Here is a 144,179-nt window from a genome sequence, read left to right on the forward strand (position 1 = left end):
GCTTTGGCCACCACTTGATCTTGTTCTTACTTATGGCGTTGACATTGAGCATTTGAGCGTCTTCCCACAGAATCCTCTTCTGTCAGACCACAACCTCATAACTTTTGAATTTATACTACGGTGTACAAAAGTTTCTACACTAGATGTCTAACTGATAGTGCTGTAGCTAAATTTAAAGCGATTCCTTCTGTATTTGATTCGATACCACGTCTCAATATAACAGAGGACTCCTGGTCTAACTTTAGTCCGTCCCAGATTGATCATCTTGTTGACAGTGCCATAGGTTCTCTGAGAATGACACTGGACTCGATAGCCCCTCTGAAGAAGAAGACAGTGAGGAAGAGGAGGTTTGCTCCCTGGTATAACCCTCAGACCCGCAAACTGAAGCAAACGTCACGAAAGCTTGAACGCATATGGCGTTCAATTAATCTCGAAGAATCCCGCTTAGTTTGGCGAGATAGTCTTAAAACATATAAGAAGGCCCTCCGTAATGCCAGAGCAGCCTATTACTCATCAATAATAGAAAAAAATAAAAACAACCCCAGGTTTCTCTTCAGCACTGTAGCCAGGCTGACAGAGAGTCACAGCTCTGTGCGCCGAGCATTCCTATAAACCTTAGTGGTAATGACTTTATGAACTTCTTTAATGAAAAGATTTTAACTATTAGAGACAAGATTAATAATCTCTTGCCCATAACCAGTGCCAATCTGTTCTCAAGTGGAATGGCCTTGGAAACCGCTGTATGCCCTGGTGTATATTTGGAGGATTTTCTCCTATCAACCGTGACCAATTATTTTCAACGGTTTCTACTTCTACCTGTCTCTTGGACCCCATCCCGACGAGGCTGCTTAGGCGTTTGCCTTTAATTGGCGGCTCTCCATTAGATATTATCAATGTGTCTCTGCTAACAGGCCACGTACCACACTCCTTCAAGGTGGCTGTTATTAAACCTCTCCTGAAGAAGCCCACTCTGGATCCAGAGGTATTGGCTAACTACAGACCGATCTCTAACCTCCCTTCCTCTCCAAGATCCTTGAGAAAGTGGTAAATCAGTTGTGCGACTTTCTACATCATAATAGTTTATTTGAGAAATTTCAATCAGGATTTAGAAAACACCACAGCACCGAGGCGGCACTGGTGAAAATTACAAATGACCTCTTAATGGCAGCAGATAAAGGACTCCTCTCTGTCCTGGTCTTGTTAGACCTTAGTGCTGCATTCGACACCATTGACCATGACATCCTGTTACAGAGACTGGAGCAGTCGATTGGCATTTCAGGCACGGCACTAATTTGGTTTAAATCCTATTTATCAGATCGATCTCAGTTTGTATTTGTAGCGGCGCCTCGATAACCACCAACGTTAATCACGGAGTTCCACAAGGTTCTGTGCTTGGACCAATTTTATTTACCTTATACATGCTTCCTTTGGGCAATATTATCAGGAAACACTCCATAAACTTTCATTGTTATGCAGATGACACTCAACTATATTTATCGATAAAACCAGAGGAGAGCAACCAACTCTGTAAAATTCAAGCATGTCTTAAAGACATAAAAACATGGATGACCTGCAACTTCTTGATGTTAAACTCAGACAAAACCAGTAATTTTAATCGGCCCTGAGCACCTCAGAGATCAATTATCTGGTGATGTGGATTCTGTAGACGGCATTGCCTGGCATCCAACACCACTGTAAAGAATCTTGGCGTTATCTTTGATCGGGACTTGTCCTTTAACTCCCACGTAAAGCAAATCTCAAGGACTGCATTCTTTCATCTCGTAATATTTCAAAATCAGGCACATCTTGTCTCAAAAGATGCAGAAAAATTGGTTCCGCGGCGTTTGTTTGAGACTGGATTACTGCAACTCCTTATTAGCAGGCTGCTCTAATAAATCTCTTAGGTCCCTCAGTTGATCCAGAATGCTGCAGCTCGTGTTCTCACTAAAACTAAGAAAAGAGATCACATCACTCCTGCACTAGCTGCTCTGCACTGGCTCCCAGTAAAATCAAGAATCACTTTTAAAATTCTTCTCTTAACCTACAAAGCCTTGATTGGTGATGCTCCATCATATCTTAAGGAGCTTGTCGTACCATATTGCCCCACTAGAGAGCTACTCACTAAATGCGGGACTACTTGTAGTTCCTAGAGTCTTAAAAAGTAGAATGGGAGCCAGAGCCTTTGGTTATCAAGCTCCTCTTTTATGGAACCAGCTTCCAATTTCAGTCCGGGAGGCAGACACAGTCACCTCGTTTAAGAGTAGACTTAAGACCTTCCTCTTTGACAGAGCTTATAGTTAGGGCTGAATCAGGTTTGCCCTGGTCCAGCCCCTTGATATGCTGCTATAGGCTTATAGCTGCCGGGGACGTTTAGGATGCACTGAGTACCTATCTCCTCTTTTTCTCTCCTTAAGATGAATTTTCATCTCTCAATCACACGTTACTAACTCTGCTTTCTCCCGGAAGTCCTTTTGACTTTCGTCTCATGGGGTCATCGGACCCTATGAGACGCATAGATCCTATCTGCCTGATGGATCGTCTGGGTCGTAATTCCTGCTCATGACTACGCCACTGTCCTGTTGAGACTCCGCCCTCCTCCTCCCCACCGCCATCTGCCTGATGGATCGTGGAGGTCTCCATCGTGGAATATGCCTACTATGAACTATTCATACACTCTGTCATATTCATTGAATGTATTTTAACTCTAAATCTGTCCTTCTGTACACATTACATCTATTGCATCTGTCCATCCTAGGAGAGGGATCCTCCTCTGTTGCTCTCCTCCAGGTTTCTTCCTTTTTCCCCTGAAGGGTTATTTGGGAGTTTTTCCTGGTCCGATGTGAGGTTTTGGGGCAGGGATGTCTATGTGTACAGATTGTAAAGCACTCCGAGACAAATTTGTAATTTGTGAAATTGGGCTATACAAATAAACTGAATTGAATTGAATTGAATTGTGCAAACAAATACTTTTAAAAAATCTAAAATATGGTGCTGAATTATGATTTTTATGCTTCTGAGTAAACTAGTATATACAGTATGCTCTCCAACAGGAAACGGTACATGTTCAGTCCCAGCTGACTCTGATTGGAGGACAGCAAACTGTCACTAGGCAGTTTAAAAAGTCAGATTTCCAAAACTCCACCTACATAGACAAAGACGAACCTCTGGCCCCCACTTAACCAAACAACAAAAAAAAGAGAAAGGAGAAAGCGGAGCGATCCCACAGCGCTGGACAATGACACAGTGTCGGGTGGACATGTGAATGTGAGTGCGCTGAAAGAGAGAAAGCTAACAAAGAAGAGGCATGTCTGTATTAGCTCACTCAGTTGATGTCGCTGCGACGTCATACGAGTCTGAGTCATAATCCTGTCCTCTGGCCTGAGTCACTGTGACACGTTGATAACATCTCGCTCTACTTGACTGTGACATGTTTTCCGTATTGTAGCGACCCTGGTTCAGGAAAGCTACGAGACTTTGTCTTGCTTATTGCCGTTTTATTCGGGGACAGTACACAGGCTTCTGCGGGCCGCAGCCTACGCCAAACTAAAGTCAACACCGTTACACATTATTTTCTGTCTGGTCCAGGTCATAGACTAACTCTCAACGGGCAAGTAACACAAACAACTATATCCCCACTTCACTCGCTCTGCCAATCCCAAGTATGTTCATGTGTCCCACCCACCCCCATAGGTAGCAAGGATGATTGACAGGTTTCACAGCTACACAGAGGTCATGAGACCTTCACTGACCTCCTGAACTCAGTAACTGCCATAACTAATCTTCTTATCTGGAACAAATTCTTCCTGTAAACACAATAACACTTTTCACATATCAGGTTAACATTACATGTCCCTCAGTCCCTTACAGTATTGTTCGAATGTGTTTTGCGAGGAGTTGAAATGGAGCGGTGTATTGGAAAATACTTTGGAGTATAATATCAAAACATTGTGTCCTTCAGTGCACAATGTTGCTAACACCTGCTGGCAAGCATGTGAGATAAATATGGTTCTCCATTGGACTTTTAATCACAAACACTAATTCTCCTGACATCCTGTAGCTACGGTTTGTCGGTGTGTGTGTGTGTGTGTGTGTGTGTGTGTGTGTGTGTGGACAGGAGAGTCTACCTGGCACCCGTGCAATATTTCCAGCCCGGTCTAATACGTTTAACAGCCAGCTGCAGCCTGAATGGGGGGCGCAACAGGAAACACATAGCTGTCATCAAAACACACTCTACTGGCCAGGGGTCTTGGTGATAAAAAAAGGGGTTTAATTTATGCAGTGATTATGTTTTCATGATCCCAGAGAGGCTTCGTGATTCCCTGTCATAGATAGGACTTGATTTATCACTTTCATTTTATATTTTTGTTGGAGGGAGAAGGTTTAAAAAAAAAAAAAGATCCAGCAGCAACATCTCCATGTGCATTGTGAGAAAGTGAGCCGTACTCTGCCTCTTTGCCTCAACGCTGCATGGAGTGGGAGCAGCGGTCACAGATGGTGAACAAATGTTCTTTTGAGGGAGCGTTGCACAAGACTTGGTTCTCGCACAGCGCTGCAGCGAGTTTGCTTTTCGCTGCAAATGGTTTAAAAAACAGCCTTCAACAAACGCGCTTGTGGCAAACGTGACTCCTTCCATCAATTCATGATGCAACGCATGAGTGGGATACAGGTTTGCTTTATTGCATTTTTCCACTTTGTTTGTGGAAGAGCACTTGCCAAATCATTTTACTCATTGATCGGTATTGAAGCGGGGCAGCAGACACATGACCTTGTTAATATTGAACTTGTCAGTCATTATTTCAACATCATCCCCCTAAACTCAATTGTCGGAGCCGTTTCATATACTCTGAGGGCTTTACATGTGATACGGTATATATGATATATAAATTTTGGACAAAAAAATCTACATCCTGTGTAATAAATGGCAATTAGAAATGGCTGCCAGCAGCACTATGTCTGGCCAACATGCACTGTTTTCAAAGAAAATACATTAAAATATGACTTTAGACTTCAGTAGGACGGATGCTATTTCCATTACATCTGGGATAATTCATCTCACGCTGAATTACACACCAGATTTTGCTCACAACATTGCAGCATCGGCCATTAACACATAATTATATGGTGTAAATAATGTATGTGTGTAAGAAGTACAAGCATTTGGACAGCATTTACTTTTTTAGTTTTATGGGTCTTAAATAAACTGAGAAACAATTAACGGAATATATCTGGGAATTGCCAGGAAAAGTAGACATGGTCCACGTGCATTGGAGTTGGCAAATGTGCTTTATTATGACAACTGTTTCTTTTGGGGATAATTTATATATAGCTACGGACGTAGAAGAGTACTCTTTTGTCGGGACTTACAAAAATGAAAGCAACAAAAAACAACCATGCTAATGTGATGTAAAATTATAACTTTAAAAACACAAATGGAATTTGAAACTCAGTTGTGATTAAGTCTCCCCTGGTAGCAAACGCACTGCCCGGACCTGACCTGTTGTCATGGTCATTACATTAATATAAGAAACGTGATTACTTCTAATGAAGAAGTTAAGATTAATAACACAATTAAGGAGCAGTGGGGCAGAGGGGACAGGATTTAAGAGGGTCCGAAGAGGGTTGCCCTTGTGTGCGGACAGTGATGCCCATTGTTTTTGTGAGTAGGTGTTTCGGTCTGGATCGGTGGGCCCGGTGCTGGAATTGTTGGTTGGAATGTCAGTCTGGTTAGAGGATGGACTCCGACTACTGGGTGTCATTGTCCATGTGGACTCCAATGCCACAACTCTGGAGTCACTGACCGCAATTAAGATTAAGAGCTTTTATGAGCCAATTAAGTCCTGTATGTCTCCATAGTGTGTCCAGCACTGGGGTCATTTGACTTTTTAACTGGTCTGAATGAACAACAACCATGTGATGTCTAGCTTGAGAATTAAACTAATTCACATAGTATACTTGTGTGTGTGTCCATGTATATGTGTGTATGTGCAAGTGTGTGGTGTCAGATTATGGACACATCTGTGTGCTGATGAGACGTTGAGGCCATACCTCTATTGAAGCAATACGTTGTGACATAGCATCTGAGGCTTCTTACTTACAGCTACACTTAGATACACATTGTGTAGGAATAATGTTGTTATGTTGTCTGTCTTTTGACTCTCTGACCGAACCTTAAACATTAGCTGAACATCAGTGAAATCTTCTTTCAAAATATCTTTTATTTGATCAAACTGTTGTTTCCTACTCTTTTTTACAAAGGTGAATCAAACCTTTGAACACATACATTATACAGTTCAACATTCCCTATACCTGTGTATGACTAAATGTATTATATATCGTCCTTTACTCAGCATGGAGTAAGGTAGGGTGCTTTGACTCAATGGTTGGCGAGAGTCCAAGCTGTTGGGATAATAGTACACATGTTCCCCATGCTTCAGTTAAAAGTACAACGAAGCCGCAACTGGCATATTCCCAACAGTTCTTTGGCATTTGTTTGGAAAAGTTAATGTTCAAGTTCAGAAAGATTTGTCGGAGTTTGTTACGGTTTGTTACAAAGTCACAAGTGTATCTGACGATTCTTTTCTTGAGACTGGCAGCATGGAAATGTATGTAAGTGGGTATAATGTTTGAATTTTAAGGGTATCCTATTTGCATTTTTGTCTGCCAAGTGTAGCAGAGGCCAGGCTCTGCAGAGCTTCTGCTTGGGAATAAAAAGTTACCCAAAGTTAGGTTGTGTGTGTAGCCATGCCGCCAGAAAGCAAAGGGTATCAATATGTTGTGAAATGGTTATCACTTCAGAATCATGATCATGTGTTATGTTTGCAATTTAAGAAATTGGAATTTCATCAGGTTAGTGGCCAAAGCGGTTTAGATGCTCTCTCTCTTTTTTTTTCTCTCTCTCTCTTCCCCCCCCCCCCTCCCCCATCTCCTGTCTCTGTCAGACAAGCTTGGAGTCTCATTGTTCTGCAGGAAATGCTCTCACCACACAAACTGCATGGCTGTATACTCTAGAATGAACCTTATGAAAGCGTTAACAGCCTTTAACCAACCAGCTTCCGCTTGCTTTATGTTGCAGCCCGGTGACACATACAGAATATACTTTCACCAATGAGATACAGTTGGTAGATATAGGCTCTCTCAGGGAAAGAGAGAGAAGATGAGACAGAGAGTGTGGAAGCAACATAACAATTCATATGTGCTGTATTATATTGGTATCTTTGGTTTTGACAGTTAGCTTAAAGCCGACAAGGAGCTTCATTTAAAATCTTCTGCCTTGAGGCCATTGGGCTTCCAGACACCGAGGGCCTTGGGGGGAGCAGCTGCAGCTTCTGCCACTCGTAAAGACGGACACATATTTACTTGCATACACATGTGGAGGCTCTCTCTACCTCTTCCAGAAACACAGACACACACAAATGCACTTGGAGAGCAGTGCGAGAATAAGATCCCCTGTAATGGATGGTGCAGGTGGGAGGATGTTGCCATGTGGAAATTCCCAGAAGCCATGAAATGTGCAGGGCTATAATGGGAGGTCCAATAGTATCTCAGCTTAACAACATGTGTCCTGAGGAAGGGGTTTTACTGGACTAGCAGCACACCTGCCCTGTAAATATCGTATTACCCCTCACTCACTTATCTCTCTGTTGTATGGGACTCCACCCAACTCATCTATCTCTTTACTGACATCTGTTTATACTAAACAGCTACTTACATTTTAGAATGCATCAACTTGCATTAACTCTGTACGCTTGTGTTTGGCTTTTTGAGGATAATTTAGCAGTGATGTATTTATTCATCCAGTAGATGCTTATCTGCTCTTTTTGTTCACTCAGATTGGCCCTGACTATCAGCATATGTGTTCAGCTTCGTCAGTATCTCCCCAGTCTTTTCTCATTTCATTAGGAATCACTTAGCACTTCAGAGAAACATTCAATTACGCTCCAATAGTAATTAAATGTTCCTCAAATGAGTTCATTTAAATCATTTTCATTTGGGCTTCAGTCAGATTTTAATGCCGAGTGCTGAACGCAGGGCTCAAATGAACATTAAGCGCCTCAGCCACAGGGAGTGTTTGAAGGGCCATGCTCACAATCAGTCGGATGACATTTCATCCAGTTTAGCGGCGTAACAATTGAAAATATATCATTATTAGGAGCAGGATTCAAACACACAAAGGCCCTGATTGAATTGGTAGCACAGTGAAGAGAAGCGATGCACATTTGCAGGTCAGAAATAGCCCTGATTAAGATAATTCCATAACCTTGCGATTCGAATGTGGCGATACGTCTTTTTTCCACGAGACCAAATGTGACATTACCGATGATGACTTAGCTCTGTATGTTAGATGATGTCTGATTTGACACGGGTAATAGGGATGATCTGAGAGGGGACAAAATTCATCCGCTCACGTTTCATCGTGACAAAGGTTTTCATCATAAAGGTTCAGATTGTGTAACGATAAAGGAATTAAATGCCATTGCAAATCCGACAATTAGAAATGGCTTGAATTCAGGACCTGAGTTTTAAAGTTGCAGGATGTGAAGGGAAAGTTGAACATGACTAGTCCGAGCCCACACGAACACTGTGTTCTCTCACTCTGCTCTAATAGCTTCCGACAAAGCACTGTAAAGGCTACTCGTTTAGTTTCCTATTGGGTAACGTAGCTGTACACGTGTTTCTTGTCATATTAACTTCAGTGGAACATTAAAGTAAAGTGTATTTATGAAAGATAAACTTGTAATCAACTCTATTGTGTGTTAAAAGGTCCACCTCTTACCACAATGGCCCAAACCTGTACAGTCCAACATAATAAATGTAATAATTATGTGTTGGTGAAATAACTGTAAATCATTTAATGACCCTACAAGGCGAGAGTTATTTTTAAAAGGGAATTCATCAATATTCTCCTGGGGTACATGAAGAAAGGTCAGAAAATCTCTCATTAGGGTATGAGCATGCGTATGTGTGCCCCCTTCCATGCGATTGTGTAGTAGCCATGCATGCATTTGTGAACGGGCTAGTGTCATTGTGTCCACTTCTGTGTGTTCCTATTTACTTACTCATGTGCGATGTGTGATTGGTAATATCTACGATGTAGATGTACACGACAAGACGGGCATCGACAGCATCCTAATCATCCATATACATGCAAAGTTATGACTTTTCTAATAATTACGGTATTATCTATGTTGTGTACAAGAAACACAATGACGGACTTATCGTGTGTGGTAACCCTTGTAGAAATGATTTTGTTAAACTGTGGTTAACGGCACAGCCGTTGCTCCTGTATATCTTCATTGCGTCGATGGCTTGTATATCGGCATATTTGACAAACACTGTGAATACAATGAAGAGAAAGTCTCATTAAATCCAGCGCAATGACCCTGTTGGAGGTGAGGAATTACTCAGGAAAACATGACAGATAAGGAAATATATACAAGTGAGATTGTGTGATTTGTTACTGAGACATGTGGGGATGTGATTAGTGTGTTATCTTCCTCCCCATACAGTAGATACACAAACCCACCACACTGTTTTCGGCAGGGCAAAGAGTGTTACAAGACAATTCAGATATGGAAGACAACCGGTGGTGTTCGCTGATATATCCTCCTGGATTCTGATGTAATTGGCTCGCTAACTCTCTGTAATTGTGAGGAGAAAAAAAAACGTTATTGTAAGTGTCAGTTTCAGGCTGCAGTGGCTCAAGGGCACAAGAGCAGCTGGGGGTGGAGGCTGAGACTTGCCAGACTCCTGTAGGAGGCAACACCTCCTGCATACATTGCTGCAATTCCTATTGGCCCGAGCTTTAAGGAGGAGGACACAATATTAATAATGCATTTTGCAAGCCAATACAATATCCCTGAAACTGACACAAACTCAAAAATGATTTGTGTTGTTCTTTTGTTTTGCATCAGAGAAGTGTTGATAACTTAAAGATGACGTCCGTGGCCCTATTCAGTATCAATGTTGATTTGCAATATTGCACAACATATTTTGCTCCTGTACACAAATTCATTTAAAACAATGATGCAATCAAAAATGTACACAATGTGTCTCTCATCATCATGTAAAGTATACCTTTGTTTAGTCATTGGACTGTATGTATTTATTTTAACTTTAAGTCAAAGCTCAAACACACACATACTGTACTGACACTCAAACACTGGCATACACACACACACACACACACACACACACACACACAATAGGTAAAAGGGTTAACATGCACACACACAGTTAAGTCTCAGTCGTGTGAACGCATCGAGGAGATAACCCTGGAAAGCTATCCAACAATTAATATACCATTACATTGTAGACACGTTAACCTTACCCATGACAGCAAACCAATACATTATGTTCATGTGAATGTAATTATGGCTAATTTTCAAGCCTCTCTGCCAGCTCTTGTGCAATATTGACCAGTCTTCTTCGATTACTCTACATGTGGCGAACCGAGCAGCCTCATTTACAGGCCCCACATGGTATTAATTTGCAACTGTGTTATCTAACGTGACAAATATTCAGTTGGGGTGAGAAGTGAAATAAATGTGGGAGATTAAACCTCAAAGCTCCGTCACTCCTGGTCATGTGACACTCAGTCTAGAAAACACGAGTGACTGTGCTGTTCACAGGACTGTAAGACATTCACTGGTGGACTGCTGGTCCCTCTGCCTCAGGCCGGACTGACGCTCGCTCAGGGTTGTACGTTCGAGTTCTCCGGGCAGACAAAGCCCGCAAGCTGCTGGCCATCGAAGACTTCCACCAGTGTCAGAGTGGCCATCCAAAGGCCCCGAGACGACAGATCTGCTCTCTTCCTGACCTTGTTGTGTCTGCTCTGTCCTCTGTCGCACCCTTCGCAGCCTCACCCTCCTTCTGACTAATGGATTAAGGTAATTATGACATGGCTGTGCCCACATTCTGTTGGCGGGGTGAAAATTGATATTCCAGCTTCTTTTGTTCTCACTAAACTGTTTATGAGATTGCATCGCCCCAGAGCAATACCAGCTCTACACTGTTAGCAGAGATGCAAAGCACGGGTAGGCTGTATTTCTGCTTCTTCCTGAAGTTAAAAGCGTTGCTCAAACAAAGTTTATTTTTTGTCATATTAAAAGCCGCATGACTTTTTTTTTTTCTTCTCCCTGTTTTGCCTCGGTGTTTGCAGGTGCTATCAGGTTCCAGGTACTCAGCGAGGCAGACAAGGATACTGCACTGGGTTCAGGTAAAGGCTGCTTACAAAGGTGTTGGAATGTAAAGACGCTGATTAGATGGCCTTATCGAGCCCTGACTGGAACCAAGCAACCACACACACACACACACACGCTAACAGACACACACACGCGCGCTAACAGACAAACAGTAAACAACTCACTGACCTCTGCTCTTTCCACTCAGTCGCCTCCATTGGTCCCCGTAATGAGACGGCTTTAGACTGATAGCGTCACCAGTCGTCTAATCTAGATGACACTCTTTGTGTTATTGCGGAGTTCAGGTTAAAGGATTGACGTTTGTTTGCATTACAAAGAATTTTCAGAGAAACTATGGACAGAAGTCTTGCATATCTCTACAAACTTTAAAAAAGTGCAATGGATGTGGTATTTCTGTGTCTTTTTCCTGGGACCTTTTCCTGTTTACTTTTTACAATGCTTATATTTCAATTGTGTTCTTCATAAATAAAAGTATTTGGAAGTCACCATCCTTCCATCATAACAGCAAGCACACACAGAATGTGCTAGATACCAACATGTGTATATATATACACTACCGTTCAAAAGTTTGGGGTCACTTAGAAATGTCTTTATTTTTCAAAGAAAAGCACTGTTTTTTCAATAAAGATAGCATTAATCAAAAATACACACTATACAATGTTAATGTGGTAAATGACTATTCTAGGTGGAAACGTCTGGTTTCTAATGAAATATCTCCATAGGTGTATAGAGGCCCATTTCCATCAACTATCACTCCAGTGTTCTAATGGTACATTGTGTTTGCTAATCGCCTTAGAAGACTAATGTCTGATTAGAAAACCCTTGTGCAATTATGTTAGCACAGCTGAAAACAGTTATGCTGGTGATATAAGATATACAACTGGCCTTCCTTTGAGCTTGAAGTTTGAAGAACAAAATTAATACTTCAAATATTAATCATTATTTCTAACCTTGTCAATGTCTTGACTATATTTTCTATTCAATTTTCAATTCATTTGACAAATAAAAGTGAGTTTTCATGGAAGACACAAAATTGTCTGGATGACCCCAAACTTTTGAACGGTAGTATATAGATATATATATATATATATATATATATATATATATCTCTCTCTCTCGTTAAAAGGAAATATCATCTTACCGCTTTCTTTTCTTTGTAATTAACAATGCAATATTTTAGATTTATCTTCAAACATTGTCGTTTATTCCCTGAAACAAGGTCTTCAGACATATTAAAAGTGTGCATACGGAGTACGATAAAGTAAGAGAGCCTTCAAAGACTTGCCAATTTCACAGTGGGACAGACTGCGCCCTCACAAACTTGTAAATTTAAAGTATTTGAATGCGTAAAGGGAGACATTATAACTCGGCCCTTCTCGCTTTAAAAGGAAGACTTACAGTCTTAACATCAATAAACTGACAAGAGGTTTCTCACTGACCCAACACCACTCAAGGAACTCAACCAGAAGTCATCTTGTGGCATCAGATTTATGACAATAAAAAGTGAGAAGGAAACTCCTAAGAATGTTCTTAATATTTTGTTTTTACAAATCTAAATATTCAGTCAACAGCAGATACTAATTTGGTAATAGTCAGTCCAAAACCTGACAATGTGATTTTCAATACACTGGTACGTGTCTAAGTCTAAATGAGTAATTCTGAACCGGTTTCATGTGCTTGCTTTGGTTTAAAAAATCCTCCAGTTTTATTATTGACTCAACAAAGTCTCAAAATGGGACTGATGAAATTATCACGTTTCAAATCTCAAACGATCTGCATCGCTCTTTGACCTCAACACTTCTTCCTTCCTGGTTTGATAGATTCTCTCCACAGCGGCCCGATTCCTCTCCATGTAGATCTTTCTCAGCTCTGCATCATCAATAACTTCAAAGAAACAAAAGCAGCTAAATTAGGCCCGCCACTTTCTCCTGTCATGACTAATGAGCTCTCCCTTCGCTTGTGTATTAGTCTCGCTCCGCTGTGGCCGTACCCCGGGGAACGGGCCACCGCTGTGCCTTCCCATGAGCAGGTAAGCCTGAACAGATGACACGGCAACAGAATGGAAATAGAAACAATCGGGATCTATTTGGGTTTAGTTTGAGCCTCACGCACAGGGTTGTACTCGCTTGCAAGCAGATGCATCCAGTTAACCCTTTACTGGAGCATTCAGCAACTGGTATCGCTGTGTTTGGTTGACCTCATTGTTGTGTTTTTTATGATCCTGTCTTCAACAGAAGTAGCATAAAAATATTGAATTTCGTGAAGTTAAATTTCATAGATACTTACCGTATATTGTGTATCTGTCAGTATGTTTATGTGCACTTACTACAGAAAAAAAACATGTAACGGGGGGAACTAAAAAAGAGTTTGCCACAGTGTTGGACAACCACAGCGACGTGTTGAACTCCTTATGGTTATGAAAAGTATCTCTCTGATTGGCAGGATCATCTTCCACAGCTTTTGGCAGCAGGGATGTGACTGATTTGTACTATCATTAAATAGTGTACACCCAGGGTTCTAAAAATACACAATGATGAGATCATATACTTAGAGAGAGAGAGAGATAGAGAGAGAGAGAGAGAGATACTATGATTATAGGCTTTTGTCACAGGAAAGAAATGGTTATTTGTCAGCACCACGTCAAAAGAGGCCGCAAGAGAAATCAACACTTCGACTGGCCAACGAGACCCAGCCTTAGTTTAGCTTACATCACTCTTTTCCCAAACCAATTGCATTATTATTGAAGGAGTAAACTGACATGTGTTATTTAAATGTTTTGCCATCAATGCAATAGACAACACCAACTTAGGGGTTTGAGTCTCAAACTAAAGATATATTTGTCGATGAATCCAAGCTAATGCATGAGAAGCAGGCGGAAATTAAATACTCTTTGGGTGGCTCTCTGTCTGGGACTCCCTCATAAGCCACACTCACAAGCCTGTCTGCTGTTTGTGTCAGTATCACTTGACACCAGCAGTGAACTAAGTTGCCTGTGAAATAAGAATATAAAAAAGTATCACAAGAGAGATGTATTGCTAAATAAAAACAGCTAAATCAAAATATTATTTACAGCAAAGACAAAAAAACACTGTTTGGTCCACATGGTTAAGCCCATATGACACTCTCACTATATGCGACACACATCTCATTGAAAACTAGAAATACCCACTGGACTTATTTTACTGTTGTACGTGAGTCAATTAAAAGTAGGAGACCTCTGAACCGAGATAAAGTGCAATGTACGAGAGTGGTTTATATGACTCCACAGCAACGCCTGGACCAGTGCTTAGATAAAGTATTTTTTATGGCAGTGGGACATAATATCAGTTTGGATGGAACACTGGGTTCATGGTATTTACTTTCACTTTGTTACATAACTCCAATGAGATTCATACACAGGGGTGTATTCTACTTAATGTAGGAATAAAGTAAAGATACAATTATATTGTGTGCATGTTTTTTTTATTATCAATAAATATTTGTTCCCATCCCTTTTAAAACATATTTTATTCTTTGTTTGGAATTTGTGTGGACGATCGTCGTGTTGAATGGGGAAGCGCGTGCACCGTTATGTCCAAAAGGTGGCAGTGTTGAGTTTTATAATGTTACGGAGAGGCATGACGAATCTCCCCGCTACACCTTTCATATTTTCGGTCAATTGTCTCTGAAGTTACATCGTCATACACATAGGAATATTAGATGTAACTAATCATTTAAAGTGATTTTTATAGAAGAAAAAACATAGTGCCATAAAGACTACTTATCATTGGATACAAAAGTGACAAAGACAACAGTTACAATATCTCTATTAAATATAGGTAAGTAATTATGATACACTGTAGTTAAAAAAAAAAGTTATGTATCAAATCGTATCAACTTTGGATTTATTAATAATAGTATTCTCTTCTCTCGGTATGACCAGCACAGTGGTACCTATATGTTAATTACGTTACAGTATGCACGCGTCACATAATATCACAGATTTTTTAAACGTGTATTAATTGACATAAAAGAGGAGAATAGCAGTCAAAGAGTTCAGAGCCCGAGTCCCAGCTGACAGTCAGCTGACGGCTTTTGACAGTTGCGAAAAGTTTAGTTTCTGTCGGCCTACTAATATGTTAATTAGCTCCCGGAGTGTGAGACCCTATTGGCTCTTCGTCCGAGTCAATTTCCTATTCCCAGACTGACGTCAGGGCAGCTACAATGCTCTTAAACTCATCTGCTGTGTGATCCCTCTAAAATATCGCCCTACCAGTGAGCGCCGTGTAACGCGCGAGGCTGCATTGACTCCCCTACACGTTCGTCTTTTTCTTCCCCTTCTCCGCGTGCGCAATGTATTAATGAAGAAACCGTTAAAGTGTTAAATGTTTGAAATACAAAACCGCCGAATTCCAAATGCTGAGAAGGGACCCCGCTACTCGTGCGCGCGGCACTGGTGTGTCTGTGCAATAGACTCCGCAAAGAACAACTCCACTCTCACGCGCTGAGAAAAGGACGCTGAAAAAAAAAAGCTTCTTCTTTTTTTTCTTCTTTTTTTCTTCTTCTTCTTCAGAATCAAGACAAAAACGCTTTAAAAAATCCCCACTGGCTCACGTTTCTTTGCCAACCAACCCAGTTTGACAGCTGCTCTTCACCCCACTTGGAGGACTGTCAGCAGCAAGAGGATGGCATCAGAGCTGGCAATGAGCAACTCCGACCTGCCCACCAGTCCCCTGGCCATGGAATATGTTAATGACTTCGATCTGATGAAGTTTGAAGTGAAAAAGGAGCCGGTGGAGCCCGATCGCAACATCAGCCAGTGCAGTCGCCTTATCGCCGGGGGATCCTTGTCTTCCACCCCGATGAGCACGCCGTGCAGCTCGGTGCCCCCTTCTCCAAGCTTCTCGGCGCCCAGTCCGGGCTCGGGGAGCGAGCAGAAGTCACACATAGAGGATTTCTACTGGATGTCCGGTTACCAACAGCAGTTGAATCCAGAGGCGCTGGGCTTCAGCCCCGAAGACGCAGTCGAGGCGCTGATCAACAGCAGTCACCAACTCCAGTCGTTCGATGGCTACGCCAGGGGCCAGCAGTTTGCTGGCGCGGCCGGAGCAGGAGGCACCATGGCCGGGGAAGAGATGGGCTCCGCCGCGGCGGTGGTGTCGGCAGTCATCGCCGCAGCCGCCGCTCAGAACGGAGGGCAGCACCACCACCACCACCATCACCACCACAGCAACGGCCACCACCAAGCGCCCGGGGTCCAGTCCAACGGCACTTCTGGGTCAATTCACCCACACATGCGCTTGGATGACCGGTTTTCAGACGACCAGCTGGTCAGCATGACAGTGCGGGAACTCAACCGGCAGCTACGGGGGGTCAGCAAGGAAGAGGTGATGAGATTGAAACAGAAGAGGAGGACCCTAAAGAACAGGGGTTACGCGCAGTCCTGCCGGTACAAGCGAGTCCAGCAGCGGCACGTCCTGGAGGGGGAGAAGACGCACCTCGTCCAGCAGGTCGATCACCTAAAGCAGGAGATCTCCAGGCTGGTCCGGGAGAGGGACGCGTACAAAGAAAAGTATGATAAGCTCATCAGCAACGGCTTCCGAGAAAATGGATCCAGCAGTGACAACAACCCTTCATCCCCGGAGTTTTTCATGTGAGTTTCGATAATAATCGTGAAAAAGCAGATGGGTTAACTCACCCCCCCCCCCCGCTTACAAAAAAAGTTTTCATGAAACATTTTTTTTCTTCATTTGGCGCAAAAAAAACTACTAGACCAAAAACTAATTTGACAACTTTTTACTTTATTTTATTTTATACATTTTGAAACGTCTGCGACTGTTTTTAGATGTGTAGCGCTTTTGTCCTCCTTGTTGTTTTTATTTTTATTTTGGAGAGACATGATTAGGACAACTTTCATCTTTAAGTTTTGCTATCATACCCAGTATATTACGCATAGCCTCTTTGTTTTTCATCGATGTTCATTAGATTTGAAGTGTTTGGGTAAAAATTCGGTTTTTGAAAGTTTATCCAACTTTATGCTGCAGTATACGAAGTGTGCATGCAAGCACTACGTACACTCCAGTGTACAGTGTACAGATTCAGTGTACAGATTCCTGTCAAACTGCATCCATCAACAATATGTTTTTGGTCCTTTTTAAAAACTTTTTTTTTCTTTCTTCTGCCAAACTTGGATTGTGAGCCTGCCGTTTGACGCCACCTCATCTCATGCTTGCTTTTTGTGTCGAGCAACAAACAGACTGTATTCATTACAAACTATTCATTGTTGTTTAAAAAAAAGAAGAGATGTTTTATTGAACTTCCCTGCATGCTGGACATGTATGGTTTTTTCATTTTTGTTCTTTCTTTTTTTCTCTCTGTGCTTGATGATGTGTTCTTCTTGCCGGATGAATCCAAAAAGCATGGCATTCATAACTTCATTTTATGGCCTCCTCACTTTTTTGGGACAGCAACAAAAAAGTGACAAGACTCCCCCCCCCCCAACCCCCCTCATACGAGAGTGCATTTCAGCTGTGTTGAAGTGCACCACCACCAGCTGTCATCAGGGCTGCAGTGAATGCCCGATGCTGATCGGCGGGGAAAGAAAAAGACTTCACTGTAAAGGAACTCACCGATCCCTTCACGTGTAGTCCTGTATTGCCTATATTGTTATTTAAAGATATTCCTCTCTGCATTTGACAACCATTAACCACGAAGCGTATTATTCAAATACAGAAGTTGAACAGTTGTAAAAGAAGAAAAAAAACGTGCTACAGGTTGAATCATATAGACTAATATGATCATTATAAAAAAAGGCGATTGCTAAACAAAAGTGTTGAAAACAATGGTTTAGAGAAATTGGCTGGGCTCCAATGTGTGCCGTTCATAGGCGAGGCTTCGTGCAGCATGTGCTTGAAGCAGAAGGGTGACAGCTCTTATTGGTCGTCGCCACACATTTCACTGATGTATTTCAAAAAGTATTGCGAGAGAAGTCAAAAGTAAATTACCATGCTTTTTGGAAATATGTGTTTTCAACGTATTCTGACGTCTTTTGGACTGAAATGCACACGCAAAAAATCATGTGTAAGTTGAGGAAACAAGTTAGTCTTCTCCACATCACACGTTCTTTTACGATTTGATCGTAACATTTTGATACTTTACTATCAGTTCAGGAGAGGTTGTTGTTTTATCGGAAACTGACTCAATATTTGCCAAGCAATAACAATTATTATAATGAATAATGTCTGGACATTGTTTAGATCGTCAGGGATTGACACCCTGCATGTACAAAATGAGGGAGTATACCTTTCGCCAATAAATCTTGAAAATATGTTAATTAATATTTCATATTATATATAGTTTATATATATATATATATAGATTTTGCTGTGCAAAATTATTTCACTCACTAACCATATGTGATGTTCATATGTGCTCGTTCTTTTCATTTCATACGATTAAATGATATGCAATAAATGTATGTAATTGTCTTCAATAAGTTTCTCACTTTTCTTTTGACTTGTCTTGAATTTTATTTTTGCTTTTGTGATTGAAACATCATGAAAGTATAGAATCCAAACGTGATGGAGATTATTGCACCACATATTAACACTTTTTATAGACGCATTTGTGCAGTTTGTGTTTTCTTAAACGCTCATTCTCAGAGACGCGCCATGCAGCCTGACCGAACCGGAACATGTTGCTGTACCGTCATTTGCTCAATTTACCCAAAACTATAAATCCCACAAACAAAACAGTAAAGCACACACACACTTTCTCCTTTCTCCGGAGCAACAATCCGGTCCTGTTTGACTGAGTTGATCCAACACAAACAAAGATTGGTCCACATTTGCCTTTTGTTCTAAGACGTTATATGATAAAAGTTGAAATTTTGAATATATATTTTTCTCTTAATAAAAATTCCCAAATTAACTGATAATCATTTACACAACACAATGATCCTTAAAAACGACATGAATTATTATTAATGGACATTTAAAAAAAAAATTAAACTCAATTTCAATTCTAAATCATCTTTGTAATTAAACCTGTCGGATGAAATAATATCTCATTTGAAATATGTTGGGCTACAATTTACATTTTCATCTGTGGTTGAAACCTGATATGTGTGTATCATATAATCACATTATGTTAATTTTATTGTTGCATGTGATTGGTGTATGTGTTTGTCAGTCACTCTCTATCTGTGTTTGTGTGTCCTTCTGTGTGTGCATGTGTGTGCAGGGGTGTGTGCCTGTGTGTGTGTGGCTGTGGATGTGCACTTAAATATAGGTGTTAGTGTACATGTGTTTTCCTTGAAGGATGTAGTGAGGATGACATCTCTATTTGGATTTCTTGTGGCTATGCATGTTCTATATTTGCACCATCTGCTTGCCCCTTTTTGACATTGCTTGCTTCCTGATTTGTGTGTGTGTGTGTGTGTGTGTGCGTGTGCTCGCAGTCTGTGTTATTCAGACACTGTATGTCATTCCCGTCACCGTCTGGCTTTCCCCAATTCTCGCCCCGCTTTATCCTGTTTGTCAGTGGGCCTGGAGGAGACATGCTCTCTGTGAGGTGGGTTGCAAGTGAGGGCACGGCCATGTCAGGCATGTGAGGGGGCGCTGGAGACGGTGCCAACGTATGGCAGCCGCCGCGGTGGGCAGGAAGCGGCTCGGCGCCTGAACCCGGTCCTGCGTTGCAGTTGGTTGTTCAGTCATCTGATTTTGTCTTCGTTCAACATAACATGGTGCACAAAGTGAAAAGGACACTTTTTTTCTGAAACACTGGAGGAAAAAGTTATTTTGTAAGTTCTGGGACAAGGAACAGCCCAGTGGGCATCTTGTTTCCGTGTTCCAGAACAATTTGTTTGTTGGAACAGGAAAACCAATGTGCCAAAATCCACTTTGAAGAAACACCGAGGTTTCTGAGGACATATTCAGCCTGGATTAGTTCAACCATTTTTAGCCAGAGTTAGTGTGTGTGGGCAAAGGATATACACAAAGAGTACCCTTCATGACATGACCCACGCAGTTTGTTAACAACACACTAAGTGATCAACTGTTATCTTACGAGTAGTCTTTGTCAATGTGAATTTAATAATTGTTAAATGTCTATCAAAAAAACAACAACGTGTGCACCATCTGCCAGGGATAAAAAAAAAAAAACAGAGCCTGTTTTGACCCAACACTCTGTTTGGTGTTATTTCCTCTGAGGTGTGTGTGTGTGTGTGTGTGCGTCGTGGTTGTGGTGGCTGATTTGCCAGAGTGAGGGAGAGACTGAGACAATAGTCAGGCTCGGGCTGAATTAAATGATTTTGCAGATGATTAATAGTGCTGTGGGCCACTGGCTCCTGCGATGTAGAGATGATAAATCGTGAGCGCAGCTCGGTGCAGCTGTGCCAGTGTTGGGTCTGAGCATGCACACACCACGCAATTTACAGCCAAGCCGTTCCCCTTCTTCCTCAATTTATCTAATTACATCTATTTGATCTAAATACTAGCGCTGCTATATTTTGATATTTCATATTAACCACAAACACGCATCGGATGCCTTTGAAGAGCATATACTTGTTTGCCTTTCCTCTCTTTGCCCCTGCCATTTAGAAAAAAGTGATTTTCTCTCTTTTTTATTTTAATCCAAGAGTTATGCGTCCCTTCTCTCAAGGCTCTACATTTGTCCGTTGTTTTTTTGTGTTGATGTGTTTAAAGTAGTTTGTAAAAAAAAAGAAAAAAAGTGGTTTCTGTTTAAGGCTGTTTGACTTGTTTATTTTCATCGGGTACTTATTGGGATAGATCAGTTAGATTCTTAATGTCCATGCATTAGATTCTGAGTACACACTCACCACAGAGACTTGCAATGAGAACACACTGGCCAGCCTGCAGGCACCAGCACAAACACAAATCCGCAGACCAACAATAAATGGCCCTGCATATATTTGCCCCAGCTGAATGAAATTAGTTTGAAGACAGATCTGATTTGCAAAAGATGTTTCCCGTTATATATCTGTGGCACTAGTGTGCAGCGGTTGTGTAAGCGATAAATCTATTGATTTTCCAATGATGCACTCAAATGGAAAGTTGGTTCTACGCGGACTTACTGCATAAGCTGCAGCACAATGTTCACTCAAGTAGCAGTACGCCATGACCGCCCCGCCACAATAAGAGCTGGTTTGGGGTCTGAATTCCTCCAGGCTGTATATGTGGTGCCAGGGAAAAGGGGCGAGAGAAGATCTGTCACCTTGCTGTTTGTGTGTGATTCTGCATCTCTTAACGCAAGGTCGATTAGCCCCCGCGTGGGGTAATACGTGTGCGTGTGTGTGAATGTGTGGCAATATGTCTGTGAAATGTGTGTGTGTGTGTGTCTCTTTTCGTCTTTTGGAGAAGAGGATGAGCAGAGGTCAGAAGTTGCGGCGCACAAGGCTGCTCTCAAAGTCATTAGAGTAATCCGTGCCCGGGGGAGCTGCAGCTCATTTCCTCTCCACAGAACTCACAGAAAAATGAGATGTACATGCACATCCGACATGGGACAGTACACAGTAAATGCAAGACTAGTCACTGACATTTTTTTAATACCCATTTCCGGTATTTCACCATTGTCCTAGAGTATGTTTTTGATTTTACGATTGGAAAAAAAATCAAATTACTTTAACACAGAAGTAGTAGAAGTGGTCCTTGTTCTTGTTAGTGTACACATAATATAGCTCCTAGTTGATGACTCTTATACGATAGGTTTATGAATGTTTGCAGCACATACGTTTCCTTAAAAATATGTATAGCACAGGACATACATGACGGTCATGATGGTAGTTCATGTAAGTCTCACACCCACATCATTTAAGGACTGCCTTGAGAGTGTTTCAAAGATACAACAAACAACCAGTGGCTAGCAAGCTAAACCCATTGTTCTTCCCATTAATATCCAGAGTCAGACTGGGAGTGATAAACTGGGATTGAGTTGACAATTTTGTCAAAAAAATAGAATATGCCACCCACAGAATACTACCAATTGCAATTTAGTTTTTTTGAAGGACGTTGTCAAAGTAAAACAAATATTTAATATTATTTAATTTAAAGTGTTTTTTTGTTAGGATGTTGAAGGATAATTTTTCTTTGACATATCTTAACACTTATGATGATTAATGAGTTTGGGTCTGAAAAACAGCAATGCAGATATATAGGACACAGTGGATGTGCAACAGTAACGAAGGCAGGGGTCTCAGCACAGCCAGGTGGCAGCCACATCTGTGAATGTGACCAGACACAAGGACACGACAAACTCCTCTCACTTAACAGTGGACAGTATATGAGAGGTCGCTACAGAAACACTCACTCCGGCAGAATTAAACTGACGTCAAGGATCAATTAAGCTGCTTATTTTATCAGAGTACACTTTGCTCTTTCTGTATATTTCTTTCTAGAGTCTCAGTGTTTCTTCAAATAGACGTGAAGCGGAAACGCGCAGTGCCATTAGAGAGTTGTCCTTGAAAGACTGGCAGCAGGTTATGTTGGTAATGAGGTGGTCGGGACTTGCTGGGGTAATTTTATATGTCTGTAAATGGACCCAAACCAAGAGCCTGTGACTTGAATAAATGAAACACCATCTTTCAGCAGCACTATTGCACAGAAGGTGAAAGAACATGTACAAGGAATATACCTGTATATATATATTCTTTCAAAGTTGCATGTGTTTTTTCAAGTTTCGACAAATAAAACCCAGATATATGAACACACTCCCAGTTTCAATACATACATTTTGGGTTTTATTAGTATTTTAAAGTATTGTGGAGATGCATGTTCAGAAAATTTCATTTATAGAGAATTACAATGATCAATAATCAGCAATTTGTACGTGAATTCTCTCATAACTGTGTGTGCAGAGTGCCATTTTGTCTTTTATCCAACATGAGTTCTTGCTTATTTGGTACTGTTTTTAAATAACTGTAACTCATCTAATGAAATATTACACTTTGTGATAGAAATGCATCGGTTCTGTCTCTAATATCCCCCATGCTGCATCACTGCTGCTTTCCTGCAGGTTCTATACACTCCATAGAACCGAGTTATGTGGCATTTATTTGAAAATCCACTTATTTAAAAGTTCCTTCACTGCAGTGTATGAGCAAAGTATTTTCCTCAACTGTTATTTTCCAGAGCTTTTTAAAGGGAACCTTGCTTGGCATCTGCGCACAGAAACCAAAGAGCAGAGCAAATGTTATTACTCGTGTTGCAACATTTATGGAATATGAAAAAGCCTATTTGGACGCCTCGAGCAACATGCGTACTTGTGAGCGTTCTGAGGATGCTGCCTTTGACAGTGTTCGTCATGGGCCAATTCGCCTACGAAATTAACTCCCTGCACTGTTCATTTTTCCATACATTAAATTCCTCTCCCTTTAAGAACAATTAGTTACGTCATTGAATGAGATTAGCAGGAGTGTAAAAGCCTTTGCATGGAACTCTTTCGCCTTTTCTTAGATTTTCTTAGTGTGCTTAGATCTTGCAGTTGTGTCTCTTGTGCTTACAGTGTTTTGATGCATGAGTTCTGCCTGCAGAATCTATTTGCATGCACATTTTTACATTTCCCTCCGCATCAAACGCTTACTATGATACATGTGCTGTGTTTCACTCGACCGACAAGGTGAGAGTGAATCTCGCTCAGAGTGGATCTGCTTGTTTCTTTGTGTGATTATTTTGTGGAGAGAGTCACACGTGCAGCAGAAGAAAAGAAGGATGTACAGAAGAGGACAGCATGTGTGTGTTGCCTTAATATTCATTGATCTCTTCTTTTGTCCGTCCAATCTTATCTGCTCCTTTAGGTCATCGAGAAAATTCCTCCATCTGTGATTTCAAGCCCCCGTCCTCCGTGCCCTCCCTCCCCCCTCAGGTAAAACACTTGTTTCTTGATCTCTCTCAGCTGTGTTGTTCTTCCTTCCTCTGTGTTGTCCTCTTCATAACGGCGAATGAAGTCACGTTGTGTTAAACAAGCGTTGAAAAAACAGCTGTCCATCAATATCAAACCTGATTATAATACACTGAATTATTACTGGTCACGTTGATTCCTATTATGCACCGACACAATTAAATCCATATTAATTATTCATTAATATTACACTCTCATATTAAATAGAGATAGGATACAGTCACCACATACACTATTGAGTGTTTTATAGCATATTGCAAATGTCTGTAAGGCTTCCATTATGGATACATAACACACCATAGTTTGTCATTTCCTATTCATATGCTAAAGAGTACACACCTTCTTTAAGTTGCCAGTATCTCTCTCTATCTCTCTGTTGCAATAACCTTGAACATAACTGTATGCATTCTCCCACCTTATTTAAATCCACAAAGACACACACACACTACACCGATATTACATGTTCAGTTGTCCCGGATCAACAGCAAAACCAGCACATTATAACCACTCATCCAAATGTAAACCACGTGTTGAGATTGTTTGTGGAAAAAGGCCGAGAGGGAAAAGCGAGAGTGTGTGGGACAGCAAGAGAGAGGCGGAGTGAAGAATATGCTTCTAGTCCTGAAATCAATTCACAGACGGAGAGGAAACCGGGCAAATGTATAGCGTAGACCCGATTGTTCCTGTAATGGCGTCCCTGATTGTTCCATAGCTAACGTGCTCGGTCATGACACATGAGGACGAGAGGAGCTCTGAGTTTGTATTCGTGACATGGTGAAGAAAGACTGTCATATTCATTGAATGTGTTTTAACTGTAATGTGTCCTTCTGTACACATGACATCTATTGCACCTGTCCATCCTGGAGAGGGATCCTCCTCTGTTGCTCTCCTGAAGGTTTCTTCCCTTTTTTCCCCCTGAAGGGTTTTTCCTGATCCGATGTGAGGTTCTGGGACAGGGATGTCTATGTGTACAGATTGTAAAGCACTCTGAGACACATTTGTAATTTGTGAAAATGGGCTATACAAATAATACAAATAAACTGAATTGCATTGAAGAAGAATGTTCGTACGCGCACGTGTTTACATGTACTTGTGCTCGTGTGTTATTTACTTGAAGTGGGGCGTGGGACCAGTCGCTGGCCTTTCTCCAGCTCCACTTAACTTCAAGAGGGGGGGAAGCAGGACAGAAGCCATCAGGGAAGACAAGGACAAATCATCTTAAGATGAAGTGTTTTTAAGTGCTCCGATTCTCCTCCCACGTCATCACTGTGAATTAGGTGCCCTCTGCTCACTGCTGAGGGGTGTCGAGTATAAACAATGCCAAGGTAACGGATGTTAAACGAATGAAAGTGGAAAACCATGAGGGTGTCTATCTTAGTCAGCCTCGTAAATCCTCAGCTCCCTCGCCACGCCGCTGCGCCGCACCGATGTTGCGCTCTGACAGCCTGCCAGCCGAGCTCAGAGTGGCTGCGTGTGGTGTGTGGTCTGGTCGATCCGGCTCTCAGCAGTTTCAACCCAAGGCAGACGTTGCGGGCAGAGCCGTGTCTTTGTTTTATGCAAATCCATGCATATGAGGGGGGAGATGAACAGTCTGGCCACGTAGCTCCAGGAGGACAGGCTGAGTGATGGAGACTGAGAGCCAGGTGTCCGTGTCCTTGCCTGGGGAAAGAGTGTCCTGACTCCAGCCTGGGATGCCCAGACATCACCAGGACACTGTGTCACTGCGCCTTTTCCCCCACCAACACGAGAGAAAAATAATATTCCAGGCCACACGTATTTACACTCAGAGGTTGTGTGTGTGTGTTGGTGTGTGTGTGTGTGTGTGTGTGTGTGTGTGAGAGTGTTACAAAGGCAGGCATACCTCAGGGGTTCACTCTACAAAGAGACTCTGGAGTTCAGAGCCGAGCAGGGAGGTGAAGGACTCAAAATATGCTGATAAAGATAAAACACCAGCTGTGTGTATATGCACAGTAAGTGTGTGAAAGAGGCTGTGAGGAGGAGAGCTGAGTGCAAATATAGATTAGGAAAGCAGGCGTGTGTGTGTGTGTGTGTGTGTGTGCGTGTGTTCATAAGCACACTGTATAGCAGGTAGGCCACTAACCATGTGGCCAGGGTTTGGCAGAGTGGTTTAGGTCAAACTAGCTGAAACACGGTCCACCATACACCACATCTAGGAACAAGCATTTCCCACGTCTTCTGCTTCTTTATAGCAATGTCGTCCATCGGTCCAGTAAATGACGTCCTGTGAATGTTTTCCAAATGGTTGCGCCACCCCATCCTCTCTCACTCCGCTCAGAGCCGGGTGCTCACGGTACGGCTCTCCTATCACGGAGAGCTCTATTTCTGGGTGCCAGGATGTTGGTCTCAGTCATCGAGGGCAGATGAAATTGATCCAGATTGACCTGTCATGTGGAGGAGAAAATGAATAAGATAGAGGAGGGGAGCAGAGGCCATGGAGAGAAAGGGGGGCAGTGCAAAAGTACAAAAACAACCTCCTGCTCCTTATGGGTCAAAAGTTGACCCCCCCCCCACACACACACACCCTCCACCCCCCCCCCCCCCCCCCAAATTCTCTCTGCTCCACCTGCCTCTCAGAAAGGAGTTGAGAAACTGGAGACTGCTCGGGAGGCGTTGACTATATTTAGCATCGGTGACCGAAGAAACTGTGGTCTAACTTTAAAGTTAAAAATACAGATATCCATGTACAGTGGGATGATCTCAGTTTGCATCACCACATGGCACCGAGCAAAAGTTTCAAACCGACTCAAAGAAATATGGCAAAGCAGCTCGTAGCTGTCGCCGGATGAAAATACTCACTGGTCGCCTGATTTATTGGAGTTATCTTTCGTGTACTAAAAATTATGAAATTAAAATGTGTAAGCATAAACATAAAAACTCCTTGATTGTGAGAATGATGCTTTCTTAGCAAAGAAAGTACGACAGGGAAAGATGTACGTGTTTGCAGTGGTACTAGATTCAGCCCAGTGTGTTTGGGCAGAGCTCCACTTTGCTAATTGTTTTCACTGTGGCAGAGTTCTCAGCGTGGCGCTCATCCCTCGCTCCGAGGAGAGAGGCTCAGCAGTAAGTGCTTCGTCAGCCCTGCTCCGGGTGTGAGATACGGTCGGGTCGCTGGTGGACTGTCGGGGAAGGCAGAGCAGCACGGGACCGATCCATCGCACAGGGCGAAGGCTTCGAGGAGAGGGCAGGCCCATCATCACCCATCAGTGAGAGCGAGGGGAGTAAAACACTGATGTTGGAGACGGTGAACAAGAGCTCTCCGTATTGTGTCTGTACCTCAATCCTCATCATCACGTGGCAATACTGCTGCCAGAGCGAGTAGTTTGCTTTGATTGTTTGAGGAAATTGGATGCCACTTGCAGAGAACTAAAGAACATAGTCATTGTGGACGTAGTTGTTGGGGAAATTCTCCGTAGTGGAAAGATCTACACATTAGCAATTGGCAGAGAAATGGACTTTAACGAAGATAATTGTTAGTTTCTATACCGCCTTATGGCGTTTGTGCAAATCCCAGAGATCGGAAGAAACTCTGTTTCTCTCCTCCCTCTCTATTTATACTCCAATGTCAAAGTTGTCTTTCTTTCTATCTCTGCACACCTCTTTTTAGAGTGACACGCAGCTCCTCCTCTTCTGTCTGCCCTGCTATCCTCCAAATGACTCTCCTCCTCCTCCTCCTCCTCCTCCCAAACAAACTTATCTTCCTTCCCCTTGCCTCCGACATCAGATTCCCCCCCCTCCCCCCCCCCTCTGCCTCACACTGCACCTGCTTCCCTCCTGCTCTCTGCTCCCTCTCCAAACGTCACTTTCTCCCCTACCCCCCACCACCCCCCTCCACTCCTATTCTCCCCCTCGTTAGCTTGATGAATGGCTTCACTGCAGGGAAAGTGCTGATTTTCATCCCTCTGTCTGATTTCTGCTGGCTGTTATTAATTTCAAACACTCAGAGAAAAGCAAGTGAGTCAATAAATAAGGAAATGAACACACTTCATCCTGCCATGCAGCAGCAGCAGCTCTCACAGTCATTCACCCGGGATGCGGGTCCTCTGTGGAGCCCCGTCGCTGCATTTATACTGATAGAGTTCAACTCCACTCTTAAATCACAACATGTTTCGGTATTTTTTACAGCGAAAGATAAAAGTCAGCTGGTACCAGTGAATCACATCAAATGTTTCTGGAGTATTTTCAGTCTCTTGCCTCCCTCCGACAAACAGGACCAGAGGGACAGAATGGTGCAAAGTGAATAGCTCCGAAGAGACCCGCAGTGTCCTCTCTCATTTTTCACGCCAGCTGACCATTTAGGAAATGTCTACCGAGGGTGACAATCAGAAGAGATATCGAGAAGATGCAGAGTTAAAGTGAGGCAATGAGAAACAGCAGCCGGACAGAGTTATTGCTGCACATTAAACGATACTGTCCACACAGTGTGGCTGGGGCTCTGTGTCTAAGTGCACATTACTTACATTCCAGGCTTAATGCATTGTGCTTGCCCGTTAACATCCAACTCAAATAGCCTTCGAGACGTTACGATTCTCTCATTTTTGTGCTGTCAGACAGGAAACGCTTGCACCAAAAGTTGTTATTCTCTATTTTATGTATTTCATTAAAATGAGTTAGGATGTCTAATCAAAATATAGGATCACCATAATGCATGCACGGACATAATAATTAAAGCCTGGGATATCATCACGCTGTTTACAAAGTGTTAAGACAAACAAGTCTGGTGGAGCATCCTATTAATACACGTCTGAGACGCGTTCACATGTCCTCCGTTGTGTGGTCTGTGCTCTGCACTGACAAGGCTTATGTTTCCCTTGGCTCAGACAATTCAAACATGTTTGGTGTCATATTAATAAACATACAGCATTACATACAGAGGCCAACACTTCCTAAATGTGCTAGTATGTTATTGACACCTCACTCGTGTACAACTCAAATATGTTTCTGTAAAACCGTTATGATATAAGAAATGAAATGTCGGTGATTTGCATGTATACATGTACCTCACACGATGTCGAGATCTTTAGTCTATCAAAGAGAAAATAGTGTAGGAGCAGTGTGTATTTTGCCAGTACTGTACTGCATTTTCTTTCAGTATCCCAAGTATTATTTATTTCTCTTGTGTTATTTGTAGGCTGTAGATTAGCGAACATAAATGACCTGAACCTCTCTAGCATATCTGTCGGTGCACAACATAGATTCATACACTTTTTTATAAGTATACCTACAAAAAGTAAAGCACTATTCGGATTAATATCGAACTCAAATAATCAATTTATATATAATTCAGTTATGAACCAGTGTGTGACGTAGTATAAAAAGGGTTGGACAGGTGAGTCTAGAAACACTGGAGGAGATGGCCCAGAGGTCATTGTTGACTTATTTGTTGTGTAACTTCTGTACGTTAAGGCGCTATACACGTTGTTCGGAAGCATTTATATTGCCTCTCAACGGCTCTCATAGCGATGGCTGAGCTGGTAGCTTGCAGCTAACAATGCCAACAGCGCCAACCGAAGCAAATGGGTTGACGGAGCACACACACACACACACACACACACACACACAAAACAAAATAACTTTTCATAATATATCATTATGCACTGTTGGCAGGATTTGATCAAATTGGCTGGTAATACCCAGAGAGTTTGCTGCAGTCTCAATAGATGAAATACATATTGATACATATAAATTGAAAAAATACTAAGTCATCATTCAATTATGCTTTTAAGAGCTTTGTAAAGACAATGTGTCCAGTGACAAAGCGACTTTTAAACTTCAACACTGGTGCAACATTTACACAGCTGTACGTATCCCATTCCACATTGAATCTATGAATTCATCAAACATTTTGAAAGCTGAATGTTAAGACACCAAAACGTTGGCTTTATGGAGTGGTAACATTAATATAGAGGATGATGTGAGGAAGAGAGGACCGGAGCCTGTAGTAGTAGTAGCTGCAGGGGTAGTGGAGCCTGTATGTCTGCTTCATGGCTCTGTGAGCATAGACATAACTATTGTGTTTACAAGGCTGAGTTGCTCTAACTGTTACATTATTGGGGTGGGGGCGTGTTAAAGGAGGAGGAACAGAGGGTAACGGGTGGAGGGGGTGAATAGTTGTCCCTCTCTCTCATAGTTCTGGCTAACCAGACTGAGGAATGCTCTTTGCGTTTTGGTAATTACAGAGTTTGGGTCGTGTCATCCTTGGAGAGTACATGGCCTCAGAGACCTTGGCAGAGGAGGGCCAACGGAGTGACCGGGCTTCACGTCTTGTGGCTGAGGAGCGGCACACTTCTGCATGTCACTACTGCAATGAAGAGGCACGTTGAGTTAATGGCCACGTGTCGCGGGGTCACACTCTGAAGTGTAAGATACGCCGGGCCGGAGGTCACCTCGCTGTCTGCTTTACGTCTGCTTGAAAGAGTGTGTGACCCCTGGGAAGGAATGTTGTGGCAGAGAAACTGAAACCAAGAGACCCACAAGTTCTGGTCTGCTTACTTGTACTCAGAACTATAAGGAAACAAATCATCTCTCTTGCCCAGCCTCTCATATAAACACACAACATCTTCACTGTTTTGCAATGCTCTTATTTTTTTTGTTTTCCTTCTGCGACCTGGCCATTAAAGGAGAGCGATGAGTTCACAGCTGATAGTCTCTGGTTGCAAAGAGCGGAGAGCAGTGTAGGATGACATTATCGGAAGTGGCTGCATATAGATACTAGAAGGAAAAAAAAAGTAACAAACAGAAAGAGAATACTATGGCGCACTTCTCTCAGTATAAACCTCTGTCTGCTTGGATTACACTAATGACCCCTGACAAACCATAATAAGACAAATGCATCTCTATGGATACTCGCCACGACCAAAGGATTGTCTCTGTGTTTACTTTATAAATTCACATTTTGCAGTAAGAGGCTTTTGTTAGCAAAACAACTCAAACATCATACGTTTCCTGTTGTGTCCTTAAACCGATAGGTCACGGTGGGGAAAAAAAGAAAAAAGGATGCAAGTTAATGCAGTCTCAATGTACAACCCAGTATGCCACAACTACCATTAGAGAGAGGGATGTGAAAGGAGGGTGATGGAGAGGGACAAAGCTTTCCCTCTCTCCCTGCGGCTGAAGTGGAATAGTTGTGGTGATGGCTTGTGACAGCTGAGGGAGCGAGGGAGCAAGTGGGGAGTATCACTCCAAAATCCCCGGGAAACAGAGAGGAGGGACGAGTAATTTAGGATCAAACGCCTGCCCTCGCCTCTCTCCGGCTGCCTGTTTCTGCCGTCTTTCTCAGTTTTCGGACGAGCGCACACGGTCAAGTCTCTTTAACTCGCAAACTTGCTTCGGGTAATAGATATTTCATTTACCAACTCTCTAGTCACATTACCATAATGATCCAGTCGATACTTGTTATTGCTGGCTCCTCGTCCGACACTCTGGGTCAAAATCAGACACATATGTCAAATCATGCATATACGCCGCACCAGAATTAGATGCACGCGGGACAAGCGCGCCAACTCTCATTTCCTTTCCCTGTCTCTTGATAGTATCCCTAATAGACCACTCTCCCAGTGGCACACTGCTTTTGCAACATTCACCTACTATTGCTTTAATGAGATGTCTGAGTTGTTGTGTGTATGTGTCGGTATGAGTGTGTGTGTGTATGTGCCGGTATGAGTGTGTGTGTGTGTGTGCCTGAGAAAGAAAGATGTTAGCGATCCTCGTGGCCCTGTTTATCTCCACCCTTGTGTTGGAGTCGAGGGAGGTCAGAGGCAGGGCTGCGTGTATCCATCTCCATTCCCACGGCTGCTGTCTCACAGGCACAGTGGTCACAGGAGGATGAAAAGACTATGGATTTTTCTTTCTCCTCCTCCCTCCACTCACCACAGCAAGAAGATCAGACAGAAGATGAGCGCAGCCCGGCCCATTCAAAGCAGCTTTAAACACTGGAGGCATCTGACCCGAGCTCTCTGGTTCATGGAGCACAAGACCTGCGTGCATTCAGGCACACACACACACACACACACACACACACACACACACACACACACACACACACACACACACACCTAAGACAATATGTCTTGGTTGACTTTTCTGGTTCAAAGCTTGGTCATATAGTGCCTGGGTGTTAAACATCGTCCCTGTGACCTCTGTATATTAGCACAGTGCAAACACACAGCGCGACACACACATAAAACACCGGCAGTAATAAGCACTCACACGCACTTACCAGCAGCCCCAGATGGAGGCTGAACAGTTGCGTGCGTATAAAATGATATTTTGGGGAGAACTTGATTGACAATGAAGTGAAGAGAGTCAGGGGGGAAGAGCGTGGAAGCCACATGGCGGAGGGATCGGTGCGGGGAAAGAAAAACAGGGAGATAAAAGCTGTGCTGCGCTCACAAGCAATTACTATAATTTGAGTATAATTTGAGAAAGGCCTGAGTTGTCTTATCAATTTCCAGATAAGTCTTCTCCTCCTCCTCCAGAATACATGAGAGGTCCTCATGACTGAAAAAGGACACAGTGTCCACTGAAAGTACCAACGGGAAGTAGACACTTTTTAAAGGGAGCATCGTCTTAACATGTCATCGTCTTGGCTTGTTTTTTGGTTTTGGCGTGTATTTTTCACCATATAGTAGATCATGCTTTTTCAAAAATCAGGACGGTTTTGGCTTTTATGCGTATGCTCTCGCTCTCTCTCTCTCACGTCATCCAAGAGATAATCTTGGCATCCTAATCGAAACCAGGGATGGATGGACATTTTGATTAACAGATCACAAGAAAGAAAGGAAGAGGAGTGTAGACTAGAGAAAGTGTGGGTGATGTTACGGTGTGTCGATAGTGAGGTTTACTTTGCTAAACTAAAAAGGAGTCTAAAACAACACTAAGGTGGTGGACATCAACGTAATAACAAACAAAAAATTTCATCGGTCCGAGTGACACACGGTAAGTGAGGCATCTTGAAAACATTTTTTAAATCTTTTTAATAAGACTTGATCAAGTCATGAGTGAGCAGCCTGGAAATAGTGGAGCGAGAACCTTCTCCAAAACTCTTTGACCAGAGCCTATGTGAAACCAGTTTGTAAAGAGGGGGGGGGGGGCTCCCGCCCACCAAGGTAGGTAGGAGATGTTTTCACAGAGACGGACAAACTGAGCGTTGGATAAATAAATAAATACATAAATAAATACATAAATACATAAATAAATATAAAAATAAATATATAAATAATATATAATAATAACAAATTAATAAATAATAAATAAAGACAAATAAATGAAAATAAATGATATAATACATAAATTATATATATATATATATATATGAACCAGTGGTCTTGCACTGTTTTTCACACAGGGCTCCACAATGCCACCATTAGCATGTTGATGTCGCACATTCTGTCTCTGTAAAAAATGGAGGACACAAGGATACAAATAGAGCGAGACAACCAGACAGGGGACGAGACCTTTCCAAGACAATGTTCTTCAATGAGACGCTGAGAGGTGCGTGCTGTTCGAGGTGGAACCAAATGAAAATGTGATCTCAAAATAACCTGCTCTTTTTGTTCTGTGACATAAGACTTGTGAATCTGTTGACCTGGACTGGGCATGTTCAGAGCAAGACGGCAAGGTGGCAAAGTATATTTGTGTAATTTGGGAGGTTTCCTGGTTGTCACGGACACACAGAGGGCAGCGTTCCAGGGAACAGGAGGCGGGTGCAGCGACATAAGCACGGAGCAGTGCCCGTACCACACACACACACACACGACTCTCACAACACATACATATGGAGGGTTCAAGGGCACGTACACACCGACTCTCACAGACACACACACACACATTTTAGTGTGATATTAACTCCCCTTGCCGCTCATTTTAAGACGATTCTACCGTCATGCCGTATGTTTTTCAAAGTGAATACATATTTCCTTCAGTCTGTGAGCAGATACAGCACAACGCAGTGTGCGTCTGGTTCCATACACTTGGCAGCATCCTGCGCACACACTGTGTGATGCTGTAAATAGCCAGAGTGCGTCGTGCATCTCTGCTGTGTTTGGACCTATTTTAGAGCTGACACAGGAAACAGGGCCATTCTCACAGCCACCCTGCCAGCCGGTACTGCACACAGCAGCCCCGGAACCTTCTGTCCCACACACACATATACATACACGTGCACGTGTATATACATACGAGCACACACACACTCAGACATGCGGGCATACACACAGATGGAGCAGATCCTCTCCATGTTAACAACCGACCCGTGCTTAATTTCCTTTTAAATTAACACTTCTCTCGTCACTTTGTTTTATTCCGGTTTTCCCACAACCTCTGACTGGGGCAAACCTTTAACAAAAGCCCCCCTGCTGTGTCGCTTGGCAGCCCCCCTGTTCCTCATCTTATACCTTTAGTATTGAACATTTAAAAACCTTGCAGTAAAGGGGTGATTTCACTTCTGAGCCAACTAGAGAGAGTCTCGCTGCTTTTGCTGCGTTACATATCCCTGTATAATAAGCAAAATGATAAGTCTGGCAGAGGGGAGCTCGATTACCCAAGACACAGGTTTCTGCTTTCAGCTACACAAGACAGCTGGAGACCTGCCACAGCATACAGAGTTCATTTAGAGTTAATTCACGTTGATTTTTTTTGGTGCTATTCTGCTTTATTTTTACTGTACCGTTCTAAATTTAATTTGTCCACCAAGGTGATTTAATTTAATTCAGCATTTTGTCATTAATTCCATAATGCAATACATATGTTGAGGGGCTCTAAGTGCGTATACCTCGGTCCTAAATGAAGCTGCATCTCATTGGCATGACAGTGCTTGCTCATTTAGAGACAGTTTGCATACAGACATGAATGCCTCTTTAAAGGCTGTAGCAGCCTCTCGTGTTTGGTGTGGAAAATAAATTCTGCAGGCTGCTGCTGCCTTCCTATGTAATTATGTGCATGGTGATGTGCTTTTACAGCCTGCCTAACAGTCGGAAATTATCTCCTGGAAATGAAGTCCAATTAATTGTGGCACTTTGGCGGCGTATGTGTGTGTAGAAACACCGTAATGACACTTAACAGGAAATTGGCTCCTGTTGAAATATTTAATAAATAAGTTGTGATAGTGTTGTATGATACTGACAAACGTAGCTTGTTCGGTTTTTTTTACACACACACACCTACACACACACACACCTACACCTACACTTTTGTTGCACATCACCCCATATTGGGGGGGTACTGTTTATATATATATATATATATATATCATTTTTTATATATATATATATTTTTTATATATATATATATTTATATATATATCATTTTTATAATTTTTTTTTAACTCAGATGACAAATCAGAATGTTTCAAAATATGGGTGCAATATACCAAAATAACTTAAAATGAGAAAGTCTATAAAAAGAAACAGCAGTATTTCAGGGTCAATGACATAGTGTGTCACGCCACAGTACCTCCTGTATTGTAGGACGCACTCTGATGAGTGTGCATTTTTTCAGAATAGCACCTTTTGTTTTTGGCCCAGGGAGTGTGGGTGTTCTGCCCAGATCTACAGTACACACACAAACCATTCATGGAATTTTTTTTTATTTTGCCATTTATTAGTGGTATTCTCAATATGTTAAAACATTCTCATTGTGCACCTATTGGAAAAGTTTTCATTTAAAAAGGCACATTTCAGCTTTGAAAACATAATATTTAAGTTTGTTTAATCCGACATGTAGTCAGAGTTTCACAGGAAATGGAACGATGTGAACATAGAACTATCCGATCAAAAGCTTGAATGTGAGACAATTCATCCTGTGATCTGAAAAGTCACTTCAGAGATTTGTTATATCTGAAAGTTGTCTACTTGAATTGGCTGATGCATAACGTATCACTTGTGAAGTAGTATGTAAGTAGTATGCACAAGATATTTATTGACATTTGATGCATTGCCAGAGCTAGAAACATCTTTGGAATCCAGGGTTATATTTGAAACATGTTATTGAAAACCATTTATTTTTATGCACCAAGACAAGTTTTCTCAGATTTGTTCAGAAGGCTGTGGGTGTGCGTCGGCGTTTACATTGACCTCCAAATGTATATTTATTTCCTCTTGTTTATAACGCTCACATCCACTTGTTCATTATCGTAGGTCAATCTACTCTGCTTGGTTACACTAACAGCGACCTGGTCTATGTGTGTGTAGGTATGTGGGTGTGTGTGTGTGTGTGCGTCTGTCTGTCTGTCTGGCTATGTTAAGGGCCTACTATAGAGCCATTGGGCTCAGCCGTATGGCACATAAATGGCAGCAGAGTGGTGTGAGTGTCAGCCGGAACGTGTGCTTGGCAGGCAGTGGCTATGCTATTAGCAAGCGCTAACAGTTTTATTATTAGAAAATAAACGGTGCGATGCAAAACTCTGAATGTTATTAGCACCTCACCATCTGGATCTGACAGCTGTGTTCAGCCACCATCATGGCTGAACTGCTAACGGCTATATCTGAAATCTCTACTCTTTATCTACAGTACTTTCACACTCATTCTCAGTGTCTGTCAGCATCTCTTTCTCTATTTTTCTCTCTCGCTTTCTTTTTTTTCTTCCCCTTGCTCGGCTTCTTGCAGACATAAAGATAAGTGAGCGGATAATAAGCGAGCAGAGGAGGCAAACACAAACTATTTAATGGCCACACACACACACACACAAATAATAATGTTTTTTTTGCGGGTTATGAAATGAAAGTCTTCTATGACTGAGTAATATTTGTAATAGTAACCTCATGCTTATTGCCCTAATAGAAAAAGAAAACAACTCAAAAAGAAATCTCACAGGAACTATACTTAACTATTATTCAACTCTCTATAAAATATGTTTTACACAAAACAGTCAAACAGAACACGGCATCTCTAAATAGAAATAAAAAGTCAGAATACTTCAGGGAAAGAAGAGACTTACTGTGTTGTGTTTGCTTGCATTATACCGTCTGCAATGTGTTGCTGTTCATGCACTTGCTTGAGTGTCTGCACAGATAGCTTAAAAAAAAATTATTACAAAATTCTGAATGTGTGTTCTTCCTCCCCTATCACACAGCTTTGCAGGGCTTTATTTAAACAGATAACCTGCTACTAGAAGCCCACAGCATCCCCAAAAACCTCCCAACTCCTCTTCTTGCCTCCAAGTCTTTCACAAAAACAAAAAAAATATAGAGAGGAGACACCTCCAGAAACGAACACTTAATGCAGACGCTGCAGAAAAGCCGTACCCTGGAGTGCTTCACTTTCTCCAAGAGAAAATACTTTTCTTTCCTAACACTTGGGGTGAATCTCAGCCTAATCTACATGCATATACTTACTTCCCTTATATTTAAGGATGTCGTTACCGAGCAGTGTGAAGGACTTTGAATGGCATGGAAAAAACTGTTTCACATATGATGCACATGGCTAGCATACAAGGCTAGGATGTAGAGCGCAGACATGTATTGTTTTCAATTGTATTGGCACTACTTTTTATTGTGACATGGTTATCCGCTGTCTTATGATCTATTTGCTATATTATAGGTTAAGGGAAAAGTGTTTTAAAAAACACAGTTTTTAAAGCTTGAAGGTAGATAAATAACTTAATGTTTATTTTGTATTTTTGAAGACTCCAGACAAAATACACGGTACGATTTTAAATCTCTTTTTTCGTCTTTTTTTCTTTAATGAAACCAGATATGTTTTCTTGCTTGTTCAATTTTGATGTATGAATAAGATCACCTTTGTATAAACTAATACTAATACCATCTTCACACTGGCCAAGTGGCAATAAAGCCTAAATAACTCATTTACATTCTAAATGTACACTACACAACAGATTCAGCTGAAGGGAATCCTTCTTATGTCATAGCCGGACAGATTTTGACATGGTGTGTGATCATTGTGAATAAAACAAATCATGGATTACATATTTTTTTAAGCACAAAGAACATTTTAAAATGAAAAAATAAACATGTATACAGTGTGACACGATGTGTGTAGTGCATGGTGGTGAAGTAGCCATGTTTACTTTAACTATTGCTTTTGACAGACAGATTACAGCTTCTGTTCTCTGTTTGGGTAAAAGTGATTAATTTGTATATTTTTCAGAACTTTTCTCTCAATTGGAATAAATATGGTCACAAGAATGTGGATGCAAGAAAGGGAACAATTTACAGATTTGCCTCAGAGTGAATACCGAGAAAATGAGTCACTCTAACGGAAGAAACCCCCGATTGGGCTCTGGACCCGCTGAAACACATTTCTTCTCCAGCGGTAAATGACTACAGGCTCCATAAACAGTTTCTGAAATGGTATCAAACAACCTGCAAGCAGGCCCATTCATTTCATTCTCACTGAGGTTTGCAAAGGGACCTTTTTCTTTTTGATGATGTGTGAGTGTGTGTATGTGTGTGTGTGTTTACGCAGCTCAATGTGCACATCTGTGTACTACGTGGTTAATGCACTTGACTTGAGCCTGACCACAAATCAAAGTGATGGCTGGTGAGTACCACATAAGAGCACAGAAATGATTTTGAAGCAGATAAGTGTCGAGATCAAACAGACCTTCCCCAGTCGAGAGTTCCCCTGGAGGGGCGGAAGGACTGCAACGCACAGCTCAGTATACGTCTCATTTACTGGAGGCAGCGCCGCAACACTAACGAGGGCAGAGGAGAAGTTATTACGAAAAATAACGGACCAGCTTTGTCACTTTTCTTTGCTCTCTCTCTGTGTGCTGCTGTGTCGTATTTAATGGCATCTTTTCTGATACATTCTCATGTACATTATATAAATAGACGTAGAATTTATATGACTTCAGTGGCTATATGCTATTTGTTAGTCTGAACTGAGATCAGAGCCGAAGTGGTCCAACCACAGGAGACGATGGGACTCTGAGGACAGATGAGAAATGGCATTGATGAGAGGTTTCTGTCACTGAGCTGGCCATGAGCCAGAAGCTAATGTGGACTGTGGAGTGTTAGAGTTTGACAAGACTGAACACTGTTTGTCTGACAGCCAGCGTACTGCTCTGTATCTGAGACCAGATCATAACCAGACCACAGCCTCCACCCCCACACCCCCTCCCCTGTTTTGACTTCAGGCGTTTCTCTCCCCCTTCTCTTTAGCCAGAAGTATTCAACTCTTTTATACAACATCTTAAAAGGCAGTAGTACATTACTTTATCGTGTCACGCTTCTCACCTCTGTGTCCACCGAGATTCCCAGGGGGCACCTCTACAGTTTACAAAGGGTATGTGAAAAGACTGAGATGTAGCTCATACTAACAACCTTTTCAAAATATATTATTTTATAATATTCATAAATATCCAAAAGAATATCTTCAAAAGAGGAAAGACTGATGTAGCTCATAAGAACAAACTTTAAAAATATATATATTATTTTATAATATTCATAAATATCCCAAAGAATATATCAAAAATAGGAAAGACTGTGATGTAGCTCATACTAACAACCTTTTCAAAATATATTATTTTATAATATTCATAAATATCTGAAAGAATATAATAATAATAATAATAATGCATTTCATTTTTATCGCACTCTTCCTTCAAAGAATCTCAGAGTGCCACACATATAGTAAAAACAAATAAAACCGATTAAAACATAGTTAAAGCAACCCATAAAAAGAAAAAAAATCAGAATGTAATAGCTGACAATAAATTAACTCAAGGTAAAAGAAATGCCTTCCTGAATAAAAAGGTTTTTAGGCCAGTTTTAAAACACAAAAGAGGAAAGACTGTGATGTAGCTCATAAGAACAAACGTTAAAAAAATATTATTTTATAATATTCATAAATATATATAAGAATATATCATAAAAAGGAAAGATTGGGATATAGCTCACACTCAGAAACTATTAAAAATATATTTTATCATATTCATAAATATATACAATAATATATTAAGAATAGGATTTCATTATCACAACATTCTTTTCCCCATCCACTATATATGTTGCGAGGGCACTGCTGCTGAATCCTGTACTTGGCTCTGCCTAAGATGATTGTGATTGGTTCAAAGGTATCAGGAACAAGTCAAAGCATTTTTTATCCTCTACCATAACGATAATGCATGGGGCCTTTATTTTGCGCTGTGGAGACAGATTGGGCAATGCAAGGCGAGAAAATAAAAAAAACACAGAAAGAGCATTACAAATCGGTTTGTCTTAAGTAGATTTGTTGTTCTGAGTGCACAAGCAATTCCTTAGTTTTCCATCAACCTGGGTGAGTTAACGCCTTTGAAAAATAAGATGCAAAAAGCCAGATATAAACGTCAAGATCACTATGTCTCGGAGCAAATGTGTTTTCTCCGCTGTGAAGTATTTTTGAATGACGACATGAAGCCATCATATCTGTGGAAGTGCTACGCAAAGGGGTACTCAAGTCCTTCTGAGAGGACCCTGGGAACATTCTACTGTCGGGCTCCCACTTTATCAAACTGTCAACTTCCGTCATCGCCTCATTCATCTCCGGTGGTCACCGTCCGTCCAGGAGCTGTGCTGTAGCTTTACTAATGACAGCGTGGCACAATCAAAGACGGCTTTATAATAGTAATTCCTCCCTTCTGAGGGAGAATTATTGACTTATCTGTACTATTGTCCCTGTGGTACAAATTCAACCACAAAGCCATGAATACAATAGCCCATTTTTTTACACTCGAAATAAGGCTTGTACTCAGCTTCCTCTCCTTTTGTGTTTTGCCAGTGTAATACTCCAAAGTTATTTCGGTTCCTCAAAAGGATAGATTTGATAAGTTTCGTCTCTACTGGAGGAAATGTGCAGAGTGTGTAGATATGATGCCGTGAGCACTGCATTGAGAAAATGTTATTACATAAATGGACGATGCAAGACAAAGACTTTGATATTATCATAATTAAAAGTGAGCAGCACCATATGGTGAGAGAGAGGAGCTGCACAAAAACAATCACATTGAAAGCCTCTCAGTGAACAGAAACACATGAAATGCTCATTTCCCAGGCAGAATAACTGACAAAGTTTAAACACACACTTTACGATAACCTTCTCCTCTCCTCTCCTTTTCCTGTGTGTGTGTGTGTGTGTGTGTGTGTGCCTGGTCAGTACCCTGGGCCTTGCTAGGGGTCTACAGTATGCTCCAGGAATAGCCCCGTCACGTGGCCGCTCTGTGGGATCCGTTCCCCTGGCAGGAAGCTGTTATATGGTTACAGTTATTTTTGTTGTCTGCCTGGGGATAGTTTTTACTGCGCTCCAGAGGATCAATAATTGTCATAAAAAGACTGCGTCACTCAGTGCCCTCTTTCAGCAGGACAAAAAGGTGGTGTGTGTAGGTTAGGGTGGTGTGTGTGTGTGTGTTTGTCCGCATTTAGATGTGTGAGCATGGAGAGTGTATATAGTGGTTTTGTGTGCACCTTTATGATATTATCTTCAGTTTCTATACGAAGGCGAGTTGTCAAGAAGTGATTTTTTTTTTACCGACAATGTGGGAAATGTAAAATATTTGTGAAAGGAAATGAGTTACCTCACACACTCTGAGGTGTTTTAGATGCATTACACAATATTTGGTAAAAAGATGGAATGAAATGGGTCGATCATGAAGTATCATTGAATTCAGATGCAGCCTGCATTGTTTGCATTGAATCCAATACGTGTAGTATGTTGCCCTTTACCGCTTTGACCTGCTATATCTGTCTGGTCTTCTGTTCGTCCCTTCCTGTCTGGAAGGCCACACCACATCCCCCGTCCAATGCATGTCTGCCGGGTATCTGTGTCTCTCCTATAGCTCGTCTACTGTATACAGTATATGTGCCATCATATCCCCGAAGCTGCAGTCAGCCCTGGGGACTGAGCGAGGAGGTCCTATATCAGCGCAGGCAACGGAAGTGGGCTCCTAGTTAATTGGTTCCTGTGTTAGCAGCACACAGAGATGGTGTCAGAGTCAGCACTTTCCCTCCCTCTTCCCACATTCCCTCTCGTTTTCCCTTTCTCCATCCCGACCTGCCTGCCTGCCAACCACAGATGCCGCAGGTCTGATATCCCTACAGGACACGCGCCTGAGCTAATATGTACATTGCAGGATGTTTGTGTGTTGACAGAGTATGTGGATGTGTTGTTGCCGCTGCTGATGACAGTTTGAAGTACAGAAATTAGCGAAATGTTTCCTCTTGGAACATATTCCCCTCGTATTCCTCTGTCCTTATACGACGGTATCTGTCCACTTCATGGGCAAAGCGGATGAAGGTCACCGTGTTACCGTGTTTATGTCGTCAACCCGCACCAAAAAAAAAGAAACACTGACCCTCTTTCAGCTAATGGTCCCAATGACAGGGGAGGTAGACAGGTAATCACAGCTTTAGTCTCTACAATGTGTGTGTGTGTGTGTGTTTCATACTGTGAGAGGAGATGAGAGGAGTGTCCCTGAAGAAAGCCGGCCTGTTCCTCCTCTGATCACTGTGTCTGGTGCTGTGTGTTTATCATTGCAGGATGTCCTCTCACAAATGGGCGCAAACTTTGTGAGCCTTACGTGAACTCTCACTCATAGAAGTATTATCTTCTACATTGTCATGCGACTGCCCGAGGATACCTACTGTATACCTCTGTGCTGTGTTTCATGGCAGTTAGGCTGTTGGGAAACAATATCATATGCACTCCTGGAGTCACATATGATTTGGAGTCAGTTTTGAATGATCATTTGATTTGACCCATGCTGTGACTGTGATTACTTTCACTAGCTGTGTTTTTTTAAATCCGAGAGGTGGATCCATGAAGGTCAGGGTGGACAGAAGGAGATTTAACCAAGAGCACAATGTTCCCTAACCTTAAAGGGTTAAATCATTTCCATATGCCAATATTTACATTACAGCAATTAGTAGTCACCACTTTGTGTTTCTGTCCCTTTGCTGTGACTCAGCAAGCAAATACAGTGTGTGGAGTCCCAGAGATGGGATTTTAAACCCCAAAAAATCATTTTGAAGATAACTGATTTGACTCACTCAGGCTGCTGAATCCTCACTTTACCTTCATCTGAACAGAGCATACGTTCGTTTATTTAATACCATAAAAAAGAGATTTTTTTGTGTGACCTGTACAGACTGGAGGAACAACCACAGAGGCATATAAGCATGTACGTATTGCATTACGATGGACATGAAAAAAGGCGAAGCTATCTTAAACTAAGTGGTTTGAGTTGTTTAAACTCCCAGGAGATGCCTTGTGTGGCAGACCATTGTCTCTGATCACACTCCTCCAACATTACTGTCCCTCCGTCCCGACAACTCCAGCGCTGACCTCCTCCATGAGGGTGGCAGGCCAGGCTCGACCCCTTCTCGGCCCCACTGCATTAAACATTGATGGAGCTGGAGGGGAAGGCTGGAGCCTGTCTCCTACTCTAGGTCTCTTCTATGGCTACAATACGGCTCCTTTCAATTTCTTTTCCTCACTTTGTGATTCACATCTTTGCTGCTGTGGTTATTTGAGTGCGGCCGAATGAAGTTGTCTGCAGCAAGTGCTAAGAGACACATCGAATCTCAAGAAACGAGTGTGCTGCTGCCTGTGGTCATTTCACAGCAGTGAGATGTGACTTCCTGGAAATGTCTCTGCGTGTGTGTGTGTGTGTGTGTGTGTATTAGATTCCTGTATTTGCATTTATGTCTATGTGTGGTGCATTTATGTTATGCATTAATGACTTTTACCACAGAGCATGGTTATATGAAAAGGAAGTTGTAGGAGACACAAAACAGCAAGACTTCCCTTCCTTTATCAGTGTGTCCGGTGTGTGTGTGTGTGTGTGGGTGTGTGTGTGTATTCCAGTACTGCTGCATAACATCCAAGCATGGGTTTAGCACCTCGCGATCACTTCGTTTTCATGTTGGCTTAAATAACACCTTCATGTAATTACATATTTGGTTTAGAACAAGAATCAAAACAAATGTGCATGCAGTGGGTATCAAATCTAGGCTTCTAATAACGCTACTTTAAATATGTTCTGTCGTTGCCACGAAAATACACATGGCCAGCAGAGAAGCTTAAGGTGACACGTTTAAACACTTCCAGATCCAAGAGGAGATTCAGTTGCCTCTCCACCCTCCCTCACCCATCCTTACCCCACAGAGTCCTGCCATGGGAGATCTGCCCCACAACCAACAAGTGGTGGAGTTCAGCAGCATACCAGACCAAATACTGTGTCCTGTTAAGACTAATATTGTATTTATAGAGTGCAATGTGACCCGGCTACGCGCATTAGAGCGTGAGAGACGTTGTAATCCAGCATTTGTGAAAATCAATGTGGTGTTTTGCAAGTTTTAGGAAAAGCCTTTCTATGTGTATTTGTTCATGCAGTGTTTGGATGCCGTGCGTTAATCAGGATCATGTCTGATTATGTGGCCATAGGGTTGGAGGGTTTCTAGACAACTCTTGTGTTTTGTGCTGGCAGACTGGTGTGTTGGGGTCCTGAGGACGTCTGCTGGTCCCTGTGCCATTCAGCCCTAAGGCAAACTTCAATGCAACACGGCACAGCGGTTTACAGTAGAGCTTTTCTCTCTGGGCTGAATTACACATCCTGCAAGCTCTCTTTAACACCAGACACACACTTTAGAAAAAACGATCATAGTGATACTGTGAGATAAAAAAAAGAGGTTAGGATTGCAATAAAAAGTTACTTCAATTGGTGTTTTGGATTTTTAGTTGTGATAAAATGGTCTGAATTGGCAAAACTAAGCTTCAGGTTTCTCATTAATTTGAGGAGCCCGGACCAGTTGTCTGCTTCAAGGAGAGAGAAAATGCAGGAGAATAATCCTAAATGAAATAATCACAGCTCTGAGCAACAGCAAACGGGGATGAATAAATAAGGCTGACTAAATAAATGATCAGTGATTGTTTGGCTCTAAGTGCTGTTGCTGTAGCTCAGCATCCTGATTTAGTCGAAGCCTTCAGCCATCCCTCAACGGAGCTATGGTCTTAGCGGAAGAGAAACGGCTAAAAAGCCCCATTCTTCTTCATACCTTCAATATTCAATGAGAGCACTAATTGCACCGTGCTGAAAGAAGAAGAAAAAAGGAAAGAAAGAGGGGAGGCGGAGTGGGGAGGTGGGAGATAGGAGGGATCTACTGGCTAATGGTCCGTAGGGGGGAAATAAAGGAAAGGGAAAAAAAGGGGGGATTTAAAAAAGTTAGACATATCCTCGGGAGGTTCCTTCCTCTGCGTCTCTATACCTGTGCGTCTCTTAGCTATAATGCTAATGCTCATTAGCCAGTCTGTGTGAAACCCGGCGACTGTTATAGCGACCGTCACCGGGAGCACTCTGGCAAAGGGAGTGCATCCAGTGGTTAGGCACACGCTCCTCTGTTTTCAACTGGAATCCAACTCTGGCATATTATTTTTTCCCTTTTTTTGTTTTACCTCAAAAGTTAGTTGGAAAGATATCTCGGAATATATTCGCTCAAGGTGCACCTATTTGCGAGGAAGAATTTGAGGGATGCATATGCATTACAAAGTCTTTGTGTGTATAAAATGCAAGCGCAGCGCTTTAGCCCCCCCCCCCCCCACCGTTTCTCCCTTTAACCCTTGTGTTGCCTTAGGGTCATTTTGACCCGAATCAATATTACACCCTCCCCCCGCCTTAGGATTAATTTGACCCCATTCAATGTTTAATGTCGGTGTTCTTTCGGTAGTCAACAAACAAACATAAAGTGCCTCACACTTAAACTTGGAAAACAATATTAATTCTAATAATTTTCTGGAGGTTTTAATTGCTGGCGTCAAATTGAACCCAAAGGGTAAAATATGTTAGTAAATATAAAGGTAACAGGAGGGTGAAACATTGAATCGGGTCAAAATGACCCAAAGGCGGGGGGAGGGTGTAATATTGATTCGGGTCAAAATGACCCTAAGGCAACACAAGGGTTAATCTTTGGCTGAGTTATAATACAATAAGTCCCTATAATCATTGGATCTCCCTCTCTCGACTTACCTGGGACAAATGAAAGTGTAAAAACAGGGATGAAGTGGAAAAAGGGAAAAATATGTTTTCATTATATATTGAAAATAAAACAACGGTAAAATATTATTATTTAATGAGTTTTACACTTGCACATGCTATATATGACCACAAGGGGCAGTGTACAGGACGTGCACCAGGCTGCAGTGTCTCCTTCTCTTCTCCCCTACAGTCAGCCCTCTAACTACCCCCTTGGTATTCAGCAACTGAAATACTGCTGATCTGACGTTTTTCTCATAAATCACGCCATCCACCAAACAAAGCAATAAAGATGTTTGTTTGCATTATTGAAGAGAAAGTATTGGCTTGGGTCAGCTTTAAGCAGTCGTCTTTATGTATGTATGTATGTATGTGTGTGTGTGTGTGTGTGTGTGTGTGTGCACACATCCTTAAAAATACATGTTTACTTGAGTGTGTGTGAAAAAAGTAATTTGCTTAAGAAAGGCACATTTTGTTGAGTTGACTCCCTTTTTCACACAGGAATAGTTTTTTGATTGCTCAGCCAATCAGAATTCAGCTGCCTGAGTGTAAAAGTGGTGATGGCGGGCTACATTTGGGCTGCATGTCTGTGCTTGTGGATACAAGTTTGTGCCCTTCTCTATTCCAGTTTTGTACTGGGGATCATTTAGAACTCTCAACAATTTTATAACAGCCCATTTGGTGCTTTTTATATTAATCAGACAGGCTGTCAAGCCCACGCTCACAAGACAAGCGTTTCCTGAATGTAACTATTTATCTCTCTTAAACTTCAGAATCCCTTTCAAAAACTCACTGTGGTTTGTAAAAACAGTTTTCAGTGCACACACAATCCTCATGTAATTACACACTCACACACACAATAATGTGATTCCCACTGACCATCACATGACCCTCTGACTTATACTCTTTCATTCTCACTGCGAGTCACACAGATACCAAAATAAATACGAGCAAGTGAACTATGTTTTACGCAAATGTCATCAATAAAATAACTGTAGAATCACTCTGAACATGATTAGACTTTTTTACAAATGCCTTTTGTGCCTTAGACACACCATTTTGAATGCGTGTATATTTGATAATTTGGCAAGAGTCAGGTGACACGCAGCACCTGTGTAAGAGTATTCCCACCTTCATGCTAATAAGACACCACTCAGTTTGTCAGTCAACAACATTCCAGTGTAAGCTTGAACCTGGTACACTCATTAAAACCAAACCCAAGTATTTGGTTTGTGGCAGCCAAGCTTGCGTGCGATTCATCACTGCATGTATGTGTGTGGATGTGTGTGTGGATTGTGGCCTTGTAGCGCTCAGCACTTCATCCGAGGAGGACTTTGTGAGGGTTTTCGAATGCTTCGCATGTCCAACGCACTCCACTCTAATCCAGATAGTTCCGAGGAAGAAAAAAGCTTCTCCTGTTTCCCCCTGGAGGAAGTTAAAACACAAATAATCACCCGACAGGTCATCGAAACCGAGCACAAGGAAACGGGAGTTGCAGAAAGACATTTAAAGAAGGACATTACCTCTGTTTGTTGTCTTCCGTCTTTTAATACCTTTTAATGGTCCTGTTTACACTGCCTCCTCCTCCTCCTCACCCTTTTCCACTGCTCCCTCTGTGACTGACAATAAATGTTCTTCGAGAGGGCCGCTGCAGAGTGAGAGGGGTGAGAGACTACCTGCTTTTGTTATCTTAACAGCCGGCGGCATGCGAGAGAGACAACCATCAAACATTCAGCTCCTCACTTGACATGAGCACACTGCGCTGATGTGGAGGGAGCTGGCAGTGACATGGTTGGTTGAGTGAAAGTGCGCTGCATCCTGGGCCTGGCAGCTTTATGAGCCCAGGGGGAACCATAAAGACACAGGCTTTCAGGCCCTCAGCGGCTCTTGGTGTTAGGGTTAGAAAAGCATCGGGGGGACAGGGACAGGATGCCTGTTTGGTCAGAGTTCATTCTTATCTCGGAAGTGTCTTCCCATTCACAGTAGCTAGAGTTAAACCAACTAAATCTTCTCTCATTGCATTCATGAGATTACAGCCAGATACATAAACGTCCCTCTTTAATTAACAGACACAATGTAAACTGTCCCTAGACAAAATCAAATGAATAGGCTACGAAAATGTACTTTACAGCCAACCAGTGTTCACGTGCTTGATGAACACACTGGGAACAAAAAGATTAGCTCCTTCTTTTCACATACCTGTGGCATGTCGCTGACAGATGGATGCGTCACTGTTTGTTTTAACAGCCAGGTCTTTGGATGACAGGAGGAAGCTCTGGGAGAGCTATATCAGTGTTTAGACAGATACCACTGGGCCTGGAAGACACACGCTCTCCATTCCCTCAGGACACTGCTCACGGAGCGAAGCAAAGGCCACACAAATGTCAGACGTTTTGCTTAAACGTACCTTAGTTAGAATTTGGGAGTATTTGCCCTGCTTAATCTACCAGATTTGTAGTTGTTCAGTTACTGTAGGCTCTAAATTTGCTTTTAAATAAGTCTGTAATTTCCTGTGGAGCTTATTAAGACTCACTGCACCAGCTACTGGTAAACCCTGCCCATTTGATCGTTAAAAAAAACCATTAGACAGAGGACTGTTTTAACATGGCCATGTTTTTTTTTTTTACTGTGTGTTTGCCCTTGTTTTCCAAGCTTTCCGTGTGACTGGAGGAGGCCCACTTGGCAGGAAGTTTAATAGTGTTTTACAGAGTAGTCCTCATTGTCCCAGCCACCTCGCGGTAAGGAGTTCATGGGTCCGGGTTGAGGAGGAGACAGCGACATGGTAAGGAGCACAGACAGGTTCAGACACAATGGGAACACACGCAGGTCTCCATGGGCATCTGTTTCACTGATGGAGAACAGAGACTCCACCATCTGCAACTCTGAGGCACCGAGGTACCCATACACACACTGACAGGTGCACAGAAACACACGGCGGAGAGAGAAGTCACAATTAAGATGCATATTTAAGCTAACAAACTAAAGGAAGCAAAAAGATGTTTTAATCTAGGGTCATCCTGCAGCAATGCTAATATAAAAACCACAATGCTGGTTACCTCTGTCGTCACAACTAAATGCAACTGGCTGAGCGACAAGGTAGAGGAGGCGTGAGTCAACGCCAGCCACAATGGTGCAATCGCACGCGGTTTTTCAAGGCGTGTGAGCGAGTGTTCCCTTTACAACCTCCGACAGTAAAGTGTGAATCATCAGTTGTTTCATCATCATCGCACTCTGCCTCCCTGGGGAACACAGTATGGGGGGTTGTGACCACTCCAGCCTTGTTTTCTAGTGATGTGTGAGCCGACCAAGACACGCGCTTTTTATTCTCCTTTTCTCCCCGCTCTTCAAACCCAACCCCGCCTTCTCCGAATCTGTCACGCTTCTCACGGCTCTCTGCTCGACATGGTTGAGATGAAAGAAAGAAAAAAAAGAGAACAGAATTCAGCTTTTTCTTTAAGTGATTTTAAATGATACAGATTAGTATCAGATCTCCTCTTAACCCTCCTGTTACCTTAGGGTCAATTTGACCCCATTCAATGTCTAATGTCGGTGTTCTTTCGGGTCAATTTGACCCCAGGCTGTTTTTCACTGTGTCAAACATAAAAGAAATATCACATTTTTTATATATTTAAAGGGCTATTTAGGTAGTCAACAAACAAACATAAAGTACCTCACACTTAAACTTGGAAAACAATATAAATTCTAATAATTTTCTGGAGGTTTTAATTGCTGGGGTCAAATTGACCCCGAGGGTAAAATATGTCAGTAAATATAAAGGTAACAGGAGGGTTAAACATTGAATGGGGTCAAATTGACCCTAAGGCAACAGGAGGGTTAAAACACAATATCCTTTTATTGAAGACGACGTCCTGTCAAACTGCGTTTGTACTGGAAATGTTAGTAGATGAATTTAACCATGTGGGGCAGTAACATCCAAATGCTCATCTCTGTATTACACTTAATAAGAAAAAAACTACAGCTCTCTTTAGCTGCTTTTCCAAAGAGAACCTGTGTTAAAGATGGTCACACTGGGGTTCACAGATGTGTGCACGTGCTGGATTATTGTGTGTATGTGTGCGCACCTGCAGGCTCAAACCTACATCCGTGGGGTGGGGGTGGGGACGGGGGGGCCGAGAAAAGCACCAGAGAGGTAGCTAGTGAAGTTTCTGTTGCCACAGATACATTATCATTTCTCAGCCTCTGAAAAGTCAACGGATTTGGGGACCGAAGCTGCTGGTGCTGCTGTGCAGACGAAAAACACGAACAGACTCCCAACATCTAAAACGCCCGCTGACGTGTTCCGCTGAGCGAGCTTTCATAACCGATGTTGGTTTTCAGCAAAACTGTCTTGACAATAAATTAAGTGGATTTATTGCAATAGTAGAGAGTGACCCAGGCGTTCTGCTGTTAGAGACAACACAACTAATGCACTCAGTTATGTAGGTGCTCTGCCTTTGTTGTCATGTGTGTGTGTGTGTTGTGGGAAAGTGTTTTATTCATCGTGATATTTTTTTACATTTTTTAAAATGTATTACTTGTGAAACAGCTGTATTTAATGGCCTTGGAGGGACTGTTTTTATGCCCATAAACAAATGTTTACACATGATAATTTGGATGCAGTGTAGTATTTTAGGGTGAAACATGTTTACTTGGAACAAACTACTCCGCCTGTCTCATGTACACGTGAAAATAAAGTGAATAAGTGTAAATAAGTGTGTGTGGATCAGATCAGGGGATGCAGAAGTGTGTGTAACTACTGTAAAAGCAGTAGTGGGGGATACAAATTTGATACAGTGAGGATGGACTAGTGGGCTCAAACTAAAGACACTTCACTCATTTTGCAAAAATACAATAATTACGTTCATAACCAAAATAAAGTATTTATCCTACTCTGTTTCTTTAATCATCAGATAACAGCAGACGGTCAATATTGACTACCGTCTCTGTTGGTGGAAAAGGAAATCTGTGATCACCTTTCACAGAAGTGTTTTGATATTTTATATCTATATTTATATTTAAGGAAGTATTAGGATTACTTACTCAATGTGAGTTGAGAATGTGCCTTCAATGTCTAATTTGTTGTTTGTTTTATTCGGTACTGTGATTGTGTGATATGAGCTGCATCTTCCCAGCATTGCAGAAAGAATGGTATCTATTTCTGTTCCTTCCTGCCATGGCTTCGAGCAGGCATCCATATCTTACCATAACCCCATCATAGCTCTCTCTAGACCCATATCTCTGTCAGCCTCACAGAGTGAAACGCTGCTTCCTGTTTGGTTTGTCCAACCAGTGCCTCTTACTGGCTGCTCTTATGTTCCTATCTCAACTTTGACCGTACTTAACTGAAACCACTGCTATCGGCCCGCTTCGCCCCAGTCACAGGAAGTTATGCTCTGAACTCGTGGCCTCGGAGACGGTTACGAAAACAGGTACAAAATAATAATAAATAAAAAAACACACTGAGCAGGAACATGAACTGGAACACAATCACTTTGTAAATGCTTTTAATGGTGGTGGCTTGCATACTGAAGTGAAAATAAAAAAACAGAACCATAAAAAGTAGTGATATTAGAAGACAAATTGATGTTGGTTTCACTTGGCTATGTATAATTGATGTTGTGCAGTATGGGTTTGTAGGCATTGTATTGTAGTCCTCTTCCCATTTGGATTTAAACTAACAGCTTAAGGTTTCGATCGATTCTGGAGTCTATCTGCGGTGTAATTATCATCTTTCATTCACCCTTTCAGAGATGTTTTTTTTCGATTTGACTGCGTCCTCCATCCTCCTCCATTTCTGGTGTGCTCTAAACCGCTCCACTCCCACACAGAGCGCTGCAGCCCAGCAGCAGAAGGGTGAGACCAAGTAAAAGCGTTTCTAAAGGCAGGCCTCCTTTGGCTCAGCTACAGCAGCAGTCTCACTACGGCTAGTATCCGAGGACAGAAAGCGTGAGGCTCGTGGTAAAAATCTCCGGCTCCTGAGTTATGCTATCCCATGTCTGACTGCTGTTACAGATCCAAAAGTTGAATGAACTGACACAATATCTGCAGGGAATCTTTGATGAGTGAGTAATGTGGAGGGAAAGAGGAGTGGTGAGAAGTGGCATGTGTGCATCTCTGTGGGAGTGCATACAGGAGATTAAAAAAAAAGAAAAAAAAGATGAAGAGGCTGAAGATATGAAGGAGCGACAGACGAGCGCGAGCAGACCACTGAGTGTCTAAAAAAGTGAGCATAGCACAGTATCCATCAGCCTTAATAGAAACACGCGCCATCCCATTATGGAGTGGTGTTTGAGAATAAATCATCTAACGGGCCCCTTTTCAAAGCATTACCCTGTCAAACCTAATCTAACTTACCTCTGTCTGCTCTCCCATCCCCCCCCCCTCCTTTCCTTTAGTGAGCAAAGCCGTTTGCCGCCTCAGGCAAGGGCTGGGAACATAAGAGCAAAGTCACAGCAGAAGCCGTAGACTCGAGTCACCGCCGCGGTGCGTCCTCTTCCACGGCGCGCTTTAGCTTCACAGGGAAATAACTTTGGCCCGCGTTGTAAACAGGATGGACTGCGATAACGCCACCGATAGTTGTTTGGTCGAAAAACGACACCGTTTTTATTTTCCGAGTTCATTGTGAATGCGTAATTTGTCAATTAATTCGTCAAGAATTTTCGTATGAGAATGCTGCAGCCTTTCAGAGAAGAAAAAGGAAAAACAAGTGACTCGTCTTTGATGTGACCACTGCTGCAGCGAACATGGATGAGAACTGCCTTCCTCATGTCTCCACTGTGTCTGTCACACAGTGCGGTTTTCACCACAAGACACATCCCCTATCCTTCTGGGAACCATAAGGCCAACCTCTACGACAGCGCGACAAAGCAGGCGAATAGACTAGCGCGGAGACTCTGACCACGAGAAAGGACTTCGAGAGACTGATTGTATCTCTAATGCGGCCGAAGGAGGAGCGTCTACTCGTCTTTGCACTGAAGCTTGTCTCTTCATATCGAACGTATAGCTTTCACACATTCGCACAGTTAGACTCTTTGGAGGCTTTTTCAAACGTAATTGTACATTTGAATGTACAATTGTCATTCGTACATTATTTTTTTCCTGCATATTCAGAATTAACATCGTAATGACTTGGCTTAGGATTCTGATACGTGAGAAGTGTTTCGCACAGGTTTGCACTTCCGTTCTCACTTAAGGACAAGCCCCATTGATCGGTTGGATATGGGGCAATAAGCCCTGTGGGTTTTTCCATGGCTCCCCCCAGTTCCGAAGCAGGCCGATGCTCCAGGCTGCTTTACGTGTGAGATGGCCCGGGCCGCTGACTGACGGGCCTGGATAAGGTATAGTGTGTCTCCCCTCAGTGCCAGCACAGCTAGAAGTGATAAACACTGGCAACCTGATCCAGAGACAAGAGACGCCTCTTCCTCCGACAGAGTTAAAACTTAATGCACTTCTATTCTTCTTCGCCAAGTCCAGATTTGCTTTGCTCAACCCTGCTGAGCCTCACCCTCACCTGGCCAAGTGGAGGTCAGCGGTGGCTATCCCAGCAGTTTTCTTGACCACTTCTGATTGGCTCTTCCCTTTCCCAGTCCCTCTCATCCCCAGTCTGACAGAACATCGCCGTTTCAATCTGTCAGCTGCCTCTACTTCCTAGCTGGGTATTCCAGTCTCCATTATTCCAGAAGCTTCTCCTGTTCAATATTCCGATTGCACCAACAGGACCTGAGCATTCTCTCTGCTCTGGAATATTTATGGAAAGTTTATTTTATCTATTTTTTTTTATTGCTACTCTTGTGCAAATAGGCCCCCATAGAGTTCTTAGTCCCTGCCCTTGCAGTAATGGTAATGTAAACATGGGAAAGTAATTTAAATTCTAACAAAGTGGAGATTAGCTGGTGACAGTTTGTGGCATGGGCGATTATTTCTAAAATAATCCTGTTTTGATATGCATCTGCGTCCCGGGCAGGAATTTTCAATTTGTTTTCCCCATTGCCGCATGTAAACAAGCTCTAGTGTCTCCTTATCATGGCGTCGCATGGAAAAGGAAAGAGCGTATGCCTGCCCACCCCCCTTTTCCCTCTTCCATCTCACCGCACAACCGTTCTCCTGCATCCCGCTTCTGGTTAGAGTCGCTGAGCAGCCGCGCTTGTCTGAGTTTCAACAAGTCTCTTTATCGAGAGCAAGTAGGGGGGGTTTTATGTGTGTACCTGCAAGTCATTTGCAAACATGAAGTCCTCAAAACGCCCCCCCCTGAATATGTTCTGCTTGAAGGGTTCTGCCCATTCCCCGTCTGAATGGGAGAAAATGCAACATGGCAAAATGGCCCACTCTACCCACAGGCCTGGGGCATGTGATAAATGTGTACACATTTGATTGTCGACTATGGAGCTATGAAAAAAGAATTGAGTATTTATTTGGAAAACTCCTTTTTAAAAAAATGATTCACTTTAAATTAAAGTTACAGACTTCATCCTAAAAATATTCCTAAAAAAATGCATTCATACAAAGATGTATTGTTGTGAGTGTGATTTTGCTCTGTCGTAGCGAGGAGGAATTCCGACATTTCACACGACGCCTGGAGACGTGGAAAAGCCAAGGAGAGGCCTGAGCAGCGAGATATTAGCTTATTTGCTTTCATGTGGATGGGAAGCCAGGGGGCTACGTATCTCTCGCTGATTGATTGCTCCTGCCTGAAGCTAATCAGCATGTCGCTTGTTGTGTCTTAATGTTTATGGGGATTATGCGAGGATAAACATGGTAATCCCCAATGTTGTGCAGGACTTCCAATTATCACGCTGCTTCGCCAAAAATAAGGTCACCATAGATTTAACCTATTAATACAATATAAGCCAGCCGACATCCCTCCGCTGTTAATTTCACCGAAGTTAAACTTGACGTCATTCCCGACATTGGAGAACTGGATGTCAAAAGTTACTCGTCTCTGCTACAGCAGGTTGTGATTGAAGCTGACCAGCGAGGTTAGGCTGTGGTCACCGCCGTGACTGAGGCGGGCTTCCTTACAGATAGAGATAACAGGCAGAGGTGAATGTCTGGTCCGTGCTGACAGTCAGGATCGATTAGGGATGGATCACTTACACGCAGCGATCGTTACTACCCCACCCCGGCACTCAGGTGGAGCCATTGGGGGACTCACAGGAGAGGTGATGGTCCTGCCTGAATTGTGACAGCTACATTAAAGAGTTATGAACAAAACTTTTGGCCAAAAGTATCCTGCAATCTCTGATTGACAAAGACTGCATGATTGATAAAGCTCCTCTTTCCACGCCATTAAGCGTGAGTGAGAAAAGAGGATGCAGAATGGCCTGGTTCTCACAGCCGTCCACCTCCATATCCTCCCCTCATCAATCTACTCTAATACTTTCACTGCGAAGAGCTGTGAAGAGCAAGCAGGCCTTAAATTACAATACAGAGAAGTGGAATCATTATACCTTTAATGTTCCCAATCTAATTGAGACATTAATTTAAGTAGAGTCTCTTGTGAGGATTATTCATAACTGCTTTTTAATTTAGAAGGGTGATCAGCAGAAATATTCCCCAGATTAGGCGCAAAGTCCCTCCTCTGGTTTCCTCTTTTGCTGCTTTTTAAAGCCCCTTGACATTGGGAGGGTGACATCCCTGTTATTGTATAACAGTGCAGCACCTCTGGTGTGTTTCCTTCTCATGTAATGTAATGTTGTAATGGTGCTGCACACAGAGCCGAATTATACACCTCGGTGACAAGGAAAATTATATTTTATCCAGGGCCCCAGAATTAAACTGTAACCTGCTGAAATATAGTCTATTATCAGCTTTTGTGAATTAGTTTGTGGTATTTTAAAATATCTCTACAATATTTTGACATTTTTCACAAAAATTTTAAGAAAACTGCTAAAATGACACCCTGGGTTTTGCACACTTAAGATGTGTAACATGTAATACTTTTAACAAAAGTGTCCAAATAGAGCAGGGCATCATATATTTCTTAACATCTCAGGGCTCCATAGGAGATTATGACACTATTTGATTTTTTAAAATTATATGCCGCATCTTGCAAAATAAAGATACACTAGCCAAATCCCCAAAACAGAAACTCTCGGATGATAAAATAACCTTTTATTGTAAATGGTAAATTAGTTAGATTTAAAAGAATTTGAGCAAAAATGTATAGTATAGAAAATTCCAGTAGCCACAAATGTGAACGTGAACTCAAACACAAAAGAAGGAGCAGGAGTGGTGGTCTGAAGAGCTGCCGACATAAAGAAGAGCTGTCAAAGCGAACCTGAACACTTGTATACATATATGAATATAAATATGACTGGACATCAACTGATAGAAGATCAGCTGATGTGCCAATGAGCCTCTGATAGAACATTACAAACAGTTTATGGCAACTGGACTTCTGTGTTGGGCATGAATGAACACAATACCCCACTAATGCAGTAAAGCTGCTTGGGGACTTTGGGGCCTCCACTGTAACACCCTGTTCTGTTTCTCCTGTGTTCCGTGTCTCTATGTCTCCTCTGTGTCTTCTCTGTCTTAATTGTTTAATTCCCTGCACCTGCCCTCAGCCACTCTTGTCTCGTTACTGTCTGATCTCGTACACCTGTGTCCCCCCCTATATATTGTGTCAGTCTTTCCCTTGTCTCCTGTCGGATTGTCGTCTCTAGTTCCGTGTCCTTTTCCCGTCGTCCTGTCCGTGTTCCTGGTTCTGCCTGTTGACCCTGCCTGCCCCGAACCTGGATTCTCTGCCTGCCCCTTTTGGACCTTGTTTTTTTGTAAACTGTTTTGCCTCATTAAAGAGTGCTTTTTTATTTATTTATATTGCGTCCAGCCTGTCTCTCTGCGCCTGAGCCTCACCCCGTCACAAGAACCTGACACCCGAGGGGTCTCCGGTCCCAGGGGAGATTGCTCAGTAATTCTACCATATCTGTCTACAGCCATAGTTGTCGTATGGATTAGGTGTGATGATGAACAGACGTTGATTATTTAAAGTTAACAGTTCCAAAGCCAGGATGATACACAAACATCCTCTTCAGTCCTCAATGCTATTTGTATAAGGTTGTCTGTTTATTTCTTGTCATTATTTTTCATGCTTACAGTATATCTCCAGCAGTGAAGTTTTCACACGCTGTATTTCCCTTTTTGAAATCATTAAACAGTGAGAATCAGTGGGGAGGATTATGAGTGAGGGAACTCCATATTGAAGCGCAGCGGCAACATTTGGCCAAAGGGGAGCTATCAGACACACGGGGGCATTTGAGATTTGGGACTCTTTAAAAACACACAGCCAAAAAGGAGCACTTAAGGGACACGCACATACGCTCACAGAGGCATGCGCGCATACCCGAACACACGTGCGCCCACACATGCAGACGGACCGTTGCCCCCGAGGGACTCGAGTCACACTGATGGAGTCGTAGTACCCCTGTGGCACTAGAGCCAGGCACGGCATGCCATCTGGAGCTGGGAGGAGGGTTTGTTCGAGGGGTGTTGAAACCGACCGGTACATGCTTCGACCGTGTGGCTGACCATCTGGCTCGGCATACTGTGTACCAGTAACTTTGAGTAGTCCTGCAAGAGAGAGGAGGGGGATGGATGGGTGGTAGATAGCTGTAGGGTTAAAAGCAGTCAGAGTTTAGTGGCAGCAATTTGATTGATGCATTTGGTACAGCGCTCTTTCTCTCTCTCCCTGTCTCTCTCTCTTTGTTTCTGCAAATGAGATACTTACATTCACAATTAATTTTCCGCCGTTCAGCATTTTCAGATTAATCATTGATCGAGAACAGTGAAATATGCCAATCATTTTTCCAGTGCCCACGACAACATCTTCATATTGACGATCGGCAGACTTGATAAACAATTTGCAAATTAATATTCTTTTAATTGAAAAGTTATTTATTGTTTCCTTGCATTTATTGAAGCAGAGGAGGTTGAAAATGAGTCATATTACTTGATTGTTGGCTACTGAAAGGTACAAATGAATGTAATATATATCAGCTGCACTGCAACGGAATAAAGCTTAATTTGGGTTCTCTTAAATGAATAAAAATAACTAGAGGAGCTGATGTTTGTAGGGTGGAGTGACGGAGGAACTTGACCCTCTGCCTGTGGGACGACTGCCAACAGACACACTCGAAGCATTCGCAGCGTAAAGATAATGGCCTTTTCTTAGTGCACAGATGGAGAGAGAGAGCGAGAGAGAGAGAGAGATGAAGAGATGAAAAGAAAGTACACGAAAAAGAGGATTCATCTTATGAGCCAATGTGTGGCCTGACTCATGTCTGCATTAAGCCAAGTGAGGTATCCGCTTCCCCTTAATATTTCATGGTTTCCTTAAAAGAGTTCCCGCTGCCCGTACTAAAGTCGCTGTATGTGTTCAGTGCAATAATTCTGACTTCCTACCTGGTTTCCTGGAGCGGTATAGAGTTACTCTTCACTCCTCTCCTGGTCTCCTTCCTGACACACTTCCACAGTGACTGCCCTCTTCACCTGAAGCCACAAACAGTGTATTCCCTGTTAACACTTCCAGTGACCCCGGACAAGTTGTCGGCTGCTTTAGATGAAGGGAAATGAAGAAAAAAAAAGGATTCGACTTTCAAAATGTAACATTTCTAGTCAAATTGGCATGACGAGGATACAAACGAGTTGATTTTTTCACAACTAATGGCTCCTTAGACGGACATTAGCACATTACGGTCCATCGAGAAGGAATGAAACAAGCTCAGATTTGCAATAACTGCTACCATGCATGCATTTACTATACGAACACAAACACACCTTCACACCTGCATGCTTGACCTTCATTACCCATGCTCGCCTCCTCGGGTGAAAACTGTGGCCGCCATTCTTTGTGGACCAACCGACAGAGAGAGCTATAGAGCTGCTGGTCGTAGCTAAAAAATATGTAAAGTATGTATGATACGAATTTATATTGGTGCACAATTACTGACCAGTCATAGCGACTCAGAGTGTTCTTGTGATGGATGAAATCTGGCACGGCTTTAACTTCAAAAGGCAGGGGGGGAAGGGTATATGGTTCCTTTAACACATCATGAATATTAAAGTTTGTGAAGTCACTCTTTCTGACCTGAAAGGGAAACTTGTGAAGAACTCCAGCCCCCCCGCAACATACAGTAGCCAAGCGGATGGGCAGTCCATTAACTATTCAAATGCACACAGAGATGTGAGAAGAAGTGGGCAGCAGTTTAATGAGAAACAGAGCGCAGATTGGCTCCTGAAGGGACCCCTCTGTTTGTGATTACCATTACTACAGACCACAGTTACATGAATAGGTCTGGATGCGATTAAAGTCACATTGATATTTTCTTGTCGTCTTTGTATGCATGTTCTTTTCCCCATATCCAGATGTGTGGCGCAGAGCCTTCTCGACAGCTCCATTTTTACGTCTACAAGTCAAGACAGTGACAAAGTGCTTCTAAATCCAAATCGGTCAGAGTCGAAGCCAAAGTGTCATCCATCCTTCGCATTTCCCCTGAGGGACTTCTCACCTATCCAGATTTCATGGTCCTATCTTGAGCACTGTGCTAATAGGGAACACCCCGTGTTTAAGCCGGGTGAGGCTCTGTCAAGAATTCTGGTTCAAGGCTGTGGGTGCCTACACTCGACACGCTGCCAGTTTGAGATGAGAGATGAGGGTTATAATATCACTCCTTCAGCCATTAACTACCTATATTTAGGAAGGGTACTGTGTCGCTACATTGGTCTGGATAGCTAAATAAGAGCTTTGTGGCATATTGTCATATACAGTAGATGTCAATCTCAAACCTGCCTCCAACCAAATAGATTTGCTACAGTATTAACATAAATTTGCTTTTCCAAACATCATCTCCGCTAGGTTCACAGGAAATGTTTCCTTATCAGAAACTGTATTTCTATCGACTTTTTAAAAATTATTTCCACTCAGGTGACGCACAAACACAGAGTGAACATGTTTTTTATATTGATAAATAAAAAATCCAGCCAGCATTCAATTTCTTAAAAATGTGACTGAAATAAAATGTGTTAAATAATAAAATATTTTTTGGGAGATATGCATGCAAACCGGCATATTAATCACATGGATGTATCATCTTTAAGATCCAATGTGAATCTTGAGTTACTTTAACAATGTAATACTCTTAAACTAGACTAAAAAAAAAGATGCAGAGAGCAGGAAGTTTCTCCGTCCTTTGGAAGCAGTGTTTGCATATCATCAAAGCAATTATTTACAGCCTCTCATCTTTTCATAGAGAACAGAGTCTCAGCAAGCCTTAACCTCTATGAATATGTGAGAAGACTGCACTGATTAGTGTTTCATTAATAAAGCACTGCTGCAAAAATATATATCTATTGCGTCTTATGATTTCAGGATACACATGAAGCTAAAACACAGCTCTGTTTTTAGTTTTTCTCAGTGTCTGGCTCTTTAGTATTTTTACCCCTGAGACATTGCGACAACAGTCACTTGAGCTCCCTCGGGCAGGGTGCTAAGCGGCTGGAAGGACTGGGAGAGGCTTTTTCTAAAAAGACTGAAGACATGCCTCTGTAAATACGCATGCATACCGCTTTCACTTCACACACAAGCTCTCCCCAATAAACTGTTTGTTTTCAGTGTCTCTCTCAGTTTCATTCACTCTCTGTATCCCTTAGCTCTCTCTCTCTCTCTCTCCTGAAGCAGTGCTCAATCTTGCGCTGCGGCGCAACAGGAAGCCGTTTAGAGTATTGTTCCCGCCATTGTTCCAGACTGTTTCTCTCTCAAAAAAAAGCTTTCATCGCTTCTACTAAGCGCTCCGCGAGGGAAGAAACAAAAGATTTGTTGATAGTTTAGCCGCTGCTAAAATTGCACCCTGGAGGTTCACACACTTAACATGTGGAACATGTGATAAATTAAGTAGAACGAGATGCAAAACTTGGATGAGTGGAGGATGTTCCTGTGAGTGATGACAGCAGGGTCGTGTACCGTGGCAGCGACGCTGCAGTTTCCTCTCTGTTATCTCAGGGCCCTCACTCGAGCTTTCCTGTTGCTCTCGAACCTTTCTTCTCTTCCTTGGAAACAACTGTGCTTTTTGCTCTGTAGATATGGGGGGGGGGGGATAGATGCATTATTTTTATTTCGAAACACTGCTATGCAGCACGGAGTTGCTGTAGGTTACATAATCTCAAATTAAAATATATAATAAGTGGCTTTACTTAGCCACTTGCCAGAACCCCAACAACAGTGCTGCGCTATGCAACTTTCTGGCATAGATCCCAGAGTCCAGTAAAACGTTGTGCCATACAGCACCGTTCCACAAAGAAACCACTGTAAAACAATGAAGACAATTAGAAATTCTTTAAAAATAATTTTATTTGTGCCATTAATTAAGTCCGATGTGGATTTGAAAGTCACCACAAGCTTTATGTTATTTAATGCCGTCTTAATGTGGTCAGTCGAGTGACTCAGTCAGAGAACAACACTAAGGGGCAGATGGTTAAAGGTTAAAGGTTAAAGGTCGCTCCATGCCGAGGGTGTTTTTGTTTGTAATTAGTTCACACGAAAATAAACTTTTTCACAATGAATTTTTTGTCATGAATACAGAACGCAGAAGTAAAAGCAATACATTTGTGTCGGAAAAAAGGTTGATTACACAGACCAGATCCACTTATAATATTTTCTGGCAAGCATTTTGCATTTTATGTTTGTTTATTTGTCACACCAGCGGCGCGTAAACAAACACCTTACGAGTGAACAAAATACCCAACAACAAAATGTCCACCAACAAATCCGGATGGCAATTACAGTACACAGTAAATGTTCCAGGAACAAAACTTTATTAATTGGGGAGTAAGACATTGTTGTCCATTAGACCAAACATAGATTGAATGCTTATGTTTTTCATAAGGATTTCTACAGTTTTTTTATCAACAATTTAAATATGTAATTTAGTAAAAAAGAAAGACAGAGAGGAAGTAAAAGAGAAAAGACATATGCCACCGCTCGCTTTCACAATATCTGGCTTGACAGAAAGTTACTGAGACCTAGATTTTGAGAACTAAAAGTGTCATCATCAGTGATGATACAATATTTTTTATTGATCCATTTCATCTGCATAATCAATGCTTTGTATTTTTCAAAAGTTCGAAAAGATTGTTTAAAATGAATGTCAACATCAATATATTATTTGCATATATATTCTCATGCGTCACTCTGACACACATGCTCTTCATCACCTTCGTCACATAATTTTAGTACAACTTATAAAAATGTCTCACAATAATTGAGTAAAAAAAAAAAAGGCATACAATCAATGTATTTGTGGAGTCACGTACCTCCTGTATACACAACACAGACTCACACACATGGTCAGATGGGTGTGGGTGACCTTTGACCTGTCTGCTCTTGTCTTGTTGGAATGCTTAACGTTTAAGCCTGTTCCTTGACCCTTGCTGGGCTAAGCTGCTTTTGGATAATCAATGGACACAAGTTAAAGTTGATTGCCAGGTAACAATATCACAGACACCATAGACTCACCATTGAGAGACACTGGGAGAGAGGGGGGGGGGGGGGATATAAGAGGATTGCAGAGACCAGATGTCTGTGTGTCCAGTTTTGGCTTTAGTCGAGACAGTTTCAGGTCAGACAAAAACAAAAACACACAATTGTTATCCTTCTGAGAATTGCGCATCTCGTTCTATTAGATGGTTGTCCAAGATGCTGATAGTCACGGTATAAAAACTATATCATGACAGAGCATGCATAGGTCTTCATGGAGGGTTAGAAACACCCGACCATAACTGCACTAACGATTTTTTCTTCTTCTTTTTTTTGCATAACATTATACTCTAACCTTTATGTAAATAATTGAAAGTGCTTCCTGAATTATTCATCAACTGTGGCTACAAAGCCAAGGTAGCCTCTCACTACGGACATATTCCATTTTTTATGTTCATTATTGGTGTGACGAAATGTATTTATTGTATAAGACATTGGTTTGTTGACGCCTTCGATACTTTCCCCGTGAATATATGCAGTCTTCCGCTTAAAGATAAGAGGTCATAATGCTGCCATGTTGTTCACATGGTGGGGTTGCAGACTGTACAGTAGAGACGTGGGAAGCTGCTCATCACGTGGAAAGACATTACATATAATCTGAACTTGCCGCTCCTCTTGTGTCTGTCTTGTGAGGAAGAGCAGCTAAAATCAATCTGTCGGCTCCCTGCTCACCAAGCAGCATGTAGGCCTGTGGCCGTCATACATGGCGACAGCGGAGAGACAGAGTAAGACATTATAAATGTATACTGTAGCGGTTGAGAGGCCACAGGATATTACAGATGTGCTCCCCATTTAAACTCACCACACCTTCCAGCCGTCAACGTCGTAACATCCATCATACAGCCTGAGGACAGACCTGAGCTGGTTACCACAAAGGACTCGGGACTAGAACTCCCTCTTTGGGCCCTGTACCTGAGGCTGGAGGCACCCAACTGTAGCAAGCTTTTGTCACCCTGTCACCGTCTCTTTCTCCGTGACTCATGTCCCCTCAGGCATCTTTGGGACTCCATTACCTCTGCGTGTATGGTGGGGAATGTCAGGACCTCCCTGTGTGGAGAGCGTGTGTGTGTCTCAGATTGATGGGCAGAGGTCTAACTGTGACCTGGCTGACTTTCACTCTCAGTCTTATGGGCGGATTGACGTGGTGCAGGTATGAAGCTGCTGTGCATTATGGGAGAGGATTGTGAGGTCCCTGGATACATTCAGGCGCTCGGCTCCAGACATTTCTATAGTTAACCTTTTAAGTACCAAGCTTTTGGTGGATATTTGTACCGTGCACATGCCTCGACATGAACGCTGTGCAGGCACGTGCACAGACATTTTGGGGGGCAGGTGTTCAAACCAAAAAAAAGGGCACCCAATGCCAAAAAAAATTCTGAAAGAGTTGAAGCATAAGCATCAATACACTGATGATTCTGTCCTTGACGTGCGTCTCCTCTGGGCAGCATCAGACCGCTAGCTTACGTTTTCTTTATGAATAAAGATGAATTATTATATAGCAACAACAGTATAAGCGTTCTGATTGGCTAATGGGCGTCATGCCAGCCACGTATTGCCCTCCTCGCTGGTCTGATACGGATCCGTATTGCCCTCTTACGTCATTTTCAAAATGAGCGATATTGATAGACATCAACAGCCAAGAGCAGTGGTCCTCAAACTAAGGCCCGCGGGCCAGATACGGCCCGCCTCCACATTTGGCCCGGCCCTCTGAACAAGAGAGGCCGTATGATTTTTTTTTTCATTCTGGCCACACAAATCCTAGACTAGCCCCTGTTAAATAGAACGGAATAAGAATGATCGCTCTCTCTTCTCTCTCTTCTCTTCTCTCTCTTCTCGTTCTCTCTCCTCTCTCTTTTCTCTCTCTCTCTTCTCTCTCTTCTCTCTCTCTTCTCTAAACATAACTAACGTCAGTAAACAGCTGGACAAGACTTTGAAATCACGGATTTCGTGAGTTTTTGTTTGTTTATTTTTTTAGGAAACGTCGGACCAGTTGTGACGTCATGTATTCAGCAGTGCTAATGTTGTGGTTGATTTATCACAAAACAACGTCAGGGAACAAACACCGTCATGACCTGTTTGTCTGGTGCTGCGCGTCAGAGGAGAAGGAGGTGCAGCCGTTTGGTGGCGCGAGGACCACTGCGCGGAGGAGGAAGTGGAGGGAGGGGCACGGCGGGGGGAAGAGGGGCGGGGGGCTCGTGAGCGTCGCGGAGCATGTCGGGGCGAAATTCTCACAAGAACTCAAATAAATGCCCCGTCGGATATTAAAACACATTTGGGGGGACTTGATGACAGAGAGAGTCATTTCTATTCTTAAATACTGATGAATGAAAAAAGTGGTCTCCAGCAAAAAGGGCACTTTTCTCATCCAGGGCAAAAGGGCTGGTGCTTGAGCACCACTAGGGCTCTATCTGTGCACGTGCCTGACGCTGTGCATTGTTGCACTGATGACTTTTGTAAATTTCAACTCAGTATTCGCCTTTAGAGTTACTAAAGTGTGCAGTTTGGTAAACATGTAAACAAATAGATAAGTACAAACAACATATTCAACATGATTTATTATGGTTGATTCTACACTGCCGAATTACGATCTTAAATGAGCTTTTAGTGCTACTCAGCTAATTAATCTCAAATTGTGACACAAAGCTAAAAAATAAAACGTTTTGAAGTCACGGTAACATAATTAACATCCATATGAAATTATCAGAATTCTTTCTTAAATTTAAAAAAAAATGGTTTGAGTTGGTAATGGATGAACATAATGACACAATATTTATATGAAAGTTTTAAAAAAGTCACATTTGTGGACTGTTTGTATCGACTTTTATGAATATTTAACAGCACACCTAACACACACACACACAAGACCTGCGGAGGGGTTTTGTGTGCTGGTTTACTGCGTGGTTAAACCATGTAAAACTACCTTTTTCGCGGAGTGGAATCCTTCTCACTTCCTTTCTACAGCGCCTGTACATATCGAGTTGTCAGTTCATTGGGTTGAGAAGGGTAGTGGGTTTTTTTCCCTCTCGAGAAGAAGTACAGGGCCCAGAGCAGAGAGCCGAGGCTTTGTAATCACTATCCTGTCTCAGCCTCTGCATTTCTCAGTCTGTGTTTTCAGTTCGTATTGGAGCTGACAGCCTGTCAGTGGAGGAAGGGCTTTGAACCTGAGGGCTCCTCTCTCTACCAAAGGCTAATCGCTACTTCAGAACAGGGGACTGGCCCTAAACAAACATTTACTGCTGTAAAGACAGGGTCGGCCTCTAACGATGTAGGTCAGCGGGGCTTTTTACAGCGAGCCCTTTATGGAGACGGATGCCAGAGATGGACAAATAGCAGGACATTAGCTGTCAGCGGCACCGGTAGGAGCCAGATCTGCCCGCACTTTAATAGCTGTTTGTTGGTGGGCAGGAAGAAGCTCATAAAAAAGGAGACCTCTTATCTTCTGTGGACCCTGTGTGGTTGTGTCACAGCCAAGACTGACCATAATGAAACACAACCAGAACCGTCCAAGCCGTGGAGAAGCACTGCACTCCATCCGATAATTGCAACGCATCCATATCTACATGGACCACATGGCTGAGTTATAGTGCGACACGGGCGTCTTTATATCAGACGCCGGCGTACACGATTTCATAACACAGTACATACATCTTTCGAGGAGAGCGTGCTAAGATTTTTTTTCTGACAGGATAATCAGTTCATTCGCCAAGGTTTTATTTGGTGACGGTGCTGAGGGTCTTTCTCTGCCCGAGGAGCTCCGCTCTCCCGGTCCACGTGGTCACACCTTTAACGACTTCTTAAATGTCACAGAATGTCAGGCGGAGGGATAAAAGCAGAGGACCTCCTCATGCTTGCCAAGTGATCCTCGGTAGTTTTTTACTACGCTACAGTGCTGCCGGGCAGGACATATACACTCAGGTGTGTCCCGGTTTTTAACCGGACGGCCCGGTGACATGATTTAATACACTTGTTTCTAAGGAGCCGAGTGAGAAGAGGAGAGTTCTGATTGAGCACGGCGTGCCCTTACAAATGTCTCCTTCGTGCATTCTACTAAGAAGAAAATCATTCAGATTATAAAGCATTCTCTTCATAGCCAACAGGCTCCCTCACGAACAGAACAGTACTTTTTTTTCTTTGTTCAGAAAGATTTAAGATCAGTGTAAGTTGGCTGTGTATTCCCTACGGAACGGACGACTGCTGTGATGAAATAGGCATCAACTCTGCTCAATTTTCCGTTGAGCTAACCAGGCAGCTCATCTCCATTAGTGTTAGTCTAACCAGCTCTGCTCTGGATCTCTGGAGCTGTGATCTCGCCAGAAGCCAGCTGGGTGTTATGAGTGTGTGTGTGTGTGTGTGTGTGTGCCTGCACAGGCTTGTGTGATTTTGTGAGAGCTCAGTACTCTGAGCCCTACAGCTGTGAGAGATCTGAGTGTAAGGCCATGATGGGGCTCCGTTAAGCTCAACAGCGTGAGCCTGTATCAATTACGCTGCAACAGCGATACGAACACAGCGTGCAGTCTTCAAAGACAAAGACTTATGACCGCCCAGTGTCTCCTCCGTTGCTTTTGGCCACCGAGTCAACTAAATAACCTTCAGACAACTCGAGCTTAATCGGAGGAGAATCGGGAGATAGAGACAACGATTCAAAACCGGATGAGAAGCTCTTTTAAAAAAATTCTGTTACATAATATACACTGGAATAATGCTATCTGTATCGAACATTATATTTAATTTGAAGTGCGAGAGAGCTATTGTGCCTCGTGACCTGCTTTACCTCTTGGTAGAACATTTCTGTGGTCCAGCGCTCCTTTGAACGTCGTATGGATCTCGTTCCCGGGCTGGAGACTAGTGGTATAGATGAGCTATAATCCATGCAGGTGTATATCTCTATACTTCCAACCTCCTTTCTAATACCTTTGTACCTCTATATTCAATAACACTCCAAAGGCAAGCCGATGCCTTTGAGGACTCCACCAAAGTTTGAGAGATTCTGAAGGTAAAACTGTCATGCATAATAAGTGAGGTATTGTTCTAGACTCCTGGTTAAGTGAATGACTGCCATATCAGCCAGTCAGCTGTGGACTGTAGCGAGATAGAGAGTGTGTGTGTGTGTGTGTATGGTGTGGTAATGAATGAAGGTAAATGGAAGGGTATGAAGCCTTTCCTATCGTAATTTCACACTTGTCAGCTCTTGTGAGGAAACTTCACCTTTACACAAGGATAGCAGAGAATGTGTCTTGATGTTGTGGGATAAATTATCTATGCAAAGAATTTCCCTTGCAAATATATTCTATTCTCAATAGAACTAAAACAAGGGAAGAATGTACACTTAAATACTGAAAAACATAGCGTTTTGGTTGTAAACTCCTAAAAGGTTCACCCAGTATGCAACGAAAGCATCAAAGGAATGATACAATCGTATTCTAGTATAAATCATGTGAGTCAAAATCACTTGCAATTATTGTATCAGTGAAAATACGTATGCATAATGTGTGTCGGGGAGTTGTAGTGAGGGCTCTATATTAGAGATGGGTGAAATAGGGGAGGTTATCATATGCATGTACACACAACTAGTTGGGTATATATCTAATTATATTGTGAGGTGTAGACGTGAAGTATAAACATAGGAAATTCGTTAAAACTACTTCTTAAACAGCACTTTTACCACTTTGACGGACATCATAATGTTCGGATGTGGATAATTTCTCAGTGTTGATCCTTATGGATTTATAAGTCAGATCCACATGTGGGATGAAAAGCCACAAATTGGCTCTGATTTCCACTGAGGCTCCACATTACAGCACGAATGAACATCTTTTGGCCACAGTTACCAGTTTAGATTGTTAATTTATGGAACTAAACACCTGTTAAGTATCATGTTTTAACAAAGTGTAGGCAATGTTTTGTGAATTGTTGTATTGTTTAATACACCCCACATACACTGCTCAACATACATTTTAGCTGCAGTCTGTTTAAAACCTAAACTCATCCTTTGATGTTCTGTACAAACACACAGTGCTTACTCAAAGCTCTGCATCAGATGCAGCGCCAAAAAATATGCATTACATCTCTGAATTGTTCTCTATTTGTGCAGCACATCAGTGTCGCTCCTCATATACTCTATGCGTCCTAACAAGGGAAAACTAATTGTACCATATATTCTAAATATACATCTTCCTCACTACAAGTGTCAGGATGTTAAAAGGATTAAAACATAATTAATTAATAAGGAAAACATTAAATATGCACACGCTTAAGAAATGGTCAATTGAGTAACCTACACATGTGAAGTTCATCAAATGTAATGTAAGTTAGGGAGTGTGAAGGTGGCTCTGCGAGTGTGTTCGAGTGTGTGAGTACGAGAGAGATGGAGCAGGGAAAGGGAAGGGGTGAATAGAGGGAGGATATGAGAGCCTTCTCGGGGGACCTTAAACAAACTGACTAAAGTGGTCCTGTTTTCTGATCAGGCACAGAGAGGAGAACACTTAGCACTGCTGGAGACACTCTAAACAGCCACTGAGGAATTAGCCTGTTACTGGGAAACTTCACAGCTCCTGCACTGGGCCGTGTCCCTGACTAAGTAATACAGAAAATGGAACAGGGCAATAAACAGCAACAAACAAATGCATGTATGCACACACACACACACACACACACATGCACACTCACCCGCACGTACACAGGTGCATAAGGACATGCTGTATGTATGTCAATAGGCAGAGCTGCTCAAATTCGCACAGATAAACAGGAAAACACACACACTCACACACACACACACAGCATAGGATACCATATGTGCGACGGTCTCTCTGAGGAAAAGCGCTGGATAATGAATGGGCCTCTCACACACTCAAGAAAAGTGTCGCGAGTGACTTGAGACAAGGAAAAATATGTTTCCACTGAGGAAAAGCAATGACCTTATTCTTTCTCGGCGTGCAGTTTTCTTTCAGCTGCATCGCCAGCTTTGGCCAAACAAAGATGAGCTTAAATTTAGGCCCCATGATGTCAACACAAACACAGGATAGAAAGTTCATGTTTAATTAGGTGTCCCCCCTTTTCTAAAGTTCATTTCAATTAGTCCCACCTCGGCCTCCACTTTCAGGTCTCAGTGATTTGTCAATGCCTCAACTTCGATGAACCGCAGTGTGGTCGTAATGCAGCGCGTGTGTGTGTGTGTGTAGGGGTGTGTGTATATGTTTTTGCATGCGTGTTATTGTTTATGTTCTGTGTGTGACCTCGACAAAAAAGGGACTCATGTGCCCTTGACATTTCCTTCTCGTGCTGATGATGAATTGCAGGGGTTATTTACTAGTTCACGGAGGGATTCACAGATCTCGGCTTTGTCCCCAAACACTTGCAAAGAATGCCGAAACATCCATTAAAATAACTGCTCCAGGAACTTTCACCGTCATTCATAATAACTGGGATAGCAAGAAATGCTAAATCTCCACAAAATAACCTCAAATTGTTTAACTACCCAATATATAACAGTAAAAAGAACATTTTAATCATTTTTTAAATCTTCATCATGATAGTTTCCCTTTTGTGTCTGTCTCTTTTGCAGACACTGCAGATTACATTTGGAAATACAGGGAGTTATGTTTAAAGCTGTTACGTCGTGGTTTTGTTTATATAACTTCGATGAGTTTTCTGTTTTTGAAAATAAATAATAATTGTGAATATTAGCAGCTGAGTCATTGCATGTTGTCTGAATAGCTTTTGTATGAATGTGTTTCCTCTTGTTGTGTGTACAGTGTGTTTGTTATTGTGAGCTACGTCAAAGACAAATTTACGATCCCAAGTGATTGACAATTAGGTATTTCTGATTCAAATAATGTTTGGTCGCAAAGCACAAGCATTCTAAATACTGTAAAATGTTTATGTACAACATCAACTATTGCAGATAGCTGCAGACATATCATGTGGAGGTACATTACATCACAGGCTTACTGTATATGGGGCCATGGTTAGATTGGCCTGTACGTCCTGTGTAGGATCCTGAAGGTGGACTATGTCTGCTCTGTCCATCCTGTGACACCCTCACATGAGTCGATCACTCAGCTGTAATGAAACCCATCAGGTCACCTTTAAAATTTAAAATTGTTTTGTGTCCGTAAAATGAAACGCCGCATGATGGTATGGAAGCTAAATTTAGAATACCTGTATGCGAACATATCTCAACCCCTCGATACCCTCCTCAAACAGAAAGGTTTATGCATCATAATGCTGAGATGCCGAGTCTATATATTCTAGTGTTTTTGTAATATTAAAAGCATGATCTTAGTGTTTCTAGCAATGCATCTAAATGGTGTCCTTAAATAGTTGCACATTTCTTTAACACACATAATCCAAAAAGTTTGAAAAGGTAAACATAATGTTGTTTTGTTGCTCATCAGCAGATACAAATTGAGCAATCGCCCGACTGTTTGACTTATCGCGTTCAGCCGGTGGTGTGTTTCTGCCGCTCGCAGAGGTTTGAGGTACTTAGCATCTCTTGTTTGTGATTATTGCCCGCTGCAGGCTTCATGCACAGCGATGCGTCTTTTCACAAAGCAGCTTCATTTGCATAGATTTAGCTAAGAACCTCGGAAAACTCAAAGGGTGCTTAAAGACGAGTTCAAGATGAGCAATCATGACGACAAATCGCCTCGTTTGTGTTTAAAGGTAGGCGATATCGCGATCAGCTAAAAAGCTCAAGTCAAAGATGGAAAACAAACAGTTTGTTTTTGATGTGGATGGAAGGATTTCCAACCCTTTCGTGGATTTTCCACAACAGTTAGAGGCTTTTTTGAATAGTCAGGCCAAACCTGTGCAGCTGCAATCAAGGTCCAACTATACGGTTCGTTTTCCTGCAGATGGCACACAAAAAGTCCTTATTCAAGCATTTGCAAAAGAAAAAAGCCTTTCTGATGCGTTTGTTGATTTGTTTATTTATTTGTTTATTTATTTATTTGTCATGTTTTTTCTGCTGAACACAGCTGCTTGGGCCCCACCATGCAGAAAGGCCCAATATGGCTCTGTCTGTAAATCGGAGTCCGGGGGCCACAAGGCAGAAAACAGGGTAGAACCACCCGGCGAAATTTAGCGCACGATGGCTCCCAGCGGGCATCATTTGGGGACCACAGAGATTATTTTTCCCCCTTCTCTCTTTTCTTTTTCCTGCATGGTGAGCAGGTTGGAAAGCTCCACCCTAGCATTGCTGCTGACACAACCACTCAGGGACGACTGTAACAGCTCTCTTAGCATGGCACCTGTTATTGAGCCGTCAGAGAGAGAGAGAGAATGAGAAATAGAGGGTTGGAGAGGGAGGGAGAAAGGAGGTAGGGAGGAGGAGGTAGGTGTGGAAGCAGAAAAGAGTGAAACTCAATTGTAATTTCAGGGCTGTCACAGTTCTGAGAGCCGTATCGGTGAACAGACGTATTTAAATGCCTCTCTGTTATCAGACTGATCTCTTCCCTCATTGTCCAGACGACCGATATTTATACATTACGAAACTGAATTAATAAGATGATTATAATTAGATTCACATCAGGTTACTTTGTAAACAGAGAGCAGCGTCTGTGTCTATACGGTGGTCACACTCCTGCTCCCTCTATTGTGTTGTGTTTTCCTGGTTTAACACTTTGTATTCTGTTGTAATGCAACCGTAACGCTTTTTATTTATCTCTTTGTCATTTGTTTTCTTCCACTAAATGAAATAGGCTTTTTTTATTATTTATTTTCTAAGATTTATAATGCTTTTATTAATCTGATAATGATTATAAAGAGTCTCCAAGTGTTACCAAGATGAATGACCTATACAGCATAATAATAAAAAAAGGGATACAAATAGAAGATGTAATGGTTTCAATATGGTGTATTTAGCATTATGATTTATTATTTTATTTTTTGAGCTCATACCAGCGAAGAGGGTGAAGATATTTAAAAGACACGATAAAAATACTCGTAGAAACAAGTACTAAAAACAGTGAGGAACAAAAGAAAAAGGGAAAACCACTCCGGTTTATTTCCTCTCAGCCAATCAGAGGTACACGGCTGTCCATTCAAGCAAAGCAGTGGCATTCCTCTGCAGAGCAATCAAAATGGATTAAACCAACCACGCTCCAGCTGCCGCCACGCAAATCAGATATGCCTGTGATGATGATAATCAATCCATAATAAAATAACACAACATAAATCTGATAGTGTTGTTCCAACAATTTTAATAACATAGATTTAAATATTGCCATGTGCACTGGAGTGATATATTGAGGAAAAAGTGCCATCAAGCTTATATACACCCCGTTTCTGGTGGCCCGCCAATAATGCCATTAACTGCATTGTTCAAACTCATTATGTGATGAGAAACACAATAATAATTGCAGGACTACAAACACACAATTTCTCCCGTTGAGCTAATCACTTTTGCTAGCATTATTAGTCTCGTATCCTCTCCCTCTCTCCCTTCGTGCGCTCATGCTCACTTTATCATAAATCCTGGGAGAGGAAGGTGTATAAATCCCTAGTCCTGAATTAGTATTGTAATTTCTGGTATCTATGCATGCTTTGCCAGCGCAGACCTCGGAGTTATTAATCTGGGGGGACAGGTGCCATAGAAACAATATGCTGAGCGGTTGGCCTGTATACTGGGCCGACCCCACCCTTGCCAAAGCCCTTAGTGCATTCAATTACAATTACAAGAAATGGACTGAAGCCCAGCTTTTGTGAATTAAAAAAAAAAAAAATCTGAAAGCTAAAAGGTATTTTACATGTTTCATCGTTACAAGCGTGACGTTTAAAAAAAATATATATAACTTTCGTATGTTTGGATAAATTAAAATATGTATTAATATACATTAATGGACACCTCTTCTGAATAATCACAATGTGAGTAGTGTGGAGTCCCACGACGTGTGATATCGTGCGGTTTACCACCTCTCCGATAGAAAAGCTGTTACGCCGCACATATGGCCGACTGACAAACATGACAGATGAAACACTTTGTTAGCTTTTGTTTAAGCTCTTCTACTAATACGAGCCTTTTAAGTGATCAAAAAAGGCCTGGCGATATTTGATGTTGTCTGCGGAGAGAGAGGATGGGGGGGGGGAGAGCAAAGGAAATGTCATCCGTTGAAATACAGCTCCGGTCCTATGTCACACAGCGCAGTGTCTGCTGGGAAATAATCTGACATCTTGTGCTCGACACATCCAGGCGATGAGTGGAGAAGGAAGTCGGGGAGGGAGGGGGAGAAGAGATGGAAGGGAAGAGAGTGATGGGACAAAGAGGCGAGGGAGAAGAGAGGAGAGGCAGAGGGAAGAAGGGAGTGTGAGCGGCGGAGTGAAAGGAGAGCGAGAGGACGCAATCAATTCAGCAGCCCCTTCTCCATCATGTCATCGCCTGTCAGCATAGATTTAAGAATAAAGCTTTTGAGAGACCTTCCAGAGCTACAGTCTGATCGATGCTCTGGCAACGTCGGCCCAGATGTCACTGACACGCATCACACGGCCCGCTCAGAACACAACTTCCCCGTCTCCACGCGACTGGGAACTCCTAGGAGGAGGTGGAGCAGAGACACCCCCCCCCCCCCCCCGCGCTGAGCTTGTACTGGGACACGCCCACTTTCCGAAGGCCTCAGCTCTGTCGTATATATTTCCATCCCCACGCGTGCCGCTCCGCACTGTACCCATAACTTGAATGTACCAATCGGGATGGAACACTTGGAAGTGCATATGGGCAAGACCATTAGAGAAAACAGAGAGGCAAAGATGGAGATGAATAAATTGAGTCATTAAGCATGTGTTTGTGGGAGCCCGGCTCCCATCTGACGGCGTAGGGTGGCAGGATGCTTCTGCTGCCGTTCCCCCGTAAACAGACAACAGATTGGCTCGTTTGCCTCTCTCCTCTGGGCAGCTTTTTGCCTTCATGCTTTCTGGGGAACGTTTAGAACTTTCCTCCCTCTCGGTCTCTGAAGAGACGCCTTCTTGTGGTGTCATTTCAATTTGTAGCACGGCTTCGTTTAATTAATCGACACCACTGTCAAGTGTCAAACTATAATGTTGAGTGCACATCTCAACCAGGTTAGTCGTAGGAGCCGGCATTTCAAATTGAAATGATTTGATTAAAATGTTTACTCGTCACAATGTTCTAAATCATTTTTAAATGTTTACGTCAAAGAGCTGTACATACTTTTGTTGGTTTTCAAATGGTTGCTCTCTTTTCCCTTCACTTTGCTCAAAGGAGCAAGATACGCAAAACACTTTTTTAAGCCTTCGAGATAGAGAAGTAAAGCCAACTTGTGTCCCTGTGCACAGAAAAACAGAACAGATCCACTACCAAACTGTTTCCTTTGCTGTGTCTCCTCATGGGGCACACATTTTAAATGATGATTTTTTAAATTCTTTATTCTGTTGAATAAAAAAGGGTTTGGCAATTCAAACTACATTTTCCTCAAACCAGCATGTCATTTCTCGAATTAAAACTCCAGACTCAAATGTGCATACTTGTGGCTTTCTGCTGACACAGCCGTCTCGGACATGTGCCATCGGTCTGAGTAGCAGGTGGAAAAAATGAACTATTAAGACGTGTATATGTGGATAGGATGGTGACATGTGCCATCTTAGATACATCTGAAAGAGCTGCAATTAACAGCAGTTTTCTGCTACAAATGCATTTGATTTTGAACAAAGAAAATACTGCTACAGTAATAATTAGATTATTTGGAGTTTAAAATAATATATATTACTGGTCAAAAGCATTTAAATGTCTGGACCTAATAATATTAATAATCCAGGACTAAATTAAGTGCTAACATTTTATTTGCCAGCAGAGTGGAACAAATTCTTCTCTGGCCAGTGGAAAAATAAAACCCGAGTGATTCCATCTCTGCAGCACAGACACCTCCGAGTTCAAAACCTTGTGAAAATGATTTAATGAAAGACAATACAGTTCTGCCGATGAGACGGATGATAAAATTGTTTCTTTTTTCCTCTCGCTGTTATTTTTCCTCAACCGCCTTTACTTCCTTTTCCTCAACCCTCGCTCTGTCTTGTCTTTTGATTTCAGTGTGGAGGGCAATCGTTATGTGAGTGATGGTTCCCATCAGTGTAGTGCATGTGTTGTAAAACTGTCAACTACTGACAGATTGACTGAGATGTTCCACCCTTCGATCACCGGGGGTTAGAGGGAGGAAGATGCAGAAAGAAAGACATGCGGAGAGAGAGAAAGAAAATGAGGCAAAACAGGTGCATTTAGAGAGTTGTATTGAAGCTTTGTTCTGTGATCACTGAGCAAACTCAAAACAGTCAAACAAACATGTTTAGTTTTACACCGAACGCAAAACACAGATATATAGAGAACGAGTGTTCCCGCGTAATTTCCAACAGCTGTTGATTCAAAGGGAAAAAAACTTTATTTGGTCCAGATGGTCACAGTCAGTGGCAGAATGAGAGAGCTGACTTCATTGGCTCCAGCCATGTGTTTTTCCTCCTGATAGAAATTAAAACGCTTGTTCGTTTGTCACCGCTCACTACACAGCTTCAAATGTAGCAATGAAACGTTCCTCGGCGATAATGCACCATAATTACTCAAACGCCTGTTCGTCATCTGCAGCAGAGGGGGGACAGAAGGGAACATTTTCCCTTCAGATGAGATTTTAAAACACAGAGAGTTTGCCAGAGATGAAGCACACAGACACAAAATGTATTGTTTGTTTTTGAGGCGGAGAAACCCAGAAGTCTTCTTTCTTGACACAACTGACACTCCTTGTGCGACGTGACCCTCGTTATTTTGTATGGAACAGTCGAAGAGACTTTGAACATGCTGTGGTGGCATGGTGTACAGCAAGTATCAGGGTGGGATGAATGTATTTACTTCAGCAGTCAGATGGATCTTGATCTCCACAGGCTCACATTGTGAGACCCTGAAATGGAAGAGAGGGGGCGGCTCTCTACTCCGCATCTCACACCTCTCCAAACTAGGTGAAAAACACACTTTTGCGGAGGTGTGGAGAGGTTAACGGTGGTTTCTGACTGACACTCGAACATAAAATCTGTCATTTATCGGAAATATAGTAAGAGCATCTCGGCAGTCGCAAATACCGAAGCGTGACGGGGAGTTGAGTCACGGGAGCCACGAAACTGACACGGAGCAGAACATACAGCCACGTGCTTTTTTTTTTCTTCTGTTTTTTTCAAAGCAGCGCTGCACATCGAAAAGGAACACACGAGTAGGCTGGAAAAGGCATTGCCATGTACAACTGTGACCTGGGGTTGTTTGACTCCATAACCACGATAACATCCTTTTCCCTTTACCGCCGCATCAACCGTGAGTGAGTGAGTTATGCAACGAGATGTTCGGGATGATTGTGAGCGGCCTAAACTCGGCCGCAGGCTGAGGCCATGTCACATCGCTTGGTGAGAAATATCGCAGTCACTCGTCTCCAGCTCAGTTTCCCTTCTCTCTTTTTCTTCCGATCTGACAGTCTACAACTCTGAACCTGTGTGCGTTCAAACGGAGACGATTCATTGAGCCTCTTTTCTTTTGTTCTCTGTTCACTTTTATATTTAAGATAATATGCATCTCGAGAAACAGTTTTTTTAAGGATTTAGATTTAGGATTTTCACTATTATCAATGGAATAATTAATTAACTAATTAAAAACTATGACAAAGAAACATAGGATAGAGTGATCATTTTCTATTGAATACAAAGCATCTGTGGACGAAATGTAACTCAGGAACAATGACAAATTAATCGTCATTTTGGCAGATGAGAGACAATAACTTACAAAGAAATTCGATTTGGTGTCCTTTTTACATCTTAAGTTTTCTGTTTTATTAGCTAATCATCTCCAGACTTGTGCTTTTTTGCAGAAGTTGTTTGAAGTGTGAAATTTCATTAAGCATACTTTCATGCAACTACAAAAAACTATCTCAACGGAGAATCAGCTCATTTTGCAATAAAATAAAATACAATGTACAGAACCAAAAAAGAACGGAGAGAGAAAAACAATCAGTCTCATTGGCGCTGAAAGAGCATCACTTCACAGTGTGTTTGGCTTCTTTTTTTACAGATTGTGAAACACTAAATGAGTGCGGTGCCGCTCTCATTGTGGCTATGTCTATAAACACCGGGTCACATTGAGTAATCGGCCTCTCAACTATTGCAGCAGATGTACCTCAGTGAACTGGAGACTCCTTGATTCACTAGTACTCTTGGGGCATGTACACAGTAGCCGTGTAGAGCGCTAAAGTTCATCATAAGTCATATCTGAAATGATTGGTAATCGTTTCGGGCTTGCACGGATTATGAATGTGTTAAATACATTTTAAAAAAGAAGAGGGATGACTTCCAGAACGTCAGTCAGCGAGATAAAGTAACATTATCCGTGGAGTTATCGCGCTTGACCCCACGGACTACACAACTGATATTATAAAAGAAACATACGAATCAGAGTAAGTCACAATTATTTTGTGCGTGTGTGCACATGTAGCTGAGACACAGTCAGTAAGACGAATAAGACAGAGAGAGGCTAACGGCAGATGAAGCGCGAGCAATTGCATCTCGGGAAGTGCGTCAGCCACACGGGACAGTCCCAAGACGAAGAGCCTTTGTGCTGCTGTGCCCTATTTTACACACACACACACACACCTACACACACGCACAGTATATGGACATGCGTTGAGAAATATTTAAACATATTATTTTATATATATAATTTTTATTTTTATTTTTTTACATAATATTAATGGATGATTGAATGTGGTTGTTAGAGAGTATTTCGGGGACAGTACACTGTTCAAACAACAGACAGAACCTAAGTCGTGTCTCTGAGATACATATATATTTTTTTTATACATATTTTTTATTCTTATATTTTCCCACTTTGTTATTCAATGTTATGTTATCCGTTTTCCTCTTCCAGTAATATTGCATTAGATTTCCAATACTCGTGGTGTGTTTTTCCATCTTTCACAGATCAAGACTTCATGGACTTTTTAGATGGAAAATTATCAATACAACATGAAGCATCAGCAAAAAGGCAGTGACACATTGCCAACGTGCTTTTGTTCCCGGTGCCAACATCAATAATTCAGCCACTAGCTCATAACTTTATTTTCAATGCATAATTGAGACCAACCAATGTTTTCTTCGGACGTTTATATGTCGAGCAATTTTTTAAACAATAATAGGATCGGTCCATTAAGCTCTTAACATCTCTTTTTCATAATCCTGTAGATGGCTGGAAACGATGGACAGTGGGGCCTGTGTAACTCTCTTTGTGCTCATAATGTGCAAGATACGGCGCGCTTTCAGGCGTTTCCTCTCTGCAGTCATGGCTTCTGTAATCATGAAAGTCTTAAAGCGATAACTGTGGGAACGCTGTGATGAGTCTGTGTAAAGGTAGAGACTCCACATTTTAAAAAGTGTGGTCTGGAAAGGAAGGGGTCTTCAGGTTGAGCTGAGGTTTCTGTCACTGCATTTGTGAATGCGCTTCTATTTGAACAGTGAGAGCGTGTGTGTGTGTGTGTGTGTGTGTGGGTGTAGGTGTGTGTGGGCATTGCCGAATGCTACTTTAAAGAACCTGTCCTCCTTCCAGTGACTCATTATATAACCTGATTACATTCCTCAATTGCTTTGTACTACTGCTTAATAAATATTGATTTACTTTTTTAATTACATGCTAATCTCAAAACACATAGGTGCCAGGGTTATGACTCTCTAGTCAGACTGCAAATTTCCTGTTTGCAAATATTTATTGAGGATGGCATCCTGAGAGGGCAATAAAAGTGAATAGCAATCATTAAACAGAGACTAGCTGTCTACAATATCTGCACAAGTGTCAATATTAAGTACACAGGTCAACCTAACGACTAATCAATTACTTGTCATCTTTAATTTGCATCCACAATAAAAATTAATTTTTCATTCCATCCATTTGTGATGTTCATTTCTTTGTTGTCTGAAAAGTTGACAAGTTAATATTTAAATTATGTTTTTCATACTTTTCTATTATTTTTACTAGATTGCATAACCAGGCTAAAAGCCTGTTACAGTGGCGATATGAATATAACGTCCTCAGTATGGTGCTTCGGGAATAGGAGGCTCAATTCAACCAAAATTGTTCTCCAAATAAATAACACCCACACATTAAGTTAAAAGGCTGCAATTTTCATAAACTGCAATCTAAAATTGATTTGGATTTTGACTTTTAATTGACAGATGTGTTTTTGGGCATAAAACTCATCTGTCTTCATGATTATCAGATTAATTTAGATATCAACCAGCTATGTTCTATAGCTGTAAAGTGCATAATTATTTCCCAAACTGATTGCTTTGTGAAGCATAACTTACCAATACACCAGAGGGGATCTTTTAGACTTCTTAGGAAATGGAGCTCTTAGAGTGTTAAAACAGGGCCAAATAATGGAGCAGATCATTGGGGCTATTTTCTTCTTTTTGCAAATTGCATTATCTCCCTTTTACATTAGAATATGTCACCATACGCAATTTGACCGCCGTGCATTGAGGAAGGATCATACACTTAGTGTTAAATATGGTTATTAGCTACAATAGGTGACTGTAGAAAGTTATTTTTTTGTTTCTGTTCAGCACACATGAAGGTTTACATGTAATCTGTAAATGAAAGTACCAGAGGGAACCCTTAAAAGATTCCTTGCAAATTGAGAAAAACTGAATTGTTCTTGGTGATGGTCTTCATAGCAGGCCATCATATGTGTCAGGTTCTTGTGGCGGGGTGAAGCTCAGGTGCAGCGAAACAGGCAGGGATCAACGCAACTAACAACAACAAAAAACAAGGCAGGCAGAGAATCAGGGTTCAGGGCAGGCAAGCAGGGTTGAATTAGGCAGAATCAGGAATACGCATGAAAGACAGGACGACGGGAAAAAGACACATAACTATAGACGACAATCCAACACGAGACAAGGGAAAGATTGACACAATATATAGGAGGGGAAACAGGTGTACGACATCAGACAGTAACGAGACAAGACTGGCTGAGGGCAGGTGCAGGGAATTAAACAATTAAGACAGAGAAGACACAGAGGAGACATAGGAGACACGGAACACAGGAGAAACAGGAAAAACAGAACAGGGTGTTACAATATGAGAGGTTAGAAGGATTTCTTCCACCAACATGCTCCACTTGTTTACTGTTGTCATTATCAACCTTTGCTTCAATCACATCCTTACATTAATTAAAATCATGCTCAGTGCCCCAAACATTAAAAAGCAAGTGTGCATTCTACAATTGAAACAAATGAAGACAAACATAAGTTTTAAATGTATCTCAACAACGTATTCTGTTTTCTAGTATACTATTAGGGAAAAAATAACAAACAGTACTATTTACTGGAATCTAATTCTATATCGTCTCCGTTTTGACTCTTGGACCATAAATGCATACGGTTGCCTGCTAAAAGGTGAAGCAATGAACCTTAAGAGTTTAGTGTGCCCCGCCCCTTCAGCCTTGCTTCCTCCTTTTCTATTGAACCTTCTTCTCCACTCACATTTGAACATTTAAAATCATCCAATAATAAAGATATATTAAAACAGAGTGCAATTAGGCTGAAATATTACAAATGAATTACTTTTTTTTATGCAGGGACAAGCTGTGAGTGAGAAACATTAAACAGCATCATTTTAATCAAATCTGGCCTAAAAATAAAAGGACAATGGAGTGTGAAATATTTACTTTAGATAGAAATGTGTGTTTGTGAATAATCCATTCAGCGTGTTGTGTTTGTATGGTTTGTTCCTGACATCAAGGTTGCTGGTTTAATTGAGCATGTACTGGACCCAGGTCTGAGAGAGCAGGCAGAGGAGCATCGATAAACTATGAAATGGTTCCAATATGGCCGATCGATGACGCTTTGTGAGCAGCTCCCTGGGGGCTTTGATTTTCCTTTCAAACAACAAACCAGGATCTCTGCTCTTCAAAGGCAAACTCCATCTTTGCTGTTATTGTTGTTGTTCCATCCCCAATGTTTGAGTGATGTCAATGAGGTCGATGTTATCCATGTCCATAAAGGCTCTCCCACACTTGAATCACTCGGGAGACGGCTTCTATTGGTCCGTGCAATGGAAACAACAACCAATAAAGGTCAATCTCCCATGGTAATGGCCAATTGGGTTTGTTCCCATTATTGGCCCTCTGATCCGTGTTCAACAGATGGAGAGCTGGCATCACTGACACAAGTTACACTCCAACCTTAAAGAGGCTCAGCTCTGTCTCCAAAGCGCGGTTGTGTGATCCCACTCGCTTCTCCCCCTCAGCTCGTACGGGCCAGAACATCACTCCATCATGTGCAGCTCCTGTATGAGGAGACCCGTCGCAGTAGCGTCACCGGAGCGCTGCCAGTGTGGGCTAACCGTCTAACCATTTCAGCTAATTGCCTCATTAATGATTCACCGGTGTTAGGCGGCTCTAGCACTTCGCTGTGGGGAGCAAATTGTTCTGATTGGTTTGCCTCTGTCAATTATTGATGAGGCAGTGAGCTGAAGTGCTAACACCTGGCTTTGGAGGTCCAAATGGCCCTGCATTCCCATCACATACTCAGTTATCACACACCCTGGGACCACATTCATTCTTGAAGGGCTGGAGTCTTGACTGTTGGTGTTCTCTGAGAGTGGATGGAGCGTGCCCCGGGGCAATGGCTGTGATCTTAGTTGTTGGGATATTAGCTCATATAACATGCTCACTGCTGTGCAAAGGTGGACCCACCCAACACACAGACATATAGCTTACAGTGACTTGTGCTTAAAAGTGGTGAAAGGCACACAGAGACAATGTCACATTAGAGGGGCCAGTAAGAAAGGGTGTATGGACAAACGTGTGCGTGTGTGTTGTATCTTATGGCTAATAAATACAACCTTCTTTGTATACGACGGAGATAATAACTTCAGATTGTACAGGCCTGAGTGGAGCTGTAGCGGTATGCAATGCGATGTCAATACTTGCTTTGTTTATGGAGATTTATAATGGGTGCAGGCCAGGCACCTTTACTGTAGGGTCATGTAATTGGATCTCTAGTAGAAAGTCGCTGAATTGTGTCTAACGGCCCACCCAGACAGTGCTCTCCTTCTGGCGACATGAATCCTCCTTACCCAGTGCACGTGTTTCTTTAGGACATAAAAACAATAAAGAGTTGTAATTTGGTGAATAAAATAAACAGACTAATAGAAAGATGGAGACATGGAGGAGACTCATCCACACTGAACTCGCTCGTCTCTCCTTGGCCTTAATTAAAGCTGATTAAAGAGTCCCCCCCCCCCCCCCCACATGATGATGCCACTGTCACTCTGAATATTAGCCAAGTGGGCTGGCCATGTACACTCACAGGGTGGTGATTCTGCCTTTGTTTTTATACTGGCACAAGTGACAGCAGGGACTCCCCCACCCACAAATGACTGACTGTGTCACCATAAACTCTTGACTGGGGAACAACTCATGGTGCAGTGTGTATGTGTGTGAGAATTGTGGTCTGTGTCACACTTTAATGACTTATTTTTCTTTCTTTTCTACCCCAACCCCTCTCCCCTCTATTTCTCTTTCTGTCAACAGAATCAATCGACAGAGCAGTGATGACATCAGAGTGGCTGACCAATCGTATACGAAGACAGCTGCAAAGCACAACATTCAAAAATGACGTCACTAAAAAAAAAGACAAAACCCGCTGAGATCCCTCGAAATCCTTTCAGGGAAATTTTTGCGAGCCTCTTACCTCTTTTCCTCCCTGATATTTTACCTCCAGCTTTTTTCTACAAAACACCAAAAAAAAGAAGAAAAAATAAGGACAGACACATACCCATGAGATGGTTGACAATGTCCGATAGATACATTTGAAGGACTATTTTCTCTAAGGTGGGGAGATCATTGATGCATGCCTCTGTAAATAGATCATAATAAAACCCTATTCTTATTCCTAATATAGAAAACATACCAAGTCGCTCTCACCAACTTCATAAACCATGACTGTGGATAAAGTACTCATGGTTCAATTTTTTTCTCCATATGAAGTCAGTTTTCTTCTTACCTCCTCAGAGACCATGTAATTATCACTTCCAATATAATTTCTCTAGTCTTGGGAGTTATTTGGACTGTAAACATTGTACTTCCTATTCTTCTTATTCTCTTTACATAACGGCCTAGTCTTCCTCTTAAATATCCACACTAGTACATGTAAATAGAGATAAATGAAGACAACAGCATGGAACAGACTAGAGTGTTTATTTACCACTTCCCCAACACAAATGTCAATATGGGGATTTTTCTGACAAAGTTGAAGATACTTCTGATCGTTATAGATAGTCCCATGGGTCTGAACACGTTCCAGTGTATTTAAATAGATACATTAAGACATTAGCTATAGGTAATGTTATTATTGAACAACCGTACGAAGATTCTAAGGCAGCAGTATTTTTGGTCTCATCAATCTGTTCCAGGAAGCAAATGGTCACACTGAAGAGGAAAAGACCAACGCCACGAGTCTACCTGGGCACTGCTAAATATATTCGTTTTATATTTCATTGTTGAATATTATTTAAACAGAGTGTCCTATACCTACCGATTTATTCTCTTCCATTGCAATAATTGCCCTCTCCCTCCCCATGTGTGGGTTGTAGTGAAGCTGCTGTCAGCCTGAGAGCGGCAACTTTTCCTTTGCATTGTTTTAAGCGGCGCTTCGATCCTCAGCCTACACGTGGAACAAAAGAACACCTCATTGAATGCGATGTAGACATGGGTATCCTCCATCTTCTATGGACTACGAAGATAACCAAATGGACTGACATAATATGCCGTGCCAATGAAGGTACAGCCGTCACCTGTGATGACAGAAAACCTTTGCATGGACAACACGGAAAAACACCAGGTTGTTGAACACCTCATCTCCACCATTGTGCATCCTCTACCTCTCAGCTTGTGCTGTGCATCGAGGGAACCATGACTTATTAGTGACCCCTCTACTGTCCCCACAGTCTGTTTCTGCACTGCATGTCCTCAGAGTCTCGTGAGCAAGGTGTCCTTTCTCCTGATGGATGCGTTTGGCAATGAGGGAATACAAAACAACCACTGGTTCACTTTGACACAAACATACTCACACATACAAGCGCATGCATACAGATGCACACGTATACACAGCGCCACTCCAATACGTTGCTGTATATGTGTTCAGTATATCAACCATGTAGTCTCAGACGCCGTTCTTTGCATGTTGACTTGTAGATGGAGAGTGACCAATATTCACAGTTCTGGTAGGCTATCGTCACTGGGTTGACTCTCCAAGCCAATGCAAGCTCTTCGTCAGCTCTACATCGCCCTCTTTAATTGAAGAAAATCTATCGTTACTTGACATAAGTTGTTTTACCGCCCTCCTATTGTGAAAGGTCCTCTCGGCCAGACCGCAGCGCTCATAGATTTTAAACTCTTTGAAGGGGCACATAACCTCGCCTTTGATGTCAGACAGAACCTGGCCACAGCGAGCGTGGGTAGGAGAAGAGAGAAGGGAAGGCAAACTGGGGTGCTCCAATTAAGTGTCAGCCCACAAAGTGGCATGGGGCAATCTGCCAGCAACTGTCTATTCATCCCATGTCAAAGGGATTTGCACATCTCAATGATTCTATGCACTGCCAGAGAAGTCTGAGAGCAGAGAAAGGAAGCAAGCAAGGAAAGGAGAGGAAAATATACCAAAATGTAGGGTGGTGCCGAGCGTATGCTCAAGTATTCTCCTGATCTTTCCACGTATAGAATATTCTTTTCTGACCGGCAGCCACCTCGGAGAGTTCAATAACCCCTTAACCTAACACTGTTCCACCGTCATGCAGCTCTCTGGGCTGACCTCACGTCCTGTCTGGGGTTAACTTTGTGTTAATGAGCATGGCCCTTAGCTCAACCAGATGTTCAGCCCTGTGGTTAAATACCTATACCCTTTTGACCCAATGGTTCGTCAATGCCTGATGACAACAGCTGTATACTTTCACAGAAACTCAATTAAAACGTATCACAAGCGTTTGCTTTTTCACTAAAAAATGATCAAACTGATACAAAAATGCACCCTGTATCAATCACAGTTGAATAAAGGTATAGAGCAAACTTATATAAAGAAATATTAAAATACTGTCAGAGCACAGTGAATCACATGAGGGTATTTACAGTCAACATGTAAACAAACTTGAAATTAGGACTTATGACTTAGCAAGATTTAAGAAGATTTAAAATACAGGAAGGATGAAGATGTCACTCAAACATGCAACGTTATATATGTGGTAGGAAACAAGACATTGAGCAAGTGCTGATCTTCTCTGAGCCTCAAGGCTTTCCACTTTCTCAGAAGTCAAACAAAGCTCCATTTCTACGCAGCTGTAGGCAATGTGTGACAGGCTGATTTGTTTTTCTCTGCTTTTGAATGCAAGTACTACGTTGTTCCATGGGTGCTTTTATCTGGAAATAACCCTGACCTGAGATGTACATTTTTCAGAGACACAATTGTGTGAAAGCGCAAACAAACGCATATCGGCACATCCTTGCTCTTTTTTCTCACACACGCACACCACGCTAATCTAAACAGCAAGACTGTATGTAAACAGATCTTCGACATAATGGGAATGTTCAGTGTGCAAACAATAAGCTGTTAGCGTAATCACAGGTCAAAGATATATTACCCAGAGGGCCACGCTGTAGGTATATTAACATGATGGATATGTGGGAAAGAGAAGGGGGCAGGGATACGAAAGATATAGAGCACTACTGACTCAGATTTACCCCCTATTGGGCCCCGGCCACTGCCTCTCTCTCCTCTACCTCCCTCGTATAGGCCCCACTTCATCAGCCTTTCATTCTCTTCTTGCTCCTTCCCCCATTCACCCACCTCTGTATTAGGCACCAGGTTCCCATCTTTCTGTTCTCTTCTCTAACACCTCAACCATGTTCTTTTCTGTCTTCAGACCCTCTTTTTTAAAAACCCATTTCCCTCTCGTTTGTACAAATAGAATATGTTTCAACAAAGCAGTCAAACATCTCAGTAGTCAGTGTGAGAGCAGGATGAAGTAGCTATAACATCTTGTTTTTGGATGAAATAAACAAGGGTATGAGTGAGAAAAAGAGCAAGGGCTGGACAGAAAGACAGCATACTGTAGCATGAAGTATAAATATAACTGCTACATAGTTGATAGATATGCATCAACACAAACATTCCCTATTATCTTCACTTAACCATGATGTTGAAAAGGACCACGCTTGTGTGTCTAACTGAGTAGCAGCATACAATGCCAGGGAAGATAAATCCTGTGTAGCCGACTCCATTGCACATACAGCTTATTAACTTATCTCCGCTTTATCTGATTACCACCTAGCCCATTCTTTCAACTGGTTAATAAGTCTTTGTCCTCCTTACTAAACACTCCATTAGTGCCATCACTTGTGTGTACTGTGCACGTCTGTGGACCACTGAGGCAGATACACATCAGGCCCAAGTGAGTAAACACAGAGGCAGAAAGAACACTGGGGAGAAAAACAACCTGTAAGACAGACAATAGGGACAAAGGTGAACATGTGATGATGGCAGTAACAGTCACGACACTTAAGATGCGGTCTGAGGCACAGGACAGTCATGTGATACAATATGAACACAGATACAAACAGTTATTCAAGACTTTCGACAAGTAAGAGTTAAACAAGTTGAACATTTTAATAATAGTTAAAAAGCTAATATATATATATATATTTATATATATATATACACTTCACATTGCATAATAAACTTGCAAAGTGGAAGGAGCTGTTCGAAAATCTCACAAATTTTTTGCTCTCTGTTACTTGACTTACACTGGGAGCGCTTATACCGCTTGCATTTATATGAAATGTTCTTGCTTGAATCATAAGTGCAAAAGAATAACAACTGTGTTTGAACATATCTGCTAGTTTAATAAAAGAGCATAAGGCAGAAGTCTGTGGATTTAGAGCCGGCGTCATGTCAAACGTGAAGATAAACAATGACTTCAAATTAATAAAAGTGGGGGCGATTACAATAATATTTGTTTCTAAGTTAAGTAACATTGAGTATATTCTTTGAGTACAATTTAAAATTGGAATACATAATGGAATGAAAAGAAAACAGCAGCACTCAGAAAAACCAACTCAGAAAAAGGCAGGGGCTCACACATCCATGCTCTTTTACTCACTCTCTCACACACACACATGCCACACACACAAACACACTCCTGCTCCTGTATGCGTCTGTGTCTGGTGGGGTGTCATGATTAACAGTGACCTCAAGCCAGACATGGTTGGGGTAGTGGGAGTGGGAGTGGGGTCAAAGGGGAAAGGATTACAGTGAGGCGACTTGAGTCAACTGCTCTGCTTAACATCCTGACCGCCAAGCCGACCCGAGACTCCTGACAAGTGATTCACATGTATGAGCTCAACATGTAATGCGTGCACACTGACATTACTCACATCAATACTGTACTGTTTGGGTATTTTGACATACATCTTAAAATGTAGCATTCAAAGCAGCATGGATGTGGATGTAGAGATAGAGTGGATGAGGGTTGTTCTAATAGCCAGACAGCAGCAAATATAGAACAGACCCCTTATGTCACATGACAGGGATGAATAATACAGCCTTTAAAGCCCTTACACCCACCTCATTCTGGCCTGCGCATAAGCTTGTGCTCTGGGTGAGCAGTTAGCCTTCAAGCCCCTCACTGAGATGAGATTGGCTCCCAAGAAGATTTGTTTGGGGGTTGGAGAGAATCGGATTAACCAAAATGCCTCAATTGGAGTACATGCTCTGGGCTGGTCTCAGTGTAATACCATTTATACATGCTGTAAACCAAAACTTTAGCATCTGATTAGGTAATGGAGGAAAACACATCTTTTCAGCAAACATCATCTGTGGTGGAATAGCCCAAATCTTCACATGAGGCTTGCACGAGTATCATAAAATCACAAAGAAAATGAGTCGGGACTTTTCCAAATACCCAAGTCGCAACTGTAGAAATAAATAAAAAGGAAAATAATAAATGTCCAGAAGCTGTGGACAGGTGGCATTTCAGCCTGTGCACCGTTTAGCCGTGCAGTCTGGTTTCTGACAGCTTGATTTAGTCTCCTGCACCTGAGCCAGAAAAGAGAGAAAATGAACGGCAGCTTAACTAGACTCCAATTTGCCCATTTTGAAAATAGTATTGATGAGGCTAATGTACATGGAAAACACTGAATGGACTCCCCGTACCAAGCTTATTGTGATCGTGAAAATACTACGTGCACTCGGTCAGGGTTAGATACACCGGGAAGTAAGAAAGACAATAGCATTGATTTTATTTACTCTGCCATCTGAGCCTGGTTATCCTCTGGGGGACATTAGGGTTCATCTTTAGGGTGTAAAATGGAGATTAAAGTGGCTCAAGGGGAGACGCCAGGATGCATGCTGTTCAACCTGCTGTGAACAGGGTGTAATCCTTCAGTTTCAGAGAAGTGAAAAGTTTGCAGAGTCCAGAAAGTTACGCAAACATCCCTTCTGGGCCCCCTACAGAGCAGAGAGTGTGAGACAGCAGGGGATAACCATATGCTATCAAAGTGTTCTTCAAAGCTCCCGTCTTTAGTCCACTAAATTATACAGTATCATCACATATACCTGACAAATATAGAAGAAAATTAATCATGCAGCCCAACACACAGAAAACGGAAAGAAAAACAATACATTCCTGAGTAATATGTTTGAAGAAATGTGTTGCCTTTGAACAGAGAAGGGAGCATTTTTTAAATTTAATTTCTGGAATGACTTAGTTTAAACTTTGTTGAAACAGTAGCCAAGTCCCCACAGTGTGGGTAAGCTCGTTATTTGTATTTACATGTTTTTACATGACTGCTGCTGGTGGACAATTACAAATTCATGAATCCTATCAAAGTGAGCCCCTTCTCTGTTAGCAGAGGTTAATTTGCGCTAGCCCCTCATTTCAATTGTACTGTACTAAACGTCCACATTATTTCCCACATGGGCCTGGATGAGGGGTTTGATGATGCAAAGGTAGGCCTTGGTTGGCTCCGTTATTGTCAGAGGGGTCGTAAGCTGCAGTAACGGCTTCTAGGGTCTTATTGCTATGGCTATCAGCCCCTTGCCACTTGGCCTCTGTGACCCCAGTCAGAGATAAGCTTTATGGGAAAGCACATTAACATGCTCCTGCAGTCACCTCCCTCCTTTATCAAAGGCAGTTCTGTGAAATCAAGTGTTTATGGACCCCCGGTGAGGGTCTAGTGCTGCTCATTGCCTATATTAGAGGTTGTGTGTAAATGGGCTGCAGGTGGACAAAGGACCTGCACTAGTGGGGGGAATTGAGGATGTTACTGGTGTTATTCTCACTAAATGAGCAATATATTTAATGACGGCAACACCCCATGAGCTGGATTAGAAATACTGGTTGCAGTCTAAATATATCCACGTCTTCCAATCTTTCTACAAAACTGACACTACCATAATTCAAATGTGCATAAAGTTATGATGGAGCATTGTTATGCATTCTGTTAGCTCTACTGTATACTGTAGGTGACAACAATTTCCTTTACTGTCTTCCTCTTTGTGTTCCACTAACTACTGATCCTGTTAAGTAAGTTGTCCAATGGATGTACTTTTTGTTTTGTTTGTTTTTGTTTATTTCTGCAACGTGCTATGTTGGTATGGGCATTTTCCTGTGGCTATGAACCAGGAGCAAACTATAAATTAAAACAGTGAGGTGTCAGTCGTGTGTTCCTGCTTACAGCCTTATCACTGGTGAAAGATGCTTTCAGTATGTCTGTAATGATGGATGGTGATAGCCCCGTGTCTTTGTACACATCAGGGGGCCCTACTGTTGTCACTGGACAGATAGAGGGAGCGAGAAAGAGAAAGATGTAGCCGCAGCTTAATGTCCTTCTCTGGTGCTGTGCATGCTCTTTCCTATTTGCTTTTCCCTTCACGGCACGGTTAACATCGTAAATTAACCTTTCCAAGCCCCCTGTGCTCAGAGACTGGTGCGCAATATAGACAAAGGAAGAAAAAAAATTAGATCTATGTTATGCAATGCAGTTGCACTGGTCAGAGACATAGCCTGTTACAGAATTGAGGTATTCCTTTTTCAGTGATAAGGAATAAAACAACACACTTTGTTCAGTCAAGCAAACACTCTATTTTATGTGCATGTCCTGTGTGCTCTGCAAATTGGTATGAGGCTGCCTTTTGTTCTCCATCTTAGAAATGTAAATGAAACACATGAAAAGAAAATGTATTGTAGATCCTTCTCTTCTTAGTTCAAGTCTGTAAATAGGATGTAAATACCAAACAGCTATGCATGCTAATATACAAGCAATTTGTTCAGGTACTTTTGTAACCCAAACTTCTCATATGGCATGTAAAGAGAAAAAAAAGAAAAGAAAAAAAAAAGAATATCAAACAAAAAGTGGAAGATACATGTCTTTGCTGTTAATGTTTTCTTACTGATAACTAATGCATTGGCCTGCCATTTACTACAGTGCTCTGCTCATGTTACTTGTTATCTTTTTAATGTTTCATAAGGTAGGGCTGAGGCAAAAAGGGCCATAAATCCCTGATTTGTGGATTAGTTGGAGAATAAGATGAGGGGAAGGATGGCATACTGACTCATACTCTTTGTATTTTTTTTTATTGCCAGTGCACGTTCACATGCATACACATAATAATTAATAACATATCTTAGTGTCTAACACAGCCAATAAAATGCTATGGCAAAAATGTTGCTTGAAAGCAGTAGAAAACGGGCTGCCATTTGGGTTATCTTACCAAAAAGACGTATCACACCAGCTCGAAAGTGTGCCGTTATTTTAAAATGGCATACATTTATGTCTGATGAATTAATATAAAACCATTAACAAACTAAAGCTGGTAACATTTTGACTCATTCTAAATTCTCCAAATCCTGATTTGCACATGAGGACATTTTGAAAACTTTGACCTTTGACCTTTTTGTTTTCCTTCTCATTTCTAATACTATGTCACGTGACAATGATGATTATCTATATGCCAAATTTGCCTCTGCCCTTGCAACTCTAATGTGGCATTTTATGAAGACAGTGATAGAGAAAGTACGGAGAAATCTGTTTGGTTTCTAAGAGTGTTTATTTTCAACCATGTCAGAACCATGTTGTATCCCAAGGCGCTCATGGCAGATGGAAGTGTCTAATTTTTAACCTGTGCTAAAGATATTTTAAATTTAATAAATAATTATTGTAAGAAGAAAACATGTGTGTGTAGTGTTCTGAACTAACCTGAGGTTGTGCATATTTTCTATGATTATATTTTACAGACGTGAAGGATGCAAATCATGAAGACAAGAGAGACTGAAGAGTATCAAAGAGTTTCATTATAAAAGGCCTTTAGGGGCATTTGTGTCTGAGTAAAGTGCTCTCCTCTAAATGTAAATTTAAGTGATGAGTCTTTTCAGTCATTATATCCATTATGAAATACAAAGAAACCACAGTCTCAGAGACAATGATCTTTGAACCCTGGCTCTCTGGTTCAGTTTCACTTCACCGTTATCTCAAGCAACAAAATACAACACCAAATCAATTCAATTAGATTTATTTTGAATAGCCCAAAATAAAAAATGACAAATTTGCTTTGGAGAGATTTACAATCTGTACACATACAACATCCTCTGTCTCCGGGACCTTCACATCAGAACAGGAAACCTGAAATACCTGAATCAGGTATTGCTCCGATATTGTGCTCATGGACTCTTACTCCTAATCGTAAAAACGACTGGAATACAACTTTAGGGTCACTGCTACGTTAACCTCTCATCTGTGGTGCTCTGGTTGAAGTGCCCAACAAGCTACCCAAACTGAAACTATAACCCTCATACACAAATAGGTTACATCCATCAAGTCTCACCAGCTGCAGTGTATGCCTCCAGTTCACCTGTCTTGGTAAGTGAGCCAGAGTTGTGTAGCCACAACTCTGGCTCAGGTTAATTAAGGTGGGCTGACCTTTAAGTTAGAGCAGATTTGACTTATTTCTAATAATAATTTTAACTGTCAAATATCTGTGCTAGATATCTCCAAGAAGAGAAATAAATGCAAGTACTTGAAAACCAGTGATATCGGCGCATCAATAGGATTTATCCTCGCCGGCAACAGAAGGCATGGATAACAGTTTTGTGAAGGTTATCACACTTCCTCTTCAATTAATTAAAATCCACTCGCAGTCACAGACAGCGAGGCAAGACGCAGCCGTGTGTATTGTGTATGTTTCAACTAATTGTTTACAAGAGGACACATTCAATTAGTTATTTCATTATCGCCCCCGGCGTAATCAATTGACAATGCCGATAACAAAACCACATCAATTTGTGAGCCGACTCCAGCACGTTTCTCTAAATGATTAAGGAGCACTTTTATTTTTTCGACCCTCGTAAGTTCTCGTCCGCTCTGGGCATTTCAGTACAAACCCATATAATTAACCTCATCATCGTGTACACCATCGGAATCTTTTCTGTCTTCAGTGATTCAAAGTTGTTTTAGTTACTCTTTGTGACCCAGAATTTCCACATGTAGACTTCTGTGGGGAGTGAGGTTCTGTCTTTTTCTCCCCCCCCCCCCATTTCCCCATGAGTGATGTATGGCAAAGAAAGAAAGAAGCCCTCTCCTCTCCCCTCCCCAGTAGCGTAGATAAACAATGTAAGTGACAGTCTCTCATCACTCAAGAAGCTGAATCTCTGGCCCTGACCCGATAACATCAAGTGTGTGTGTCACCTGTCAAGTGGCTTCTGTCACACTTCAGTGGGAACTCTAAAACAAGACTGTGTGTGCATGAGGGTTTGCGTGTGCATGTGCGTGTGTGTGTGTGTGTGAAGTTGATTGGGGGATGCTGCTGTGGGTTTAAGACTGCCTGTTGGCATGCAAGCGCAGGCCTCTCTAGGCATGAGTGGAGTCGAGAGTGGCGAAGGGAGGGGGCGGTGCTAGTGAAGGTATACCAGGAAACTGAGAAAAAAGGTGGGGGAGGCACGACTCAAATGAGAAGGACTTGTGCAGACACTGTGAAACTATCTCCGTCTGTGGGCTCGGCTAGTCTCTCATGTTCAGAATGGAGCAGGGTGATCCGGGAACGCAATTATTTTCACCTATAAAAAGCAACATATGCCGAGATCATAAAAGTTCTTATTGGACAGTAATTTATTAAAGCAAGTCATAGAAATGGAAAGAGGTAGGGCACAAGCTATAATGTGAGGGTGTTGCACCGCTTCTCATTAAGGGCCCGAGTGTCAGTGAAACTCGATACCCCAGGTGTTTGACAGAGGAAGGATGGATGAGCTAAACAGAAGATGTTCCCTCTTTATGAGATCCTGGGGAAATGGGAACATTTACTGCAGCCCACATCGTGTCAAAGTTCCCTTCTGGATCCATTTTCAGCATTTTACTTTAAACTCTATGTATTCAAGTGTATAATTAAGCTCATTTCACAGCCACACGCATTCTCGGTGTGTTTACTTTTTGCAAAAACATTCTCTCAGTCCATCGTGCAGCTTTTTTAAGGAGCGGTGCTGAATTTGAGGCGAACAATGATCTCCATCCTCTAAGCAGCACACAGCTGCTACGGAGCAAAACTGGGATCCTCTTAAATGGATGAGTGATCTGAAAAAAAAGGTTGTTTGTTCATATCTCGCAAATGTTTAAATCATTGTTGAGCTCTGAATGAGCAATAATAAAACATCATTGTGATCCTCACAATACTGAATGATGTGGATTAGCCAATGGGGAGCAGATTGTATTGAGGAATTTATCAGCATATTCTCATTATCTAATGCACAAAGTGCAGCGGGAGACAATTACGTCTGTGGCACATTTTACCCCGAACAATGTGCGCTTGTGTACCTCTGTTCATGTGTTGCTCAAAAATGAACAGAGGCGGAGATGTGCTATTGTCTGAGGTTATTGTAATGGTAAAATACAGTTTGTGTTAAAGTAAATGATTGTAAATGACTCCTCTTTCAGACATGAACGAGGTTTTTGTATCTTTTACTCAGATAAATACCGTCACAAATGAGGCTCGACGAAACAAAAGCACAAGAGAGAGAAACGGGCGATTGTGATGGAGGGATGGAGGGTTTTGTTCACACCTATTGTGTAATGTCTGGCAATGCACTTGCATGTTTGTTGTCGTCTTTCACAGGGACAACCGCGTTCTGACAACAGCCTCACACGCGCGCACACACACACCCACAAGCACCCCCCCCCACACACACACAGTGTTACAGGCCTGGAAATAAGACAGAAACAAACCCAATATATACACAAATACAAAGATGCATGCCGCAAATTGTATTCAGGTAAGAGTTATATATTTACACAACATGTTTCGTATTTCATACTAGAGAGATATCATATATGCTTATTATGCATCTATTACAAATTTATGAAGATCTGTCTTTTCTCCCTTCCTCCTTTCCATTTCCAGCCTTTAAGAATTTTGAAGAAGCACACATGATGATCTAAAAAGTGATCAGCATAACTACTATAATCAACTTTGTGTTGGCTATATCAGAAACATACATCTGATTTGTTGATCTGCAAAAAAGTGCTATAAAGAAGTCGATGTTAGCTAAAAACGTGTGCCAATCCAGGCCCTACTCTGAAATCCATCTTTCTACTCTTGATTTGACCATCTGAGGAGAGTGTGTGCTATCATGAACAGTCCAATCAAGATAATAACCACACACTTATACCAAACTCTGATTGTGTAATAGCATGATATGAAAAAAACGTTTCCTTTTCGTTACTTCTAACTCTACATTTTCCCATAACCTCTGTGTTCTGTTCAATCACATATTGACGTAAACTTGCTCAAGGTTGTCCGGGCCAGCTGGCCGGCCTGTCGAACATGTCCAGATCATGTCTGCTGAACTGTTCCGAGAACACAGAGCGATCTAATCCCTTGTTTGCATTGGAATCAGTGCCATATTGATCCCGGCCTAATTATATCATCATACTAGTATTAATATCAATTGGAATTGATTTGTAGATACTCATTTGTTGTATAAAAGTGCAGTTTCCTTGTGGAGGAGCAGGAGAGGTAAACACACACACACACACACACACACTAAGTCTTGTCATTGATCCCGTTGATACTATATGCACATTTTTATAAAAGACCAAATGAAGGTGGCAATTTGAAGTCCAGCAATGAACTTCATTAGTCACAGGCATGCACACTTGCACATATACAGTACGTGCACATGCATCACACACACCTTCAGTCATATATGGACACACACACACATGCACACGTTCACGTTCACAAAAGCATGCAGCCCCTTGGACATGTCTCATTAAATTCAGGTGAGCAGATTAATTAAAATGATATTTAAATCCCTCAGGACTGTAATCTGCACTGCTGGTGTGTATGTCACACGCTCACACACCCACACACACACAGGTAGGGCAGCACACATTACATAGAAATGGGTAGTGTGGGGGAAAGATGGGTAATTTGCAGGTAAGCAGACACATGCGTGTGACCTGTATGTAATCAAGGACGTCTTTGGAGCTCCTTGAGGTCTGAGTCCATCGCCATGCGGACTATTGTGAGAGACAACGTGAGGAACTCAGTATCAGTGAAAATGAAGCCGACATTAAAATGCTTCACTGTATGGGGCTTCACACTGCAAAGCCTTTTCTGTTTAGCTGATTTGACCTTGTGTGTCCCTCCTCAAACCCCCCCCCCCACCCCCATCCACTCAGCCTACTCATCCACAGCACTGACCTTAACTGCAGCCGTGATTGGTAGACCAGAGGGACGCTTTGTTAGCTTTCTGTAAATTCTGTAATAACTTCACTGATTGCCTGACACTGTCGTATTTTGAATGACTCTGCTGATGTTACACTGAAGATGAAGCAGAGAGGGAAAAAGAAAAGGCTCACAATAGAGACTTCAAGCTCATAATGATGCCGTACTATTATTATTGGAGAGACCGAAATGGAGTAGTGCAAGTGAAATGTTTGTGGCTGCAGGAGTTAATACTTTCCAAGCTGAAATCTTATGTATACATTTATCTGCCGGGTTGATGACTCCGAAAATGAAATAATCAAGTTGTTGTCAAACATAAAGTTTAGTTCTACGCGGTACCAGTCCCAGTTGTGGAGACATTGGTACAGCTGTCTATTTATAAAGCATTTGTAGTTCTATGTATTTTACTTGTGATTTTCTATGTATTTCGTTCTATGTAATGTTTTGTACTATCTGGACCTTGAGTCTGAAATAAGTTTGATTATCACTGCTTAATGAAAATTGTACCAGAAAAGTGCTGAAACTGGAGGTGTTATTAGTAAAAAATAAATACCGTCACATGAGTCCGAATGCTTTTATATTAATCTAAAGTCAAACCTACGTCAATGCCTGGTGACACTTGGCCTTTCGCTGACATCAACTCAGTCATCTCTATTGTAGTTCTCATTGGATGTTCATATAAAATCAAGAGTGTCACCACATACCAATAAAGAGGACATGGGTGCTGTGTAGGAGGTGTGATTCTGCATATGCTCGGCTACTTTCAAACCAAGACAAGAAGGAAAGCGAAACTTCGGTCCTTGTGTGCTGCACTTCTATTATCAAAAGAGAAATGAAGACAGTAAAGTGTCAGTACCACATCAAAATTATTTCTATCTTCATCAAGTTATTTGTTTTTTGCCATTTTCATTTGATTCATTCTCAATATTCTTCCTTCATAGCTCAGAAGAAGCTTTTGAAGTCGACATGGAGAGAATAAAAATGAAACGGGAATAAAAAAATAAAGAAAAAGAAGCCGTCAACCGGCATGCTGTGAGCCCTCTCCTGACCTTCACCTGCCGGAGAGGCAACTTGCATTAGAGAATGACATGTCGTTCATCTGGGCCGTACTTGGAGGATCATTTAGCTAATTTAATGATTAATAAGTTTAACACCTCTTAATAATTTCATTTGGCCCTGTGATTGAAATCCTGGCGAGCTGGGCTGAGCGCAGTGGGAGGCAGATGAGGATGTCTGGGATTGAGATGGTCTGTCTGAGAGAAGAAGACGGGGAAAAGGAGAGAGGGGGAGAGAGAGAGAGATCTCCCTGAGGACTACATATCAGTCTATTACCACCATGACCTTTTCCCTCCACTGGCTATGCCATTAGAGAGACAATCTGAAAGTAAAGCCTTGATTAACACAGTTTTTCAACATGTTGAAAGAAAAAAAATGGAAAAGGAAAAATATGTTCCTTCATTAGGAAAATGTTCTGCATTATTAATGTTACTGAAGCCAGGCTAAGTGGACCTTAGAGCATTACGGATTCTTGGTTTAACCAGAGGTGATCACTGTAGAGACTCACAACGTCTGTACTGTACAACATGATGGTACAACAGTGTGACAGAAGGATTTACTGGAAACCTTTAGAGAAATTAATCTGCAAAACAATTCAACATTAAGTTCTGGTTTGAAAAAATAAAAATAAATATACATCACAAATAGTCAAATGTTAGTCTGTTTTAACATTTTGCTGGTCATAATAAACTAAATAAAATACATAAAAAAATGAGAATATTTCTGGAGACAATTTTTAAATAGATTATAGCCACACATGCATGTTCATCTTTCCAGCACATTAATTTCCATCGTTGACACACTGCGGATGTGCTGCGTCACAGCATAGGCATGTCAGTTCTCATGATCTAGCAGCTCTTACAAAGAGCATTAGTATTTTCTCTCCTTCAGGTCATACTGCTCTCCTCTGAAATCCACGACAAGGTTCCGGTGGCTGGATGTGAGCAGCGTGAGCCAAAGTTGTGGTAAGATCAGTTAGACCTGAACACATGCGCATTGACAGATACCTTGTAGGTCGGAAGACTTCAGACAAACGCACGCACATACATGCTTTCATTTTAGACACACACACACAAATACACACACACACATACTCTCACTGCTGCAGTTTCGCCTCAAAAGTCAGTTCTCCCCATTTCTCAGAAATGTATGTCGGCAGCGATGGTCACAAGCTGAAACCCAACGATGTCACCGCTGAAGCCCGCATGCCTAAGGGTAGCAGCCGCTCAATATACTTGTTAGATCTCAGACACCCTGCGTCCTGACGGAGAAGCTATTAAAAGGCACCTTGCTCTCTTGTTTTTTTCACATCTGATCACAAGAAAACACTCACAGAACGTTTTGATGTGCAACATGGGAAAGAATCATGTTCACCACAGCATTAAATTCAGATTGGATTTAAACAGGACGTTGCCCCTTTTCACCTTGGTGTCTACATCTCCCGATAAGCCCATTTGTGTGGTCCATGTCAACTAACTAAACAGCCTCCATACTGCCCATCAAATGAAACAGTGACCTTGTCCTCAGGACCATGCTCTCCACCTCATTCCCATCTTTCTCCTCATGACCTTTGTCCCATGCCACACAAGGTCATGACGGATCCTCCCACATTTGCTTTTCCATGTCCTCAGAGAAGCTCTGTGGTGTTTGTGTTGAATGCAGAGCTGCAAGACCTCCAGACAACCTTGGAGGGCCTGTTCCAATCTATAGAGCCAGCAGGTGATGCTTATCTCTAGTACGGCAGGAAGGGGTCCGCTCTAATTGTGTGAAGCCACATATTGTCACGGTGGACAAAGAGAGTCTATTAAGTTCATAATATAAGGTCCGGGTGAAGCAAACCAAAGACGGTGACGTGGTGAAACCGAGCCAGCTGAAATCAGCCATCCCAATGTGTGTGTATGTTAGACACATAAATTAATGTAACATAAACCGTGTCTTCAAAATATCTCCACTGATCTTATATGGAGGAAGAACTAAGAAAGCCATCACTCCCTCCAAAGACTCACACATTGAGCTACACCCCAAAGCACCAACCCTGTTCAAACTTTTCTTTTTCCTTCTTCTAAAACAACCCACAAAAATTCCTGGCCTGCAAAAATTAGTCCTCTCTTCAAAACACGGCGGTGTCTAAAGCATGCAGAGGTCTGTGGACGGACACGCAGAAAGGAAACAGCTCCGGTCTCCGTGATGATGTTGGTCGGACGCCGACACACATCGTGTGTGTGCTCGAAAGCGGCGCTGAAACTCAAACCTTTTCAAAAACTACTTAGGAAAATAAACGAGCCGCCCATTCCAAATAAATGCCCGTTTGAAATGAAATGTTGGACCAATATTTTGGCGTTGGTTATAACCTAGAGAAAGAATTGAAAGCATTTTCTAAATGCCCTTTTCGTAGAAGTGGAGCTCAGGGGATTTTCACTTTGAGGGTGGTGTAGATCAAAGGTTGTGCACTGACTGTTTGTTAGGGCAGACAACCAACAGCCACATACGTCTGGCAGTAGAGCCCTTTCTCAACAGAGTGCACCTGGAGAACACCGAGGACAGGGTTTCGGCTAGAAAGGTCTGCAGCTTGGCTTTCAACGCCTTCGCTCCCCCTCTTCTGGGACTGAAGCAAAGGCTGAAAAGCCTCAGCACAAAGTCACAAATCTGCACACAACTTGCACAGACTGATGGACATGGGGCAAAATACAGAAACACACACAATTCAAATCAATTACATTTTTTTTGTATAGCCCAATATCACAAATAACGAATTTGCCTCGGCAAGCTTTACACTCTGTACATATACGACAACCCTGACCTAGGACCTCACATCGATCAAGAAAAACTCCCAAGAAATAGAAGAAAAAAAAACGTTCACATGGAAAAAAGGGGGAATACACCTCCAGTGTTAGGATCTGGAGTTTGTGTTTAGTTTTGTGTCTTGTTTTGAATTCCTTGTGTCGTCTGTCTCCCTGTGATTGTCTGCCCTGGTCCTGATTGTTTCCTTCTGTGTGATTGCTGGTCCCGCCCTCATTGTGTCCACCTGTGTCTTGTTCCCCGTTGTCCAATCCTCTCACCTTGCCTGTGTATGTAAACCCTGTTCGTCTCATTCCCAGTGTGGCTTTGGTCTGTTTGTCCTCCTGTTCTGGTCTGGTCTGTGATTTGTGGAAAATAAATATAGTTGTGCAGTAATGTCGGCATTTGGGTCCTCTCGCGACAACCCGGACTACCCTGAAAGCCACCAAGAATGGACCCAGCCTTCAGTTTCTGCTGCGTTCCTGCCTGGCCAACTAAGTCTCAAGTACTTCTGGAGGAGATGTGAGTCCCTCCGGCCCTTGGTCCTGCTCCAGTCCCGGTGTTCCGTCACGGTTCCAGTCCCAGTGTTCCGTCGGCTAAGTGGACCTTAGAGCATTACGGATTCTTGGTTTAACCAGAGGTGATCACTGTAGAGACTCACAACGCCTGTACTGTACAACATGATGGTACAACAGTGTGACAGAAGGATTTACTGAAACCTTTAGAGAAATTAATCTGCAAAACAATTCAACATTAAGTTCTGGTTTGAAAATAAATATACATCACAAATAGTCAAATGTTAGTCTGTTTTAACATTTTGCTGGTCATAATAAACTAAATAAAATACATAAAATGAGAATATTTCTGGAGACAATTTTAAATAGATTATAGCCACACATGCATGTTCATCTTTCCAGCACATTAATTTCCATCGTTGACACAAGGCATGTCAGTTCTCATGATCTAGCAGCTCTTACAAAGAGCATTAGTATTTTCCTTCAGGTCATACTGCTCTCCTCTGAAACCCACGACAAGGTTCCGTGGCTGGATGTGAGCAGCGTGAGCCAAAGTTGTGGTAAGATCAGTTAGACCTGAACACATTGTAGGTCGGAAGACTTCAGACAAACGCACGCACATACATGCTTTCATTTTAGACACACACAAATACACACACACACATACTCTCACTGCTGCAGTTTCAAAGTCAGTTCTCCCCATTTCAGAAATGTATGTCGCAGCGATGGTCACAAGCTGAAACCCAACGATGTCACCGCTGAAGCCCGATCTCAGACACCCCATCTGATCACAAGAAAACACTCACAGAACGTTTTGATGTGCAACATGGGAAAGAATCATGTTCACCACAGCATTAAATTCAGATTGGATTTAAACAGGACGTTGCCCTTTTCACCTTGGTGTCTACATCTCCGATAAGCCCATTTGTGTGGTCCATGTCAACTAACTAAACAGCCTCCATACTGCCCATCAAATGAAACAGTGACCTTGTCCTCAGGACCATGCTCTCCACCTCATTCCCATCTTTCTCCTCATGACCTTTGTCCCATGCCACACAAGGTCATGACGGATCCTCCCACATTTGCTTTTCCATGTCCTCAGAGAAGCTCTGTGGTGTTTGTGTTGAATGCAGAGCTGCAAGACCTCCAGACAACCTTGGAGGGCCTGTTCCAATCTATAGAGCCAGCAGGTGATGCTTATCTCTAGTACGGCAGGAAGGGGTCCGCTCTAATTGTGTGAAGCCACATATTGTCACGGTGGACAAAGAGAGTCTATTAAGTTCATAATATAAGGTCCGGGTGAAGCAAACCAAAGACGGTGAAACCGAGCCAGCTGAAATCAGCCATCCCAATGTGTGTGTATGTTAGACACATAAATTAATGTAACATAAACCGTGTCTTCAAAATATCTCCACTGATCTTATATGGAGGAAGAACTAAGAAAGCCATCACTCCCTCCAAAGACTCACATTGAGCTACACCCCAAAGCACCAACCCTGTTCAAACTTTTCTTTTTCCTTCTTCTAAAACAACCCACAAAAATTCCTGGCCTGCAAAAATTAGTCCTCTCTAAAGCATGCAGAGGTCTGTGGACGGACACGCAGAAAGGGATGATGTTCGCTGAAACTCAAACCTTTTCAAAACTACCCATTCCAAATAAATGCCCGCTTGAAATGAAATGTTGGACCAATATTTTGGCGTTGGTTATAACCTAGAGAAAGAATTGAAAGCATTTTCTAAATGCCGAAGTGGAGCTCAGGGATTTTCACTTTGAGGGTGGTGTAGATCAAAGGTTGTGCACTGACTGTTTGTTAGGGCAGACAACCAACAGCCACATACGTCTGGCTCAACAGAGTGCACCTGGAGAACACCGAGGACAGGGTTTCCTCTTCTGGGACTGAAGCAAAGGCTGAAAAGCCTCAGCACAAAGTCACAAATCTGCACACAACTTGCACAGACTGATGGACATAGAAACACACACAATTCAAATCAATTACATTTTTTGTATAGCCCAATATCACAAATAACGAATTTGCCTCGGCAAGCTTTTACACCTGACCTAGGACCTCACATCGATCAAGAAACTCCCAAGAAATAGAAGAAAAAACGTTCACATGGAAAAAAGGAATACACCTCCAGTGTTAGGATCTGTGTTTCCTGTGATTGTCTGCCCTGGTCCTGATTGTTTCCTTCTGTGTGATTGCTGGTCAACTAAGTGGAGGAGATGTGGTCCCTCCGGCCCTTGGTCCCCCCGAGGTTCCGATGTTCCAGTCCCGGTGTTGTTCTGGTCTGGCCAGCCTCCCATGATGTGCATCTCCACAACATGTGGGAGTCCCTCCGGCCTTGGCGTTCCAGTCCCCGTGTTCCGGTTCTAGTCCCAGTCCACGATGTTCATGTTCCTGTCCGTTCCAGTCCCAGCCCCGATGTTCTGGTTCTAGTTCCAGCCCCGATGTTCCGGTTCCAGTCCTGTCCCGATTGTCCAGTCGTGTTCCGCTGCTGGCTCCAGCCCCGGCGTTCCAGTCGGTATTCCGCCTGTCAGTCACAGTTCCGTGTCCCGTGGCGCCATCCTCGGTTCCCGTGACCTGTCCCATCCAGTCACAGTTCCCCATGTCTGTCCTGGTCCCACAGAGCCCCATCCCAAGACCCGGAACCCTGTGACTTCCTCTCCTGAGCCCGGTCCCTAGCTCCCCACTCATGTCCTCCGCCCGCCTTCCCTTGGCCTGGTGATCGCCGGACTGCTTCTACAGCCTTGGACCCTCCTCCCCTCCACCCACCTGGGACGCCTGGAATCCGTACCTTGAGGGGGGGGTACTGTTAGGATCTGGAGTTTGTGTCTAGTTTTGTGTCATGTTTTGAAGTCCTTGTGTCTGTCTCCCTGTGATTCAAGATTCAAGATTGTCTGCCCTGGTCCTGATTGTTTCCTTCTGTGTGATTGCTGGCCCCGCCCTCATTGTGTCCACCTGTGTCTCGTTCCCCGTTGTCCAATCCTCTCACCTTGCCTGTGTATGTAAACCCTGTTTGGTCCGCGTGTTTGTCCTCCTGTTCTGGTCTGGTCTGTGATTTGTGGAAAATAAATATAGTTGTGCAGTAATGTCGGCATTTGGGTCCTCTCCCCTGACATCCAGGGGAGCAACAGAGGAGGATCCCTCTCCCGGATGGACAGAAGCAATAGATGTCATGTGTAAGGAAGGAAGCATTACAGAGTTACATAAACACATTCAATGAATATGAAAGAATGTATGAATAGTTCCTAATGGGTATGGTCCACATATGTGTGTGTGTGTGTATACACTAACAGGTACACAAAGAAACACACCCACACTTAGTCCTTCGGATGTGTGTTAATTGCCATTTAGTTTGGGTAATCATTGCCTCTTTTTCGACTGAGTCCTGTTGAAGTGAGGCCGAGGGGGTTAATAAGTATTTCATTTAGCAATTATTATTCTATCAGCCGCTTTTCCTCTTCTGATTGGTGTACTCAAGGTGGTGTAGCTACCGTGGGTGTTTTTAGTTACTCAGTCCTGTTTTAATTGCCTGCCTCCACCTGTAGAGAAAGGAGTGGAGAGGTTTTCCCCTCTCACTGAAGAACACAGTCGGCTTTGAGATGTCAGCTGCTCTCTTTAACGGCCCGATGACAGTTTCCTCCTGTCACAACTCTGACTTCCTGTACAAACATAACCTCATTAAAACTGCCACCCTGGTCTGTGGGCGGGCCTCCTGGTCCTCCCCTCCAATTAAGAGCAGTAAGGGCTGTCGCACTGACAACTCCCACTTTGAGTTAAAATCTCTGCGCTCAAGGGGCCAACGCCATGTGTCAAAACATAATTATGATCTCACCCATACCTCTGTCCAAAAAGAGAAGAGGGAGTGTGAGAGAGAAAGAGAGAGTGAATGAGAGAGAGGAGAGGAGGAGGTGGAGAGAGAGAGCGGGTTGGGGTCGGCGAATGGAGGCAGTGGAGGGAATAATGAACTGAGAGGATAATGAGAATATTTGACCATCGTACGTTTTATCACCCCTCCCCCACAGGCGTGCGTCTTCAAAATAAAGAGTAATATTTATTCTTTGTACATCTGGACAGAGCAAGGGCACGTTCATCCCCTTTCTGTTGACAATGGTTCCTCCCAGCAGCGAGAGGTAAGTTCAAAGAGTCACAGCCTGCTCGTGTCAAGGATTTCTGGGTATAACAGAGTGTGATACCACTTATTCAACCCATTATCCTTTAACACTCACAACACACACACACACGCGGCAATCCATGTGCCTGCTATGCAATCAATCCACTCCCTCTAAAACTCTTATCCCAGCATGATTTGCGAGACATGTTTTGCATGCCAGGTCCTACAGCTGATACGACTTTCCGCCAGTTTTTATCCCTGAGGACCACAGGAGGCAAAGATCAGGAGGGTGAAGAGAGGGGAGGGATGCAAGAGAGGGAGGTCACAGAAGAATGTGGCACCAAAGGCCACCCCCTGACTGCAGCGCACAGCGTCACAGCGAGGCCCCGGTGACCCAGTAACAGGACACTGCAGGGGCCAACACACTGCAAGCTGTGCCCACCGTCACAGCTGCCAGTCAGCCAGGTTTGATAACTGACAAATGATGTTACTTATATACCCCACCATGTGAACCACACACTGATAAATGCTTTGTAATTACACTTAAATTCAAGCAAATTTACAATGCAATTAGTGCGAGTTGTAATCTGTTGTATTCCGAGATCATTTTGGTTCTTAGCACGCGCTGAGATTTCCTCTCCGATGTTGCTTTTTAGAACAAGCCCTTTCCTCGGTTTGTCCTTTTCCTCGCTCGTCCTGTGTGATGGGGGGCGAGCCGGGGCTGGAGACAGAAACAGACAGGTGTTTAGGTGTGTGATGTTTGACATGCTCACACAGCATGCGTTCATCACAGGGAGGAGACATGTTTGACAGCAGCGACTCCCTGACCATGATTACATTATCTCTTGGTGTGCTGCTGAAGGTCAGGGGATAGAGAGCCTTAGGAGACGCTGTTACCAAAAGACGGAGATCAGAAGTCATCCAAAAAGCGCTCAGTTTTGATTTTTCCCGATATGACATGACTATTTGGTTATCGAATGGTACATGTAGTGGTTTCGGATAGTAACTTTTATGAATGATTCATTTTACAAATAATTTGGTCTGCTAACAAAATACGTAGTGTAGGAGTCATGACGCACTGTGGGGGGGGGGGGGGGGGGAAGTGACACGCACAAGAGAGACATTTGACCAAATGTAGTTTGAATCTTTAAGGATCATAACATTTACTAAAGTTAACCGGCTTTGTATATTTCCAAGACTAACATGCATTTCTTTTAAATAAAATGCCTCACAGCTAACATGACAGTTGGAGTGAATACACACTGTGTTTATAATGTCAGGCGTTGTCGTAGAGAGAGAGGATCCAAATGCCGACACAACTTCCAAACCAAGCTTTAATTCTGAATTACAGCTAACACAGGCTGACAAATCCAAACCAAACGGTACAAAGCCACACTGGGAATGAGACAAACAGGGTTTAAATACACAGGCAGGCGGAGGTGATTGGACAACGGGGAACGAGACACAGGTGAACACAATGAGGGCGGGGCCAGCAATCACACAGAAGGAAACAATCAGGACCAGGGCAGACAATCACAGGGAGACAGATGACACAAGGACTTCAAAATAAGACACAAAAGAAGACAGAAACTCCGGGTCATGACATATAAGTCCTGAGGATATCCAACATGCTCTTTAGGACCACCGATGACTGGACACATCCAGTTAAGTGTAACAATAAAGGACTGCAGGACTCCTAAACCCTCAATTAGAACAAATATATTAGTTAGAAAAAGAGTCACAAAAAATCTACTTTACAACAAATTGAAAGTGACCTTGCGGAGAGGGGGGTCTTGTCCCCAGCAAGGTTTAAGCAGACAATGTTTAAATGTTGGCACATTAATAAAACACAGAGACGCCGGGCGAACAGGGTGGACGATGGAAAGGAGAAAAAACAAATCATTTCAGGTCAGCTGCAAAAATATAAAAAATAATCCAAGTGTTCAACCTCATAGTAAAATGCTAGTCAGAGGTAAATTGCATAATAAAGTAGCTCCTCCATCTCCTTGGAATTAACACAGTCTAACTTGGCTGGAAACAGGAAACTACTCAGATTAAATATGAAAATTTGTCTCTGATCCATGAATTATACAAAGCTTGGCGCAATGAAACAATTATTTACTCATTTGGGTTTTTCTTGTGTGCTCTTCAAATTGTTGTTGAACATCAACAAGCCGACCGGAGCAAAACAATAAACATTAACTGAATAGAGATGTCTAGTTGCAGTGGCTACAGAGACATTATGTGGCATTCCCCCTCGGGTGGGCAGTGTGCAGGAGATGGGGGGGGGGGGGGGCACTGGGATAAATGGGCCCAGTGTTTGTAATGGAGAGGAGTGTGGCTGCTGGCCACGGATTTAAGTTAGCAGGCCTTGTCCTGGAGAGGAACGCTTCACACTCTGCCAACTGGGGCTGCCCTTGCAGGGAATGGCATGGGGAGACCTCACGTCTCTCCTATTTCCTTATCCTCTTTTATGTTTGTGTGTGTGTGTGTGTGTGTTCTTTGCGGTGCAAGAGTGTGTGTGCATGTACACCTGCATGTTTAAGGGAGAGTGATTCAGGAGACTCTTCTGAAGCACGCTAGTCGGTCCTCCTCCCCTACGGAGGCTGACAAAGGAAGCCCTGCTCCGGCCTTGTCACAACATTTACAGCTCGAGCTTGCGGGGGTCGCCATAGTGAACTTGTGTTGAAAGGCCGCATGGTGCGAGCTGCTATGTGTGTATGTTGAGAATGTCTTCATTGGGATTTAGACAATCGATTTTAACCAATGTGTTTTCAGAAAGCTGATTTTACCTTTACACGCATGCACGCGCATGCAAACAACACAGAAACACAAACACACACACACTAATTGCTGTAAGTGAGTGAGCGCTTGGAGCGGGTGGACAGGTCTGGCTGAGTGGACGGTTTCACGCGTTCATGCACTGCTGCTCCAGCGGCATAATGATGTGTGACGCATCAGACTAAGTGGCTAATGGGGTGTGAAGTCATTAGAACACTGCTGCATCCCTCTAGCCCTCACTGTCTCTAACTTCATCCCTCCATGCAACTCTATCTCATTTGTTTTCAGTATCATCACACTCCCCTTCCATCTATTCCCTTGTTTTGCTCTTTGCTCTTTGCGATCTCTTTTCTTTTTTCATGTCATGCCATATGACAATCAGTTTTGTCTATCATTTCATCGCTGGCTCGGCCACTGGATGCTTCAGAATCTTTGACTTCCATGTTACATAACATTTCTTTTAATTTGTTTCCTATACCAGTTAACACTTGCTAAGATTGCAAACAGTAAACGATCTACAAGAAGCCAAATGCTGGTTTTTTTTGTTCCGCAAATACACAAATAGGATTAAGTATTAAAAAAAACTATGAACGTTTGAACATGCATGAGCAAATGTAGGGGGGGGGGGGAGGGGGTGACTAACATCTGTTCCCTGGGATCAGACATAGTTGTAAACAGCTTTAAGAATAGAGAACAGACTGAAGACAGTGAAACTTAATATCTTTGTCCTGCTGTCATTTTGGGATTTTGGCTCCTTCTAATCCTGGTCTCACTCTTGCCCACTAGGGCTCAGACGTAGTCATCACTATGTGACCTTTAACCTTCTGCGGCGAACCATTACAAGAACAAACTTCACAAAACACCTGGCCAAAAAAAAGAAGAAGCTTGTCCGCTGTTTCTTCATCAATACTTCTATATGTGTGGATTGCAGTTTAAATATATTCTAAATTAATTTCAGCACCTAAAGTAAACCACTTCTGTGTATTAACATCTCTCAATTTGGTTGATCTTGTTGTTGTGAATATAAAATGTGCTAATTTTTGCAGTCGGGAATTGTACACGTTGATTTGGCAACCAAAGAACTCAGCCTGTCCTGTTTTCCACCGTCTGTTAAGTCTGCCTTTGTGTGAGAGCGCACACCTGGAGCTGTTGTACCAACCCTCTGTGTAATTTCATTAACCTTTCTACAGGACAGTGCATGTACACATCCTCCCCAGCAGATTACAGGCAGTGAGTCCTCCCACACATCCACTCAGTTACAGCTGTATTGCATAAAGGTTTAAGGTGGTAATCTAAAACGTTCTTGTTTTCCTAAACGTTTGGTAATGACCTTCATTGCTTTAGTGGTTTGTACTCAGTGTCGGCTCTTGCCCAGCATACATAGCAGGACTCAGCGACTAGCTGCTTAACACGAGCCCAACCAGGGACAGGTCTCAGTAAAACAAGGTGCATCCTGATAAAGAAGTGCTAGTCTTACGTACTCTACTTGAAAGGCTAACGTTGTTGTCAAATTGAGTCTGAATGCAATTTGAATCAAATCTCCCTCTGTTCAAATGTATAAAAGTGGTGTTAAAATAAATGACATTGCAAATGTACTGTGGGAGAAATAAAGCATCATCTAATCTTTTTTAATATGAATACAATGCAAATGTGTTCCCATGATGAACTATGTAACCAGTCTGAAACATGTTAAATAGAAAAAGTTCCAAGAGTAGAAATGGTGGTGAGTATATGCTTAATCTTTGTTACGTTTAAGAGATGTTCCTTGGAAAATATCCCCTGCTAGGGGTCATTGGTCAGGAACCTTTTTGACTGGGAGAGCCATTAAAAGCCTAAATATATTTCATTGAGAGCCAGGGGGGGGGGGGTGCAGGTGACTTTTTCTTTGCTCCGCCCCGATGCACGAGCACACGCCGGCATCGGAGCTCTGCGGCGCGCGAGACGGCGATCCGAGGAGTATTAACGTGACACGTAGAGACAGAAATGACATGCTGTTGAGTAAAGACGATCAACAACAGACGTTTAGTTTAATAAAAGAACAAAGACGTGCTCTTTAAGAAAAGGGACCTTAAATTACTTCTGCTGTAATCTGGCGCGATAGAGAAAATTACAGGGTGGCGGGCGGAGATATATATATTTTTAACTCAAAATTGTATGGGAGCCATATGCCGTCACCGGAAGAGCCAAATATGGCTCGCGAGCCATAGGTTCCCGACCCCTGGTTTAGACCATCAAACATGATTTTTATTAAAGCTGAATCACAGATGTAAACAAATAACTATCAACCGAGATGAATGGTTTGAGTTATTGTACTCCACCAACACTTACTTTCCATCTCTTGTTTTCCACTGGCAAGCATTTTATAAAAGAGGTAGGTCTTTTAGCGAGTAAATAGGGGGTGATGAAGTAACAAATGACTTGACAAATAAACAAAAATACAAAGAAAAGTGTATGTAGCCTTTAACAACTCAGAAACCTTCTTTCCGGGCTGGTTTAGCTTTAGAAAACTAAAACGCTTTTATCTGTGTGTGTATAGTGGGAGAAGAGAGAAGTCTGAGAACGCGGTGAAACTGAAACATCATATTCCCTCGACAAAGGCAGACAGTGTCCCCGGGCACCGATCCAGGTTAACTTTCACTTTATATCATATAACAGTGAGGTCAGGGGCTTTGATAGGAGAATCTGATTCCACACCAGCCCATGGTGATAGCCCTTCCCATGGAGCATGTCTCCTCCCCCCAGGGAGAAGGAGATACCACTGACAGGCCGGGAGTATCAAAGACCGGAGGAATCAACAGTTTAATGCTCCAGACTTCTCAGAACTCCAATCAGACCTCATCAGCATCCCACGGTTTGGCTATCTAAAAGGACCATACCTGTGGTTTTGCCAATGTACTATATTTCACATAAACTTTACATCACAGAAAGTCATTTTGTAAACCTCTGTGCTCTGTTTTGGAAATGTGAAGGTATTTCCTCAGCCATTCCAGGTGTCTATCGGTTTCCATTAATTTCTTTACCGTAGGAAAGATAATTGACAGGCTTTCTCAAGTTGTGTATCTCATTACAGGAAACATTAGGTCTATTGTTGTCAATGTTATCAATGCCAGTTCTGAACAGGGCCATATCAGTATCAATTTAGTATGACTTGATTTAAGTGGTAAGAATGTCATTCATTGCTCTCACTACAACACTACATTTAAGTCAAACTCAAGTGACAGGCAATGGTTTTAGTCTTCTTTTACCTTTGTGGACAGCTTTGTTTCTATCTGCTGCTGCCTTATGTTCTTCTTTCATGTATACGCCCCCTCCCTTCCTCTAGGGTTCATTGTCCTGTTTGCTGTCCCTTTCTGTCTTTCAGGATGTTGTTCGTCAGCGAAAGATTCACCTGAGCCAGGTGGTGTTCCAGCTTAAAAGTCTCTCTAGCTGACCACTGACTGGCTGCTGACATTACTGATTACTGACTCCATGTTTGGTTAGTTAACTTTATAGATTCTTTCAATACATGTGCTTATTCATTACTTTTAACTCGTCTGGGCTCCCATATGGTACAGCCTTTGAGCCGGGTTGTAATACAATATATATATATATAATATATATATATATATATCAAGACTCATCGTATGCGATTTGGTACAACATAGCACAGTATTTCATATATATTAATATATGAAATATATGTATATGTATATATATATACATATACATATACATATATATAAAAATGTATACAATGAGTCTTGGTAGAACAGTATTTCACCACTGAGATAATCACAAATCAAACAGATCTATAAATAAATAATAACATTTTTCTTTTTTTTCTAAGAAACTGCTATCATTTACTGGCTCTTTAGATACGTTTTCTTGCTCAGAACAAACATGGTTGTTTAAAAAAGATTGTTGAGCTTGGCCTCTACGCATTATTCTTGCTCAGCGATTCTATCAACCATCTATTTTTCAACAGCACAGCTGTGGTATTCCTGTGAGCCAGCCAAGTTGGGCTACATATTCATCTAAAAATGATTCACATACAAAAGCACAAAACTGTATTTCCTTACAAAATAAACAAAACCAATTACATTTTCAGTCCAATGCACCGTCTACTACCAAGGGCCAACGACATGTCCTTTGGCAATGAACACAATGTTTTACAGGAAAAGAATATTTGATTCCAGGTTCACAAAAAGATAGAAGAACTTGGCATTGGTGTCGCCACTGTTCCAATGACAATGAACATAAACCTGACCATATAAACTCTATGAAAGGACCTAGATGTATTCATAATAGTTCTAAAGTAAAATACAAAATAAAATGGCCATTGTTATGAAATCCAACACAATAGCTGTGTAAATAATATGTACATTTTGTGCTTTTTGCATGTTTCTAATATTGTGCTCAGTCTCATATTTAAATAAGGTGAAGAAACCTTTATCAAAATCTGAGTGTAATATCTACATGCAACATATCGTCAAATCCTATTAACCCTTGTGTTGCCTTCGGGTCATTTTGACCCGATTCAATATTTATCCCTCCTGTCGCCTTCGGGTCAATTTGACCCGATTCAATGTTTAATGTCGGTGTTCTTTCGGGAGTCAACAAACAAACATAAAGTACCTCACACTTAAACTTGGAAAACAATATTAATTCTAATAATTTTCTGGAGATTTTAATAGCTGGGGTCATATTGACCTCAAGGGTAAAATATGTTAGTAAAAATAAAGGTAACAGGAGGGTTAAACATTGAATCGGGTCAAATTGAACAAAGGCTTGTACCCATTTTCACTGTCTGGGAAAAAACTAAATCACCATTTTATTTGTCAGATTAATTGGCAAACGGGACCCACTTTCTGTTAATCTATACAAAATAAAGATAGGGAATAAAGATGTTTAATCTGGGAACTAACTGTTGTTCTTTTTTAACTGTCAGGCAACCAATAGCACCACATTCTAAATTGCTACTATTGAAGTCTGACTCAGTACCAAACATTACTACACGGAAGTCTGACAAATCAACACGTTCTGGGTACTACATGCTGAACTCATTTAATTTTCAGCACTCTCAAGAGAAATCCATGTGTAATTAGATCAATACTTACATTTGATTATTTATCTCTTGATATGAAAAGATTATAGGTGTCCCCAAAAGGATTACATGTTCATTTGAGGACCACTGGCGTGTGGCCATTACTCTTGACAGGATTAAGTAAACTCATTAAGCGTAATTTGCATCTGGAGCTAATTAGGTGGACACAATCAGAGAATTGGAGGGATTCAGAAGGTCAGGGTTTTGTTTTATTCTTCTCTTTCACCATTCAGATGGAGTAGAATTGTCTAATGTGTAAATTGTGGTACAACATATTCTGACAACTGGGTTTATGAAACCAGGTGACAAATCAAATGAAATTAAAGGATTATGGCTGCAACACGAAAAAGTCCAACAGAACATATGGGAAACCCTTTCAAGGTGAGGTGGTGAGAGAGGTAGTGGGCAATATGATGAAGAAAAGAGAAAGACTGATATATTTAATTCAATTCAGTTTATTTGTATAGCCCAATTTCACAAATTACAAATTTGTCTCGGAGTGCTTTACAATCTGTACACATAGACATCCCTGCCCCAAAACCTCACATCGGACCAGGAAAAACTCCCAAATAACCCTTCAGGGAGAAAAAAGGGAAGAAACCTTCAGGAGAGCAACAGAGGAGGATTCCTCTCCAGGATGGACAGATGCAATAGATGTAATGTGTACAGAAGGACAGATTTAGAGTTAAAACACATTCAATGAGTATGACAGAGTGTATGAATAGTTCATAGTAGGCATATTCCACGATGGAGACCTCCACGATCCACGATTAGTTGATATGAAGAAAAAGAAATACAGTGCTACTACTGGTTCTCTAAGCTACCCCCTGTTAGAAGTGTCTGGTCATCTGTGAACAGCCACTGCTGTGAAGCAGGTGTGTAGCCATATGCACATGGCTGCGGAAGTGTGGCCTGGGATGGATGGAGAAAGGAAACGGGGGCCTCATTAAACTGGTGCTACACCAGGTAAGCAGCAGTGCTTAAAAGGCAGCACCACCCGAGCACAATTCCAAGCCAACATATTGAAGAATACCTGAGCAATGCAACACAAACTAATAATATGGTCATGGCCACAGTTTGATAAAGAACTTAACATATATCAACCGGAACACTCTATGTCTCAGTCGTGTAATTAATACATACATTTTGTGCTTTTTGCATGTTTCTGATATTTTGCTCGGTCTCATATTTAAATACGGTGAGGAAACCTTTAACAAAATCTGAGTGTAATATCTCCATTCAGCGAATCGTCAAATCCTATTGAGTCAACAAAGGCTTGTACCCACATTCACTGTCTGGAAAAGAAGGAAAAAAATCACCATTTTATTTGTCAGATGAATTGTCAAACGGGACCAATTTATGTCAATCTAGGGAATAAATATGTTTAATCTGGGAACTAACTGGTTTTTTTTTTAAATAAATGACAAACAAACAATAGCACCAAATTCTAAATTGCTACCACCATTGGAGTCTGACTCAGTACTACACATTACTACACGGAAGTCTGACAAATCAACACGTTCTGGGTACTACATGCTGAACTCATTTAATTTCCAGCACTAAACCAGGTAAGCAGCAGTGCTCAAAAGGCAGCACCACCCGAGGGCAATTCCAAGCCAACATTGAAGAATACCTGAGCAATGCAATACAAACTAATAATATGGACATGGCCACAATTTGAAAGGAACTTAACATCTATCAAACTGAACACTCAATGTCTCACTCTGTCTCTTTTGCCACACATTCCTCGAGCTCTAACTACCAACAGATAGCATTAATGGCGAATGACTCGCTCTGGCCATTCCATTATACCAATGGTTCCCCCTTTCTATTACGTGTCATTCTGCGATATTCATGGTCATAACAGGCAGAGTGAAATTCACTTGCCATAACAGTCTGACTGTAGTCCATATGTCAGAGGGAAGCTCTATGGCCGAGCCGAGGGGTCAATCTCTCAACCCTAATGGGTCATGTGACTGCCAAGTGCTCTGGAACACTCGTTACAGCAAATAGGAGCAGGAAATGATTATCGGGAGGTCAATTTATGCAAGGGAGAGAGGCAGAATGACAAAGTGAGGGGTCAGAGCTCGCCCATATCTCTACACATTAAAGATTGACATGCAGAATCTGAGAAGGCTCCCACGTTACCTCACTCCACACCACACGCACTTCTTCATTTAAATATCAGACAGACGATGAAAGTGCAGCCATTAAAATGTTCGCCGAGCGCTTCAGGAATGAAATGGGGGAGATAAAAGAATTCCCCTGGGTAATCAACAGGGCTATGAATTAGCCGTGAGTTTTAGATTGGGGGGGTGGGGGGTTAAAGATTTGGTACATGTTTAACTCATTTGTTGTTCATACCTTCTGAAAACCTCAGTCCAGAGAGGAGGCTATAAGCAACGATATGCTCTCCAACCTATGGTTAAAGCAAAAGCTATTGGCACTTGACGGTACTTTAGGCAACGGGAATACTCATAAAGGCCATTTACTGTCTTCTATATACAAATCATTGGTGTTTATGCAAAGATTATCATTCTTACTTGTTCTTATGGTATATGTTGGGGTCGCTTGGTGTGTTCCTCTGTAGATTATGCTCACAGTATAAGTGGTCTCCATTGGATGATTGAGCACTCATCATTCTACCATCCACTTGTTCTAGGCTGGTATAAAACAAACTAAACTTCCACCGCTATACTTAAGGCTGCATTGACGAGTGTCTCTTTCTTGGGGGAGGCAACAACAAGAATGTTTAGGAAGACGGGACAACAAGCATTATTTATAACATGCAAATATTCCATCCAAAATAACATTTGACTGTAATTTCTAATATAGGAAATTCAATTGAATAATATCTCAAACGTATTCATTGTCAGATTTCAAATGTTACTTAAAATTATGAATAATAAATACTCTAATAATCAATACAAAATCTATTTCAAAAATAATAAACTAAAAAAAAACTATATATATATATACACTACCGTTCAAATGTTTGGGGTCATCCAGACAATTTTGTGTCTTCCATGAAAACTCACTTTTATTTATCAAATGAATTGAAAATTGAATAGAAAATATAGTCAAGACATTGACAAGGTTAGAAATAATGATTAATATTTGAAGTATTAATTTTGTTCTTCAAACTTCAAGCTCAAAGGAAGGCCAGTTGTATAGCTTATATCACCAGCATAACTGTTTTCAGCTGTGCTAACATAATTGCACAAGGGTTTTCTCATCAGATATTAGTCTTCTAAGGCGATTAGTAAACACAATGTACCATTAGAACACTGGAGTGATAGTTGATGGAAATGGGCCTCTATACACCTATGGAGATATTTCATTAGAAACCAGACGTTTCCACCTAGAATAGTCATTTACCACATTAACAATGTATATTGTGTATTTTTGATTAATGTTATCTTTATTGAAAAAACAGTGCTTTTCTTTGAAAAATAAAGACATTTCTAAGTGACCGCAAACTTTTGAACGGGAGTGTATATATACAGAACAGAAGGCTTATTAAAACATGTGTAATGAAGTACTTAATTGTAAAACGATCTGAACTGAATTGTCAGGTGTGAAGTGGTCACCCAAAAAAAGCCATGCTGTTATATTTTTCTCATCTTTTAATAAGAGAACATTTCATGCAGAGATGTTATCTGTGGTTAATGAAACCACTTGTTTCAGCTCTATTCTCCTCTCTGTTAACATCATTGTTGGACAGTGAAAAATGATACTTTAGGATTCTGATTATATTGGGCTCTTAGGTTTATTTTCTGTGCCTTCATTTTGGATGAGTGGGTAAATTGTGCTCGAAAGATGTGAGCTGTGTCTCGTAGTGGCGTTTAAATCCTCGCTTTCAATGATGGCCATGATCAGAATGTCTCATAATTTAACACTGCTTTTCCTCTTTAGAAGGTGTAGGATAGGGTGCTGGAAAGATGACTACAGAAAAGGGAGGTTGAGGTCCCAAACCTTACTCTTTTAAGAGGGGTCATACAATGTTCCCCGTCAACCTGTGTTTATGGATTTGGTGAAAGACGTACTGCCTCCATTGGTTTGTGCTTTGGGGTATGATGTTGAGACTTGAATCCATACCCTCAACAATAATTCAGTGTTTCTGTGTTCCAGACAAAGTTCCTGCGCTTTGTTACGATTAAGTTTGATATTTAAAATGATGTCAGGTTTAAGCAAGTGAATGTCCAGTTTGGTGGCTTGCATCTCTGCTCCTTCCTGATCATGTAGTCTTGGTGACTTTATCAGGCTTTTCTTAACTAGATGTAATGTATATAGCCTACAGCCTGTAGAGACCCCAGCTTGCAGAGCAACAACACATGCTTATATTTTTATTTTACAAGATTAATTAGGGATACCGAGTTTCCCAGTTGGTGAAAGAGTACATGGTTAGAATATGAATTACCCTATTGTGAAGTTAGGAGGGAGAAGACAGACGATCATACAGCAGAATTGGTCAGATGTAATTTTTTTTTTTTTTGTGAGGCCTTATCATGTTTTACACCATCTTCCTGTTGCCATGCATAGAGAAAGCCATACTACCATCAGATAAAACTGTCTGCAAGGCAATTTAAACCAGACGTGATATGATTCAGCTGCCTAAGAATGTACACATTGTGTGCCCTGAGCAATAGTTCCTTCATGAACATTTTGCATATAGGGAACCTATTTTGCTTAGTTGTATAAGGGGAACAAGAGACAGCAAAATGTCTTCCTTCTATTTACCATAACATGAGATTAAAATGTGACTGACAGGAAACATATGGCATGGTCATTTTAAGGACATTTTCCATAGCCTCAGTCAGTTGACGTCTGAATTGTAATTTAACACCGTCCTATGAATCCCCGTCAAGGGCTACGAGAAGTTGCAGAGTTCTTAACAACTATAAATAGATATATCATTGAATGAACTAAAGAGAGGGAAAAGTAATGCTGTACCTTGTCATAATTGCCATAGATGCATGGTAACTACCCAGTGGAAAAAATAGGTCACTTATAGGAAACAGTCATTGTACTGTTGATTAAGGAAACTTAGCTTTTCAAAGGCCAATACAAATGTTAGCGAGGCTTCGCTGGAGGTGCTTATGGCACAGAGGGTATCACTATTTATCAGAAGCACTATCTATAATTTCTGAAAATATGTTCCCTCTATCCAACAAACAGTCACACACTGCTTGAAACACATGACGGTTGTCTTTTTCCCGTTAACACGGTATACAGCTTAATTCTTAGTTCAGCATTGACAATTTGAGAAATACATAGTTGGCCTAGCAGATCCTAGTTGGATCTTTGCAAGATCTAAGTGCATTTTTTTGGTGATACATGCACACAAAGATACTGATGGTGTCTCCTTATTTTCAATGTGCTCGTACAAAAATCGACAACGAAAGAAAACCAATTGACAACGCATTCGTTATATGCACTTTCAAAACCAGCAGCTAAGGCGTTAACACTGGAGCTTGTCTCTGAGGTGGGCTGGTCTGATGCTAGCTTTTGGAGGATGACTGAGGTGAAGGGGTTAGGAGAGGAGCAAGCACAGCTACAAGGGCCTCTGTCCCAGGCCAGGCGGTGAGCTGCAGCCCGGTGCTGATAAGACTGTAATAGTCCTCCTTAGAGGACCCAGGGCTCCGCTCCCCTTATTAGTCATTTATCACACCTGGCAGCCTCACTGAACCATAATTACTCTTCCCTTATCCCCCCACACTGTCATGTCCATGAGAGCGAGTGGGGCAGAGGGGGAGGGAGAGAAATAGCTTGGAGAGACCGTGTTCAGAGAGAGTGGACTTAGAGAAGGACGGAGGAGAAGGAGAGAAAGGAGAACGAGAATGTGCGACTGAAGAACAGTCATGAAAGGACAAAGTCCAAACTGGACATTTGAATAGTATGTAATACATAGTCGTGTATCAAACTTTTTACACTTGCTAGAGGAAAGAAGAAAAAAACTCTTTGGGTTGCCAAACTACAATTTCTTTCATAAGTATAAGATACAGGGACATTTTCTCTTTTAAGGGTTTACTTTGTTGCCACGTGCCTGGCTGTCACAACAGCACTGTCCTGGACACTGTTAGCAGATCCAGATGTGAGCCACATGCTTCCAATCACAAACAAGCTTAGATGCTACACCCCAAACCACCCACCTCTTAACAATTGGACTCAGGGCTCACACTCCGTTTGAAGTGTTTCATTAGCAACAAGGTTTCACCTTTTACAAGAAAACAAACAGACGTACACACACGTCGTCATTCTGCTCTTGAACAGAGTTTTGTTTTGTTACTGGACTCATTTTGCTCCTCCTTAAATCAAAAGAATCCTTTGAGAACAAGATCCAGCCCTTAAACAGCACTGTTGTAAGTGATTGTGTGATCAAGTTATAAATTGATAAGTGTTCCTCCACATTCACAGCAGACACATTATGACATGTCCACGTGTCTCTATAACATTTTAATGAAACATACATTAGTCTAAGAAGATTAAGAGCAACAGAATTAAACATTTCAATTACACCAATTATAGAAAAACTCAATACTGGAAGGAGAGACAATCAGATTAATGTCGACACACACAAGTAAATTATCGTGGAGGAACTGTTTGAATGCACAGATTCCCTGGATGCGCTGTTCAATCCTGGGCCGAGCTCGTAAGAATCCTGCCAACAGTTGTCGTCCTTCACAGATGGGGACGACACCAGGGCTCACACAGCTATGTCCAGATGTGTTAAACAGGCGAGAACAGAGGGACTGCAAAAAGAGGGAGGGTAGAGAAAGTGGTAAGAGAAATGGGATTGCAATGAATTTGGCTGTCATTAAAAAAACCAACAGATGTGTGAGTCCCAGAGGAAAGACATCTGGGTTATCTTTCTCTCTCCCTATCTCACACACACACACACACACACACACACACACAGGCACCTTTCATCAGCTACGTAAGGTGAGACAATGGTGAATGCTCTTGGCTTTTTAAGATCCGTATTGCTGCCTTCCTCCATTTTAACAAGCGTTTTATGGAGCAGCTTCCTTAATAGCCACTCACTTATAAAACAAAGCTGTAATGACATGCAAATGACTCAGAGAAACACTGTAAAGAGGATGTGATGTATGGCCCGTCTGTGCACCACAAACACACACACACACACATACACACACGCACATACACTCCGACACACAGACACACGCCCACAAACACACACCAAAACAGTAATACAGGGACAACAAAGGAACAGTCGCCCACAGAGCAGCCCACATATAGCTCTTCTTTTCTCCATAATCACCAATATAAATTATACATGTATTACCTGTTGTTTGATACTGAGAAAGAAATATAGGAATGGTCCTTTTCATGAATTTTGTTTAATCTCACAATAATCACTGTGACAATATCATTGCTCACGTAACTCATATTTCCCTGTGAGAAAGTTATTTGCTGGGGATTTAATTTGATTTGAGTGTAAAACAATAAATCAAGATCTTACAGAGACATTCACACAATGCACAGACAAATCCATATCTGCTTTCAGCAGGCGATTCACTGCATTATACAGCACAGAATATCTACATGAAGATACCAGAAAACGGATTCTTGCACCAGTTGTGACCAAGCTACAGGCTTAACGGCTACAAATAAACAAGAAACCATAGGAAAGAGCGGTGTCCTCTTTGTGTAGAATAGCGCTTTGTTTGACAAAAAAAGTTCATTAAAAGTCACTGTGACCTACCGGAGGTGTTTTACTACTTTTAGTAGTACAAATGTTACTCCATTGAGAATAAGAGAACACATAAATAAAGTATGAATTTAGTTTGTTTGTGTGTGTTTGTGTGTGTGTCTGTGTGATTATCAGCCATTCTGTTTAAGATCACACTGGATGAGGGCCTTCGTGAGACGGATATTAGGGAGGCGAGTTATGGCTCTACTGGACACAGAGGGGCAGTTTACTCCTCATCATTATGATAAAGAGAGTATCTGATGGTTTTAAGGAGCCAACTGTCTCAATGAGATGTAAGCCTGGAGACAGGGGATCATTACAAAGCCTGGCACATTTTTAAGGGTTGGTTCAAGGTGAACTGGTTTCCTCTTGAACCCACGAGAAAAATCTGAACTCACATTAACGGAACTGATGTGAGAGAAGAGATTTATTTTGTACCACTGACTATTATATCTTTTTTTATGATAAGGGATATTGGGTAGAGCAGGTTGTCAACCATATCGTAACATCAGTGGTTCATTGCCCGACTCCTCTGTCCGCATGTCGAAGTATCTTTAACGAACAAATTGCTCCTGTAGGCCGAGCCATTGATGTGTGATTGAGCATGTAGATTAGATCCCGATGGGCAGGTTGGCATCTTATACGGAAGCCTCTGCCATCAGTATATGAATGTCTTGTGTATTGTAGTGTAAAACGCTTTGATTGGTTGGACGACTCGAAAGCCACGACATTAATGCAAGCAATGTAGTACAGGTTGAGTTTACCTGCGTTGAATGCAGGGAACCAATCCCAGCTAATGTAAACAACAATAGACCCCTCTGTTCAATCGTCACATGGACTCCTCCTCTAGGTTGGCTCTCAAAAAGGCTTGTGTGTATATGCTGCTGCTCTTGAGCTGCAAGAGCATCTGCATCCTGACTCCAATTAGGAGAACAAACCACGGGGAGGCGCACATACCATCAACAGTTCAAAGGTCAGCTGACAGGAACGAAACAAAAAGGCAGCAAGACCGACAGCAAGTACAGTTAATACAGCGCAATCTCTCTCTCTCGCCCTCTCTCTCTCGTCTGTTTCCTCTTCCCTGGTTTTGTTCTATTTATGACTTCCTCTGAAATCTCAGCGTCTCTTGCACACTTATATGGGCCATAAATCAGCCATTGAAAAGGACAGTGGACAGGAGGAGAGAGAGATGGAAAAATCGGAGGGAGGCCTTCGCCGTCGTCTGAGAGACCGTTTAAAGGCCCACCAGAGAGCTTTAAAAGTAAAAACCTGCTGGAAATATTAGCCTACATGGGCAGACAGGCGGTCCAGCGGCACGCAGCATTAGCAAATGGTGTAGTGACAAGCCATCAGTGTCAAATGTGCTTGGCGATGCCACTAGACACACACAAGTGAGTTATTCATTCTTCTCCAGGGTGATTTAATTGCAATCTTCATGTAACAAAAGCCACAACTATATATATATAAATATATATATTTAAAAAAATATATATATATATATACATATATATATATATATATATATATATCTTTTGCTTTTTAACTAATGAAGGGCTCTGCTGCGTGGCAGCAGTTTGGTTGCTGGTGGGTCCCTTCCAGTGTGAGCAGTCTTGGCCAGAGCAGTCCAGCAGATGCATGCTAGAGACCTGTATGGGACTCTGGGGTGATTAATTTTTGAAGTGTGTTGTAAAGAGCTATGAGATCCATAAACAGGAGAGTACACAACAGGCTATCCCTGGATAGTGATGGTCGCAAAAACAGCTAACAAAGCACGATGGTCACGTATAACCACAACCAAACCAAATTTCTGAAGCTTAAATCAATAGCTTCTTTAACATATCTGGACATTTATGACAGTTATGGGATGGCATTCAAGCTAATTTGATTCTATAAAAGAGATCTGTTTCCTTTTTTTCTAATATGGGTTCTTAAATAGTGACATTTTTATGCCTATGATCATCTGATAATCCTGATTTTACTGATGGAAGTTACTCAAACTCTGCACCGACATGCCTCGTTTTAAAACAACACAGCGCCGCTTCAAACAATGCCCCGCTAATCTCAGGAAGAAAAAGAAACCCTTGAAAGAAAGCGAGAGGGCCACTGTTGTTTCATTAATATGCCCCTGAGAGTACGGTGCCAGGAGCAGAAGAATGAGAGGGGGGGTTATCAGTCCTCATCTGTGAGGAAAGCTCCCCCCTTCCCTGGTCTCTCACTAGACTGTGCGTCCATCAGGCCTCATTACTCTAATGGTTGTGGCAGTGATTAAGGCTTCCTGGCTGCAGACCCCTTTGTTTGCTTGCTTGTGTTTCCCCTCCATAAAGACGGTCTTCAGGATGCCTGTGGCCCAGCTCCCCCTCCTCTTGCAGGGATGCAGTGCCGGCAGACCCCCCTTTGGACCTCAGAGTTATCACAGGAGGGGGTTGGGACAGGTTATCACCATTTGAAGAGGGGAAAGCCAGGAACCGCTGGGTTCCTGCACACACACTGATAATATGGTTAGTGAGGGTATTTAGCTCCAACAATGCACTTCTTGGGTTCTCTCTCTCTCTTCCAGCCACTTATTACGGTGGGCTGTGGGTAATGTGTACACACTATACACATACAAAACAGAGCTGCTAATAAATAGTGCTGTAGAGAACAGTAGACTTGCACACATACTCATGCAGACATCCAGACCCACAAATTAAATGAAAAAAATGTTAATGGCAAAAATAACAGGAGGTGATCTCTCCACTTTGACGTCAATACAAGTTCACACAAGTACGTTGGTTGCAGGTTTACCCTACCCTCCCGTCATGTGTCTTTATTCCCCATCATTTGTAATCTATCCAATAAAACCAAAAAGTACTTATTATAAACAGCATTTTGATTTCAAAACTTGTATAACATAATTGTTATTTGAATATCAAAATGAATCCCAGGTGTCAGCGGTGCAAGAGGAACCAGCGCCACCTGACACTATCCACTTCAAAAAGGGGGAAAGTCTAGACGTTCATTGTTCTTTGTACAACATTACTGAAGCAATCCTTTCTCTGGTCTCAGTCAAGTGTGCAGTGATGTGAGGCACTCTGCCTGGCCTTCTTCAGTTTCACTCAATTCAGTCTTCTTGCCCACCGCTTCATTCATAATGGATAGCTCTTTGCGTTGCTGTCACCAGGAGTCTATCAAAGAGTGAAATATCCAGCTATGGATCTCAGAGACAGCAGTAGTCTCTCACAGACATCAAATCCAATTGTTGTGTCCATTTTACGTTTAATTACGTTTGAAACTCAAACTTTAGTTTTCTTCTGTGAACAAATATCAACAGTGGTTCCTGCTGTTGGCCTTTTTGATTACTAAGAAGAGATCATAATAGCACATTTAAAAAAACAGATACTTTGTAACCAAAATGTACATGAATGGCTGCAACACCGTTGGCAATTTAAAGATGAAAATTGATGAGAATACATGGTGATTATCATCAATCAGGCGTAGAAAGCAGGTGCAATCTCCCCCAATAAGAGGCCTACGATGCAATGTCTCTTAAATATGTGCACTGTGGCGTGCGCCCACAACACCTCGGAGAGCCATCAGCTGCCAGTCGCTAAAACTTTTTTTTTAAAATGATGACCATGCAGAACAATGTCTGTCATGGGAGACCATAACAATAAAAAAACACGTACGCAGAAAGCAAGTAAACAGGCACAATACGTACACAACGACCATGTGTAAACAAAGAGCGGTATCCGTTTGTCCCACATCAGAGCGGCAGAACTGAGGACCTGTGCACAGCTGTTCTCCCCGTGCTGTCAGGGGCCTTCACCAGGCTGGGTCTGTCCCAAAGGCCTGTACTGGGAGGCCTGCACATATTCTGACATCTGGACTACACAGGAGGGAGGGATCCTTCCCATTCTCTGTTTTTATTGTTTAATCTTATTGCCTCTCTGTCCATCTCCCCCTCCTTTTTCTCACTCTCTTCCTCTTTCTTTTTCTTCGTTCCCTCGTTGTCTCCTCAGTTCACGTTTCCCTCATTTCTATCTTGCAGGGCTATTGAGTGATGGAGCTGAGGGACACTCTACACGTGAAACCTCAAAGGAGAGTCGCAATGAACTGTGACGCATCGCAGCAACCTTCAGGTCATTAATCAGTGACGGGTGTCACACTGTGTTAATTTCATGAAGAAGAAACGCCATCCATTCTACTCTGAAAATATATGGCATTTTGTGTTTGTTTTTCCCGGACGTAATACAGTAAATATGAGTAGCACTTCTGTTGTATGACATCAACATGAGAGCACACTCCAATATAACTTCAGAGATACATCATAGCTTTATGGAGGCATAGAAGTGATGAATGATATTCAGATCTTTGTCCTTTATTTGACCTCTTTGTAAAGTGTGCACATGTCTTCAGCCTAGATCTTGGCTTTACCTAATGAGCTCAGTATCACTGGCTACAGTGACTTTGTTTTCACTCTTATAAGAGGCAGAACTTATGCTTAAGCCTCTGAAATGCTTTAAAGAGATGCCACAACCTTCTGTTATTCTTCTAGTTCTTTGTTCTTGTCTCTTGCTTGATAAGGCATGCCAGCCGCCAAGGTCATGGAGACAGGAGAGACGGGGAGGAGGAGGAGGGTGGGGGGACTGGGGGTATTTCTCTGGTGTAAATGAATAGTTATATCTCTCTCTCTAGATGAAGAGGAAGAACCTCATCAAAATGTTGCCCGGTCCCTTCTCAAAACGAGACCACATTCAAGTCAGATGAATGAGAATTGTCACGCGCAAAATCATAATTACAAGCGTGCATATTCCCTCCAGCGCCGGGGAACGACTTCATCGTCCACCTATTGGTCTGTTCTTATGTGTTTGCTAGGGGAGGATCCTCTAAGCCCTTTTCTTGTCTGCAATCTGCGATTGTTGTATTCCAAGGGGGGTATCAGGGCTGAAAGGACCAAATTTAACAAACCTAATTATCATGCCTTAATTAGTATCAGGGGTAAACCTCGGTGGGACACCTGCAGACTTAATTTATATCCTGACAAGCCAAGAACAAGTGTTAATGTGCCATATTTATGATAATGCCCCAAAGTGTGCAGGAGGAGCAGGAGGAAGCTCACCTCAACTCTTCCAGAACAATGTGAGAGGCAGGTAATTAAAGGGAAAGGCTCTGAAGTGTTCTGGGATCAGCCCAGTCCCAGTGTTGATGCCCAGACATAACATAGCAGGCTGTCTGTGGCACAGAGATGACTTCATAGCTTGGCCTCGAGTTGTTTGTATCCTTGAAACGTTAACAAAGCAACACAATTAACCTCTTCAGATCAGATTTCAAGGCATGAAAAATAATACAAATATAATTTTTTTTAAAGGACAAAGATACAAAATAAATGACTACGACGCAACACTCCCAAGTGTCTGTATTGTGTTATGCAATTACAGGAGCCTGCATTCAGGTGAGAAATGCTCGCCTTCACAGAACATTCTACTACCACAAATAAATGGGACAATTGTTGTCCTATTAGTCAAAAATAGATGTGCCGTTTGTCTGTTTCGCTACCACAAGCACACCTTTGCGATAGAAAAAAATAGGTTAGCAGGGCGGGGAAGAAACCTGGAAAATTGTGCATGTTGAGTATGGTGGCTGTAAAGACTGCTGCAAACCACTACAGACTTCCGCCTGGCCTCGTCAACACTTTGTGCAAAGAAAAAAAAGCGGAGGACATATTTCCACTGATCAAGTATAGAGGTCATGCAAGCGGATGTTGAAATGTGCTTTTCATCGCATTAAAATGGCTTTTCTAAATGATTTACGATGTAGCGTACGGTAAGGCTTACTGAAAGAAATGCATTGAGTCAACGTGGACTTATTATGAAAGAACATTTCTATTTTATGTATGTGTCTTTTGGGCCTATCTGGCATCAGTCCTGTACATTATTGACAAAGTGATTTCCTGCTTTTACAGATAGCATATGATGAATAGAGTTAATTTAATTTAGAAATCATCCTTTAACTTTAAAACAGCAATTTGAAATGGAATATTTTAAAACGTTATCAAATATATCATTTATTAAAACACAATTAGAACACCACAACCGTAACCGTAAAACCTATCTTCAAAAACATCGAATCACATTACAAATTGATACTGTGGAGTGCATGAGAAGTACTGTAGTGCCGTAATTGTTCATCTTTACATTTCCAATTTCTAGTTTCCTCAATGTGAGGAGGTCGTTGCCCTCCTATGTTTAGAATGGCCTGGTGTTTTCCCTTTAACTTATTGGTGAGCAAAGGACAATTCATCATCTTTTCATCTTCATAAAAAGGTTTCATCACTTTGTTCTCGTCACGCTTTATGAACCAGGGGTTGGCTGACGTTTCACCCTTGCTGGACCACATGAAAGGTGTTTTGTATGTAATGTCTGTTCATGGCGTGGGTGTCATGGATGTCGCAGCGAGAGAGAGGACCAAAATGCCGACAACTACTTCAAAACCAATATCTAATTCAACACACAACTAGACAGGCCGAAAACGCAAACCAAACAGTATGACGCCACACTGGAGAAAGAGGCGAACAGGGTTTAAATACACAGGCAGGCGGAGGTGATTGGACAACGGGGAACGAGACACAGGTGGACACAATGAGGGCGGGGCCAGCAATCACACAGAAGGAAACCATCAGGACCAGGGCAGACAGTCACAGAGAGACAGATGATACAAGGACTTCAAGATAAGACACAAAACAAGACAGAAACTCCGGGTCATGACAGTGGGTTGACCTCCTTACCAGATGTTTCTTTTTCAAATCCAAATGATATATCATTTAGGTATATGTAAAAAAAGATTCTGCTCATGTGTGGAAATACTAAAATCACTTTCATTCTGATTAATTATTTCCATGTTGTAATGATGCATAATGACTGTTTTGACATTTCTTTGTGGTAACATATTTCTCCTTTCATGTCAACCGTTAAGAGATTAAACGTAACCTCAGACATTATCGTCAACACTTGATCCCAAATTCTAGCCTCTGTGTTTTTTATGTAATGTATTAAATGGGTTGAAATTAATTGTGGATGATCCATCGTGCACTAAAAGCAGAAGTCATCCGAGAGGTGATCACAAGTAAGTGTGTATGTGGTGTGGTTTATTTCATTAAACGTGTGCACGGGATCTGTGTGTGAGAAGGGTTGGGAGATGTTTTTATTTATGTCCACAATGTGGAATGTTTTTCTCTGCATCTAAAATACCAAAACCTTAATCCAACGTTTGGCCTCGAGTCACAAACCGTTTTGTGGAAAATCAGGTAATGTGCGTTTTAAGAGTATTTAAGATTACTTATTTTCTTTGTTTAACACATTCTACATGTCCAGGAGCCAAAATCAATAGACTTTACTAACTGCTGAGCACTGTTCTCGTAATGAAACAACTGTCCGATGGATGTTTTCTCAAAAGATGGATGGAGTCATGTTTGACTGATGCTGCTCTGCCTTTTATTGCAGGTCAGTGACTTCTATATTGTTTTTTATTTATTTTTTTAACTGTAATATATGTAATTTTCCAAAGCATTTTCATATTGCTACATATTTGCTTATTAACATTAATAACTCTCAATGTTGAGGCAATGCATTTCATAAAAACCTGCTCAATTTATATTATTCCACTTGCAAATGAGATTGAAGGTAACATAGAGACAACTCTTCGAAAATATTCAAGACCCGTTTTTGCCTTGTTTAAATTGGCATTGAAAAGCATAGAGCCAGAATTTTGAAGCTTCATGTTCAGTTATTTGGTGAATTCTCAAGGACAACTGTTCATCATCAATGAAAGCACACCTCTCCCAACTCCAGAGAAACTTCTGTCGGGGAGACAACCGATGTTGGTTGTATGCTGGATTCTTGCACACACTCGTTGGACTGGCAGTTAGCTTTTCTTACAAGGAAGGTATACGACAGTATATGTTGTCCATTATAGTAATGTAATGTTTGGCTCTTACAGTCAAAAGACTTTTGTCCCTTCTCTTTTTGTTAAAGCTTATTATTCATACAGCAGAAAGTTATTAATGTTAATTCAGAATTGTGACTGATTTGACTGCTTTTTCTCTTCCGATGCTGGTTCTGAGGTTGTTTAGAGCCAAAGGTGTTGTGATAATACACTTCCTCTAACCTTACATGCACAGTCCTTGTGGAGCAGCAGTTTTCATGCCGGTACCAGGTATTGACAGCATGTAGCTCGGACTCAGGAGCTCTTTGGGCGGATTGTGAGCAAAAGAAAGGCTGGATTGAGTAATCAGGCTGTTGGCAGGCAGACAGAAGCCCTCCATTCCAGGAGAACTGCTTTAAAAGCCCTATCCGTATCCCGCCCCCCCCATGCCCTGGCAGCTTATCACCCAGACAGATTTCAGGGTCCTTGAACCGTGCAGAGAGTCCATCCACGTGTGATAAAGCCCAGGCCCTCACTCAGACAGTATGACCCTCAGAGAGATGAAGATAACGCTCCGGCCTCACGTCACCCTGAGAAAAACAAAGCCTCGCCATCTCTTCTGTTCGTGTCTTCCACGTGTCTGGGAGACGTCGAGCAGAGAGGAGGTTGAGAGTCTGTGCCTGGGAGGAATGATCCCTCAGGGAACCGAGCCAAGATCATGACCACTCCTCCACATGACTGGGTCTATGTCAACAGTGCAAACACACACACACACACACACACACAGCATTTCTTACTCGTTGTCTCTCCCACTCTCTCTCTCTCTCTCACACACCTAAACACACACACACACGCACACACAGCATTTCATAGTCGTCGTCTCTCCTACTCTCTCTCTCTCTCTCACACACCTAAACACACACACACACACACACACACACACACACACACACACAGCATTTCATAGTCGTCGTCTCTCCTACTCTCTCTCTCTCTCTCACACACACACCTAAACACACACGCACACACACACACACCATTTTATACTCGCTTTCTCTCCCACTCTCTCTCTCTCTCTCTCTCTCTCTCACACACACACACACACTCAACACCTGCCCTCTGAAGGTGCTCTCAGTTAATCTCAACATTAATTATTGACTCTGAGTTTAATTTGAAAGTCAGACGCACTATAAGCTAAGGGACACTGCTTTAAATAATGTATAGGGCCCATTCAGAGGTAATCATATTGTCATTGATTAATATACATTGGTGCCGTGGAGCATACCTGATGTGTGTGGGAGCCAGGCACCGCGTAAGATAAAACTTGGCGCTGCGAGCTGGTGTCAGGCCGGGAGCATCTCTGGGGCCCTGTCCTCCTTGTCTGATGTTTCAATCACAGCTTAGGAGCCGTGATGCATGGAGGCATACACTATCACCCGACTGGATAACATGAGGAGCCCCAGAGAAAAGGTGAAGGGGGGGAAAAGAAATGCACTCGGACAGGCGGAGAAGGAGATAACAATCAAAGAGAGTTGGAAGCGTAAAGAACGTGTCAGAATAAATCCAATACATATTTTTATCAGAGATAAAAATCATCTTTTTGTGAATAGAGTCAAAACTCTCTGGCCCATTAGGGAGAGAAAGAGTGATTTAGAGTACAATATGCTCTCTACTGGATGAGCTGCATCAAGTATCCCGAGCCGACACACTGCGGCGGAGGGATCGGGGTGGTAATGAATCCCACACATTCACACTCCTGTTGACACCCAGATGCAGATACCATGTCACCCCAAGTTTAGTTTAGACAAACACAGATCGGCCCAGAGAGGAGCGAGGAGCCGCGGCTGCTCCGCCGCGATAAAAAATGCATACACCATTGTTACCTCGACGCCAGTCAGAACACAGAGTTCAAAAAACATGAACCAATTACAGTCTAAAACTCAAACTGTCTGGACCCAACACATGCATGTTGACAGACATACACTTAGACACACTCAAACCAATGACAAGTCATGCTCCACTCTCTTTCTTTACCACACACACACACACATACACACACACATGCACAATCTAGTGGATAGGTAAACAAATCCTGTCCAAGACTCTCCTCCTCCAGGAGATTGTGGAAGCTTTGGCAAGCTTGAGCGAATATGTTGTTTTTGTTAATACATAAAGATTAGGGAAACAGTCTCTAGGCTCCTCTGCTCTCTCTATCTCTTTCTCCCTCTCTCTCTCTCCGTCTTCTTTCATCCCCCCCCCCCCCCCCCGCCCCACTTCCACTCCGAGTCTGGCAGGAGAGGTGGTCTTGTCAGACAGCTCCTCTCCCACTTACCACGGTGCTCTGAGAGGTGTGGAGCAAACAGGCTGAATTATGGGAGGCTTCTGTCTCTCTTTCTTAAAACCTTTTTGGCTGCTGGAAAATACTCTGTGACAGCAGGCCTATGTGTTCTGCTGTATGTCTGACAGCAGAGGAAGAACAGCCTGCACCAGATACAAAATAGCACCACAGGCAGATGCTTAACCAATCTAAGAAAAAGCCTCATGGGTTGAGTAAGAAACACTATTCTACACGTGAAGAAGGACAGTCAGTTATATGTGGTTTATTCGAGACTGTTTACGGGGCTTTTTTTCTGCTTCCCAACCACATGTGATATGATACTGAGTAAGTAATGGGGAAATGGTGACCTAACCGATGGGGGGTGGTTAGAAGAACGCTCTCTTATCTCTATCTTGTGGTATTGCTGGAGTGGAGGGATGTGTAAGAAGGAGCTTTGTAAATGTAGAGCAACGGGGTGCAGGCCTCATTTCTCCATCATCAGATATATTTGCTATAAGCAGCGACAGGGACAACTGTAGATAAGGACTGACTCGCTGGAGACACAAATCATACCGAAAAAAACATACTAAACACGAGGGTAATTTATTTGACCGTTTGGCGTCTTTATCTGCTCATGGTAAGGATACAGAGCTCCACATGTCAACAACTTGATGCTTTTCTCACCCGGTTTTATGAACAAGACTAATTCAATTAGTAGGGAACTCCACGTGCATGTGAAGAGCAATATCTTGTATAGTGTTTTATTTCATATTTTATATTTGTTCCTTCTTATTATAGTGTTATTACTAAGCTGTTGACTCGGAGAGCCCTGCACTACATTTCCAATGGGTCTGGACTGTTGGTCCAGGCACGAATGGTAAATAAAAACTTGAATCTTGAATCTCGAAACCCTCCATCTCAGCCTTCCGACCAAAGTTTGCTCTCCGATGTTCATCTCTCAACAGGCCGACGAGCCAATCCAGTCAGCCCCGGAAGGAAAGCTTTTTATCATCCAAATTGAGGAGGAGAGAAAGGCCAAATCACATCAGAGGCAACACCAGCTGCATATATAAAAGTTCTCCGCTGAACAATGGAGCTGCCATGAGCGCCACCTCTGTCTCCCAGCTGAGCCACGCAGCCAAAGCTTAACCAATCATTGGGGTCAGAACAGCCGCATGGATGACCAAAGTGCAGCCACCATAATCTAATTGTCATTGTATTGCCTTCCAATGTAAAATGCATCTCTTTTCAGTATCATGGAGGGATTGGAGTGTAGATGAATAGGTCTCAGGCTTGTGTATGCAACTTTAAACTGATTTAAAGGAGACGAGTATAGTATAAAGATGCACTTTGGAGTAGTGGTGTTATTTAGGCTTCACAATAGAGCTCGCTGGGAATGATGCAGCAGTGTAATCAAGGCCAAACATCTCCATCTAATCCCCATTCAATACACAAATTGACATATTGCCATGCCAAGAATATTGTTAAGACTCCGCGGGGAGAGACACAAAAGGAGAACCCGCTATGCAGAAACACTGGGACGGAGACTTTGGGTGGAGGTGGAGCAAAATTTATTAAGTTACATTGTTAAGACTCCGGGAGAGACAACACAGGAGAACCCCCTATGCAGAAACACTGGGACGGAGACTTGGGTGGAGTAAAACCAAGAATTGGATTTATTGTCCCATAGGAAAACCCGGAGAGCAGCTGAGATGGAGGTTGGCTTGGACGGGCATCACTGAGAGTATACGAGAACTGGCGAAAGTCTGATGTCGACCGGGGTTTTTAAGCAGCTGTGGAGTGGTGTAATCAGTGATGATGAGAAACAGGGGGAGAGGAGAGTTGATGGAAAAAAATGAATGGTAGGTCACCACGCCATAACAAACAGAAAAGAGGAGGAGACTGCAAATCACACCACCCCCCCCCCCCAGGCAGCCCACCACACCCCACCAGGCTTGGATGGTCTGTGAAAAGGGCCTGACCATGATTGGGTCCATGATGCGGGGAGCGGGGACCCAACGCTCTCTCCTCGCCCCCCTCCCAGTCCACCAGGTACTGGAAACCCCTGCCCGTCGTCTGGCGTCCAACAAAGAGGCGGTGCAGAGTTCTAGGAAGCTTCAACCGACTGCGGAGGTTAATACTGACTGGCCTGGGGCGTAGGAGAGGGCGCTTCTCTGTGACGGTTGGCAGACCCGCTGGTTCAGTACAGAAGTCTGGATCTTCTGACAGCGGCGCATTGCTGCTGGACTGAGGGGACAGCAATTCTCCTCTTCTCTTCGGGGGGAGGGTGTGGGCCAAAAAGAAAGAAAGGGGAGGGAGAGAGACCAGTAGCGAGCAAGAGCGAGCGGGAGAGAGTCTACCAGGTGAGATCTGAGCCAAGTTGAGGGTTCTTCTCTGTTTGGCCGTTTGATTGGGGTGATATCCGAAGTCAGACTGACTGAGGCTCCCAGGACTGACAAACTCCTTCCAGACTCGAGAGGTGAACTGGGGACCACGGTCAGAGACAATGTCAGAAAAACATGATCCGTGAGGAGTTGGGCGGTTCCAGAGCTGACGGAGTTTAGGGAGAGCTATAAAGTGAGCCGACTTGGAAAACCGGTCAACCACCGTGAGGATAGTGGTGTTGCCCTGGGAGGGGCAGGCCGGTACAAAATCCAGGGCGATGTGAGACCTTTCAGGAGAGAAAGAGTAGTTTCCTCCAGGGTGAATTGAGAACCGGGATTATGGACCCACTGCAGAACCTTGGGCGGGCAGCATCAGGAACAAACCGACGGTTCGGAGACCATTACCCGGTCTGGTTGTTCTCTCAATGCCTCCAGGATGGTGTCATAATCTCCCAAGAGGAGGCCTACAACACAACTCTTGGAAGGATTTGGAGCCTCTGGAGGCTCGGGAAAAAGGGAGTATAGCCTGGACAGCGATCGGGGCTTGGCGTTCTTGGACCCAGGGGAAAGTGAGGCAAAGTCGAAAAAGAAGAAAAACAGAGCCCCTGCCCACCTGGGAGTTCGAGTTCGCTGCAGACACTGTATGAGAGGTTGAGGTTTGGGTCCAGACCCAGACCCAGAAGGCTGCTTGCTGCCCGAGCCAGTGTTCTCCTCCTCTAGTGCCAACTTAACGGCAAGAAGCCCCCTACCCCACGCATAGCGTTGCGCTCCTGGAGAGAAGGCGAAAAAAAAAAAAAAGGATGAAGGATGTTATCAGGACCAGGGACTTGAGTTTGATGAAAGCTCTGTTAGCCTCCGAGTCCAACAGAACGAGATGTTGAGGTGAGTTTGGAAAGAAAGTTCCAGATGAAGCGCGGTAAAATTGCAAAACCAAAAACCTCTGAAGCTCTCCCTTGTCGTTGAACCGCCACACCACACCAGGCGCTGATCTTCCCAGGGTCTGCCTCCACCCTTCCTGGCTGATGATATAGCCCAGAAAGGTGATCCGGTCTTGGTGGAACTCACATTTCTCCGCCTTGGCGTAAACTTGTTCTCCAGTAGTCTCTGTACATCATTTATCATAGCCTGGAAAACGGCTGGGGCGTTAGAGAGAAAAAGGCATGACCAGAAACTCAAAATGACCTAATGGAGTGTTAAACGCTGTCTTCCATTCATCCCCCTGTCGGATGCGGACCAGATGGTAGGCGTTTCGAAGGTCTAATTTGGAAAACAGGGTCGCCTCCTGAGAGGTTCAAAAAGCCGAGGGAGAGGTAAAGGATATTTGTTTTTACCGTGATATTATTTAACCCCGAAGTCTATCATGGGTCGTAGTGACTTGTCCTTCTTGACTACAAAGAAGAACCCGCACCGACAGGAGAGAGGAGGAGAAATATAATACCACAGCCACAGAGTCCGGCTCATCCATCACCTCCTCTCTCTCAGACGGACAGATTGTAGAGGCGGCTGGAGGTAGGGGCCAGGAAGCAGATCTATTGGGCAGTCGCCCACTCAGGTCGTGGTAGATCGCAGGACACCAGTCAAATCTACAGATGCATCAGAGCAGACAACAGGAACTGGAGAAACTGATGGAGATGGTATAGCCCAATCTATGTGTGGATTGTGTGTACGTATACAGGTAACCCAAACCAGAGGTGTGGAAGAACTGAATGAGTTCACGGTGGTTTCGGAGGTGATTAAAGTCACCAGGGTGTCTGTGCTGTGACTGAGGAAATGATTTGGCCATTAAGAGCATAAGCTGTTAGCGGTTTTCTAGAGGCTCCAGGCATAGTCCTAGCTGCTCAGCTAGCTCACGGTCCAAAAGCTATCCTCCGCCCCAGTCAATGAGAGCCTGGAGAGGCAACGTCATAGAACACAGAGTTTGGCGGGGTTAGAAAAGCGAGTAATGATGGGGAAAGAGAAGGTTCTAGTGGACTGAGCAGTTGGAAATAACATGCCCAGTCTTTCCACAGTACAGGCATTGGCCTGCATCTATCCGGCGTGGCGTTCCTCCAGAAGTCTCTAGCTCGGCCCATGCATGGGCTCCTCCTGAGAAGAGAAAAGATGGAGGTCTAAACACAGCGTTAGCAGGAGAAAAAGAAACACTAGGCTTATTGTGTGGAGCTGGTGAACCCCTCCGTGTTTGCTCCGCTCGGTGCTCCCGCGAGGCACAGTCAGGCGAGAAACCAAAGAAATCAGCTCAGTGAGATCCGATGGAATGTCTCGCTGCTAATTCGTCCCGAGCTGGTCACTCAACCCTCTCAAAAACACCGCTTTGAGGCGCCTCGATCAACGAGCCTCTGCAGCGGTGTGTGGAACTCTATGGAATAGTCCGCCACTGTCCGGCCTCCTGTCGTAAGCTGAGCAGCTTTATTCGGGAGAGCCCGAGTGGGGGGGTCAAAAAAAAAAACCGAAAACCGGGCAGCCAAAGTCCTCAAAAGAAAAGTGTCAAGTCCACTGGTTAGAGCTCTTCCATGAGCAACCCAAAATAAAATTAATCCTTGTTGCATCGGAAGAAAAAGCAACAGGGCGCTGGCGACACCTTTCTGCACTGAAGGCTCAGGGTATGATTGGAAAATCCTGGCGAGGAGAGGGCAGGGGGTGAACGGAAAAAGCGATCAGCTAGCGTTGATGTGGTGGTGAGCCATGGATCGATTGCTCCACCAAAATCTGGAAAAGTTTATCATGCTCACCCAGGAGAGTCCCCTGACTGGACCAGATCCTGCGGGTTCATAGTTGGCCAGTTCTACTGTTAAGACTCCGCGGGGAGACACAAAAGGAGAACCCGCTATGCAGAAACACTGGGACGGAGACTTTGGGTGGAGTGTAACCAAAAGAGCTGGATTTATTAAGTCCACAAAAACAGGCAGGAGAAAACAAAACTCTGAGCTGAGTAGGAAAACCCGGAGCAGCAGCTGAGATGGAGGTTGGCTTGGACGTGGCAGGCAGGATGGAGTGGATGTGGATCTCACTGAGAGTATACGAGAACTGGCGAAGTCTGATGGTCGAACCGGGGTTTTAAGCAGCTGTAGGTGAGTGGTGTAATCAGTGATGATGAGAAACAGGAGCGGAGGTGAGTTGATGGAAAAACGGAATGTAGGTCAACCACGCCCATCCAGGAAGACAGACAGATAGACAAACAAACAGAAAAGAGGAGGAGATACTGCAATCCTCACAAATATGCTTAAATGTAAAAGAGCATTCCGAAATGTACCCATTAGAAAAATTTGAAAATTAAAGAATGGTAACCCGCATTATGGCAAAGAATATTAGAACATTTATGTATGAAAAAGTGAAAAATAGGAAGAAAGACAGAGAAGGTGAGAGACAAAAAAGAACAACCAAAGTGTCTAAATTAATCTCAGGTCATGATTCAAGGTCATTTGAGGGGAGAGATCCCTCTCTCTCTCTTTCTGTCTCAGTTCTTTCTACCCATCCTTTGACGGTTTTACAGCTGAGCTTCTCTTTGTCTGTTTTTAAATGCATGCCCTGATTGGCCACTCTCTTTCTTATTCACCATGAAACATTTTAACATATTAAACATATCCTTGGTTAAATATGAAAAGAACAATTCTTCAGATGATTTCATCATGATGACGTTGGGGCGTCGAGACTAATTGAATATATCACGATATCTGAATTATATTGATAACATTGATAGGTCAAACTTTAAAGCTTTTATCAAAGTCAAAGTGCTTTTCTGTTTTTTTGTAAATAGTAAACATTTTTTTAAATGCATAACCATCATGAGTCTGTGATTTTTGGTCGGCTGTACTTCCATACATCCAATTATTCCATCTTTCACTGATTGGTTTTCTTCCCAACCCCTTTTATTCATGCCGATGGTTGTTGTTTTATTTGCAAGTCAGTGAAGTGCAGTAACATCTTGGACAAGTCCAAAAGTGCCAGTCTACTCTAATATCTCTCAGAAATATGCACACGTATTCATAACACCCCCCAGTGGTGATGCCAGCATCCATCTACACTTAGCCAAAGCCTCCCCCTTCATTAGCCAATGGCACCTTTTGCTTATGGCCAGAGCTGCAGCAGTGTCTATAGTGTAATGAAATTTACGAAGAGGAGCCACTTGGTATGCCAGCGATGCGGCAGCAGATCCCGACGCTCAGTGAAAACCACGCGCTCGCTTTTATAAGATTGCATAATGGCTTGCATGAAAATGGTTTCACACTAACATAAATCAAATGTCAAAATACAACCAGAGCAAGACAATTCCCGCAGTGCACACATGGACACACAAATAAAAACAACACAAAAACACAGACACGAACACACACACACCCACACACAAAAAAACTCACTCACACACACAAACTACAGATACACATGCTCAGAGGAATCAGCCATCCAAAGGGCTATGAGTCCTGCTTATGCAGATACATGTAGTGCTTAATATCATACATCATAATTTATTAAGAAATGTTAAATATTCATCAATATTAAATTAATCATTTATAGCATATCTTTAAATTAAAGGGTGTCCTTGAGGTTTTAGATGTGAGGGGTGTCCTTAGCAAAGAGGCGATACCCCGTGGACATTTTAAATCTCTGATGTGCAACACTTGGACTGCTACTGTGTAATGACTAATACCCCACTTTGATATGGTCTTTTCCACAGACACAAAAAGCACACACATGTTCCTGTAAAAGTCATTAATTGCTAGTGCCATAATTAATGCTCTCCCCATGTCTAGGAAATGGAAAACACTAAAACTGTTGGAAAGAAGTGGGGCAGAAAATGGTGCAGAACATGTTTGGCTGCTAGATTATTACAACATGTATCAACTGTTGCAGTAAAGTCCATTAAAAAAGAGTTGTGATTGTCACTATGAAGAGAGGTGAAACAATGTGCCACCAAATAATAAAAACAAATGACCAAATGGCATTTTTCAAACATATTTATGAAGGATTCGCTGTTTTTCTTTGTCATATCATAAACACGTCGGGGCAGACCTCACACTTGTCTTACTAGATGGATTCATACGATCGTGATCAATACCATAACCAGAGCATATGTAATTACACACAACTTGTGAGAATTAAGTCATCACACGCGATGAACGTCTGTGTCCATGAGGGCAGAACAGGGGAAGGACGCGGCTCCTTGCCAGGGCTCACCGGCTGGCGAGACTGCATGAGACACGCTGTTACACAGCAGCTCAGAGCCAACCACACCTGCGCCCCACGTGGAGCTCCTCACTCTCCAGGGCACGCCGAGGTCACCTGGGTAACCTGTCCTTCTCCTTACCCTCTCTCCCTCATATAGGTCCTTGTGGGAACCACCCCTCCCCCAAGATGGAGCGACATACTGTATCGGACACACGCATGACTGGCTGGTCTGCGAAGGTAAAGACCACTTCTATCACAAAGTCAGTGTTAGAAGAAAAGGGGTTTCCACTCTTAATTGCTCTGCATATACAGGAGTCATATTCCCTCTCAACCTTTCCACACCATTCCCCTTTTTCAGTTCAGCTAAAGCCCTCAGGAAGGAGATCAGCGAGTTGGGTCGCCCCATCAGCCCCCATCATGGCTAGACGTGAGGTTCGGCACAGGGTTAGGCAAAAAGGCAGCTTATAAAAGATTATACTGCCATGATAGCAAATAATCAGGAGCTAATTCATTGTGTGGCCCTCTCTCATCGCTCCCCAAGCCTCCTTATTAGGGGGCTTACATCTACATTTGCAGCAGATAAGGGTGCTTCTACCCTTTTAAATTTGAACAGTGCATACCAGATGGAGACACCACACTTATATTAGATTTGGCCCTCACGTCTGCGCAATTTGCAATCATTGTAGATGATATAGTCAGATATGTGCTCAATCCAGCGCCTAAAGGATTGAAAGGTTTTGTGTGGCACAGATCTGAGATCTGATTATTTTATTGAAAACGGCTTGTGGGTGGTATGTCCTCAGATAAAAGGCTTTGCCCTGATTCATTCCCTTGTACAAATCCTTCCTCTCGGCACAGGTCATATCTATCTTCTTTTTTTGTACTTATCTACAGCGGAAACAGAAGAAAAAATGGTGATGTATGATGAGGACTGATGAATGGGAGTGCATTATTTTTTTATGAATCCCCAAACTCTGTATGTGTCTGTAATTAGTTGTTTTATCATTTCAATGACACATTTTGAATTGTGTGCCAGAGAATTTCATTAAATCCATGCATGGATATATCTGCAGGATAACCCTCATCTATGTAGTCCGGGCTTCACCATAAATCAGGCTAAATTCCTTAGAAATTAGAATGCAGGAGGACACTACACCCAGCACTAAAATAGCATCACCCAGGGCTACTTCTGATTGAATGTTTTATCACAGACAATCCTGAGTGGCGGAAAAAAAGAAACTAATTCATTCATCCTGCTCAAGTAAAGAACTGTAACAACCATGGAATTCCTTTGAGATTTTCCCTTTTCAGAGCACTTTGATTTGTCATGTTATTCATGTCTTTTCATCCTTTTTTCTTCCTGCACTCCGCTCTGCAGTGGGTATCGTGTGCTGTAATTCAGCTTTTTATAACCTCCTCGCTCATTCACCTATTGAGTATGTGCCACTGTAGTACCAGGGCCACATGAGTTCATCACTCCGCCTCAGTAAAAGGATACAATAAGTATGTGTCCAGGGCAGCTTAGGAAGGGCATGGATATCCATCAGCAGTACATATGATGGATCGTGGTGATGTCTGGGATGAATAGACATGCAACAAAAAAATTCAGGGAGGCCCAAACGGGCTGGAATATACATTACATCCATTTAATCATCCGTGCGTGTTCGGGAAGGCAGCGGCATACCCTGCTTTCTCTGTTCCTGCCACCTTCAAAAGCTTTGCGCAGATTGATTATATACGAAGACGCAGCGAGCATAGCTGCAAAACACCTGCCAAGAAGAGGAGGCAGGAAGCTTTTTCACTGATACACAAAAAGCACGCAGGAAGACAGTGAGGAAGGAAAGAATGGATGACTGCCGAGCTACCCCGATAAATAGCTCTGACTGAGTATGACGAGAACTGATGGAAATCTAGCTCCCCCAGTACAGCGACACAAAATGCACCACTCAAATTAGTTTTCCTCCTATCCTCTTGCCACTTGTGGAATGTGGAGAGGAAACCGTGACACGGTGACAGTTTGTTAATCCTTCAAAGACAAAAAGATCATCAGAGAATTGAGGTGAAATGTCAGAGGATATCACAGTTTCCACAGCTGTGAGTTAGAGGATCCTGAATTACTATCCTGTAAAAGGAAGAAGGTCATTAGGAGGGAATACCAAAACATGGAAAACTGATAAAGTGTTCACCGGCTTTAAAATCCCATCATCATTTCCGAGCACGTATCTGTCTCGAAGCCCTAGGCCTTATTTAACCTCGGAGTTAAAATACTCACAGCCTTTTACACCCACATGAAACTGGGCCATTAAGGTCATCCTGGATAAATGTATTCATGAAGTGTGATCTGCATGGATGAGAAAAAAAAGAGCTGAGAGACAGCGATGGTGCTGCTGTCTCTGCAGTGATGACGTGATTGATGATGATTAGAGATCTAGTCTTAAATCGATGTTACAGGACATGTCATCTGCATTTCATTTACAGAAAGAGTAGCTGCTTTCAGTACCAACATGTCTCTTGTCCTTAATTCAGAAAGAGCTGTGCAACATGTCAAAACCTTCAGCCCAACAGAATGTGTTTCTACATAACTTAACTGCTCCTTCTCTTAAGTTGGGAATCTCGAAGGATTCAGTAAATAAGGATGAATAAAGAGAGGGCGGAAAGAGAGAAAAACAAGGAAACAAGGAAGAGGAGCACGCAGGGGCAATTCTGTAACATTTGAAAAAACACTTTGGATAAAGGGGAGCGCAGCTCCTTTTATGTTTCTTTTATGAGAGGATGAAGACATAGGGAGCAGTCAGTTTTTTCCAATATACATAGAGAGGTTGAACAGCTCTTTCATCCAGATTCAATGACATGCACTTCTCATGAATATAGATAGGAGACCATGCAGATACAAAAAACAAACTGCAGTCATATTTTGTTGTTTTACTTGAAACTCAGCAAATGAAGAGTATGTACTTAAAAGATAAGCATAATGAGTGGATGTATCATTGCAGCTCAGAGACTGAATGCACTCACAAGTCATGCGTTACACATTCTATAACAAATATGAGAAGTACATTTGTCTTATCTTCTTTAGAAAACAAACTACACAAGGCTTCCTTTCTAACTTCCTCACTTAAGGGTCTCTCGAGTGGTGTGGCTGTGGACTGTCTCTCACAGCCGGACAAGAGACCCCCCTCTCACCTCTGCCTCGTCTGGGAAGCCGTGGGGTTGGGCTGAGGAAAGAAAGAAGGTTAAAGGCAGGGACGGATGAAAAACGAGAGTGTCACAGCATTGTTGCAAGGTTAGCACACCCGCTAATAGAGCTGTGCTGGGGCAGGGCGCCCCGAGGATCGACCCCGCCGAGGGGGGCATGTACAAGCCCAAGATAAACTACTGTAGGGGGCATGGCAGTGCCCCAAGCCCCTCTACTGCCCGCTAAGCACTCACACACACACACACACACACCAGCACCATTGGCTAGAGACACCAATTCAACATTTATAGCTGACCATCAGATGCAATACTGAGAGATCCACACTGCTCCTCATAAAGCTTTGTGTTTGACACAGCACTATTCAATGAAAAGCTGAGTAATGCTTTACTCTGAAGGGCCAGCTATAGGATGGATCACTGTCACATTGTTCCAAACCACTTAACTTTGTAATCTCCATTCACATAAGATGACATCTATTGGCAGACTACTTTGACATTGGACACATTCATATTATTTTGATTCCATGCAGCGATAACTGCTATCCAACCTAAACCAATCTCTTACCACAAAAAGTAAATGTCCCACGTCAAAAAGAGGAAGGGAAAATTGAATGAGCAGATCCCAAGTGTGAAGGGACCCCTCTGTGGTTCATGTTTCAGAATAATCTGCCACGCCGTGCTCCTCTCCATACTATTTATGTCGGCTACATGGAAACGTGCTTGTCGCCTGTCTTTTCAGCAGTTTAGATGATTTAAACACAAGCAGCTAAATCCCGATTATCCCAAAAGCACAGAGGGCACTGCAGACGGCTAAGAGACAAATTAAAAGAGAGAAAGTAAAAAATTAGACATATGTTCCTGCTGTGCGAGGTTGCACTGCTGAGCGGTCAAGGGTGGTGAGTTTCAGACAGAGGGGACATGAAGAATGACATGCCCTGGAAGATCTCTCACTCACATGGGACTCAGAGTTGACAAAGAAGGCTCTGTTTGGAAGAGTGGCAGCCATATTAATGACTAGTTTATCACTGTTTGTCAGGGGAGGGAACAAGGAAAAGATGGGAAGAAGGAAAACGTTTCCCAGCAGGCCTTTAAGGAGACTGACTTCCTGCCAGGAGAGGCCAGGAATGCTGACATCTTCCTGTTGGCTGCTCACAGGCACTTTTGATTGGTCAAGAGGGGATACAGATGGGTCAGTAAGCCATGCTTTGATTGGACAGGAGAAAGTGGAGGGATCAGTGTGGAGTCCAGTCAACGTCAGGTCGAGGGTGAAGGTTTAATTGAGAGAGAAAGAACCTTCAAAGATGGGAGGGAAGGAAGAAGGGGGACAATGAAGACAAAACCTTAAATGTTGGGCGGACAGCTTGGTCTTTGTGTGCGAAAAAAAAACATCTAAATAGCTTCTCTTTTGGTCAGCACACACACACACACAAAATACACACACTTGAGTAAAATTTTGTCCGGATGAATTATCAGCCTAATAAACAAACTTCTTTTTTTTGACACTGCACAGATCAATAGGAGGAGAGGGAGGGAAGCCCCAAAAAATAAATAAAAAGAAACATTGATGTTTTGTGGGGTTCCATCTTGAGCTGTGACATCACGGGTGCTCGGCAAAGCAATGCTGTGCGTTTCTAAACTGCAACAGATAATATATCACAAAGATCCTCCTGTCTCCATGTCTGACAGTGTGAGATGGGAGGTGAAATGGGCTAGTTTTAGGCCAGATTGAGCCGCCGAAATTCCAGCAGAGAAAGGCCCAACAAGCTTCACCAAAGCCTCTGTCGCTGATCTAACAAAGCCCCTCTTATTCGGGGCAGCAGACAGAGGCCCACAGGGAGAAAACCTCAAAGACTTTAACAACACCTCAAACCCCAACCTCCATGACGGCTTGTTTCTTTCATTATTGAGCTCAAACGGGGGGCTCTGTGGGTGCCAGTGTGGGCATGCCCGTATTAAAGAGAAAATAAGCCTCTGCCCACACATTATCGCTCACATGGCACCGACACCCACAGGCATTATTGCATGGAATTTTCCAGGACCAGAATCTCATCACCAGCGTGATGTGTTTCCATGTGTGCTGGCAATTAAAGTACCCAAACACAGAAGCGGTAACAGAAGCCACACTTGGCTCCTGTGTGCAGAAGCCACCGTGTCTCTCCACTCCTGTGAAAACCCCGGCCGAGGCCAGATACCTTACATGAGGAGCTACACTGCCTACGAACACACTGAGAAACAGTCATAGCTACGATCGAGGGATGGATATCACTTTTGATTAAAAAATAATTATCTGAAAAAGCGCATAATGAAAAAAGATGCAGTAATTTCTTTCAATTTGAAAAATTATGAATAAATACAAGCGTAGATTATAATGTAATACTCAATACTGGAAAGTACAAGGAGCAATTTGAAATAGTCAGGGAGAATAACAGGTCAGACACAGTATTTACTTTTGAAACCACGCGCCTGTCTGCTTCAACCTTACCCTTTATTTTAGTTGTACTTCTGGGCCATCAGTGCTCAATAAAAAGTTCCTGTAATGAAACCAGTGTTTTTCCATTCATCTTGTTCACCTGATTTTCTTCCCTCTGCCTGAGTAGTTATTGGGACAGTTTTAAAGCGGTTTTGTTATCCCTCTGAGAGAGTTCATATAGAATATATTCCATGCATATCCATAAAAGCAGTCCTGTATCTATTTATAGCCAACTAGTCAACTAGTTAACCTCGATAAAGATGAGGCAAGTTGAAGTGAGGTAAGCGTATTGCCTCACTTCCGGTTCACTGCGTGTCTGC

At 42.5% G+C, this 144,179-nt stretch overlaps 1 protein-coding gene across 1 annotated transcript; it reads left to right on the forward strand.

Annotated features, from left to right (window-relative positions):
- The first annotated feature begins 12,787 nt into the window (after positions 1-12,787).
- mafa (MAF bZIP transcription factor a) lies at positions 12,788-84,372 on the forward strand. The gene is made up of 3 exons (XM_056413574.1): positions 12,788-16,833; positions 23,992-24,059; positions 83,161-84,372. Exons 1-2 carry the CDS (start codon positions 15,866-15,868, stop codon positions 24,017-24,019), a joined length of 996 nt encoding a protein of 331 aa, XP_056269549.1. The 5' UTR covers positions 12,788-15,865; the 3' UTR covers positions 24,020-24,059; positions 83,161-84,372.
- The last annotated feature ends 59,807 nt before the right edge of the window (positions 84,373-144,179 follow it).

This window comes from Pseudoliparis swirei, chromosome 4 (genome assembly GCF_029220125.1).
Source record: "Pseudoliparis swirei isolate HS2019 ecotype Mariana Trench chromosome 4, NWPU_hadal_v1, whole genome shotgun sequence".
Taxonomy (NCBI): Eukaryota; Metazoa; Chordata; class Actinopteri; order Perciformes; family Liparidae; genus Pseudoliparis; species Pseudoliparis swirei.

What these genes read in the sequence shown, in the direction of transcription:
- mafa (XM_056413574.1), top strand. Translation starts at nt 15,866, where the DNA reads ATGGCATCAGAGCTGGCAATGAGCAACTCCGACCTGCCCACCAGTCCC. An exon ending in TCATCCCCGGAGTTTTTCAT is followed by an intron (nt 16,834 to 23,991) that starts GTGAGTTTCGAT and finishes CTGCTCCTTTAG; the next exon opens with GTCATCGAGAAAATTCCTCC.